Source organism: Scyliorhinus canicula, chromosome 7 (genome assembly GCF_902713615.1).
Source record: "Scyliorhinus canicula chromosome 7, sScyCan1.1, whole genome shotgun sequence".
Lineage (NCBI taxonomy): Eukaryota > Metazoa > Chordata > Chondrichthyes > Carcharhiniformes > Scyliorhinidae > Scyliorhinus > Scyliorhinus canicula.
The window spans coordinates 198,869,749-199,004,753 of NC_052152.1; the positions used below are offsets into that span (position 1 = coordinate 198,869,749).

The following is a 135,005-nucleotide window of genomic DNA, read 5'->3' on the forward strand; positions in this document are numbered from 1 at the left end:
TGTGTTAAAAGTGCCCCACCTCTTGCTTTTGTTTTTAAAACAAACTGAGATATTTTTTTCCCTTTCCCTGTTTCTACTTCAGCCGATTACTTTAGGTATAAACAGATCTGACTACATGTTTGACAGAGGCCAAGATCACAGCACTTCCTTAAAACAAATAGAAATTAATACAATCGCTGCTAGTTATGCAGGGCTGGCTGAGAGGGTCCCAGATGTACACAGGTAAGAGCTGAAGGAGTGATTTTTGACAGATTAATTGATTCTGACCTTTCCTTTGATAGATGCAAATAATTGCCTGCCATCTGCAGTAGGAGGCGGCTCATGGAGTGCCAATAACAGCATGACCATAAGGGCTAAAGGGACTGGTTCTGTGCTGCACTAATTCTGTAATGTAATTTATTTTTGTGTGTAGGTGAATGTGTAATACATAATATTAGGGTTAACTTTCCAGTGTAACATCTCCGGGCTAGAGCTAGAGCTCCACAGACTTGGATTACACTGGGATCATTTGTGCCAACAACATCCCCAGAGTCTAATCGAGCATTGACCTAGAAGAGAGAGATTGGGTTAAATATAATTTAACGTCGGCAGCTAAACAGAAGAATAGACCAAAGAGATTAGACAGCCTGTCATCAATGCCTATTGCATTCATTTTTTTTTTTTTTTTTTATAAATTTAGATTACCCAATTATTTTTTCCAATTAAGGGGCAATTTAGCATGGCCAGTCCACCTACTGTGCACATTTTTGGGTTGTGGGGGCGAAACCCACGCAGACACGGGGAGAATGTGCAAACTCCACACGGACAGTGACCCAGAGCCGGGATCGAACCTGGGACCTCAGCGCCGTGAGGCGGTTGTGCTAACCACTAGGCCACCATGCTGCCCTGCCTATTGCATTCATTAATGTTGCTGGAAACTCATTAGAATCAGAGAATGAGACCATTCAGCCCATCGTATCTCTGCTCTCTCTTTGAAAGAACAATCCAATTAGTTCCGCTTCCATGCCCTTTCCCCCTTGCTCTGAAAATGATTCCCTTTCAAATATTCATCTAGTTTCCCCCATTGAAATTATTATTTACTCTGCTCCCACTATCCTTTCAGGCAGTGCATTCCAACTGGCTGCATTAACATCATTGTCTCACCTTGCTCCTAGTCCTTGTGCGAATTATTTCAATCTGTCGTCACCTGCCAGTGGAAATGGCTTCTGGAAGGCCATAAGACATAGGAGCAGAATTGGGCCACTCGGCCCATTGAACCTGCTCCACCATTTCAATCATGGCTGATATTTTTCTCATCCCCATTCTCCCTATCTATTCTTGTTAAAACTCCTGATTTTTGAATTCATCTCCCCTTAACCTTCTCTGCTCTTGAGAATAATCCAAGCTTCTCCATTCTCTCCACATAACTGAAGTTGGTCGTCCATGCCACCATTTTGGGAACCCTACCCTTCAACCTCTTCAAGAGATTAGCCTCCTTCCTTGAGTATGGCTTGAGTTGGCCACAGTACTCCAGCTGAGGGCTAACCACTGATAGGTTTATTATAATGTCCTTGTGTTTTGTGCTCAGTCCACTATTTATAAAGCTTGCTTATCTTGACAACCTTATCAACCTGTCCTTCAAAGATTTGTGTGCGTGAATGCACATGCTTTAAAATTATACCATTTAAGGGTTACCTAGTTTTTAAACAAGTTGACAAAGCAGTGGACATTTATGGCATATCTTTTTCTGATGTTTCATGCAGGCATGTCCTTAACTTCTGGGGAAAATCTGACGAAGCAGCTAAGATCTTGACTAACAATGCAGTAAAAGGCATTGCTGAAGGAATTGCGAAAGCTTGGCAACTGTATGGGTCACCAGAGTGAGTAACGTTTGAACTCGAGGTCAGACTGGTAACTGGTCTCGTGGAATGGTTGGAGGAGGAAGTCACTTGAATCTAGAAGCAGTAAATTTGGTCAACTAATGGCTGTCAAATTTTGCGTTGTCCGCCTGCATCTTTCAGATGTATGTTTGTTCTAATTTTCTCCTCGAAGCGTTGCCTCTTGGGTGGCACGGTGGCGCAGTGGTTAGTGCTGCTGCCTCACGACGCTGAGGATCCGGGTCACTGTCCGTGTGGAGTTTTCAAATTCTTCCCGTGTCTGCGTGGATCTCACCCCCACAACACAAAAAGATGTGCGGGGTAGGTAGATTGGCCACACCAAATTGCCCATTAATTGGGTACTCTAAATTTTTAAAAAGTTTTCCTCTTGCTTGAGTGGTTCCATGCGTGTTTCTGGCTCTCGGTGCCTTGTCCAGTATCCAATTCTGGTGTCAATCTGGAGAATCTGTCGGGAGAATATTCAATCCTGGAAGCTGTTAGTCGAGCCTAATTTTAGGATCCCCTACCTGTATTACTGATGTCAGTCAACGCTCAGTCAGTAGCAGGGCAGAACCGGGCAGCATAGTGGTTAGCACAGTTGCTTCACAGCTTCAGGGTCCCGGGTTCGATTCCCGGCTGGGTCACTGTCACGGAGTCTGCACGTTCTCCCCGTGTCTGCGTTGGTTTTCTCCGTGTGCTCCGGTTTCCTCCCACAGTCCAAAGATGTACGGGTTAGGTGGATTGGCCATGCTAAATTGGCCTCAGTGTCCATAAAATATATATTTTTTTTAAATAATTTTTATTGAAGAGATTTTTTACATGAAAATATTTACCCCCCCTAACCATAGACTATTACACAATATTCCCTCTTAACAGATATCCCCCCCCGCCCGACCCCCCGCGCGCGCTGTCCCTCCCCCCCCCCCCCCCCCCCCCCCCCCCCCAAAAAACAAACAAAGCAACAATTAACATCAAACATGAACTGCGAACAAATTTGGCCGCATTACAACCTTAAATAACCCACCACACCCGTTGTTGCCACCCCCCGTGTCCATAAAATATTAAGTGGAGGTTACTGGGTTACCGGGATAGGGTAGATATGTGGGTTTCGATAGGGTGCTCTTTGTAAAGACAGGTGCAGACTCAATGTGCCGAATGGCCTCCTTCTGCACTGTAAATTGTTTGAGAAGCATTCTCGCCTCCCAAGTCAACAGGTAGTCCCACTCGGGTGACTTGAGCAGGAAGCTTGCAGTACTGCACTTTTTATCTACTTTTCCAATTTCAGCGGGAGCACAGCATTATAGGGTTCATAGAATTTACAGTGCAGAAGGAGGCCATTCGGCCCATCAAGACTGCACCAGCCCCTGGAAAGGGCACCCAAATTAAGCCCACACCTCCACCCTATCCCCATAAACCAGTAACCCCACCTAACCCTTTTTTTTGGACACTAAGGGCAATTTAACATGGCCCGTCCACCTAACCTGCACATCTTTGGACTGTGGGAGGAAACCAGAGGAAACTCACGCAGACACGGGGAGAACGTGCAGACTCCGCACACAACAGTCAGCCGAGGCTGGAATTGAACCCAGGACAGTAGAGCTGTGAAGCAACAGTGCTAACTGCTGTGCTACCGAGTTGACCGACCCACTGTTATTCATGACTATTTAAACTGTGTCCGTTTCTATTTTAGTTAACTTTGTTTGGGAATGGATGGTACGTTTACTAAACTACAGCAAAATGAATCGGATGTTGGCAGCACGGTGGCGCAGTAGGTTAACCCTGCAGCTTCACGGCACTGAGGTCCCAGGTTCGATCCCGGCTCTGGGTCACTGTCCCTGTGGAGTTTGCACATTCTCCCCGTGCTTGCGTGGGTTTCACCCCCACAACCCAAAGATGTGCAGGCTAGGTGGATTGGCCACACTAAATTGCCCCTTAATTGGAAAAAAATGAATTGGGTTTCAAATCAATTTACAGAAAAAAATGGATGTGATGTTAATCCAACAATCATTAAGTCAAGTACAATAAAAATGGAATTAATTTCCACAGCCCAATGATATCTTTTTTTAGATACAACTGCTGTTTTATTTTTACATTTTCTGCCAATAAAATCAGCCAGACAAAACCCAGGAAAAGGAATTCACCAAAGTGCTGGGAAAAGTCTTGGCGTCCTCTGTAATTGTGTATTTAAAACTGAATTTGGTCAATGTAAACAAGGGACCCAGTCAGATGATTGGTTTGGTTTCTTTAGACCAGAGTTTCAGACCAGGGACATTGTGGGCGAAATTCTCCGACCCCCACGACGGGTCGGAGAATAGCGGGAGGGCCTTCCCGACATTTTTCCCGCCCTCCCGCTATTCTCCCCCACCCCCCGCCCAACTCCCGACCCGAATCGCTGCCGCCGTTTTTTTACGGCCGGCAGCGATTCACAGCTGTTCGATGGGCCAAAGTCCCAGCACTTTACGCCGTTTTTACGAACGGCAAACACACCTGGTCTGGCCGTTCGTAAAAACGGCGTCACAAACTCGCTTTTTATAACCATGGCACCGATTGGCACGGCAGTACCACGGCCGTGCCAAGGGTGCCATGGGCCCGCGATCGGTGGGCACCAATCGCGGGCAGCGGGCCCGATGCCCGTGCACTCTTTCTCCTTCCGCCGCCCCGCAGTATCCATTCGCGGGGCGGCTGAGGGGCAACCCGGCCCGCGCATGCGCGGGTTTCGCGCAAATACGCGATGACGTCATCCGCGCATGCGCGGGTTGGAGTCTTCCAATCCGCGCATGCGCGGCTGACGTCATATGACGCGTCAGCCGGCGCTAACTCCGGCAAGCGGGCTTAACGATATTCGTTAAGCCCGTCATGCCGGAGCCTACGGCGTCGGGCTGCTAGCCCCGACCGGGGACCAGAATCGGTTCCCGGTCGGGAAGGGGCGCGCTGGTGTCAAACCGGCCCGGGTTTGACGCCAGCCTTACGATTTCTCCCGTTTTGGGAGAATCTCGCCCTGAGTTCACCATGATCTCAAAATGAATTGATTGTTACCTGTTGTGTGATGCTAAGCTCATTGTACTTTCCTGTGTTTTTATCTAGGGCAGTGGTTCTCTTCTTGGTTGAAAAGGTCTCAAGGAATATCTTTGACCAGCGCTGCTTGGAAATGGAGCTGTGGTATAAGTATGTGTCAACTGGGGTAGGTTAGCAAGGTTTGGGTTTAGTTTGATTGAATATCTGACCACATTTGCATTGTGATAACTGGAGAGAGATGGACAGGGGCATGTTTACTACAGGCACTTCCATTTGCAGAGGTTGTTGAATGTTTTTACGTTCATTGCATTTCTACGGCGTCAAGGACCCCGGTTCGATTCTGGCCCCGGGTCACTGTCCGTGTGGAGTTTGCACGTTCTCCCCGTGTCTGCGTGGGTCTCACCCCCACAACCCAAAGATGTGCAGGGTAGCTATTGGGTATTCTAAATTTATTTAATAAAACAAAATTAATTGCATTTTCTTGTGAATTCTCAAAGTATTTTTTAAAGTTTTACGATTTCTGTAGAAATATTGAGGGAGGGAACACTGAGAGAGGCGGTGCCATTGTCGTATTGTCACTGGACTAGTAAAGGAGAGACCCAGGGTAATGCTCTGGGGACTCGAGTTTAAATTCCGCCACTGCAGATGATGAAATTTGAATTTAATAAAAATCTGCAATTAGACGTCTAATGATTTTTTTAAAATTTAGAGTACCCAATTATTATTTTTTCCAATTAAGGGGCAATTTAGTGTGGCCAATCCACCTACCATCTTTGGGTTGTGGGAGTGACACAAGGAGTATGTGCAGATTCTACATACAGTGCGCCAGGGCCGGGATCGAACCCGGGTACGCAGCGCTGTAGGCAGTCGTGCTAACCACTGTGCCACCGTGCTGCCCTTAGAAGCCTAACGACCATGAAACCATTGTCGATTGACGTAAAATCCCGTCTGGTTCACTCATGTGCTTTAGAGAAGGAAATCTGTTGACCTTATCCGGTCTGGTCTACATGAGACTCCAGACCCACAGCAATGTGGTTGACTCGTAACTGCCCCTCAAGGGCAATTAGGGATGGGCAATAAATGCTGGCTCAGCCTGTGACGACCACGTCCCATGAACGAATTACAAAAGCACACATTGAGAAATGTATCTTCTCTGCAGGAGACCAAAACTACTCTCAGTATTCCAATTGTAGTTAAAAACAAATTACTGCGGATGCTGGAATCTGAAACAAAAATATAAAATACTGGAGCTACCGTTTCAAGTCTGAAGCTATGACGAGAGTCATTCAGACTCAATGTTAGCTCCCTTTTCTCTCCACAGAATGATGTCAGACCTGCTGAGATTGGCCAGTATTTTCTGTTTTTGTTCCCAATGTAGCCTAACCAATATCCAATAGAATTTTCGTAAGACTTCTTTTCTCTTAAATTCCAATCACTGCGTAACATGAGCAAACGTATCATTTGACTTCTTAATTGCCTGCTGCATCAGAAATGAGCTTTCAGTGATTCATGTACAAATCTCTGACTGCAAACATTTCCCAAATCTCTTGCCATTCAAACAAATTTTGCCTTTTAATTTTTTTCTACTGAAGTGAACACTTCACAGTTTAGGACATTTGTATTGCATCTACAGTTTTCTAGCTTGCCTAGGGGCACAGTGATGGTATTGTTACTGGACGCTTAATCCAGAGGCCTGGACTGATGTTCCAAAGGCATGAATTCTCGCCACCTTGGGGAGCTGTGTAACTTTAAATTCAATTAAATAAGAATAATCTGCAAATAAAAGCCAATCTTGGCCATGACGATCATGAAACTACACGGGTTTCAGAAAAACCCAACCAGCTCACTCATGTTCTTCAGTGAGGGAAATCAGCCGTCCTTGCCAAGTAAACATAGAATATACCGTGCAGAAGGAAGCCATTCGGCCCATAGAGTCTGCACCAACCCACTTTAAGCCCTCACTTCCACCCTACCCCCGTAACCTAATAACCCCACCTAACCTTTTTTGGACACCAAGGGCAATTTAGCACGGCTAATCCGCCTCACCTGCACAGCTTTGGACTGTGGGAGGAAACCGGAGCACCTGGAGGAAACCTACTCAGACACTGGGAGAATGTGCACACTCCGCAGACAGTGACACAGCGGGGAATCGAATCTGGGACCCTGGGGTTGTGAAGCCACAGTGCTAGCCAGTGTGCTACCGTACTGCCCTTGTGTGACTCCAGACCCACAGCAATGCAGGTGACTCTTAACTGCCCTTCGAAAAGTCTCCGAAAACCACTAGGTTGTTTTGAACTCCTCCCGAAAAGTCCGGTGAGAACTGAGCGGTTGAACCACCGGGGTGCCAGGAGCGGACAAAGGCACAGCCTTGTTTTATAAAGATCTTACTCGTGTCTTTCTTCCTTTTATCAACCGTCTTGAATCTGTGCCGTCCGGTTGTCAATCCTTCCAGTGATGGGATCTGTTTCTCACTTTCTGCCCACGCCCCTCATGATTTTGAACACCTGACAAATCTCCTCTCTGCCTCCTCTTCTCTTAGAAGAATTGTGATGCTAATATAAATAAAGCTGTTTCTCCAACACTGGGAGTGTCGGAACCTGTTCCTGCTGTACTTCTAGAAAATAAATACACCAGTAATCTATTCTAAATTTGATGCTGAGCGCTTTCTAAATTTGATGCTGAGGGTTATTCATAAACTATCCTTTTGGGGATTTGCATTATAGGATTTTTTTAAATCAAAAGCTGCAGTGGGTTTTTGGCTCTATCCTGTGTACAGTACACACTTCCTTACATCAGCCTGAATATCTACTGAGGGCACACCTGTAGCGCATTCCCTATGCTAAGGAATAGCAACAGCAGAGGAACTGAAATGCATGTGTCATGATGATGAATCATAGCCCGAATTACTTACGGACATATTCAGCTTATAAGTAGGATCTGTGTTTTTAAAATTGGACATGCAAGCCAAAGGTGGCTGAGAACATAAATTCTTAGAATGTAATTAAGTGGCTGCCTAAATAATTCCGAAGTGCTTTGTACTCTGTCCCGAGAGAGACATCGGAACGTCACACCATTTTTCAGACAAACATTCCAAAGGAAGAGGCAATGTGGAAACTGAACTATAATCTCTGTGGAAATAATGGAAGCTGGTTACCATTTCAGCAAAAACTACTATTATCCTGTGAGTTCTTTCCCAGTCATTCGTGTAGCTTTTCCCTTCCAGAAAAAACACAGGGAACTAGAATAAAAAGACAGCTGCAGATCTGATCTCTCTTGCGCTCTCTCTAATCCAGTGTCTCCAACTCTGGTCTGTGCACTGGTGTGGTATTCTATTCCATTGTGCTAGCGTGTTCTGTGAGTACCACACAGCTGGAGAACATTGGCTGGATACCCCTGTTGTTTGCAGCTAAAGTCACTCTCTCTGATTGCTGTAAGTGAAGCAAGTCAAATCAGCAAAGCCATAATCGAAAAGAAAACAGAACAACTCTCAGCTAACCTGCAAACCCAGAATCTCCAAATCAACTGTCAAAGTCAGCGCTGCCGGAATCAGCCAACTTAATGGCCGCAATGTTTCACCATCTACTTCTCACGGACAAGTCACATGCTATTTCATATATCTTTTTTAACTTTTATTTTTGGACTTGTTTTTGTATGTATGTTGCATTTCATTATTTTCTTCTTTTGTTTTAGTAGCTAATAAACTTGTTCTTTAACTCAAGAAAGCCTGGTTATATTGGCTCCTTTTAAAACATAAGTGCATCTAGGTTGGGAAAACCTATCCACAAGGGAAGGTATCCTGTTTAAATTGATCTTGTTATGATTAATTGAAGGGGTTATAAAGATGGGGTTCCAGTTCATTCCCTCCCCTGCCAGCCCCCCACCCAGGAGCATAATCGTTCAGGGGTAATCTGTCAGGAATCCTAAATTTAGGCTTCTGCTGAGCGCGTTCCCATAGAGGGAACAATGGGTAGCAAATTGGGGTCCTCGCCTGGGTAGCAAATTGGGGTCCTTGCCTGTGCACCCGTCCTAACACAGACAAAATAATTTTGGGGAGGAAAATAACACAAAGTTAACCGGTGCATTGATTTTTTTTTTTCATCACTCCCCCTGATATTGCTGAAAAGAGAAGTGTTGCCAAACCTTTTCATCTTGCACTCATCAGGACAAATGCAGACATTTCAAATGAATGTGACAATTTATGCTCCAGGAAAAAAAGGCGTTGATTATTTGGCATATCAACACTAATTGAATATATTCCTTTTGTTCACAGGGTCTGAGTCCCTGCCTATGAATGAATGTTGCTTCTAAATGAGTCATGTTACGAGCTTAATTTATTACGTTAAATTGGCTGTTAGCGGAGCTATTATTGCACTCCAGATTGTTCAGCAAATGCTGCCCAATCGCGGAATCGCACCAGATGTTTTGTTGTGCAAGCCCAGCTGGCTGAGAATGGTCTGAGCTGTGCTGTTACAAACAACCAAAGTGACGCTTTTGATTTGATCAGTCAGTCACTGGGACATACGGCCAACGTAGCTGGCATCGCACTGGCCCTGAAATTCATACACCGCATTTCTCAATTGTGTGGCAGGCGGAATGTCTTTTGGACTAGCGGCAGATTCCTGGTAGTGAAAAACGGCACTCGCTTAGACACTACATAGTGGCAGTGTGAAATGGTTCGTTAACCTTTTCAAAATTTGAGATACTTTGGGCTGGATTCTCCGTTGGCGGGATCCTCCGTTTCGCCGGCAGCGCACTCACGCCTGTGGATTTCCTGATGGCGTGGGGTTGCCCACAATGGGAAACACCATTGGCCGGCTGCCTGGATGGAGGATCCGGCGGGGGGGGGGGGGGGGGGGGGGGGCCGCACTGGAAAACAGGTGTGGCAGGATGGAGAATCCCGCCCCTTGTCTTTCCTGGGTAATTGGAATGCAGATAGCTTTTGGTAGCATGTCTGTTTTCAGCAGTGTCCATTGGTCTTTGAAGTTTTTAAAGTGTGCGTGTCTGTTTTTCTCTTCCTATTTCAGCTGTCAGACGATTGATAATTGCTTTAATAGTTTTGCTTTATCAATGCAGAAATATTCGTGTAATAAGGAGACAGACTCTGGACATATACGAGAGAGGGTCCTTGGACAATGAGAAACGACTTTTTGTGTGAGTGTTTTTAGCATTTCCTGTGTGTGTTGTAAAGGAGGGACTCGAATCAACTGTCTGCAGCACATCTTAGCAGCAATAATTCACTTTACTCTTGATGCATGTCTGATGTGTTATAGCTGGATTTTTATCTGGGGCAAATACTCAACCTTTTAGGAGTTTTAGTTTTCTCTCTCCTCCATAAAACGCGGGCTTTGGATTTGGTTTGACATAATCTATGGGACTAGGTTCGATTTCCATAAGGTAATGATGTCTAACCTGAACATTAAAGATGTAAATAGATTTGTAATAATGACTGTCCATAATGTGTTGATGTTTAGGGATGGATATGAAATTGCAGTTGCTTACTTTCGCACTGGGTACAATCCAGAGGATTACCACAATGATGATGTGAGTGCACAATTCATTTTTGCTTTCCGTTGACTCTTGCTGAGCAGCCAAGCCAATAGTAACAAATACATTCAGAGCAACTAACCCTGCACAGACCAGAGTTCAGATGTAGGACATCCTTGGTTTATATAGTACCAATTGTCACTGAATAAATACACTGAGCTGTGCACTGGATGGGAGCAGAGGGGTGGAAGGAAAGCCCCCTTTTTAGACTTCAGTCAAATGTAACCTTGATCAGGAAACGTTGGTGATTTCTTTTTGCTTCACCCGTGTCTGTCACATGGCGATTTTACCATCTACTGGAGGGCCCCAGAACATTGCTCTAGGCATGTGGTTTACCAGACAGGGGCTGGTTTAGCTCACCAGGCTAAATCGCTGGCTTTTAAAGCAGACCAAGCAGGCCAGCAGCACGGTTCGATTCCCGTACCAGCCTCCCCGGACAGGCGCCGGAATGTGGCGACTAGGGGCTTTTCACAGTAACTTCATTGAAGCCTACTCGTGACAATAAGCGATTTTCATTTCATTTTCATTTCAGTTCAGTGACCTATACCACTATGCCACAAATAATCAGGTGAACTGCGCCTGCCACAGGAGATTTATTTCAGAATTCAATTTCAAATTTGTCCATTTGCCATGATGAGATCCGAACCTGGAACCCCAGAGCATTACTTCAGGTTTAACCATCTATCATGGTGAGATCGGAACCTGGAACCTTTAGCGTTATTCCAGGTTTAACCATCTATCATGGTGAGATCGGAACCTGGAACCTTTAGCGTTATTCCAGGTTTAACAATCTATCATGGTGAGATCGGAACCTGGAACCTTTAGCGTTACTCCAGGATTAACAATCTATCATGGTGAGATCAGAACCTGGAACCTTTAGCATTACTCCAGGATTAACAATCTATCATGGTGAGATCCGAATCTGGAACCCCCAGAGCGTTGCTTCAGTTTTGTGGTTTACCAGTTCACCGCCGATTTTAGAACGCTGACTGGGGACTTTCCTGTCCTGTGTACCCTGTTAATTGGGAAGTTATGTCAGATAATAGCACAGACGGAGACCCCCTTCGTGTCTGCGCAGGTTCTTTGAAAAAGCTATCCAATAGGACCACTTCCACTTGATTTTTCCCTGATTCTGATTCTTTTCCCCTCCCTGTAGGCATTTATTTATTCTTTTGAAAGCTACTTATTGAATCTACTTCCAGCTATCTTCAAGCAGTGCTTTCCAGATTATAACCCATTGAGTATAAACATTACTATCTCATTTATGGTTCTTTTGTTGAATATCTTAAAATATGGAATGCAATTTGGGCCCTAAGGGCAAAGTTAAGCTATAAAATAACATCAAAAATTACCCTGGACCCAATCCTGGCGGACATACTCTTGTGGATTCCATATAATTGCCAGTAATAATAATAATCTTTATTAGTGTCACAAGCACCAGGGTCCCAGGTTCAATTCCCGCTTGGGTCCCTGTGTGTGCGGAGTCTGCACGTTCTCCCTATGTCTGCTTGGGTTTCCTCCCATAAGTCCCTAAAGACGTGCTGTTTAGTGAATTGGACATTCTGAATTCTCCCTTGGTGTAGCCGAACAGGCGCCGGAATGTGGCGACTAGGGGATTTTCACACTAACTTCACTGCAGTGTTAATGTAAACCTACTTGTGACAATAAAAAGATTATTATATTATTAAGTAGCATTACATTAACACTGCAATGAAGTTACTGTGAAAATCCCCTAGTCGCCCCACTCTGGCGAATATTCAGAAACTCCACACGGAGGGTGACCCAAGGCCGGGATCGAATCCGGGTCCTCGATGCCGTGAGGCAGCAGTGCTAACCACTGCACCACCGTGCTGCCCCATACCTTCCTGAAATTACACAACGTTTTGGCCTCAACTACTTTTTGTGCCAGTAAATTACACAGAGTCAACACTCTCCGGGTTATGAAATTTTTCCTCACCTCAGCCCTAAAAGGTTTACCCCGTATATTCAATCTATGACCCCTTGTTCTGGACTCCCCTACCTTCAGGAACATTCTGAATGTACCCTGTCTAATCCTGTTAGAATTGTATAAATTTCTTTCAGGTTCTCTCTCTCTCTCTCTCTCTCTCTCTCTCTCTCTCTCTCTCTCTCTCTCTCTCTCTCTCTCTCTCTCTCTCTCTCTCTCTCTCTCTCTCTCCCCCCCCCCCACCCACCCAACTCTTCTAAACCCCAATGAATATCATCCTAACCAACTTGATCTCTCCTCATATGACGGTCCCGCCATCCCAGGAATCAGCCTGGTAAATCTTCGCTGCACTTCCTCCATAGCAAGAACATCCTTCTTCAGATAAGGACACCAAAACTGCACACAATACTCCAGGTGTGGCCTCACCAATGCCCTATACAATTGCAGTAAAACATATTTATTTCTATACTTAAATCCTCTCACTATGAAGGCCAACATACCATTTGCCTCCTTTACCTCCTGCCATACCTGCGCACTTACTTTCAGCAACTGATGCACGAGGACACCAAAGTCTGGCTGAGTATCCACCTCTCTCAATTTACACCCATTCAAATAATAATCTGCCTTCCTATTTTTGCTACCAAAGCGGATAATCCCATATTTATCCACATTATACTGCATTTGCCATGCATGTGCCCACTCACCCAGCCTGTCCAAATCCTGGTGAGGCATCTCTGCATCCTCCTCACAGCTCACCCTCCCACTAAATTTATATGATCTGCAAATTTGGAGGTAATACACTTAGTCCAAATCATTAATATATAATGTGAACAGTTGGGGTCCTGGCACAGATCCCTGTGGTTACCCCACTAGACACTGCCTGCCAATCAGAAAAGACCCATTTATTCCAACCTTTTGCTTCCTGTCTGCTAACCATCCATTTATCAATCTCAAGACACTGCCCGTAATCCCATGCGCTTTAACTTTACATATCAATAGGGCGCGGTGGTTAGCACTGGGACTACGGCGCTGAAGACCCGGGTTCGAATCTCGGCCTTGGGTCACTGTCCGTGTGGAGTTTGCACATTCTCCCCGTGTTTGTGTCGGTTTCACCCCCACAACCCAAAGATGTGCAGGTTAGATGGATTGGCCGACGCTAAATTGCTCCTAAATTGGAAAAAAAATTATTGGGTACTCCAAATTTATTTTTTAAAAAGAAGAAAAAATACTTTACATATTAATTTGCTATGTGAGACCAGATCTAAAGTGATCTTGCGAGATGTTGTGATGTAAATCCTGCCTATTGTGGATGGGATCACTTTGTGGCAAATCTGTATATTAGAGCGCGACATCTAGTCTCACTTTAATGTGCAGATTCTCAAGGTACCCAAGGTCTGAGATCTATCCCCTTTGTCTCGGATACCTCAGGCGAGCGTCGTTCAGTACTGTTCTCCACAAACAGGGACTAGGCGGAACAGCACTTGTGGGGATCTCCCAAGGGATCGGAGGCCCCCAGGTGCATGCCTTTTGGCAGGGTGTTACCCTGACACTGCGGGTGTTACACCTGGACACACTGGCAGTGCCACCTGGGTGCTGGCCTGGCGCTACCAGTTTGCCACTTGCCAATCTGGCACTTTTTGTGTGCTGGTGATCGGGCCCTGTGCAGGTGTTGGTGGGGGTGCGGCAGGGGGATGGGACCCTCCCGTAGCACACTTGGGCTTGGTGGGAGGTTGGGGATGGCAGGGGGGCCTTGGAGATTGGGATGTCATTTAGAAGCGGCACCCCAATCTCGCCATACTGAGAATTCCGGTGAGCGGAGCTCCTCTACGCGGGGCTCTGTGTGGCCTCGGCCGCACGTTCTCTGCTGAAGCCTCTCATTTAACGTGACCGGCGTTTTATAGCCATGTGTATCTCAACGCTGCAAGTGCCGGGAAACATCTGGCTAAATGCGCTCACTGTGGGACTTTGTTCACATTTAGCTGAACCACATCCCAAATGAGAACAAAGAAAAATTCAGCACAGGAACAGGCCCTTCGGCCCTCCAAGCCTGTGCCGGCCATACTGCCCATCTAAACTAAAATCTTCTACACTTCCTGGGTCCGTATCCCTCTATTCCCATCCTATTCATGTATTTAAAATCTTCAAGGAAATGTCTACACAGAATGGAGGAAGCAAAATCATTAAATTATTTAAACAGCAATTCAGCAGGGTTCTGAGGGGAATGAAGAGTTGTTCTGTATGTATGAAATAGGATGGACCAAATGGACCAACCTCATCCTTCAATGTATTGTGTAACCTTTTGTAAAATAGATCAACTGAACCTCCTTGTGGCCCGAATCTGCCTGGTTTAGTTGATGCAAAATATGACCCCTGAGAGCAGGAAGTAATGTTAGTGAGCGGGTAGTGCATGTCTTACACAGGATAAGGAATGTTTGTGAGCGGGTAGTGCATGTCTTACACAGGATAAGTAATGTTTGTGAGCGGATAGTGCGTGTCTTACACAGGATTAATGGTAATATTGCGCCATGTTGAAAGACGATCGCTGCCCATTTGACTTTTTGTTCCTCCTTTGCTACAGTGCTGGGTTGCACGATTGTTGATTGAGCGTTCCAAAGCTATTAAATGTCCGGATATTGCCACTCACCTTGTGGGAACCAAGAAAATACAACAGGAGCTTGCACGCAGTGGAATGGTGGAGAAGTTCTTAACCGACTGCCCAAAGTCCGCTGAGCGAATCCGTGCTACTTTCGTCGGCCTGTACAGCATCGATGAGGTAAAGATAGATGCACTTTACAGCTTCAAAATGCTCCAGTTGGTTGCTCTCCTGTGGAGTGGGGTGGCCAGATGCACAGATAGTAAATGGTGCCATGCACTGGGGTTTGGGCTGTGGTTAAAGAAAGCTGGCTTTGCAATGAGAGGTTTACTGTACAAAATGTAGCCACACACAGTGAAACCAGGACCCTTGACTTAACTTTTCCATTCACTGCAACACTTTCCATATTGATCAGAGCTTTCCATCAATTGTGACACTGAAATATTCCTGTTAATCTCATGTTAAAATGTAAATGTTTCCTGTTTACATTAAGGGAGGTTGTATTAATATAGAGTAGGAATTGATGCCTGAGAATTGTTTCTTTACAGTGCTGGTTGAAGTATTGACTAGCTGGCCCATGCATAAGAACCGGAGCAGTCCTTTCAGCCTGTTCGGTATCTGACCTTCCATAGATTATGGATAACCAGCATTGTAACTCCATTTACTTGTGATGCTTTTATGTCCCTGAATACCCTCCTTGAACTAAACCCTGTTACAGCATTGAAATCTGGAAGAATCACATGGCAGGATTTACCTGCTGTTCACGCTGGCGGGAAATTCCGGTATCCCGTACGGGTCTCCCGGAGACGAGGGGTTCAGTCAATGGCGGGATTGGACGATCCCGCTGGCGGGCCACCGCCCTCGCCAGAAAACGCGAGGTGGGGTGCTCGGAAAATCCTGCCCATAAGATCTCTACAGTGCAGAAGGAGGCCATTCAGCCCATTGAGTCTGCACCGATCCTCCGAAAGAGCACCCTGACCAGGCTTCCACCCTATCCCTGAAACCCCGTAACCAGACCTAACCCGCACAACCCTGGACACTAAGGGGCAGGTGATCATGGCCAATCCATCTAACCTGCACGTCTTTTGGATTGTGGGAGGAAACCGGAGCACCCGGAGGAAACCCACGCAGACACCGGGAGAAGTGCAGACTCTGCATAGACAGTGACCCAGCGGGGAATCAAACCTGGGATCCTGGCGCTGTGAAGCCACAGTGCTATCCACTTGTGCAACCGTGCAGCCCGTGTAGTAAGACCATGACATTGTGGTGTTGTCACTTGACTAGTAATCCAGACACCGAGGGTAATTTGTTGGCAACCTGGATTCGAGTCCCACTCTGGCAAATGGCAAAATTTGAAATTTTCTGAAAGTTTTTTTTTAATTTAAAGTGGCCAATTTTTTTTTCAATTTTTAAAAAATTTAGACTACCCAATTATTTTCATTCCAATTGAGGGGCAATTTAGCGTGGCCAATCCACCTACCCTGCACATCTTTGGGTTGTGGGCTGAAACCCACGCAGACACGGGACGAATGTGCAAACTCCACACGGACAGTGACCCAGGGTCGGGATTCGAACCCGTGTCCTCAGTGCTGTAGTCAGCAGTGCTAACCACTGTGCCACGTGCCGCCCTAAATGATACTCGGTTAAGGAGACCCAAGGACATCTCTGGACCTCAAAGAAAGGAATTGACACTCGTGGTAGAATTGTTGGGAGGAAAAGGCGGAGGAGCTAGCATTCACAAGTGCAGCTACTGGAAATCAGTGTGTGTTCCTAAAACCCAACTCCACCCTGAGCGAGTGCTTCAGGAGCGGTAGGAATGGAGGAGGAAATGAGAGGATAAGGAAGAGGGGACACTTTGTGAAGCACGTTGTTATATTCACCTGATCAGTACACTAAGCGTGAAGATCAAACTGGGTTTTCTCGCAGTGACAAATTGAAGAAAATTAACCCACAAGAAAGCAAATGGCCTTCCACTGTAAACGATTAATAATCTGACTTGGACTTTCTCTGTGTTGACAGGGTCCTGAGGGTGATGAAATAATAAAGAAAGCAGTGGAAGACCCCGAAGCCTTTGTGCTGAAACCACAGAGGGAGGGAGGAGGTACAATGATGCTGCATTCTGGTTGGAAATTCAAGGACAAATTGTCCTCTTGTATTTGGGTATAAAGGTCACCTGAACATAGAACATTAGAACATTACAGCGCAGTACAGGCCCTTCGGCCCACGATGTTGCGCCTTCCTGTGAAACCCCTCTAAAGTCCCTCTACACTATTCCCTTATCGTCCATATGCCTATCCAATGACTCCACTACTGTTGCAGGCAGGGCATTCCATGCCCTTACTACTCTGAGTAAAGAACCTACCTCTGACATCTGTCCTATATCTATCTCCCTCTATTTAAAGCTATGTCCCCTCGTGCTGGACATCAGCATCCGAGGAAAAAGGCTCTCACTGTCCACCCTATCTAATCCTCTGATCATCTTGTATGCCTCAATTAAGTCACCTCTTAACCTTCTCTCTAACGAAAACACCCTCAAGTCCTTCAGCCTTTCCTCATATGATCTTCCCTCCATACCAGGCAACATTCCTGTAAATCTCCTCTGTACCCTTTCCAATGCTTCCACATCCTTCCTATAATGTGGCGACCAGAACTGCACACAATACTCCAAATGCGGCCGCACCAGAGTTTTGTACAACAGCAACATGGCCTCATGGCTCCGAAACTCAATTCCTCTACCAATAAAAGCTAACACACCGTACGCCTTCTTAACAACCCTCTCAACCTGGGTGGCAACTTTCAGGGATCTATGTACATGGACACCGAGATCTCTCTGCTCGTCCACACTACCAAGAATCTTACCATTAGCCCAGTACTCTGCCTTTCTGTTATTCCTTCCAAAATGAATCACCTCACACTTTTCTGCATTAAACTCCATTTGCCACCTATCAGCCCAGCTCTGCAGCTTATCTATGTCCCTCTGTAACTTGTAACATCCTTCTGCACTGTCCACAACTCCACCGACTTTAGTGTCATCTGCAAATTTACTCACCCATCCTTCTACGCCCTCCTCCAGGTCATTTATAAAAATGACAAACAGCAACGGCCCCAAAACAGATCCTTGTGGTACACCACTAGTAACTGGACACCAGTCAGAGCATTTCCCATCAACCACCACTCTTTGTCTTCTATCAGCTAGCCAATTTCTGATCCAAACTGCTAAATCACCCTGAATCCCATACCTCTGTATTTTCTGCAATAGCCTACCGTGGGGAACCTTATCAAATGCTTTACTGAAGTCCATATACACCACATCAACTGCATTACCCTCATCCGCCTGTTTGGTCACCTTCTCGAAGAACTCAATGAGGTTTGTGAGGCACGACCTACCCTTCACAAAACCATGTTGACTATCTCTAATCAAATTATTCCTTTGCAGGTGATTATACATCCTATCTCTTATAAACCTTTCCAAGACTTTTCCCACAACAGAAGTAAGGCTCACTGGCCTATAGTTACCGGGGTTATCTCTACTCCCCTTCTTGTACAAGGGGACAACATTTGCTATCCTCCAGTCCTCTGGCACTATTCCTGTAGACAAAGATGACTTAAAGATCAAAGCCAAAGGCTCAGCAATCTCCTCCCTAGCTTCCCAGAGAATCCTAGGATAAATCCCATCCGGCCCAGGGGACTTAGCTATTTTCACACCTTCCAGAAATGCTAACACCTCCTCCTTATGAATCGCAAGCCCTTCTAGTCTAGTAGCCTGTATCTCAGTATTCTCCTCGACAACTTTGTCTTTTTCCTGTGTAAATACTGACGAAAAATACTCATTTAGCACCTCTCCTATCTCCTCGGACTCTACGCACAACTTCCCACTACTGTCCTTGACTGGCCCTACTCTTACCTTAGTCATTCTTTTATTCCTGACATACCTATAGAAAGCTTTCGGGTTATCCTTGATCCTACCTGCCAAAGTCTTCTCATGTCCTCGCTTGGCTCTTCTTAGCTCTCTCTTTAGAGCCTTCCTAGCTAACTTGTAACTCTCAAGCGACCCAACTGAACCATCACGTCTCATCTTCACATAAGCCTCCTTCTTCCTCTTGACAAGTGATTCAACTGCTTTAGTAACCCATGGTTCCCTCACTCGACCACTTCCTCCCTGCCTAACAGGTACATACTTATCAAGGACACGCAGTAGCTGTTCCTTGAACATGCTCCACATTTCCATTGTGTCCATCCCCTGCAGTTTTCCTCTCCAGGCGATGCATCCTTAGTCTTGCCTCATCGCATCATAATTGCCTTTCCCCCAGCAATAACTCTTGCCCTGCGGTTTATACCTATCCCTTTCCATCGCTAAAGTAAACGTAATCGAATTGTGGTCACTATCACCAAAATGCTCACCTACCTCCAAATCTAACACCTGTCCTGGTTCATTACCCAGTACCAAATCCAATATGGCCTCGCCTCTTGTTGGCCTATCTACATACTGCATCAGGAAACCCTCCTGCACACATTGGACAAAAACGGATCCATCTAAAGTACTCGAACTATAGTGTTTCCAGTCAATATTTGGAAAGTTAAAGTCCCCCATAACAACTACCCTTTTATTTTCGCTCCTATCCAGAATCATCTTTGCAATCCTTTCCTCTACATCTCTGGAACTTTTCGGAGGCCTATAGAAAAGCCCTAACAGGGTGACCTCTCCTTTCCTGTTTCTTAACTCAGCCCATACTACCTCAGTATTCGAGTCCTCATCAAATATCCTCTCAGCCACCGTAATACTGTCCTTGACTAACAATGCCACCCCTCCCCCTCTCTTACCACCTTCCCTGAACTTACTGAAATATCTAAACCCCTGCACCTGCAACAACCATTCCTCGCCCTGCTCTATCCATGTCTCCGAAATGGCCACAACATCGAAGTCCCAGGTACTAACCCATGTCGCAAGCTCACCCACCTTATTCCGGATGCTCCTGGCATTGAAGTAGACGCACTTTAGACCACCTTCCTTCCTGCCGGTACACTCCTGCAACTTTGAAACCTTACTCATGACCTCACTACTCTCAGCTTCCTGTGTACTGGAGCTACAATTCAGGTTCCCAATCCCCTGCTGAACTAGTTTAAACCCTCCCAAAGAGCATTAGCAAACCTCCCCCCGAGGATATTAGTACCCCTCTGGTCCAGGTGTAGACCATCCCGTTTGTAGAGGTCCCACCTACCCCAGAATGAGCCCCAATTGTCCAGGAATCTGAAACCCTCCCTCCTGTACCATCCCTGCAGCCACGTGTTCAACTGCTCTCTCTCCCTATTCCTCGACTCGCTAGCATGTGGCATGGGTAACAACCCAGAGATAATAACTCTGTTTGTTCTAGCTCTAAGTTTCCACCCTAGCTCCCTGAATTCCTGCCTTACATCCCTATCTCTTTTCCTACCTATGTCGTTGGTACCTATGTGGACCACGACTTGGGGGTGCTCTCAATCCCCCTTAAGGATCCCGAAAACACGATCTGAGACATCGCGGACCCTGGCACGTGGGAGGCAACACACCAACCGCGAGTCTCTCTCGTTCCCACAGAATCTCCTATCTATCCCCCTAACTATGGAGTCTCCAATGACTAATGTTCTACTCCTTTCCCCCCTTCCCTTCTGAGCAACAGGGACAAACTCTGTGCCAGAGACCTGTACCCGATGGCTGACCCCTGGTAAGTCTCCCCCCCCCCCCCCCCCCCCCAACAGTATCCAAAGCAGTATACCTGACTGCTTACCCCAGCCCCTCTCGCCGTCACCCATCTATCTTTATTCTTTGGCGTAATTACTTCCCTGAAGCTTCTATCTATGACCCCCTCTGCCTCCCGAATGATCCGAAGTTCATCCAGCTCCAGCTCCAGTTCCCTAACACGGTTTTTGAGGAGCTGGAGTTGGGTGCACTTCCCACAGATGTAATCAGCAGGGACACTGACGGCGTCCCTCACCTCAAACATTCTGCAGGAGGAGCATTGTATTGCCTTCCCTGACATCACCTCTAGATTTAAAAAAAACAAGAAAAAGAAAGGAAGAGCTTACCTGATATTCCCTCAAACCCTGCTTCCGCTGAAAGGTAAGCAAATTTAAAGGCACTCACTCACCTTCACGACAGGCCCCTGCTCCCGCTTCCCAACGACCATGGGTTTTTTTTGGTTAGAGGAGGAGGTAGGGGGGGAAACACTGACGAAGTGTTTCGGGTTTAACTGTCGTTTGACAACAGCCCCTCCACAAACCACCTTCAAATTAGGCTGACCGCACTGCACGTATGCAAATTTCCCCGGAACAGCCAATCAGTAGCTCTGCTCTGCTGCCCTCTGCTGGATTAAACTGAGAGCGTAAAATGCTCGGTTTGATTTTACCACCATCGCCCTGTCGGTGGGAAGTATCAGAAATAATTTATTTCTTCAAAGTGCCAGATGTCAGCTGGGGCTCAGTGGCAGCACAACCGAGTCAGAAGATTGGGAGTTCAAATCCCACTCCAGGGACTCGAGCACAAAATCCAAACTGAGACTTCAGTGCATTACTGAGAGAGTGCTGCACTGCTGGAGGTGCTGTCTTTCAGTTAGGACATTGAGCTAAAGTCAGTCTATCCTCTGGGGTGGAGCTAACAAGTCCTGCGGCCTCCTCAAAAGAACCTTCACACATCATGCCTTAAAGGCTCAAAGTAACTTCTTAAACCTCTCCACCGTTTATAGCTTCCCCCCTCTCAACATTAGCATGCACCATTAAAGTAATAAAACAGCTTGTATTAATGCACATCTTTGTCAAAGCACCTCAAAAGTATTTCACAAGTGATTATTAAACAAAATTTGAAAATGAGCCACACTGGGACAGGTGTGACAGGTAGACCGGAAAGAGTGGCTGAAAAGAAAAGTGTCATGTGAGTGTCCCTTTAAGAAAGGTTTTTGTCTGGTCTTCAGTGATATCATTGTGTGGGTGGAGCTGGGCTGTGGCACTGGGATTTTCTTTTTGTTTCACTTTCACATTTGGCTGCTGTGGATTCAGACAGAGCAGGCTTTTTTTGGCCTGCCTCTCTCTCTCTCTCTCTCCATTTTAAAAGCTGTTTTCAGACTACTTGGTAACTTAAAAGAGATAATTACTTTCTGGAAGGAATTCAGGTCTGCTGTTTGAAAACGGGAACAGAGTATCAATAACAGGTCTTACCCAGTAAGGGTGCTATGTCTTTTCGTCCGACGTCATTTCGTCCAACGACACTTCGTCCACGTCTTTTCGTCCAACGTCTTTTTGTCCGCCCGTCTTTTGGTCCAACGTCATTTTGTCCGGTGATTTTTTTCGTCAAAGATTTTTTGTGACTTTTTACGTGTTTTTGCTGGATGATTTTTTTTGTCAAAGACTTTTTGTAACTTGACTTTTAGTAACTTGCTTAGTAGCACCACTCCACTTTAACTTTTGTACATGGAAATCTTCTCTAATGCACATAATATACAATAAAGGATCTTTATTACCGGCCTCTTTCCTTTAACGAGCCTCGTTAAAGGATAGTTATTATCGTTCTCTCGTTAAAGGATAGTTATTATCGTTCTCTCCCCTTTAACGAGCCTCGTTAAAGGATCCCACAGCGAAAATTGATTTCTTGAGGAATGTTGCTCACAATTTACATCAATTTTAAGTAATTTCGGGAATTCATCAGTAGTAAACTTTTAGATCTTTTTAACTGCATTTTTAGATTTTTTAACTTTTTAACTGCATTTTTAAGCTTGTATTTTACTTGAATTTCATCAATTACTTGCATTTTAGCAATTAAATTCACTTGCTGTATTGTGCCTGCTTTCTATCAATTAAATGCTTTTATACGGAGTTGATTTGCAATTGGTTAATTGGACGAAGTGACGTTGGACCAAAAGACGGGCGGACAAAAAGACGTTGGACGAAAAGACGTGGACGAAGTGTCGTTGGACGAAATGACGTCGGACGAAAAGACGCGACACGCCCAGTAAGAGTGCTGTGTGCTGGGCCACACCTTTGAAAAGGGATTTCTGGTTTTACTTGGATTTTGTTATTAAATTGGAACAGTTAAGGGGGGATTCATTAAGGGTTATGCATAGATTACTGTAGCTGTTTGGGGTTTTATGATAGTAGTTGATAAAAATTCTTGCTGTGTGTTTATACAAATGTTAACTAAATTCTTAGAATACAGCTTTTTTTTTATTATAAGCGCCTAAGAAGTCTGTTGAATAACACCTGAAAGGCAGACTCTTCTGCTCACCCTAGCTAAATTCAATAAACAGTTAAAGATCAGATGAACTCCGTAATGTACTTTGGAGTTTTCTAAACACAGGCCCATAACAAGAAGTGACTAGATTTATGGAGGGAATTCCAGAGTTTCGGACCTCGACAGCTGAAGGTGCAGCTGCCGGTTGTAGCGATGTGGAAATCCGTGAAGTGGGCACGGCAGGAATTAGAAGAGCTGCAGAGATCCTGGAGGATTATGCTGTTGGTGGAGAGGTTGGGAGGGACAAGATCATGGGTGAAATTGATTAAAGTGGAGGCAATGCCAGACTGGGAGCCAGTGTAAATCAGTGAGAATAGGTCTGAATGGGACTCGGTGAGTGTTTACGGCACAGGCATACAGAGTTCTGGGAATCCCAAGTTGCTTTGCAATGGTGAAAATAATCAACAGCGAGTGGAAGCCTTAGTGGTGAAAACAGCGGCAGCAGTGATGGCAACTGAAGCCTTGCAAAGAATAGCAGGGTGGCAGGGAGTATGAGGTCTTTGGTAAGGTTGGGGACTGAGATCTCAAGGTTCTGAGAGTGGTTAAAGGTGGAGAGAACAGAGGATGTATGGGATTTGAAGAGAAAAGAATGTGTTCGGTAACATGGGACTGGTCACGGCTACAGAGCCAAGTCACGGCTCCAGGATCCCAGGTTCGATTCCCGCTTGGGTCACTGTCTGTGCGGAGTGTCTGAGTGGGTTTTCTCCGGGTGCTCCGGTTTCCTCCCACAGTCAAAGATGTGCAGGTTAGGTGGATTGGACATGCTAAATTGCCCTTAGTGTCCAAAAAGGTTAGGTTGGGTGGGATTACTGGGTTACGGGGTGAGGGTGTGGGCTTAGGTAGGGTGCTCTTTCCAAGGACGGTGTAGATTCGATGGGCCGAATCGCCTCCTTCTGCACTGTAAATTCTATGATTCTAACCCCGGAGGAGATTGGCACATGGGGGACAAGGAACCTTCAAATAAATGCAGAGGGATTATGAAGTGGGGTGGGCACTGAAGGAATGGAATTTAATGCTAGAATATGAAATTTGAAGCTCGTTTCACCCTGAACGTGCAGATTATTGGTCTGGGGAAGTTGACAGAGAGTGTTGTTAATTGAACAGACTTTGACCAGGGATGAACAAAGGATGTTTTATTCTGGTCGATGTGTTGATTGGGAATCTCGTCGGCCCAGGACCTGGCAGCAAGTTAAACATGGTGCTGGTCGAGGAGTTATCCACAGTGAAGTGACATTGGGTTTTCACAGCATGGAAATCAGGGATGTGCAGGGACCAAGAACAAATTTTTAGACTATATCTGATATCAGACATGACCAGAGATGGACTGCTCTCAGTCTACCTCTTCATCCATGCCTCCACCCTGAGTTCTTCCACATTCATTTCTCATCTAAATCGGTGAAACCTCCTGGGGTTTTACTCCATGTCAAAGGGCAGCTAAATGCATGTTGCCCCTTTCCTACGATTAAACCGTTAGTTGACGGAGGCTGAGAGTCTTTTTCTTGCCAGAATTCCTGCGTGTTTATTCCTTGTATTTGCCTTTCTGTCAGGAAACAATATTTTCGGAGAGGAGCTCAAGCAGCTGCTTGGAAACATTAAGGATGGACCAAAGCGATCAGCCTATATCCTGATGGACAGGATCAAACCGCAGACAGTGAAGAATTACTTACTGCACCCAGGATCAGCATTGAAATTGTCAGAGTGCGTGGTTGAGTTGGGAGTGTTTGGGGTCTACGTCAGGTGAGTAGAGGTCTTGATCTTCTAATTACTGTCCCACCTTTTATGGTGTTTCCCCCACGCATTGCCCTCACTCCTACTTTCTGCTGAAGGTGTGCTGACTTAGTTGATCGTACTGTGAGTCCCAGCTTTTTTCACAAGACGGTATTCCGATCCTGGACCAGACCCCAATTTATATGAGGAAACCTGATGAGACCCCAACATTTTTCTTCAATTTGTAAAACTGTAAAGAAAAGAATACTTTGCTCCAGCAGTGAATCCACAAGCAAATAGGGATATGGTGTATTAAAGTGAACTTTAGTATGAAAATGTTTTTTTTTAATTAAGTTTTCATATTTCATATCCAACAAATTATAAATTCTACATGATCAGAAAAAAACACGCAAAAAACAACACATATGAAAATGAAAATCGCTTATTGTCACGAGTAGGCGTCAGTGAAGTTACTGTGAAAAGCCCCTAGTCGCCACATTCTGGCGCCTGTTCGGGGAGGCTGTTACAGGAATCGAACCGCGCTGCTGGCCTGCCTTGGTCTGCTTTCAAAGCCAGCGATTTAGCCCAGTGTGCTAAACAGCCCCTTATATTTACATGCTAGCAACTTCATAACAACCACTGTGACCGTGACCTTCCTTTAACCGGAATACATATTTTACATTGCCCATTATGGCCGACACACATATTTACAGGTGTTTATATACAATTTTGTTTCACCCAGGAGGTGAATACTGGCCCAAACCCAAATGGTTCCAGTTACCTCTTGAGGTACTTCCATTCCACCCTGTCAAAGGCCTCGGTGTACAGCCGCAGATGTTGCGAAGGCTTTGTTCATCTTTTCTGTCCCAGCGACTAGTCTGCGGCTCCTCTCTTTTAACCTGAGCTATTTCCCTTGTCGTACTGTCCCACAAAGGAGTCGACATTTTCAGCAGACTAAGGGACGATGTGGGGGAGATGAGAAGGAAAATATAATGTGTGATGGTGAGAACCGATTTTGTGTGTTGTTTGATTCGTTTTTGTTAGTCTTCGTTAACTCCCTCTTTGTGCTTCTATCTTGTAGGAAGTGTCGGAAGTTGGTCATGAATGAAAGCCCTGGCCACCTGCTTCGCACAAAGAGCACGGAGTTTGCAGACGGAGGTGTGTCTGCTGGAGTGGCAGTCCTGGACACACCCTATCTTATCTGAACGACAGATTTCCTGAAGTGTATGGCCTAGTGTGTGTGTGCAGTGTGCAGCAGTAAAATTACAGGGTTCCAAGTGAAACGTTTTGCTTTTGCCCCTCTCCCCACATCCTCGTGCTTGAGCTAGGTTAGGTAAGCCGGTGGGGGGGTGGGGGGGGCAAGGGGAAGCAGGGAAGATATACAAAGGCGTAGGGTATTCATCACCAAACTTTTAGTGAAGCGTTCATCACTTTCCAGTTACGGACTAAAAGGACCAAGAGAATGAAGACAGTCCAAAGCTGAAGAATAAGTTCCTGCAGTTGTTTACTGGGTTTTCGGCATCAGAATAGAATAAAATAATAATTGAGATAATGTTAATTTGTAAGTGTGTCTCATCCCCACGTACATCATTGGGAGTTTCCATAATGCATGAGTTGTCTTTTCCTCAAAGAGAGCAGTGGGGCGGGTGTAAAAGCTGAATATAAATTGTGAGTGAGTGATTCATCAGTCTCTCTTCCTTCTGATGTGTTTTGCCTAATTTCTGTGGGAGAAATAGCTGGCTGATGGTGTCCCAATGCTCCGTCTCCCAGCCTGCATTTGACTTGATCTTAAACATTTCTCATGTCACGTCAAATCTACTGGTGGCTACTCACTAAAGATTCTGCAGTCTGATGATATATTGGGAGCACAGCCAGGTCTGGCTGTCACAGCTCTGGTATCTATAATGTGACCTACCAGCAGACTCATCCATTTTTCAGTAAATCCTTAATCCTTGTGGCTCAACATTCATACAGCCGAGGTAACCCGGTCTAAAGTGATTATTCAAGCCATTTTTTTTCATGCTCAAACAACTGAATTAACCAATAATTTAAAGTTAGTGACTCAAGTCACACGGCAAAGTGTTCTGATTAAACATCAACTTTGTCAATATGGCATTGTAAGGTGAAGTCGATTGGAAATTGTACATCCAGCTAAATATGTGCCAGTGTGCTGCTGTCCAGTCAGCTGTGGAAGTTGAAGTCTCTCTTGTATTCATCCACTATGGTGGCTGATACATAAAGGCTTAAAAATGCATGGAAGGATCAAAGTGGGTGAAGGTAAAAACAGAAGAGACAAAGACTGAAGTCTGGCTTGCAAAGCTTCTGGTAGCCGCATGATGCAAGGCTGTTTTGTTTCTCACATTGAATGTTTTGAGCAGCATCCCGTTCACTAATTCTGTAAAGATGTAGCAATTAGTCAGATACCCCATCATTGACCTGGGACATGGTCAACTTCACTTATTTAAATGCAATTATGCTGCTGACTGCTCCCCTTCACCTCTGGGTTCCAGTTCATGACCATCAAAACTCAGACCGCAATGCAAAAGTGGCCACAGATTATAACCGTGCATTCTTAAAAGTATTTTCATTATAGCCAATTCATAGCATCATCGAGTACAGAGCAGGCTTGAGGGGGCGAATGGCCTACTCCTATTTCTCATGTAGGAGGAACCCATTCAGCCTGTTGTATTTATCCAATTCCCTTTTGAAACTGACTATTGAATCTGCTTCCACCACCTGTCCAGGCCATGCATTCTAGATCATACCAGCTTCCTCTCCTCATCTCCCTTCTGCTTCTTGGCCAATTACTTGAATTCTGCCTCCACTGGTTACTGACTCTCAGTGGTGAGGGCTTCTCCTCATTTACTCTCTCTCAACCCCTCGTAATTCTGGTAACCTCTATGAAATCTTTCCTGCTCAAAGGAGAATATCTGCAGCTTCTGTAATCTCCCCACAAAACTAAAGTCCCTCGTTTATGAGACCGTTCCAGTAAATCTTCTCTGCATCCTCTCCAAGGCCTTGACATCCTTCCCAAGACAGCTTGCTCAATGTGTCCTTCCACCTTCAAATGTTAAACCTCCAATTCCCTCTGTACCTGCGTCCTTTTAAACTGTTTATGGAAAGAAATTTTAAACAATTTTCCCTTCTCGTAAAGTCATTGACAGGCTGGAGTTTGGTTCTCCGGGCACCAGTAACCCTCGATTACTCAACTCAAGTGACCAGCCTGTTGCATGGTGCAGGAGACTGCATTAAAGCTAAACCTAATCTCTCACAGTATATTCATAGACTCTTGAGCTAAGGTCATTTGTGTAGAAACTCTCGATGTAACGTTTTTTTCAGTCTCCCTGTGATACAGCTCAGTTGTCGCTCCCCTGTGCTCGTTGAGGCGAGATTAGCTAATCTAGCACACTACAGCAATTGAACCTGTGACCTTGTTTATATCACTGTTATCCAATGCCTCTTCACCTCACCATCAGCGCTTCACCCACTGCTTCCTCCTCCCCAGTGTTTATCTATTTTCCTCCGAAATGCATCTCCGCTAGTTTCTAACAGTGAAGCCCAGATTGGTTGATGTGAGTGAATGAGTGAAGTCGATATGGTTCCATTGCAGTTTCACAACTGCCCCGATTTAGTTCCCATCCGAGTACTGCGTTAGTGCCCAGAACATGTGATCTGAGTGGATTCACCCACTTCCAGGCTTCACCTGCCTTTCCTCCACAGGATGGCAGCAGTGTGATGAGACGAGAGTTTCTGGCTGCTGAATGCACTCTGGTATCCGGGTGTCTTCCTCTATTACCTTGAGGTGGATGGAGATTGTTGGGGGGGAAGGAAGGAGAGAGTGGCCGGCAACATTACCTATTTACCTCATCAAAAATCATACATACCCTCCGCTGTTTTTAAATGAAGTGAAGATTGGCAACTTTAGTAATGTTTCTGAGAAGCACGAGGCATGGGTTCAGATAAATTGTTACTATCAGCATTGTGTACCCCCATAGACCCATCCTGGTTACTGCCAAACCTGTTTATCAATCACAGAGCAATGTCACAGTTGCCTCGCAGTGAAAAAGAGAGAAAATAATGAATTAACAGGGCGAGTGTCAGATGTGCCATACTGTTCTACCATTCTGAACTTCAGATAAAATTGGTTCTTGTTTTTTATGTTTTATTGCAATGTATCATGACCGTGTTTCAAACTACTTAGTTTGGTGTGAAGCCCACTGGAACATCCTGACGTTGTGAAAGGTGCTAGGTAAATGCAAGTTGTTTTTGCACTCTGCTGGATTCTGCCAGTGCTTTCCTGTTGTGTACTGCACTTCTGGGATGGCATATTAATTGGGGACGTTGCTTTATTTCTGCGCCGTTTCCACCGATATTTCACTGCTGCATCACTGGCCTTCTGCCAGTAAATGAGAATTTAAAATCGTGCTGCTCCAATTCTTTATCATCTATGTTCCTGTCAAACTTCCCTTGTGTGTGGGACAAAATCAGACAGAAATGTGCTTTCTGAAATTTCAATTAAAAAAAAAGAATTGTAATTTTGATCAAACTTGCTCTCTTGCCATATAAAGTAGTTTAATAACTAGATGCTGCCTCTGAAAATCCTAATCGAGACCAAACTGGAACCCTGTGCATGGATGACGCAGAGTAAATGGCGTAGTCTTCACTGTTTCAGATTCTCTCTATGGAAAATGTTGGATATTTTGTATATGAAAAAATTGTTCTAGACTTATTAATAAATACATCATTGATTTACAATCTCTTGTTTATTTTGTGCTTTGCAAAGTGTTATGGGCTAGGGTTTAGAGACCACCAAAGTATATCATGGAGTTCACCTGACCCACAACATTTAATAGATTTTGGTTATGGGGAGTACAAGGCCCACTTTACAGGTGTGATGCAACGGAGATCTAAAGTACTTTTAACACAAAACAATGTTTATTCTATGAATCCAGTTAACATTTTATAAACCCACAGTAAACATCTTAGCAACTACCAGCACTGATAACCGCCTCAGATACAGCACTTTATAGGTAACCCTTAGTAACTTTCCTAACAACATCCATAAGCCAAAACACTTTAACAAAGACAGTAGGTTTGAATTCTCTACAGAGAACAGTTATCACTTTTAAATTATCAATTGATCTAAACACTTTGTTTAACATACAGAGAGAGATAGACCAGTATACATCTGCTTGAATGCAGCTCTTCAACTGAGAACAAAACTAAAACACAGCCAAAGAGAGCTTCCAGCTCAAAACAAAAGTAAAAGGCAGAATCACATTCCAGCTCCAGCCACACAATGACATCACTGCAGCCATTTGAGAAAACACATTTTTCTTAAAGGGACTCTTGCATGACAAAAGTCATAAGTGAGAGCAAGGTGTTTGACAAAGTCCCATCTGGCAGATTGGTCAAGAAAGTGAAAGCCCACTACAGGGAGAAAGGGCAATGTGGCAAACTGGATTAAAAAGTTGGCTTCGTAACAGGAAACAAAGGGTAATGGTCAATGGCTGCCCTTGCAATTGGAAAGTTGTTCCAAGTGATGTTCCGCAGGGCTCGGTGTTGAGACCCTTACTGTTTGTGTTATATATTAACTGGCACAGTGGTTGCAGCGCCAGGGACCCGGGTTCAATTCTGGCCTCGGGTGACTGTGTGGAGTTTGCACTTTCTCCCTTGTCTGCGTGGGTTTCCTCCCACAGTCCACAAATGTGCAGGTTAGGTGAATTGGGCATGCTAAATTGCCCCTTAGTCTCTGAAAGGCATGTTTGCGGGGATGGGATGGAAGTGTGGGGTGCTCTTTCCCAAAGCCGGTGCTCACTCGATGGGCTGAATGGCCTCCTTCTGCCTTGTAGGGATTCTATGAAACTGGTGTGTGTCTAGTTATTTTTCTAATTCCTAATCGAGCACACTGGGGCATAAAGTTCCAGGGAAGCTTAGTGCAATGAATCTCGATTCTAAACTATTTTATTAGCTTTTCATCTGGGTCAAGCACTTTGAAGAAAGTTCTTTATCTGATTGAATGGACAATTCAAATTTTATATTAAGGCTAAACTAAACATATTTTGTCAGGGTGGTTGGGGAAAGCAGAGTGATGATGGTATCATAGTAATGTCACTGGACTAGTAATCCAAGGATCCAGGCTAGTATCCAAGTGCATGGGTTTGAATCCCACCACGGCAGCTGGTGGAATTTAAGTTATGTCAAAGTCTGAAATTAAAAAGCTAGCTTCGGTAATAGAGACCATGAAACGATAATAAAAATCCATCGTAAAGTCCGAAGCGTATTCTCCCCGTGTCTGCGTGGGTCCCACCCCCAAATCCCAAAGATGTGCAGGGTAAGTAGATTGGCCATGCTCAATTGCCCCTTAATTGGGGAAAAAAAGAATTGGGTACTTTAAATTTTGTAAAAGTAAATTTAAAAAATAAAGTCAGAGCGGGAATGTTTACTGATGATTTGTTCACCATTCACAGCTCCTTCGATACTGAAGCAGTTCTTGCCCATTTGCAGCAAGACCTGGACAACGTTCAGGGTTGGACTGATAAGTGGCAAGTATCATTCAAGCCACACAAGTGCCAGGCAATGACCATCTCCAATGAGAGAATCTCCCCTTGACATTCAATGGCATTACCAATGCTGATCCATCTGTGCCTTCTGGTTCTCCATCTTCCACCAATGGGGACAAACTCTCTCCAGTTACTCTGCAATGATGGTTTAGGAAACCGCTATTATAGTTCCTCTCAACCTTCTCCCAAGGAGAATGGTCCCAACTTCTCCAATCTACCCAAGTAACTGACGTCCTTCATCCCTGGAACCATTCTTGTGCAGGTGAGATGAATGAGAAAAACGTGTGATTCTTTTAAATTCATTCAGGGGATGTGGTGTTGCTGGCTGGGCCAGAACTAATCGCCCAATCCCTAATTGTCCTTGGACACTTAAGAGTCAACCACCAGGTAGGGATGGCAAATTTCCTTCCCTACAGGACATCAGCCACCAGATGGGTTTTTCCAAGGATGCTCATCCTCAAACTTTTCAGTCCAGATTTTTAATGAGTTCAAATTTCAGAGGGTGGCCTAAGACACTACCCCTGAGGAACTGCTGCCATGATGTCTTAAAACTGGGATGGTTGACCAACAACCACAACCATCTTCCTTTGTGCCAGGTCTTCTTGAACCATTGGTTAGCACTGCTGCCTCACGGCGCCGAGGTCCCAGGTTCGATCCCGGCTCTGGGTCACTGTCCGTGTGGAGTTTGCACATTCTCCCCGTGTTTGCGTGGGTTTCACCCCCGCAACCCAAAAGATATGCAGGTTAGGTGGATTGACCACACAAAATTGCCCCTTAATTGGAAAAAAAAATTAATTGGATGCTCTAAATTTTTTTTTTTAAAAAGGAAAAAAACAAATTCACCATCTGCCGTGGTGGGATTTAAGCACGAGTATTCGAGCATAGAGCATTACCCTGGATCTCTGAATTACCAGCCTGGTGACAATACCCCTCCGCCCCCATCTCTCTAATATCTTCACAACCTTTTTAAAATGTGGTGCCCAGCACTGGAATACTCCAGATGAAGCTGAATCGGTGATTTATACAGGTTTATCATAACTTCCTTGCTTTTATACTTCATATGCCTATTTATAAAGCCCAGTATCCTTAATTAACCACACTCTCAACTATCTTGCCACCTTCAGTGATTGTGTGCATATACCCCAAGGTCCCTTTGCTCTTGCGCCTGTCAAGACACCCTGGATTAGTGTGAGGTCAATTGTAGCCCTACCTTATTCCTAGTCGCTACACAGGTAGAATTAGATTTTATATAAAATATCCGGGGCCCTTGGCTGGACCCAATAAACTCCAATCACCAGGCTTGTAACTTTAACACAACTAATCTTGTATTATGTACAGTATCATAATTTAAAAAAAATAAATTTAGAGTATGCAATTATTTTTCTTTCCAATTAAGGGGTGCTTTAGCATAGCCAATCCATCTCACCTGCACATTTTTGGGTTGTGGGGGTGAAACCTACACAGACATGGGGAGAATGTGCGAACTCCACACAGTCACCTAGGGCCGGGATTCGAACCCCGGTCCTCAGCACCGTAGTCCCAGTGCTAACCACTGCGTACATATCGCCCTATAGTATCATAAATAAACAGGCGGAAAATGTAGCTATCTTATACCCCGATCCAAATTCCCCCTTCCTCTGCACACACACAAACAGCAGATCTTTTGGACACTAAGGGCAATTTAACATGGCCAATCCACCTAACCTGCACGTTTTTGGACTGTGGGAGGAAACCGGAGCACCCGGAGGAAACCCACACAGACACGGGGAGAACGTGCAGACTCCACAGTCATCCAAAGCCGGACAATGAAAATGAAAGAATCAACAAACTTTCATTTTGTTCTTTTCTCCAGGACATTTGATTTCCACTTAATTGTCAAGAACTCACATTAAAGGAGAGAATTTTGAAAAACCTCCCAATGCCTCTTGTGAACAGGGACACTGCCTGATGCTACAGACATAGAACAAGAATGTCTGAAGTTCAATACCTGGTAATACCTCAGTTAATCTCGACTGAGATGTTAGTAATTGATCTCTGATCAGTTGTTTATGTTTTTAATGCTGTGCTCCAACACCACTGGGAGAAGATGAGGTGTGGGCTGATACTTGGGTATGGATTCTTCTTAATATTGCACAGAAGGCTGGTTGGCCTGCACCTGTGGGTCTCTGTCTACCTTTCTCTGCCTCACTCGTGGACCAGGGTAAAGCTCTCCCCTTTGTCAGATTTTCAATGTTTCCTTCCCTTTCGCAGCTATTCTGCCGCGCAATTTACACCCCCCACAGTCTGATCTTTTTCTTTATTTGGCCCTTTTCTTCCTCCTTTGGACTTGTACCTTAACCCTTCTGTTTTTAATCACTCCAGTCATAGACCTTCCCCTATCTGCTCTTCAAACCCCCTCCCCACTTTCTTCCTGGTTCTATACCTGCTCGAAAACATTTAATCAACAAAAGCCCGTTGACCTGAGATGGTGAGTTTCTCTCCACAGCTGCTGCCTGGACCCACTGAGAGTTTGCAGAATTTTGAAAAAAGAAATAGATATTTCTCCAAAAACAAACTCCATGTTTGCTTCATCTCACATCACCCACAATGGGCTGCATGGTAGCACAGTGGTTAGCACTGTGGCTTCACAGCTCCAGGGTCCCAGGTTCGATTCCTGGTTTGGGTCACTGTCTGTGCAGAGTCTGCACGTTCCCCCCCGTGTCTGCGTGGGTTTCCTCCGGGTTCCTCCCACAAGTCCCGAAAGATGTGCTGTTAGGTGAATTGGACATTCTGAATTCTCCCTGTGTATCCGAACCGGCGACAAGGGGCTTTTCACAGTAACTTCATTGTCGTCTTAATGTAAGCCTACTTGTGACAAAAAAGATTATTATTATTCTGAATTGTGATACAGAAAAGAACCAGATTTATTTTCCAATCTGCTTATTGATTTTGTATACCACCATCCCGCCCCCCACCATTCACATCCGCACCTCCATCCCCCACCCCACCAACCCTCACCTCACTTCACCATCCCCCACCTCGTCATCCCCCATCTCATCATTCCCCACCTGCACACCCCCATCCCACCCACACCCCACCATCCTCCACCCTACCCTCCCCACCCCACCGTCCTGCACTCCACAACTCCTACCCCCACCTCATCAACCCCACACTGACATCCAGCCCGCAAAGTTGAATATTGCCCAGGTGTGCCCAGGACAAATCCAACCCAGGCAATTACCGCCCTATCAGTCTACTCTCCATCAGTAGCAAACTGATGGAAGGAGTCATCAAAAGTGCTGTCAAGTGGCATTTACTCAGCAACAACCTGCTCACAGACACTCAGTTTGGGTCCTGCCAGGGTCACTCAGCCCCGACCTCATTACAGCCTTGGTTCAAACATGGACAAAAGAGCTGAATGGCAGAGATGAGTTGAGAGTGACATCAAGGCGGCATTTGACCGAGTGTGGCATCAAGGAGCCCTCGCTAAACTGGAGTCAATGGGAATCTGGGCGAAAGCTCTCTGCTGATTAGAGTCACACCTGGCACAAAGGAAGATGGTTGTAGTAGTTGGACGTCAATCATCTCAGCTCCAGGACATCATTTCAGGAGTTCCTCAGGGCAGTGTCCAAGAGCCATCCATCTTCAGCTGCTTCATCAATGACCTCCATTCCATCATAAGGTTAGAAGTGGGGATTTTGCCGATGACTTCACAATGTTCAGTGTCATTCACAACTCCTCAGATAATGAAGCAGTCCAGGTCCAAATGCAGCAAGACCTGGACAATATCCAGGCTTGGGCTGACAAGTAGCAAGTTACATTCGTGCCACACAAGTGCCAGGCAATGACCATCTCCTCCAACAGAGGATCTAACCATCGCCCCTTGACATTCAATGACATTTCCATCAATAACACAACATCCTGAGGGTTACCATTGGTCAGAAAGTGAACTGGACTAGCCATATAAATACTGTGGCTACCACGGCAGCTCAAAGACCAGGAATCCTACGGCGAGTAACTCACCTCTTGACACCCCAAAGTCTGTCCACCATCTACAAGGCACAAGTCAGGGATGTAATGGAATACTCTCCATTTGCCTGGATGAGTGCAGCTCCAACAACACTCAAGAAGCTCAACACCATCCAGGACAAAGAAGCCCACTTGATTGCTCCCCTTTCTACAAACATTCAAACCTTCCACCACCGACAAACGGTGGCAGTAGAGTGTGCCATCTGCAAGATACACTGCAGGAACCCACCAAGGTTCCTTAGACAACACCTTCCAAACCCACTACCACCTAGAAGGACACGAGCAGCAGATACCTGGGAACTCTCCCACCTGGAAGTTTCCCTCCAAGTCACTCACCGCCCCGACTTGAAACTATATTGCCGTTCCTTCACTTTCGCTGGGTCAAAATCTTGGATTCCTCCCCCCCCCCCAACAGCACTGTGGGTGTACCTAAGGGGTGCAGCGGTTCAAGAAGGCAACAAGCCACCACCTTCTGAAGGTAAATTAAGGATGGGCAATAAATGCTGGCCCAACCAGTGATGCCCTCATCCTGTAAATAATTTTTGCCCAATGCTGGGACCTCAATTTTCTACAATTTACATCAATGGCTTAGATGAGTGGAGCAAAGGCATGGTAGCTAAATTTGAAGATGACACAAAGATAGGTAGGATGTTGTGAAGCAGACCGAAGACATTTGCACATTGATATAGATAGGTTGAATGAGTGGGCAGAAACATCGAGCAGTTGGAGTATAATGTGCAGAAATGTGACTTTGTTCACTTTGGCAGGAAGAAGAAAGAAGCAGAGTATTACTGAAACAGAGGAAGGTAGCACAATTCTGAGGCGCAGAGGGATCTGTGTGTTCCCGTGCATGAGTCATTAAAAGTTAGTTTTCAGGAGCAGAAAGTAATTAAGAAGGTGAATGGAATGCTATACTTTATCACCAGAGGAATTGAACATAAAAGTAAGGACATTATGCTCCACTTATACAGAGCATCATCTTGAATATTGTGTGCAGCTTTGATCTCCTTGTTTAAGTAAAGGTGTAAATACATTGAAGGTGATTCAGAGGAGATTTACTAGATTGATACCTGGAATGAGCGGGTTGTCTTATTTTTTTAAATATAAATTTAGAGTATCCAATTATTTTTTCCAATTAAGGGGCAATTTAGCCTGGCCAATCCACCTACCCTGCACGTCTTTGGGTTGTGGGGGTGAAACCCACGCAGACATGGGGAGAATGTGCAAACTCCACATGGACAGTGACCCAGGGCCGGGATTCGAACCCGGGTCCGCAGCGCCATAGGCAGCAATGCTAACCACTGCGCCACCATGCCGCCCCAGCGGGTTGCCTTATGCGGAAAGATTTGATTTGATTTATTATTGTCACATGTATTAGCATACAGTTTCTTGCATTGTTTCTTGCAGGAAGGGAGGACAGACTGGGCTTGTTTCCATTGGAGTTAGACGAGTGGGGGGGTGGGTGGGGGGGGGTTACTTGATTAAAGTACATAAGAACCTGAACGGTATTGACAAGGATGTTTCCTCTTGTGGGTGAGCCCAGAACTAGGGGGCACTGTTTTAAAATGATGGCTCACCCATTTAGGACAGAGATGAGGAGAATCTTTTTCTCTGACAGGGTTGTGCGACTTTGGAACTCGCTGCCTCAGAAGGCGGTGGAAGCGGGATCACTGAATATTTTTAAGGCGGAGGTAGATAGGTTCTTATTGGGCAAGGGTTATCAAAGGTTATTTGGGGGAGGGTAGATGGGAATGGGGAACTCAAAACACAAACATATCAGCCACAATCTTATTAAATAAGACTCAAGGGGCTGAATAGCCTACTTCTACCCCTATTATGAAATGAAATGAAAATTGCTTATTGTCATGAGTAGGCTTCAATGAAGTTACTGTGAAAAGCCCCTAGTCGCCACATTCTGGCACCTGTTCAGGGAGGCTGGTATGGGAATTGAACCGTGCTGCTGGCCTGCTTGATCTGCTTTAAAAGCCAGTGATTTAATCCAGTGAGCTAAACCAGCCCCTATTATGTCTGTGTATAAAGTACATGCATGGATAACATTCATAGAGAACCAAATTGGACTGGTGCCTTTCTTGGTCAAATAGACTATTAACACTTGCTGTCTGGGGAAGAATGGCCAGTGACTTGGGTAAAGTACTGAAAGGTTGTCAATACCATTAAAACCATATCCAATCAGGAATCACAAAAAAAGGGGACTAAAAGGGCAGCATATCAAAAATAGGTAGGTTGCCGTTGGATGGGCTGAATGGCCTCCTTCTGTGTTGCATTGACTCCATGGGCTGGATTTTGAATTGCCAGCAGGGCCGTGAATGGATTTGGGCATGATTTAAAGATTGCATTCCTGAAGGGCGTATTTATTTTAACTCAAAAGTAAATCTGTACCCGGAGCACATAACACTAGTGCCCCAGCCTAGAACTAGCAGGAGCTCCCAGTCCGGCCTCTGCCCGTTACCATGGGAGCTCGTACTCCACAAGTCCCACAGGGAGATCAATGAGTGATCCCACGAGGTCCTCGTGACGGTTATCACATTGTGCGGCCGGTTTCTCCTGCTGGTTTTGACCCTACCAGCAGCTGTCCTCTCTGCCTTCCATACTGAGTTTCCGATCCTCATTGATAGCGATTAGCACCTACAATCTGGGGCTCTACACCCCTCCCCATGATCTCTGAACCGCTGACTTATGACCCCAGATCCCCTGAACGATACCCCCCCTGACCCACCTCCATTCTTCGCAATTGCAACTTTGCTCTGCCCATCTGATTTGCATGCTGGCTCAAAGGTTATTAATCTGTTGTACAGCAGTAACCTGTTGCTAAGTGTGCTTTACACTTAATTGCTCTGTTTTATAACCTTTGCTCTAGAGTCGCCAGGTATCTTTATGATACCACCACGAGGTTCAAGTTCAAGTGCTGATCAATAACTCAATACACCAGTTAGTAAGTTTCAAATCAAAACACATTTATTATATACAGTCAATCGCTACTCATGCATAAAACTCTACTTACTAGACTATCTCTAACACTAAAAGGCCAATACTTAGCTTTGGAACTGGCCCACCAGGTCAGGGGAACAAATGGCCTTTCGTTCGATTCTGAGTCTGCAGGCTTCCAGCTGGTATGGACTAGTGGCTAGGAGCGCCTATCTCGTAGCGTGCGTTGACTGGAGACTTACTTGGTTGGTGCAGCTGCCAGGCAGGTCACGGTCAAGAGTTGTTTCGAGCTGCTGAGAGACCCTGCCAAGAAGGACAAACTGAACTTGGGGGCTCTATTTTATAGTCCCCAGGGGTTTTGTGTCCTTGTGGGCGGACCCCGTACCTGGTTCCGATTGATTGGACTAAGTCCTGATCATTTGAATTGATTTCTCCAATACTGGAGCTGTTCCCTGATCGCTGGGCGGTTCCTAAGTGTTCGTTGACCTTCCTTTGTCTTGGCTCCTGCTGGTGCCGAGGAGTCTGGTTTGGCCTTGATTACTTCAATGTATCGAATTGTTCCTGGAGATTGCTCATTAATATGTAGATGGATTTTGGTTTTGGTTCTGTCTGGGTTCTGCAAGTCTTAATACACAGGAAACCTTGTACCTGCTTGTTTTCCTGTCCTTGGCCATTTCTCCCTGCATTCTTAGCGGATCTCCATTTTGGAATCGGCAAGTGGCCAACCCAGGTGGCTACAATCCTTTTCGGTACCTCAAGGAAATTAAGATTATTACAACAACTTGCATGAATATTCTTTTTTGTTTATACATTTTGAGTACCCAATTAATTTTTCCAATTAAGGGGCAATTTAGCGTGGCCAATCCACCTATCCTGCACATCTTTTGGGTTGTGGGAGCGAAACCCATGCAAACACGGGGAGAATGTGCAAACTCTACACGGACAGTGACCCGGAGCTGGGATCGAACCTGGGACCTCGGCGCTGTGAGGCTGCAGTGCTAACCACTGTGCCACCATGCTGTCCTTTGCATCAATATTCTCCTCCTTGGGGGCTTGTTTATCACAGGGCTAAATAGATGGCTTTTAAAGCAGGCCAGCAGCGGGGGTTCAGTTCCCGTACCAGCCTCCCCGGACAGGCGCCGGAATGTGGCGACTGGGGTTTTTTCACAGTAACTTAATTGAAACCTACTTGTGACAATAAGCGATTTTCATTTCATTGTTTTCTGATCCTTCCACGGCCTCTTGCCCCTCCCTGTCTCTCGATCTTATTCGGCTCTACAACCCTCCGAGATAATCACACATCTCCAATTCTGCCCTCTGCAGCGTTCCCAGTTTTAATCACTCTACCACTGGCGACTGTGTTCTCCACTGCCTGCCTCCTTAGCTTTGCAATCCCCTTCCCGAAACCTCTCCGCCTCACTAATGCTCTCTATCCTCCTTTAAGACACTCATTAAAACCTCCCCCATGACCAAACTTTTCATCAGCTGTCCTAACATTGTCCCGCGTGTCCTCTTGTTAAATCTTGCTGGATTACACTCCTGCGAAACGCTAATGGATGTCTTACCACCTTAAATATAATTCCCTTCTTTACCTGTTGAGTTCTGTAGGTTTTGATTTGCACAGCAGGCGGCGATGTTGTCTTCTCATCTTTAAACATTCTCACTCCCAGCTATTCAACGATGCCTCGTGAAACCCAGTTTCAGATTGCCCGGGTTTTGCATCTAAGCTTTTATCTAAAAGTAATGTCTTCAAAAAGAAGAAATGGGGAGGGGTAAAACATTTGGCAAACCCTTTCATTTCCACCACTTCTGGGTCCCCTGTTGATAGGCATGATCCCAATCTGCTCCAGAGTGCAGGCACTGTGGTCCTCCCAATAGATTTTCGGGAGCTAGGGGGAAATTTTAAATGTAGGACCTGGAAAATTCTAATCTCTGGATTTTTCCCAGTGCCATGTGTCGGAGACAGTAAAAATAGGGAGATGGGAAAGATCAACGGGTGGCTTGAGATATGGTTCTGGAAAGAGAGCTTATGAAAAATGAAATGAAAATCGCTTATTGTCACGAGTCGGCTTCAAATGAAGTTACTGTGAAAAGCCCCTAGTCGCCACATTCCGGCGCCTGTTCGGGGAGGCTGGTACGGGAATTGAACCGTGCTGCTGGCCTGCCTTTGTCTGCTTTAAAAGCCAGCGATTTAGCCCAGTGTGCTAAACCAGGGCAGAAGGAACCTATTCAAAAGGAATGGGGTTATGCCTCAAAAGGTCTGGGGCTTATGTCCCTGTGGGGAGATTCACAATAGTGCGGTTGGGTAACCTGTGGACCGGGGGCCACATGCGGCCCATCTGGGTTCTGAGTGCCAACCGCGAGACATTTTGTTGACCGTTGCCCACACGCAGGGTTACCATATTCTGCTGATTTTCGCCCACGTAGTATTTATCCTACCCTATGATTACGTGATTCGCACGTGAGGTGAGGGCGAGTGATGTGTGCTGATTGCTCACAACATTGACTGTGAGAGCTGTGCTCTCCCACTGCACCCAAAGTGTAAATATTTATTTTGCTTTTGCCATTTGAAGTTGATGACAATCCTATTAATAATAATAATCTTTATTGTCACAAGTAGGTTTACATTAACATTGCAGTGAAGTTACTGTGAAAATCCCCAAGTCACCACATTCCAGCGCCTGTTCGGGTACACGGAGGGAGAATTCAGAATTATCCAAATTATCTAACAGCATGTCTTTCGGGACTTGTGGGAGGAAACCGGAGCACCCAGAGGAAACCCACGCAGACACGGGGAGAACGTGCAGACTCCGCACAGACAGTGACCCAAGGCCGGAATCGAACTCGGAACCCTGGAGCTGTAAATCACCAGTGCTAGCCACTGTGTTACCATGCTGTCTGTATCCATAAATGATTAGCATTTGTTATGAAATATTCGGCTTGTATTAAATGTATTTAATCTTATTCAAGGCGGTTATGGTGAGTGAACAAGCCCAATTTCAATCTCGCAGCCCATTGAGATGAGGAGGGTCAATGGTACGGCCCAATCACCAGTCTAGGCTGCCCATCACTGGTTTAAACTAAATTGGCAGGGGGCTGAGCATCAGCAGGTAGAATTAGAAAGAAGCGAAGGTATTGGATAATACCAGAGACAAAAGTATATTTTGATTTTATTTATTGGCTCGTGTGCCGAGGTACAGTGAAAAGTATTGTTCTGCGTCCAGTCCAGGTAGTTCCATATTTGATAGATACAGTCTGAGACAGACTATGCAGAATACACAGACGGATATATAACACATATCTGTACGCACAACGTGCAGCTCGTTAGGTCGGTGAGCAACAAACACAGATAGCCACGTACTCATCACTCATTCACAGGCTGGACATTTTTCCTAAAACGTTGTGCCAAAATTATACACAACACTCCATCTGAAGCCTTACTTGTGATTAATAAAAGAAACACCATAACTTTCTTGTTTTTGTGTTCCATGTGTTGCCTACATATAAAGCCAAGTGTGCCTTTTTAAAATTTAAAGTGCCCAATTAATTTTTTCCAATTAAGGGGCAATTTAGCATGACTAATCCACCTACCCTGCACATCTTTGGGCTGTGGGGGTGAGACCCGCGCAGACACGGGGAGAATGTGCAAACTCCACACGGACAGTGACCCGGGGCCATGATCGAACCCGTGTTCTCAGTGCTGTGAGGTGGCAGTGCTAACCCACTGCGCCACCATGCCGCCTGCCAGGTGCTGTTTGAATGACTGTGCCAGCTTGCTTTATCACCTTTGGAGATTTGTGGATACGCACCCTCAGGTTCTGCTGCTCTGACACACCCCTCAAAACAGTATTCTTCACATTGTAAATTGCATCTGCCTCATCTCTCCCTTCACCGCTCTATCTCTGTCCTTCTAAAATCTGCTACTATCTTGCTCATTATTGATGACATTGACATGCTTTGTGTCGTCCTCAAACTTCTACTCCTTATAACTAAGTTCTGCTCAGTAATATATGCAGTAATATGAAAACAATGGTATTAATATCAACCTTAGGGATACTGCAGATACTTCCCTTCAGTCAGATAAACAGCCATTCACTATTTCTTACTGCCACCGAAGACTTAGTTAATGTTGTACCTGGGCTACCACCATTTAATCTCACAATGAGAGTTCTTTCAATTACCTTCTCTTGTTTGTCCCCAGGAACCATCGCCTCACTATTGGCCATTGGTGTCCATGCCTCCAGCTGTCTAAATCATCAGCTCCGGAATTTCCGACCCTTCACCTCTCCATCTCTCTCTCCTTAAAGACACTTGAAAATGAAAAAAATGAAAATCGTTTATTGTCACGAGTAGGCTTCAATGAAGTTACTGTGAAAAGCCCCTAGTCGCCACATTCCGGCGCCTGTCCGGGGAGGCTGGTACGGGAATCAAACCGTGCTGCTGGCTTGCTTGGTCTGCTTTAAAAGCCAGCGATTTAGCCGAGTGAGCTAAACCAGCACTTGCGACAGAACAGAAACTGGCGCTGTATATTAAATATATATATATACTCATGGTTCCTTCTTATTTTTAAATTGGACCTTTTGGCTGAACAAACGCCATGGTGGCGGCAGGTGGCACAGTGGTTAGCACTGCTGCCTCACAGGTTCTGTTGCTCTGACACACCCCTCAAAACAGTATTCTTCACATTGTAACTCCCGCATTTAGTAAATTGCATCTGTCTCATCTCTCCCTTCACCGCTCTATCTCTGTCCTATTCAATTCTGACATTAGGCGACTTTCTGTACGGAGTTTGCAACTTCTCAACGTGTCTGCGTGGGTTTCCTCGCACGATCCAAAATTGTGTAGGTTTGGTGGGATTATGGGGATAGGGCAAGGGTCAATGCTGACTTGATGTGTGGAATGGTCCCCTTCTGCACTGTAGATTCTGTGATTCTGTGGTTCATTAAGGTGGCTGATCCTGTGTCTGCGAGGGATTGTTGTGACTCACCACAATCTCATCACAATCACCGCAGTCTAGGAAATGTCACACCTTGTTAATTCTGAGGAGTTACTAACATACCACCTGAGGACTGCGGACCCCAACTTCAAAGGCAGCTACACAAAGGACATTTGCAATTGATAAGCCAGGTCTGCCAGCAATGTCTGGGACTCTACTGAAACAAAGGCCTCTCTAATATCTCTTTTAACTCATAGTTAAACCCAACGTTAGCAGTTCTGAAGAATTCCAGACACTCGATATACATTATTTGTTGAAGGCCTCTTGGAGAGATAAGGTCACACGGGAGATTCTGATTTGTTGAACAGGTTAATATTGCCATCCTGAGCTGCAAACTAGTTTTCTGCTTTAGCATCTGAATAGCGGGCCACAAAAAAGGAGCTCTGTCCAGGACTGGTTATGTTCCTGATTTGTTGTTGCTTTTCTGTCCTGCTGTATGTGATTTGAGTCTCTTGATTCAGAATTTCCACAGAAGGCGATTAGGTAAGGGTGGGCCAGGGGGCAGCACAGTGGCACAGTGGTTAGCACTGTTGCCTACAGCGCTGAGGAACCGGGTTCAATCCCGGCCCTGGGTCACTGTCCGTGTGGAGTTTGCACATTCTCCCCGTGTCTGCGTGAATCTCACCCCCACAACACAAAGATGTGCACGTTAGGTGGATTGGCCAAAATTACTCCTTTTTTTAAACAATCTTTATTAGCGTCACAAGTAGGCTTACATTAACACCGCAATGAAGTTACTGTGGAAAGCCCCTAGTCGTCACATTCCGGCACCTGCTCAGGTACACGGAGGGAGAATTCAGAATGTCCAATTCACCTAATGGCACGTCTTTCGGGACTTGTGGGAGGAAACCAGAGCGCCCGGAGGAAACCCACGCAGACACAGGGAGAACGTGCAGACTCCGCACAGACAGTGACCCAGCCGGGAATCGAACCTGGGACCCTGGCTCTGTGAAGCAACAGTGCTAACCACTGTACTACAGTGCCGCCTATTAGTTGGAAAAGTAATAATTGGGTACACTAAAATGTAAAAAAGGAAAGGGTGGGTCGGCCAGGGCAAGGATGATCCAGAGCTGGTTTGTGGGGCTCAATGAGACATTGAATAATATCATTGAGACCCTATTGGCATATTCAATGAAGGCAGAACAATCTTGACACTGTTATCTTGCTCCTCTGCTCATCTCATCTGAACACAGTGACAAAAAAGGCTTGCATAAAGGGGAGGTAGTGTGTAGCATTGCCACTGGACTAATAATCCAGAGACCCAGGATAATGCGCCGGTCCAAATCCCACCAGGGCAGATGGGGGAATTTCAATTCAATAAAAATCAGGAATTCTAATTCTAATGATGACCATGAAACCATTGTCGATTGTTGTAAAAACCCATCTGCTTCACTAATGTCCTTTAGGGAAGGAAATCTGCCGTCCTTACCCGGTCTGTCCTACATGTGACTCCAGACCCATAGTTGACTCTGAAATGCCCTCAAGGATGGACAATAGGGGCAGCACGGTGGCACAGTGGTAAGCATTGCTGCCTACGGCGCTGAGGACCCGGGTTCGAATCCCGGCCCTGGGTCAATGTCTGTGTGGAGTTTGCACATTCTCCCCGTGTCTGCGTGGGTTTCGCCCCCACAACCCAAAAAGATGTGCAGGTTAGGTGGATTGGTCACGCTAAATTGCCCCTTAATTGGAAAAAAATAATTGGGTACTCTAAATTTTTTTTTAAAAGGAGAAAAAAAAAGGATGGACAATAAATGCTGGCCCAGCCAAAGACGGCCATATATATAGTACCTCTCGCAACCTCGGGAAGAACTGTTGTGATAAATGAATGAATGGCTATTGACTGAGAGAGGGGAATGTGCAATGAGACCTGGGTGTCCTTGTACACCAGTTGCTGAACGTGAGCATACAGGAGCAGGGATGTCTTGCTGCAATTATAAAGGGCCTTGGTGAGGCCACGCCTGGAATATTGTGAGCAGTTTTATCTGAGGAAGGATATTCCTACTATAGAGGGAGTGCAATGAAAGTTTACCAGGCTGATTCCTGGGATGGCGGGGTGAAGTATGAGAGATTGAGTTGGTTAGGATTATATCCACAGGCATTTAGAAGAATGAGGGGAGTATCTCATAGAAACCTATAAAAGTTGAACAGGACCATGCAGGGTAAATGCAAACCAAATGTCCCTGATGGTGCGGGGGTCCAGAACCAAGAGTCACAGTCTGAGAATATGAGGTGGACCATTTAGTACAGAGGCGAGGAGAAATTTCTTCACCTCGAGAGTGGCGAGCCTGTGGAAGTTGTAACACAGAAAGCAGTTGAAGACAAACCATTTATATTTTCAAGAAGGAGTTAGATCTCGCTCTTGGGGCTAAAGGGATCAAAACATATGGGGGGAAAGCAGGAAGAGGTTATTGAGTTGGACAATCAGCCATGATCATAATGAATGGCGGAGCAGGCTCGAGGGGCTGAATGGCCTCCTTTGGTTCCTCATTTCTATGTTTCTATATTTTTTCTATGTAATATAACTCAAATAGAACTCAGACCTACTTTCTTTGGCAACCGGTATTCAGTCACATGCTGTGGTTTTACAACACTTAGCTGGCTCCCTTTGTGTGTGGCTGAATCAAGCTGTGTGCAGACTCTCAGTACACAAGCACCAAGTGCCACTATTTGTCCCCCTAGTGTTGTGAAAGATGGGCCTGACTATGGGAGTGTTTTACCCAGCTGGACTGTGCTGTCCCACCTGCCTTTGTGGAAAGGTTTATGCAGAAAAATACCTATGACCACAAGTCCATCAAGCATTGGTCCTGGAGGTCCTGTGGGAAAAGGAGATGGTGGATCTTGCTGTGTGATTCCCTGGGCAGCCCGTCAAAGGCATTTGATGGAATGTCTCACTGCCAGAAGATTCAAACAAGCACCAAGATGTAGCGTGGCTGGGGGTGAGAAACACCCTCCACATCAGATTCTATCTGTGCGCCTGGAGTGTCATCACCTCGGCAAGCTACCCTTGATGGGGCCGCAGTGGGAACGAGGCCATCGCTCACCTCCTTCTGGAAGGTGTCTTTGCAAAGCAGGTTTGGATAGAGAAGCAGTGATTTGTGTCAATGTCCATCCTGAGTAGCTCAATAACACAGCTCAACCGGCTCTTCCTCGGGACACACACCGAATTCTACAACAACTGTTGCTGGAGGACCATCACCTTGATGAAATTCGCTCTTTGTCTTCGTGAAACATACGAGACTTCCAATGCAAAGGCTGTCAATGATTAAGCGTTGGCAGCATGGAGGCACAGTGGTCAGCACTGCTGCCTCTCTACGCCGAGGTCCCATGTTCGATCCCGGCCCCGGGTCACCGTCCGTGTGGAGTTTGCAAATTCTCCCCGTGTCTGTGTGGGTCTCACCTCCCCACAACCCAAAGATGTGCAGGGTAGGTGGATTGGCCAACGCTAAATTGCCCCTAAATTGGAAAAAAAATGAATTGGGTACTCTAAATTGTTTTTATGAATAAATTTAAAAATCTAAATTAAAAAATAAGTCAATGATCGAGTGTTGCAGTCCGGCACATTGCAAGTTCCAGGAGTAAGTGCTGAGGCACGCACTAAAGCCTGGGGCAGCCACCAGCCTCCTGTGGTCCACCGGTAGGAGCTGGAACGTAGAGGGAAGTAGATCCTTGGAAAATAGGCGACAGGTTTAGATAAAGGATCTGGATCGGCGCAGGCTGGGGGGGGCGAAGGGCCTGTTCCTATGCTGTAATTTTCTTTGTTCTTCCTTGTGCAACCGTGTGAAACCCCTCATGCTGTTGGCAGCAAAGAATGGTGAAATGTCCATTGTCATGTAAATGTTCATTGTGAATATAACCTACAATGAGCAGTGTGCTGGGGTTCCTTGTGTAGTGTAAAGAAAGAAACCAATCTGTTTTGCACTGCACACAATGTCAAATGTGATTTTTTTAATGCAATGTACTTCGACAAATGTTATGAATAAAGAAAATATGTTGACATTTTTTAAAATTCTTTGCCTGCAAATCAGATTCAGGCAGTTAACCAAAGTGGTTTGTATGGTTTGAGCAATGTTCCCACTTCAAAAATACTAAATTAGCTGTAAAGCATTTTATAACCTTTAAATTCTCATCCTTTTATTCAATATCTATCGGCAGCCTTGCCCCACCTTAATCTCTGTACTTTCCTCCAGCCGTCTAGCTCACTGCGATCCCTGTACTCTTCCTGTACCTTTCCTTGGATTGCCGTGATGGAGAGGCTTGATCGTGAGAGCAATGCCATTGGGAGTCTTAGATTCCTGGCAGGGTCACTCATGGCGGTAAGGTGGGAGGAGAGGACGTATTGACTGGGAGACCCTTGCTCAGAAGAGACCTCCTTATTGAAGGACCCAATTATTTGAGGACACCCAACAGTAAGAGGTGGCTGGAAAAGGAGCCTGAGACAGGAACACCAGAGATCATAGGCGGGATTCTCCATTTTGGGGACTAAGTCCCCATGCCCGCCGGAAAACGGGCGAGATCCACTCCGGACTGTTTCCTCGAAAGTCCGGGGTGATTCCCAGTTTTCCAGGGAGCTAGCAGGGCCCCGGCGTGCGACCCACAGCTCTGGCTGCTGGCAGGGCCCTGCTGTCCAGACCACGCAGCCGCACACATGTGCAGCGGCCCACTTTGGCACGGGCACCGCGGACATGGCGGACCCACACAGCGGACAGAAGGTCCACACAGAAGGTAGATCCACCACCAGATTGCGATGGCCCGCCGATCGGTGGCCCCCAATCGTGGGTCTGGCCACCTCTGAGGCCTCCCCCCTGGAGTCAGACTCCCCCCGCTCCCCACCAGGACCGCCACCACGGCCGTGGGTCCGAGCTCCCGCCGGGTGGTACCAGATGTGAACCACGGCAGCGGGAACTCGGCTGGTCGATGGCGGAGAATCACCGTGGGGGCCTCTTCCAACAGCCCCTGACCGGCGCCGTGTCGACTGCTTGCACGCGACTGGCGGGTCCGTGGAAGCGGCATGAACGGCTATTCTCCGCCGGGCACGATTCCAGCGCGGAGGGTCGGAGAATCCTGCCCCGAGAGTCCAAGGACCGATCCTATCTCCCGGAACACCTGCCAAGTGTGCGGTTGAAGATACAACTCTAGGATCGGGCTCATCAGGCACGCAAGGATCTATAGAACCCATGACCAGTAACACAGTTTCTACGGTGGACAATTATACTCATTAGCGAGCGATCGTCAAAGAGGACACTTCCAATTCCAGCCTTGTGCACCCCAAAATATAAACACATCACTATTGCCTTTCACACCCCAGCTTTCATCTGCGAGGGTCAAAGCTCTGGAACTCCCTCACTTTCTCTGCCTCTCTCATTTGAAACGTACCTTTTTGTACCAACTTTTGCTCACCTGTCCTGATATCTCACTAAGTGATTCGGTGTCAAGTTATGTTTTTAAAAATAAATTTAGCATACCCAATTCTTTTTTTTCCAATTAAGGGGCAATTTAGTGTGGCCAATCCACCTACCCTACACATATTTGGGTTGTGGGGGTGAAACCCACGCAGACACGGGGAGAATGTGCAAACTCCACACGGACAGTGACCCGGAGCTGGAATCGAACCCGTGTCCTTGGTGCCCTGAGGCAGCAGTGCTAACCACTGCACCAACGTACCGCCCTACATCTGGAATTTAAGTAGCACTTTTCAAGTTGACAAACATTCTAAGGCGCGAATTCCCAGACAAAAATGCACATTTCCCGGGAGAAGGGATCTAGGCAGAGTGAGGGGAATATGTGGGAAATTCTGACATGTGGAGAGATGAAAGGACCTGGATTGTTCACCCTGGAGCAGAGATGGACTTCAACATTCTCCCTCTGTGTACCCGAACAGGTGCCGGAATGTGACGACTAGGGGCTTTTCACAGTAACTCCATTGCAGTGTTAATGTAAGTCTACTTGTGACAATAAAGATTATTATTATTAGAACACCACCTTCGCCTTGTTGATGGCCACATGTCTCTTTGCCAGCTTGGTCCCGATGTCTTGGTAGATCCACATCGTGTGCGTCCCAGTCAATGTTGCGGTTCTTGTTCGCCCACTCTTGCTTCGTCCTCTGAAAGCTATGGAAGAGAATAATCCCTGCCCCTAGTGTTTCATTCAGCTGTGGTTTGTTGCAGAGTGCCTAATGAGCCCTTTGCAATCTGGAGGGATGAACACTTAACTTCTAATACTCCTTACCCAGCTGCTCTCTGACCCAACGCCTCCTCAATGGTGGCTTTGAAGGACCCCTTCAACTCCTTTCCTTGCCGATCAAACTGTCTGTCCACCCGCTCTCTGAACGTCTCGAGCTCCTGCACCACCACCACAGCCATGGTCGCCTCCGCCATCTTCTCTCCCTCAGATTCCCTCGCTGAGCCACTAGCCTGTGATTTCTTTCCAGTGCGCTTTATCTTTGTTTTAAATTTTTTTTAGAGTACCCTATTAATTTATCAATTAGCGTGTTCAATCCACCTACCCTGCACATCTTTGGGTTGTGGGGGTGAAACCCACGCAAACACGGGGAGAATGTGCAAACTCCACACGGACAGTGACCCAGAGCCGGGATTGAACCTGGGACCTCGGTGCCGTGAGACTGCAGAGCTACCACTCCACCATGTGCTGCCCCCCACCCCGGTGAGCTTTTATGATGCAATTTTGGGCTCCGTTGATTAACCATTATCCAGTTCTGCCAGCTGGGATTAAACACAAAATCCCCCGAAAACAGGTAAAAGGGATCTAAAAACAAGGACCCTGGCAGCAGCCACCTTTCATAGAATTTACAGTGCAGAAGGAGGCCATTCGGCCCATCAAGTCTGCACCGACCCTTACCGTGCTTTCGTGCGACTTCCTTTCACATGACGTCATTGGAAGGCCTGAAGTGTCAACCTAGATTACCCAATCACGTTTTCAGTGGGTGCTGGAATCAACAACCTTCTGCTTTTAATTCAGAAACTACTGAACTGAGCCACTTTCTAAACCATTTTATCCAGGGATGGAGAGTTTGGGGAGGGTGGAGGGGGTCGGGGCAGCAGGAAAAGGATCGCAAAATACCGACTGTACAAGTTCAACCACTAGCCCAGCGGTTCTAACACTTTCCTTTATGCCGACCATAGATAGTCATCAAAAGCTTTTGTAGTCCACAACATACACAAGCCGTTTTTAAAAATAAATTCAGAGTACCCAATTAATTTTTGTTCCAATTAAGGGGCAATTTAGCGTGGCCAATCCACCTAACCTGCACATCTTTTTGGGTTGTAGGGGTGAGACCCACGCAAACAAGGGGAGAATGTTCAAAACTTTACACGGACAGTGACCCGGGGCCGGGATTGAACCCGGGTCCTTGCCGCCGTGAGGCCACAGTGCTAACCAGTACGCTGCTGCGCTGCCAGTACGCAAGCCATTTTAAACATCATTTTTTGACATAGCCTACTGCTGACAGAAGTCAAAACTAGGGTTTGATTGGAGCAGTGGTTAGCACTGGGACTGCGGGGCTGAGGACCTGGATTCGAATCCCAGCACTGGGTTACTGTCCGTGAGGAGTTTGCACATTCTCCCCATGTCTGCGTGGGTTTCACCCCCACAACCCAAAGATGTGCAGGGTAGGTGGTTTGGCCAGGCCAAATTGCTCCTTAATCGGGAAAAAATAATTGGGAACTGTAAATTTAAATTTAAAAACAAATAGCTTATGATGCATTCATTGTGGATTACATCACACAAGGAGGTTTGTGAAAAACCTACATTGCGAATAATAGTGTAAAATCAATGATAATACGTATGTGGTCACGTAATTACACCCCCCCCCCCCCCCCCCCCCCCCCCCCGCCTACCACCCCAACGGACCACAGGTTGGGAACAAAATACCCAAACTTGCAAACCCCAGCTCCGGGTGTGCAGATGAGCACATAGGAGGAAGCGGAGAATCCCACGTTTCTACCCATCGCCTGCCATTCTGGGACAGATGCCCGTTGCTGTCTTTGCTGAGCGTTGACAATCCTCAGAGAAAATCGCAGTGCCCTGGGTTCACAAAGAGCATTGTCCATGAATATCTCACTGTGGCACTCACCTCACTCCAAGTTCTTCCAAAGCAGATTCTGTCAGATAAGGTAGGGCGATGCCTGATATCTTTTTATCTAGAAAATGTGGATAAAGTGAAAACAATATTCAGTGGAATTCAGTTTTGCTGATCTATCAGGCCTGACCATAGACAAATTCCAATGTTATTGAGAGGAAACAATGACATGGAGGGAGGGAGGATCAACCTGCACATTTTTAATTATTTTGACAAACGATAATTGAGAAGGTTTTACTCAAGAAGAGTTTAAATTCAACTCCTAGCTGATTATCAAAACTAAGAAACTTCGAAACCATAGTCCCCTGCTCAGCATAGATCAGCGAGGAAATTCACTTGAAGAAAATGATGTTCACAGCACAGCGAGATGGCAGAGAAAAGTGCAGCTGGAACCTCCCTCAAGACTGACAACTCAGGGGGCGGCAAGTGGCTCTGAGGTCCCAGGTTCGAATCCTGGCCCTGGGTCACTGTCCGTGTGGAGTTCGCACATTCTCCCCATGTCTGCGTGGGTTTCACCCCCACAACCCAAAGATGTGTTGGTTAGGTGGATTGGCCACAGTAAATTGCCCCATGATTGGAAAGGAAAAATAATTAGCGACTCTAAATTTTTATAAAATGAATGGCAACTCAAAAATGGTAAACTTCATTGTGAAGTGCGCAATGTCATCTGGTTCCTTCTTCCCCAGAACTGAACTCCTTATACTCAATCAATGGCTGGAGCTTTAAAAAAAATTACAATCAAACAGTAGAACAGGGAGTATGACCAGTGGATTGCGACAGAAGGGGTGGCACGATGTCACAGTGGTTAACGCCAGGGTCCCAGGTTCAATTCCAGACTCGGGTGCTGTTTGTGTGGAGTTTGCACGTTCTCCCCATGTCTGTATGGATTTCCTCCGGGTGCTCCGGTTTCCTCCCGCAGTCCAAAGATGTGCAGGTTAGGTGGATTGGCCATGATAAATTGTCCATTAGTGTCCAAAAATGTGCAGGTTAGGTGGGGTTGCTGGGTTACAGGCATAGGGCAGAGGAGTGGGGCTGGATAGAGTGGTCTTTCAGAGGATCGGTGCAGACTCGATGGGCCGACTAGTCTCCATGGACATGAAATGTATTTATAACATGTTGACATTAATCATCTTCTGAAGCAACCCGGGCATTTTCTGCAATTTGTATTGCACAATTCCTCAATATGTTGCTCATCGGAAAGTTATGACTAATTAATCTGCAATTTTCTCCGCTACTTATGTTAATATTCTGGCACAGGAACATATATCAACTGTTTACTCCATTACCATTTTTTCAAAGCTTATATTAAATCCACTAAACCCCTCCCGTTGACTTTGTTGGATTCCTTTTTACCATTGTTATTTTGGCCTCTTCCTCCACTGAAAATATGTCTTTTCCATATTCTCCATTAGAATCTCACCTTTCTTCATCTATTTTTAACAGAGCCACACTCTCTTTCCCTTCAAACATAGATTAAAACTTGTGGTGGTAGATTTTCCCCCCCATATACTCTCCCTCCCCCCACTTCATTACTTACCGTCCATTTTTGCTGCATTTCATAGCTTCCAGTCTAGCTTTTCATTGCATCTGTAGAACATATTCCATTAGCTTTCGACTATCTCTTTAATTCATTTGCTTACCACAGTTGCTTAATTATACATGGAGATTTTACCTTTTATGTAGATACTGTAGCGTTTCTATTATACCCAATTCCCCTGGAAATACTTCCCATTGTTTGCTTGTTTACCCATTACTAGAATTTGTGTAAGCTTTTATCAGCGCAAGACCGTCTCTTATCTGGTTTGTTGACAATGCCTAGCTGCTTAATAGAGCTTTTATTTTTTTTTCCCTGGCACATAAATTTAGTGTACCCAATTCATTTTTTCCAATTAAGGGGCAATTTACTATGGTCAATCCACCTACCCTGCACATCTTTGGAAACCCACGCAAACACGGGGAGAACGTGCGAACTCCACAGGGACAGTGACACAGCTGGGATCGAACCTGGGACCTCGGCGCCATGAGGCAGCAGGGCTAACCCACTGCGCCACCGTGCTGCCCTAATAGAGCTTTTATAACAGCAGGTCTCAAAATGAGGGCCAAAGTCCCAATTAGGGGTTACAGAAACAGCAAATTAAGTTGCAAAAAAAAATAAAATCACATTCATCCCCCTCCTCTTGTCCTGTCAGTTTATTCATTTACGGGATGTGGGTGTCGCTGGCTAGGCCAGCATTTATTACACATCCTCAATTGCCCTTGAGAAGGAGGTGGTGAGCTGCCTTCTCGACCATTGCAGTCCATGTGGTGTAGGTACACCCACTGTGCTGTGAGGGAGGGAGCTCCAGGATTTCGCCTCGCGACAGTGAAGGAACGGTGATATGTGTCCAAGTCAGGATGCTGTGTGGCTTATGGGGGGGGGGGGGGGGGGGGGGGGTACCCATGTGTCTGCTGCCCTGTCCTTATAGATGGCGAGCAGTCACGTGTTTGGAAGATGCTGTCTAAGGAGCCTTGGTGAGTTCCTACAGTGCAGCTTGTAAATGGTACACGCTGTTCCCACTGTGTGTTGGCGATGGAGAGAGTGAATGTTTGTGGATAGATGCCAATCAAGTACCCGATGGTGTCGAGCTTCCCGTGTGTTGTTGGAGCTGCACACTTTCAGGCAAGTGGGGAATATTCTATCACACTCCTGACTTGTGCCATGTGAACAGTTCTTGGGGGTGTGGGGGGGGGGGGTGTCAGGATTCTTAGCCTGACCTGCTCTTGTAGCCATATGGCTAGTCCAATTCAGTATGTTGATAGTGGGGGGTGTGGTGATATGCGTCACTGTAGATACAGAAGGGGTTAATGTAAGTACACGTAGACTAGCTAGACACTAGAGGGAGCACCAGAGACATGACACACAGACACTCAACCAATAGGTCAGTAAGATAGGACACGACCAATGGGCATTCACGATATACACAGGGGTGACACTACCACAGGGGGGCATTACACCAACCCATATATAAAGGACACAGCACATATGATCTTCCTCTTTCCAGTGGAGACACTCAGTGAGTACAGACACAGGGTTGATTCAACATCACACCCACCACGTGGATTGTAGCAGACTGGTTCGTCAGTCTGAGTAGCTATAGAAGGATTAACAGTAGTGGTGAATCCGAGTAGGGGAATTGTAAATAGTTTAATAAACGTGTTGAAGTTATCTCCTCATCTGAACCTTCCTTTGTCAGAGTGAACATCAAGGAAGCCGCTTATGCTACGCCAAGAGCATAACAAGACAGGGGGAAAAAGCAATGGTAAGGCCAACAGTGGGGTTGAGGTGGATGGGCACAGAACATCATTGCCGCAGCCGGAAAGGCAGCCCCAGCTGCGCACACCGCTGAAAGCCGACGGTGAAGTTAGCGCCATGGGTCATATGGGTGTACTCCCAGGCCACTCCCCTAGGTGTTCTCTGGCCCCAGCCAACCCATCAGATGTGTGGGTGCGCTCCAGCACAACCAGTGTCATCTTTGTGGCTGGGGTGGTGTGAGTGGGGAGTGAAGTGTGTGTGAGTGGCTGCAGCTTGTCAGCCTCCCGAGTGTCTTTCATGGACCCGGCGAATCCCGCCCCGTTTTTCATAGAAAACGATTGCGTTCCACGTTGCGCTGTGCTAGCCCTTCCAAAGTCGCTGAATCAGTCCGGATTCGGTGCCAGTTTGCTGGTGTGAAAGTCCACTAATTCCGCATCAGTGTCCGCACTTAACCTCAGGAATGGAGACTCCTGCTCCAGATCTTTTGTCAGAACTGGATATAAATATTGTTGTTGCTATAATAATAATCAGGCTCCCAAAGTGCAGATGGCGCCTGATATAATGTTAACAGCTGCTGGCCAGCCTTAGAAAATCCAGCAATGCAATGGAGACTGAAGCAGCGGGATGACACAGATCTGTGTTATTTATAGCACTGCCTGTGTGTCAAGAGCTACAGGAATGCTTCACCCTGCCTCCTCAAGAAAGCTTTTGATTTCCATTGGCCAATTGTCACTGACACAATCCATGAGTGCCTCCCCCCGCCCCCACTCGCCTTCTCCAACCAAGCCCACTTTCAGATTCTGAACAGGCCCCGCTCTCCACTCAACACCCTAGCCTCACAAGTGGTTGATCCCCCCCCCAATCCACCTCCAAGTCATATCCTTTACTTGCCATTTCTGGGCCCTGGTAAGCCCACCCGTGTCCGCACCCAACCAAGACTCCATCTCTCCTGATTGTCGAGGCCTGTTGCCTGTTGTCCCTGGTTGTGAGCTCCTGCTGTTGATCTTCCTCCCTGGCAGCAGACCAGCCAATCAAGACAGAAAATGATAATTTGGCTCCACTGGTTCAGCAGACCTTCTGTGGCAAAGGCACAGTCGAGCCTTGTGGAGTAGAGCCTTACATCGCCTCTTTTAGTGAAGGCCCGCCACAGCTAGTTCCACTCAGGCACTTGACAGACTCGTGGTAGACCTTTCCCCAGGATTAACGACCTGAGGGGCAGCTCGGTGGCATATTGCTGCCTCACGGCGCTGAGGTCCCAGGTTCAATCCCGGCTCTGGGTCACTGTTCGTGTGGAGTTTGCACATTCTCCCCATGTTTGCATGGGTTTCGCCCCCACAACCCAAAGATGTGCAGGGTAGGTGGATTGGCCACGCTAAATTGCCTCTTAATTGGAAAAAATGAATTGGATACTCTAAATTTTTTTTTTAAAGGATTAAGGACCTGGGGGGAGGGGCAGACGTTCTACGCGCTGAGAACCACCAGCCAATCAGAGGCCAGCAGCTCAATGGAGGCGCAGCACCACTGGGGAGGAAGTGATTGCTGATGGTTTCCTCCCCACCCAAGGCTTCAGATAAAGGAGGGACCCAGGCACAGGAAAACGGGCATGGGGTGGGTGGCGTGGGGGAGGTGGGTCATCAGTAAGGGCGAGGGGAGGGGTCTCAGCAGGCACCCCCGTCTTCCCACTGCTCGGCCCCTCGATCAGGCACTGAACAAGCAACCTGCCCCCCCCCCACCCCCCCCGCAACCCTGCGACTGGGAGGCCAGGAATAAGCAAACGGCCTGCTATCGAGTCAATACCAGCAGTGGTGGGACATGGCCCTTGGCCTCAAATGACTGCCGGGTGAGAAGGCCGTGAATGGGCTTGCCATCACGGAGTTGATCAATGTGGAGGAGGTAAAATGGCTGGGTTCACACCAACCAACCTTCTGCCTGATTAAATACCCCCGCCACAAAACTCACCATGGGGGAGGGCACAAGATTCTGCCCCAGATCACCTCCCCTCTCCCCATGACTGCATTCCGCCACCCCATCGTCTTTGTGAATATAATGACCTGTGTGTTGGGTGTGTGTGTCTGGTATGAATGCAGTACAGTATTGCTCCTTAGAGTCTACTGAAAAGTCATGGGCGCGATTCTCCCAAAGGGAGACAAAGTGCCGACGCCGGAGTGAAAACCAGAGTGTTTCACCCCAACATTGGAGGCCGCTCCTCGCCCCCTATTCTCCCCCCCCAGGGGGCGAGGAGCAGCGGCGCGTCAATCTCGCGCGCCGGGCCTTGACGCTTGCGTCAAAGCGGCATTGCCTGAATGACGCAGCTGGCGGCGCCTAAATGACGTCACCCGCGCATGCGCGGTTGCTGTCTTTCCCTCCGCTGCCCCGCAAGACATGGAGGATTGATCTTGTGGGGCAGCTGAGGGAAAAGAGTGCATCTTTCAGAGACGCCGGCCCGACGATCGTGGGCCAGACCCCTCCTGAGCACCCCCCGGTGCTCGATTCTCCCTCCGCACCCCACAGGCCCCACACGCAGCGGTCACGCGCTTTTCACGCCGGCAGCGACCAGGTGTGGTTGGCGCCGGCATGTACCGGTCGGATTCGGCAGGCCGCTCGGCCCATACGGGCCGGAGAATCGCCGCTTGACCGGAACGGCGATTCTCTGAGCGGCCTGTCGCACAACGCGACACGCAGTTTTGGTGGGGGGTGGGAGAATCGCATGCGGGTGCCAGGGCGAAGTGGCGTGATTCGCCCGGCACTCCCGCAATTCTCCCATCCAGCGTTCGGGTCGGAGAATCGTGCCGCATATTCTCGACTTAAATCCGGGCGGTTTTCTCCCTCCCGTTCCCAAGCCTATGGGAGCCAGCTGCGGCAGGTGGGGAGTGAAAATTCTCTGCTTCAGGATTTCCTCGGAATGAAGCCAGTCAGAGGGAAAATCAAAAGAGGTGAAAACAAATTAAAAATACAGACTAACATTAAACAAAACATTCTTCATCAGTGATACGCAACCTGCAGAAGACAGTCATTAGGAGACAGCTGGCAAGTGGGATAGAAACATGACTGGTCTTATCTAGCCCTGTGAGAGATCCCTGGGGCGAAATTCTCCGACCCCCAGCAGGGTCGGAGAATCACCTGGGGCCGCCGAAAATCCGGCCCTCGCCGTGGCAGAGATTCTCCGCCACCCGGGAAGTGGCGGCGGCGGGAATCACGCCACTCCGATCGGCGAGGCCCCTGCGGTGATTCTCCGGCCCGGATGGGCTGAAGTCCCGCCGCTGGGAGGCCTCTCCCGCCGCCGAGGTTTGAACTACCTCTGGTGGCGGCGGGATCGGCGGCGGGAGCGGGCCCCGGGGGTCCTAGGGGGGGGTGGGAGCGATCGGACCCCAGGGGGTGCCCCTCACGGTGGCCAGGCCCACGATCGGGGCCCCCCGGGCCAGTGCCCTGGGTGCACTCTTTCTCCGCCATGGCGGAAGCGGAAGAGAAACCCACATCGCGCATGCGCCGGTGGTGACGTCAGCGGCAGCTGGCCGCTGACGTCACCGCCGGCGCATGCGCCGACCGGCGAAAGCCTTTCGGCCAGCTCCGCTGCCGGGGGCGCCGGTTTTTTGCGCCAGTCTTCTGGTGCCAACCGCTCCGGCGCGGGGCTAGCCCCCAAAGGTGCGGAGAATTCCCCACCTTTGGGGAGGCCCGACCCCGGAGTGGTTGGCGCCACTCCCCTATGCCGGGACCCCCCGTCACGCCGGGTAGGGGAGAATCCCGCCCCTTGTTAGAGGCTATTTAGCACAGGGCTAAATCGTTGGCTTTGAAAGCAAGCCAAGGCAGGCCAGCAGCACGGTTCAATCCCTGTAACAGGCTCCCCAAACAGGTGCCGGAATGTGACGACTAGGGGCTTTTCACAGTAACTTCATTTGAAGCCTACTTGTGACAATAAGTGATTTTCATTTTTCATTCATTAGAATAGGAGCCATGGGGTTCAAATGCAACCTTGATGTGTCAAAGTGTGCGTCAGTAATTTGGGAGTTTTTTTTGTGGGGTTGGGGGGGGGGGGGGGGGGGGGGAGGGGGGGGGGCGGGGGGAAGTGGTCTGGCTGGAAGAAGTGAACATTCCTGAAGCATGTCATTCAGCTTTGTTAATTGAACAGAAAGGCCTATTTTTTTAACTTGCTTGGATGATTCTTGCCTTCCGTCCCCAGCACTCCCTTCACCCCCCCCCCCCCCCCCCCCACCCCCCCTCACCCCCACCTCACCCCCCAACCCAGCCACAATGCTTTGATATAACTGAGTGATTGGCTGGGCCAAATCCGAGGGCAGTTAAGAGGCAATCCCATTGCCGCGTGTCTGGAGCCACGTGACGATCAGATCGGGTAGCGCTGGCAGATTTTCGTTCATGAAAGACCTGGGTGAACCAGATTAGATTTTACAATAATCCACTAGTTTCAGGACCGTTAAGAACATTTGTGTTTTGTTTCAGATTGACGAATTAGTTGAATTCGAATTCCCCAGCTGCTGTGGCGAGATTTGAATTTGTGTCGGAAGAGCATTAGTCTGGGTCTCTGGATTACTAGTCAAGTAGCATCATCACTGTGTTCCTGTCCTTATACTTTATTCACTGGAAAGTGCTTTGGGCCATTCTGAGCTCTTGAAAGGCACTACTTAAGTGTAAATCTTTCTGATCTGTTCCTTTATCTGCCAATATTCTCACATGCTTGGCCCCTATCTGTTTTAAGGTCAGCAAAGTTGTTATTTCTGAGCACTTTGTTGGTTCGGGGGAGGGACGGTTTAGAGTCTGGATCTGGATCACACACGGAGCGGGAGTCAAGAACATTGTGAGGTGCAGCGTCCAGCATGAAATTGCATGGCCTGTACACTGTATACCGAAAACAAAACACAGGTCAAATAAATGGGGGACTGGCTTGGCATTGAGGCGGCACGGTGGTTAGCACTGCTGCCTCACAGCGCCAGGGACCCGGGTTCAATTCCGGACTCGGGTGACCGTCTGTGTGGAGTTCGCACTTTCTCCCCGAGTCTGCGTGGGTTTCCTCCGGGTGCTCCAGTTTCCTCCCACAGTCCAAAGGTGTGCAGGTTACGTGGATTGGCCATGCTAAATTGCCCCTCAGTGTCCAAATATGTGCAGGTTAGGTGGGGTTAGGGTGGTGCTCTTTCAGAGGGTCAGAGCAAACTCAATGGGCCGAATGACCTCCTTCTGTAGGAATTCTATGGTTCTCTGGTGAAACGGTTAATGGTGAGTTGGCATTGCTACTAATTTCTATCATAGTGAGACTGATGCGAAACCTCTGACAGGAAAACATCAATGTCACTAGGTTAGGGATCTTATCATAACAGCAATGGAAGGGGTTGTTATGAGTGTGACTAACTCCGGTATGTGAGACTTTGGCACCTCCTACTGTGGAATCGTAATTACGTTATTGGACTAGTATACCAGAGGGCTGGACTAATAACCTGCTTTCAAGTTTCATCATTGAGTCAGAGAGATTTACAGCACAGATTTACCGAGGCCCTTCAGCCCATCAAGTCTGTGCTGACCCTGAAGCACCTTTTACTCTAATCAAGGCAGTTTACAAAAATATCTGCACGTGAAAAGCTGCTATCACCTGTCAAGTTGCCATAAAAAACAGTTAATTAAAGAGTGAAGTTTGAACTTGGGCGTATTAGTGCTAACTGTTATCTAATCTCGGTAAGCGTGTACTTGTTTGCCGGGCTGATGGTTAACAGTCTCGCCTCTTGACTCAGAAGATCAGGGTTCAGTAAAACTGCAGAGGCCTCAGCACAAAATGCCAGGCTGACGCTCCATAGCAGTACTGAGGGCATGCTGCACTGTCAGAGGGTCAGTACTGAGGGAGTGCTGCACTGTCAGAGGGTCAGTACTGAGGGAGTGCTGCACTGTCAGAGGGTCAGTACTGAGAGAGTGCTGCACTGTCAGAGGGTCAGTACTGAGGGAGCACCGCACTGTCAGAGGGTCAGTACTGAGGGAGTGCTGCATTGTCAGAGGGTCAGGGCTGAGGGACTGCTGCACTGTCAGAGGGTCAGTGCTGAGAGAGTGCTGCACTGTCAGAGGGTCAGGGCTGAGGGACTGCTGCACTGTCAGAGGGTCAGTACTGAGCGAGTGCTGCATTGTCAGAGGGTCAGGGCTGAGGGACTGCTGCACTGTCAGAGGGTCAGTGCTGAGAGAGTGCTGCACTGTCAGAGGGTCAGGGCTGAGGGACTGCTGCACTGTCAGAGGGTCAGTGCTGAGAGAGTGCTGCACTGTCAGAGGGTCAGGGCTGAGGGAGTGCCGCACTGTCAGAGGGTCAGTACTGAGGGAGTGCCACACTGTCAGAGGGTCAGTACTGAGGGAGTGCTGCACTGTCAGAGGGTCAGGGCTGAGGGACTGCTGCACTGTCAGAGGGTCAGTACTGAGGGAGTGCAGCACTGTCAGAGGGTCAGTGCTGAGGGAGTGCTGCACTGTCAGAGGGTCAGGGCTGAGGGCATGCTGCACTGTCAGAGGGTCAGTACCGAGGGAGTGCCGCACTGTCAGAGGGTCAGTACTGAGGGAGTGCTGCACTGTCGGAGGGTCAGTACTGAGGGAGTGCCACACTGTCAGAGGGTCAGTACTGAGGGAGCACCGCACTGTCAGAGGGTCAGTACCGAGGGAGTGCCGCACTGTCAGAGGGTCAGTACTGAGGGAGTGCTGCACTGTCAGAGGGTCAGTACTGAGGGAGTGCTGCACTGTCAGAGGGTCAGTACTGAGGGCATGCTGCACTGTCAGAGGGTCAGTACTGAGGGAGTGCTACACTGTCAGAGGGTCAGTACTGAGGGAGCGCCGCACTGTCAGAGGGTCAGTACTGAGGGAGCGCCGCACTGTCCGAGGGTCAGTACTGAGGGAGTGCTGCACTGTCCGAGGGTCAGTACTGAGGGAGTGCTGCACTGTCAGAGGGTCACTACTGAGGGAGTGCTGCACTGTCAGAGGATCAGTACTGAGGGAGTGCTGCACTGTCTGAGGGTCAGTACTGAGGGAGTGCTGCCCTGTATGAGGGTCAGTACTGAGGGAGTGCTGCACTGTCAGAGGGTCAGTACTGAGCGAGCTCCGCACTGTCAGAGGTGCCATTGTTTGAATGAGAAATTAAGCTGAGGTCCCATCTGCTCTCTGAGGTGGGCATTGGTAGGGGTGACTTTCCTTTTCTTTTAAATTTAGCGTACCCAATTAATTCTTTCCAATTAAGGGGCAATTTAGCGTGGCCAATCAACCGAGCCTGCCCATCTTTGGGTTGTGGGGGCGAAACCCACGCAAACACGGGGAGAATGTGCAAACTCCATATGGACAGTAACCCAGAATCGAACCTGAGACCTCGGTGCCGTGAGGCAGCAGTGCTAATCCACTGCGCCACCGTGCTGCCCGCGAGGACTTTCCTGCTGCCCTGGCCAATTGCTGCTTGTGCGAGCTTGCTGCCTGCATATTGGCTGCTGTGTTTCCTTGATTAAACTTCAAAAGTTCCTATTGGCTGTGAAGCGCTTTGGATGTCCTGAGATTGTGAAAGGTGCTATATAAATGCAAGACTTTATTTTCTTTCTCTGGGCCCTTTGGCTTCTCTAACTCCATCTCCTCCTCTAGAGACACATGAAATATCAAAGCCACGTTGACCAAGAACATGGTCACCTGTCTCAATGTCTCTTTGTGTGGTTTGGTGTCAAATTTTGATTTATTCTTTTGTGAAGCACCTTGGCACATTTGCTGTTTTCAGGCAGTGTTTAAATACGCCTCTGCATGGCCCTGCAAACTGAATGCACTGGCTGACTCATGTTACGTACCATTAGAATCAACTCTGGGTTGTAAGGGTGTACATTCATTTACCTTTACTGTCACTGTAGCAAGATAGGCTATTTTAGGAAAGGTGATGGTCAGTAGATGTTTGGTACTAAACAACTTGAGGACTGCTGGACGAAGGGACGCGCTGTCGAAAATTTTCATCTCTAACCCATCAAGAATTCTTGTGCCTGTCTGATGCAAGCAGGATGGAAAGCTTTGAAAGGCTATTGGTTGTCAGACAGCTTGTTCCAACACTGCTCGATCAGGTTCCCATGGTTCCTTACATGAACTATTTCAGTTCCCCCAAACAACATTTTGCATTTATTTTATTAAAATTTTTTTTTAGAGTACCCAATTATTTTTGTTTTCCAATTAAGGGGAAATTTAGCGTGGCCAATAAACCTACCATGCACTTCTTTGGGTTGTAGGGGTGTGACCCACGCAGACGCGGGGAAAATGTGCAAACACAACACGGACAGTGACCCGGAGCTGGGATCGAACCCGGGTCCTCGGCGCCGTGAGGCAGCAGTGCTAACCACTGCGCCACCGTGCGCCATACATCTGGAATTTATGTAGCACTTTTCAAGTTGAAAAGGCGTGAAAGGTGCCAAAAATGCACATGACCCAATGAAGGAGCCAGGATCTAGGCAGAGTGAGGTGAATATGTGGCAAATTCTGTCATGTGGAGAGATGAAAGGACCTGGATTGTTCACCCAGGAGCAGAGGTGGACTTCCGATGAACCACACAGCATGGGGTCCCAGCCAATGGGGGGGGGGGGGGGGTCGACACACAGAGGTGACTATTGTGTGTGTGGAAACAGCATGGGAACACCAATCAGAGCCTTGGTAGCTCTAAATTGTCTAATATGAACCTATCAGCAGGCGATACAGGACAACAGTGGGTTCTGATAGGTGGACTCCCCTTTAGAGTGGGAAAACAGTTTGCCAGATGTTGGGAGGTGGTGGAGACTTGTAACAGTTCAGACATTGTGGCATTGAGAGCACTGTGGCATTGAGGGCAGCATGGCAGCACTGTGGTTAGCACTGTGGCTTCACAGCGCCAGGGTCCCGGGTTCGATTCCCCACTTGGGTCACTGTCTCTGCGGAGTTTGCACGTTCTCCCTGTGTCTGCGTGGGTTTTCTCCGGGTGCTCCGGTTTCCTCCCACAGCCGAAAGATGTGCAGGCGAGGTGGGTCGGCCGTGATAAGATTACCCCGGAGATGTGCAAGTTGGTGGAAAGGGGGTGCTGTGGCGTTAAGGGCATAGGGATAGGTTCGATGGGCCGACTGGTCTGCAGGGCGCACTGTGCCTTTAAATGGGGGTGTGGTGTGGCAGAGTTTGATTGACAGTGAGAATGGATACACTGCAGCAATGAGGGAGCAGAGGGGCGGGACGCTTCCGGGTTCCTGCTCCATCAGTCAGATTGAGACAGAGGGGACAGATCAGCGGAGAGAGCCCGGCTCCAGCACACCCAGCCCGGCTTGCAGCACCCAGCCCAGCAGCACCATGAGTCAGGGGGAAAGCCGCAAGCGGCCGAGGTCTGCCAGCCCGTCCGGGGCAGGGACTCTCCCACTGACCCCGGAGAAGAGAGTTTCCCTGGTCAAGTTAACATCCAATTACCGGGACTGGGGTGTGGAGGAGGTCTGCTGCTTCCTGCGGACGCAAGGCTTTGAAAAGTTCGAGCAGTTGTTCAGAGGCAAGTCGGGAATCTCAGAGCGCGGGTGTATGGCGAGGGGGGTGGCCGCTCGGCCCCTCGTGTGCGTGCTGGCTCTGAGCAAGGCGCTCTGCACATTTACCCAGTGCCCTACATACAGCAAACTGCAGACAGGAAGCGGGGGGACACTTCCTGAGAATTAGCGCAGCTCCACATGGGTTATTGAGACATTATTCTGAGTGGGGATTGTGTAACATTCCTCTTTTAGAAAGCTGCTTTCAGAATGATCTCAGTGCAGTGGGGAAGTGATCCTCTTGCATCAGACTGGGGGGAACTGGATCATTTCAATATCGGTTTCATTCTGATTACATGTGGCTTACACTTTACAGAATTTACAGTGCGCAAGGTTTTTTAATGTTAGATTCGACAATCTTAACATTAGAAACACATCGAATGTACTGAGTGTGTTGTGGACTCCTTACTTGGCCATTATGTGACACATGGGGAAAGCTGCTCTGTGTGGGGCTTCTCACACTGACCCCCTGTTGGCCTGTGTTATTGGGGGGGGGGGGGGGGATCTCTGTTGACAGGTGTTATGATGGGATCTCTATTGACATGCGTTATGGGGGGGGGGGTCTCTGATGTGTGTTATTGGGGGGTCTCATTGTGTGTTATGGGATCTCTGTTGACGTGTGTTATTGGGGGGGGGGTCTCTGATGTGTGTTATTGGGGGGGGGGATCTCTGTTGACATGTGTTATTTGGGGGGGATCTCTGGAAGTTCAGCAGTGTAGAGGGGATTGCAGTGAGACATCCACCCCCAGAGTCACTCCTACAGCTTTGTTGGCACTGAGAAGGAAGCCTCACTGTTTTAAAAAATAAATTTAGAGCACCCAATTCATTTTTTCCAATTAAGGGGCAATTTAGCGTGGCCAATCCACTTACACTGCACATCTTTGGGTTGTGGGGTGAAACCCACACAAACATGGGGAGAATGTGCAAACCCCACACGGACAGTGACTCAGAGCCGGGATCGGACCTGGGATCTTGGTGTGGTGAGGCAGCAGTGCTAACCAATGGTTCAAGAAGACCTGGCACAAAGGAAGGTGGTTGTTGGTCAACCATCCCAGTTTTAAGACATCATGGCAGCAGTTCCTCAGGGGTAGTGTCTTAGGCCAAACCGTCTTCCAACATAAGGTCAGAAGTGGGGATGTGCAGTCATCAGCGAACAATGTTCAGTACCATTCGCAACTCCAGAGATACTTGAGCAGTCCATGTCCAAATGCAGCAATACCTGGACAATATCCAGGCTTGGGCTGACAAGTGGCAAGTTACGTTCATTAAAAAAAAAATTAGAGTACCCAATTCACTTTTTCCAATTAAGGGGCAATTTAGTGTGGCCAGTCCACCTAGCCTGCACATCTGTGGGTTGTGGGGGTGAAACCCACACAAACACAGGGAGAATGTGCAAACTCCACACGGACAGTGACCCAGAGCCAGGATCGAACCTGGACCTCGGTGCCATGAGGTCGCAGTGCTAACCCACTGTGCCACTGTGCTGCCCTGGCAAGTTACATTCATGCCACACGAGTGCCAGGCAATTACTATCTCCATAAAAGAAAGACTCTAACCATCGCCCCATGGCATTGCCATTGCTGAATCCCCCAACTATCAACATACTGAACTGGACTAGCCATATAAATACAGTGGTTGCAAGAGCAGGTCAGGCTAAGAATGCTGACAACCCCCAACCCCTCAAGAACTGTCCGCATGACACAAGTCAGGAGTGTAATAGAATCAAAAGAGAAAATGCTGGAAAGTCTCAGCAAGTCTGGCAGCATCTGTAGGGAGAGAAAAGAGCTAACGTTTCGAGTCCGATGACTCTTTGTCAAAGCTAACCGACAGAGAAAATGGGAAATATTTATACTGTGGAGTGAGAATGAAAGATAAGTCAAAGCCACAAAGACCCAGGGAAACTGGGTGCTAATGGCCACAGAAACCAAGGGGAAAGAGTGTTAATGGCAGTCCCCAGAGAGGACAAAAGATGTGAAAGGTCCAACAGCAGGGTAACTAACAACAGAGGATGAACTGTAGGTGTGGGGGGAGGGGAAGGGGGAAGCAAAGAGGAGAAAGGTTCAGGAAAGGTGGATAATATTGGGGGGGGGGGGGGGGGGGAGGAAGTAAGTATATATTAAGAAAGAAAGAAAGAAATGGTAAAAGACAGTTAAAATGAAATGAAAACAAACAGGTCGAGGTGGGGTAGAGCTGATCATCTGAAGTTGTTGAATTCGATGTTCAGGCCGGAAGGCCTAACTCTGGAAGATGAAATGTTGTTCCTCCAGTTTGCATTGCGCTTCATTGGAACATTGCAGCAGGCCAAGAACAGACATGTGGGCATGGGAGCAGGGTCTTTTGTGACTCCTTCCCCTCTGTCGCATTTGTTCCGATGATGCCACTTTCCAAAATGGTGCTTCGAAAATGTGTTCCTTCTTCCTCGACCGTGATTTTCTGACTAACAGTTGTGGACAGGGCCCTCAACAGTTGCGATCCATCTCCCTTATCACTACCCTCGCCCCCTCCACTCCCTCCCAGAACAAGGATAGAGTCCCCCTCATTCTCACATTTCATCCCACCAGCCTCAGTATGCAAAGCATAATCCTCCGCCATTTTCGCCAACTCCAGCGTGATGCCACCACCAAACACATCTTCCCTTCACTCCCTCTTGTCAGCATTCCGCAGAGCCCGTTCCCTCCGAGACAATCTAGTCCACTCCTCCACCATACCCAGTACCTCTCCCATCACCCACGGCACCTTCCCATGCAATCGCAGAAGGTGTAACCCCTGCCCCTTTACCTCTTCCATGCTGAAGAAGGAGCCGTGCTCCGAAAGCTCGTGTTTGAAACAAACCTGTTGGACTTTAACCTGGTGTTGTAAGACTTCTTACTGTGCTCACCCCAGTCCAACGCCGGCATCTCCACATCATGTCTTCCATGCTTAACATCCCAGGCCCAAAACACATTCCAGGTTAAGCAGCATTTCACTTGCATCTCTTCCAATTTTGTCGACTGCATTCGCTGTTCCCAATGTGGCCTCTTCTATATCGGAGAGACCAAACCCAGACTGGGTGATCGCTTTGCTGAGCATCTTCGGTCTGTGCGTATTCAGGATCCTGACCTTCCTGTTGCTTGCCATTTTAACACAAGACCCTGCTCCCATGCCCACATGTCTGTTCTTGGCCTGCTGCAATGTTCCAGTGAAGCTCAACGCAAACTGGAGGAACAACATCTCATCTTCCGGTTAGGCACACTACGGCCTTCCGGCCTGAACATCGAATTCAACAACTTCAGATGATCAGCTCTACCCCACCTCGACCCATTTGTTTTCATTTCATTTTAACTGTCTTTTACCATTTTTTTCTTTCTTAATATATATTTAATTCCCCCCCCCCCCCCCACCCCCCCCCAATCTTATCCACTTTTCCTTCATCTTTCTCGTCTTTCCTTCCCCTACTCCCACACCTACAGTTCATCCTCTGATGTTAGTTTCCCTGCTGTTTGACCTTTCACATCTTTTGTCCTCTCTGGGGACTGCCATTAACACTCTTTCCCCTTGGTTTCTGCGGCCATTAGCACCCGGTTTCCCTGGGTTTCTGTGGCTATGACTCCTCTTTCATTCTCACCCCACAGTATAAATATTTCCCACTTTTTCTCTTAGCTTTGCAAAGAGTCATCGGACTCGAAACGTTTGCTCTTTTCTCTCCATACAGGTGCTGCCAGACTTGCTGATATTTTCCAGCATTTTCTCTTTCGTTTCAGATTCCAGCATCTGCAGTAATTTGTTTTTATCCCGTGTAATAGAATACGCTTCACTTGCCTGAAAGTGTGCAGCATATCACCGATCCTCCACTGTCACTAGGTGAAATCCTGGAGCTCCCTCCCTAACAGCACAGTGGGTGTACCTACACCACATGGACTGCAATGGTCGAGAAGGCAGCTCACCACCTCCTTCTCAAAGGCAATTGGGGATGTGTAATAAATGCTGGCCTAGCCAGCGACACCCACATACCGTAAATGAAGATACTGACAGGACAAGATGAGGGAGATTAATGTGTAACCCCTAATTGGGGTTTTGGGGCACATTTTGGGACCCACTGTTCTCTAAAAGCTCTTAAGCAGCCATGCATGGTTACCAAACCAGATAAGAGATGTCTCGAGCTGATAGAGGCTTACACAAATGCTGTAAATGCGTAAACAAACAATGGGAAGTATTTCCAGGGGTATTGGGTACAATAGAAACGCTACAGTATCTACATGAAAGGTAAAAGCTCCATGTATAATTAAGCAACTGTGGTAAGCAAATGAATTAAAGAGATAGTCAAAAGCTAATGGAATATGTTCTACAGATGCAATGAAAAGCTAGACTGGGAGCTATGAAATGCAGCAAAAATGGACGGTAAGTAATGAAGTGGGGGAGGAGAGTATATGGGAGGGGAGACCTACCACCACAAGTTTTAATCTATGTTTGAAGGGAAAGAGAGTGTGGCTCTGTTTAAAAACAGATGAAGGAAGGTGAGATTCTAATGGAGAATATTTCATAGAAGTTACAGTGCAGAAGGAGGCCATTCGGCCCATCGAGTCTGCACCGGCTCTTGGAAAGAGCACCCTACTCAAGGTCCACACCTCCACACTATCCCCACAACCCAGTAACCCCACCCAACAGTAAGGGAAATTTTGGACACTAAGGGCAATTTATCGCGGCCAATCCACCTAACCTGCACATCTTTGGGCTGTGGGAGGAAACCGGAGCACCCGGAGGAAACCCACGCACACACGGAGAGAATGTGCAGACTCCGCACAGTGACCCAAGCCGGGAATCAAACCTGGGACCCTGGAGCTGTGAAGCAATTGTGCTAACCACTGTGCTACCTTGCTGCCATCTTTTTAGTGGAGGAAGAGGCCAAAATAACAATGGTAAAAAGGAACCTAACAAAGTCAACGGGAGGGGTTTAGTGGATTTAATATAAGCTTTGAAAGAATGGTAATGGAGTAAACAGTAGATATATGTTCTTGTGCCAGAATATTAACATAAGTAGTGGAGAAAATTGCAGATGAATTAGTCATAACTTTCCAATGAACAACATATTGAGGAATTGTGCAATACAAATTGCAGAAATGTCTGGGTTGCTTCAGAAGATGATTAATATCAGTATGTTATAAATACATTATAAATACTACGGTGGCACAGTGGCAGCACTGCAGTCTCACGGTGCCGAGGTCCCAGGTTCGACCCCGCCCTGGGTCCGTGAGGAGTTTGCACATTCTCCCCGTGTTTGCGTGGGTTTCGCCCCCACAACCCAAAGATGTGCAGGGTAGGTGGATTGGCCATGATAAATTGCCCCTTAATTGGAAAAAAATGAATTGGATACTCTAAATTTATATTAAAAAAAATAAAATAAATACATTCCGTGTCCATGGTGACCAGACGGCCCATCAGATCTGCACCGAACCTCGGAAAGACAACCCTACCCAGCCCCACTCCTCTGACCTATGCCTATAACCTCATAACCCCATCTAACCTGCACATCTTTGGGCTGTGGGAGGAAACCGGAGCACCCGGAGGAAACCCACGCAGACGTGCAAACTCCACACTGACTGCACCCGAGTCTGGAATTGAACCTGGGACCCTGGCGTTAACCACTGTGACACTGTGCCGCCCCTTCTGTCGCAATCCACTGGTCATATGATTGTGATTTTTTTAAAAAATGCATCCATTTGTTGAGTATAAGGAGTTGAGTTCTGGGGAAGCAGGAACCAGATGGCGTTGCGCACTTCACAATGAAGTTTACCATTTTTGAGTTGTCATTCTTGAGGGAGGTGCCGGCCGCACCTTTTTCGGGTATCTCGCTGCGCTCTGAACATTTTCCTGAAGTGAATTTCCTCTTTATGTAGTTGATAGCTGCTGTTTGCTGAGCAGGGGACTAAGGTTTCGGAGCTTCTTGGTTTCAGCTAGGAAGGAGGTCAATGTAAACTTTGTTTTGGAGTAAAACCTGCTCAAGCCTATTGTCAATCTCTTGTTCAAAATAATTAAAAACGTGCAGGTTGATCCTCCCTCCCTCCATGTCATTGTTTCCTCTCAATAACATTGGAATTTGTCTATGGTCAGGCCTGATAGATCAGCAAAACTGAATTCCACTGAATATTGTTTTCACTTTATCCTCATTTTCTAGATAAAAAGATATCAGGCATCGCCCTACCTTATCTGACAGAATCTGCTTTGGAAGAACTTGGAGTGAGGTGAGTGCCACAGTGAGATATTCATGGACAATGCTCTTTGTGAACCCAGGGCACTGTGATTTTCTCTGAGGATTGTTTAAAAAAATTTTTTAGAGTACCCAATCCACCTATCCTGCACATCTTTGGGTTGTGGGGGCGAAACCCATGCAAACACGGGGAGAATGTGCAAACTCCACACGGATAGTGACCCAGAACGTGGATCGAACCTGGGACCTCGGCGCTGTGAGGCAGCAGTGCTAACCACTGCGCCACCGTGCTGCCCTTCTCTGAGGATTGTCAACGCTCAGCAAAGACAGCAACGGGCATCTGTCCCAGAATGGCATGCGATGGGTAGAAACGTGGGATTCTCAGCTTCCTCCTATGTGCTTATCTGCACACCCGGAGCTGGGGTTTGTAAGTTTGGGTATTTTGTTCCCAACCTGTGGTCCGCGAGATTGCTGCAGGTGGTCTGGGGGAAGGGGACAATTAAAGTACCACATATGTATTATCATTTATGTTACATTATTATTCGCAATGTAGGTTTTTCACAAACTCCTTGTGTGATGTAATCCATAATGAATGCATCATAAGCTATTTTGGACTTCTGTCAGCAGTAAGCTATGTCAAAAATTGTTTAAAATGGCCTGCTTACTGGCAGCGCGGTGGCACAGTGGTTAGCACTGCTGCCTCACTGCGGCAAGGTCCGAGGGTCGATCCCAGCCCCAGGTTACTGTCCATGTTGAGTTTGCACATTTTCCCCATGTCTGCATGGGTTTCACCCCCACAACTCAAAGATGTGCAGGGTAGGTGGATTGGCCATGCTAAATTGCCCCTTAATTGGAAAAGAAAAAAATTGGGAACTCTAAATTTACTTTTTAAAAACGGCTTGTGTACGCTGTGGACTACACGAGCTTTTGATGACTATCTATGGTCAGCATAAAGGAAACTGTTAGAACCGCTGGGCTAGTGGTTGAACTTGTACAGTCGGTATTTTGCGATCCTTTTCCTGCTGCCCCGACCCCCTCCACCCTCCCCAAAGTCTCCATCCCTGGATAAAATGGTTTAGAAAGTGGCTCAGTTCAGTAGTTTCTGAATTAAAAGCAGAAGGTTGTTGATTCCAGCACCCACTGAAAACGTGATTGGGTAATCTAGGTTGACACTCCAGGCCTTCCAATGACGTCATGTGAAAGGAAGTCGCACGAAAGCACGGTAAGAGTCGGTGCAGACTTGATGGGCCGAATGGCCTCCTTCTGCACTGTAAATTCTATGATTCTATGAAAGGTGGCTGCTGCCAGGGTCCTTGTTTTTCGGACCCTTTTACCTAGTTTGATGGGGATTTTTGTGTTTAAACCTAGCTGGCCGAACTGGGTAATGGTTAGTCATCGAGCATAGAATTTACAGTGCAGAAGGAGGCCATTCGGCCCATCGAGTCTGCACTGGCCCTTGAAAAGAGCACCCCACTCAAGTCCATGCCTCCACCCTATCCCTGTAACCCAGTAAACCCACTTAACCTTTTTGGACATTGAGGGCAATTTAGCAATCCACCTAACCTGCACATCTTTGGTCTGTGGGAGGAAACCGGAGCACCCGGAGGAAATGCTCGCAGAAACGGGGAGAACGTGCAGACTCTGCATGGTGACCCAAGCCGGTAATCGAACCCGGGATCCTGGAGCTGTGAAGCAACTGTGCTAACCACTGTGCTACCGTGCCGCCCATAGTCGACGGAGCCAAGTCAAAAATTTCATTGAAAAAGCTCGCTGGAACAAAGTCACAGGCTGGTAGCCTGGCGAGGGAATCTGAGGGAGAGAAGATCCACGCTGGATGTGGTGGTGTCGCAGGAGATGGAGATGTTCGGGAAGCAGGTGGACAGTTTGATTGGCAAAGAAAAGAGTTGAAGGAGTCCTTGAAAGCCACCATTGAGAAGGCATTGGGCCCGATCCGAGAGCAGCTGGGTAAGACGTCGAAGGCTGTGAAGGAGCAAGGCAAAACGCTGAAGGGCCTGGAGGAGGCCTTGTGGCGGCACGAGGGGCAGCTCCCCTCCCTGGCAGCAGTGATACTGTTTGTGGCAGAGAGCAACAAGAACGTCAAGGCAGAAGTTGAAGACTTTGGTTGAGGCGATTGAATCTGAGGGTGGTGGGGTTGCTGGAGAGGGTTTGAGGCCAATCACGTACATCCCAGAAATATTCTTGAAGGGGGGGGGGGGTTGAAGAGAATGATGTATTCACCCCTCCAGAGTTGGATAGGGCCCATCAGGGACTATGGCAGAAGCCACACCGAATGAGCCGCTACTGGCAGTGATTATTCGCTTTCATAGCTTTCGGAGGAAGGAGCGAGTCCCGGAGTGGACGAAAAAGAATCACAATATTGGCAGCATGGTGGTGCAGTGGTTAGCACTACTGCATCACACCATCGCGGTCCCAGGTTTGATCCTGGCTCTGGATCACTGTCCATGTGGAGTTTGCACATTCACCCTGTGTTTGTGTGGATTGACCACTCTAAATTGGCCCTTAATCGGGAAAAATTAATTGGGCACTCTAAATTTATATTAAAAAAAAGAACCACACCATTGACTGGGAAAGACACGATGTGGATCGACCAAGACATCGGGACCAAGCTGGGAAAGAGGAGTGTGGCCTTCAACAAGGCGAAGGTGGTGTTCTATAACAAAGGATGGGGGGTGATGTATCCAGCAAAATTGTGATTTACGATGGACTTGAAAGACCTGCTGGAGCAGGCAGAGGCCTTCATAAAAGTTGACACTTCAGTGCAACCTTTGGGGAGTACGGTGTTGTTGGTACTGACACCCGATCAGAACACTTTGTCAGGGGAAGGATTTCTACTTGTACCTTGGCCACTAAGTACACTGAAAACTGATCAAACGAGCCATTCATCGCATTGCTGTTAATGTGTGCAGTAATGCCTGTAATCTGTTCCAAACAGTTATTATGTGGGACACCATTTTCCCCTGACCAGCTTCCCAAATTTTTCTGTTTTCTTTTTTCCAGCCTTCTTGGAGAGCGGTTAAAGTTGGTCAACTGTATTGATGCACTCTGGCAGAAACCTATTGATGTGAAGGTAGGAGAATACAGCTGCGATGGGGAGTATCAACACCCTCGGGCACTAACTCATGTTGAATGTATACAGTGAACAGCCCGTTGGCCCTCGATGTTGTGCCGAGCCTTGTCTGAAACCAAGATCAAGCTATCCCACTCCCTGTCATTCTGGTGTGCTCCATGTGCCTATCCAATAACTGCTTGAAAGTTCCTAAAGTGTCCGACTCCACTATCACAGCAGGCAGTCCACTCCACACTCTAACCACTCTCTGTTCTAGGTTATAGGTTCTATTACTATTGCACCTCAAAGGGCAACATGATCTATGTTGATGTATTCCATTAGAGAAAATGTGTGTTGCAGTAATGATTGTGATTTCAAATAATTAATTAATTGAATTTAATGTGTATATAGCGCACACATTCATATTTGTAACCCATATATGTGATGTGAGTTTTTCAAATTTTCTGTAGGTTTTCAATGACCCAATCCACGGACACATTGAGATGCACCCACTCCTCGTCCGGATCATTGACACACCACAGTTCCAGCGGCTTCGCTTTATCAAGCAACTCGGTGGGACGTACTTTGTGTATCCTGGGGCTTCACACAATAGGTTCGAGCACTCCATAGGGTAAGGATCTGCAAAGGAATTCTGAGTATGACGTTGAGAAGCAGCCTGAGGTCATTTCTCTCCAATATTTTCCCACCACTATTTGTCCTCCACTACTCTGCAATATGTGGGAGCGCACAAGCTGCTTGCCCCTCAGTGGGCAGTGTGAAAGTCCGCTCATGTTGTATGCCTATAGCAGAGGTTACTAAAAGGTGACCAGACATCAAGTCCAATTGCACTGTTCCCACCCAGAGTGTGAAATTCCCCTTTTCTGTATGGCTCATGTTATCAATTATGTGCTGGTTCCAGTTTGAAAAGAACTCAGCATGTTGCTTCACAGCGCCAGGGTCCCAGGTTCGATTCCCGCTTGGGTCACTGACGGTGCGGAGTCTGCACGTTCTCCCCCTGTCTGCGTGGGTTTCCTCCGGGTGCCCCAGTTTCCTCCCGCAAGTCCTGAAAGACATGTTTGTTAGGTGAGTTGGACATTCTGAATTCTTCCTCAGTGTACCCGAACAGGCGCCAAAATGTGGCAACTAGGGGATTTTCACGCTAACTTCATTGCAGTGTAAGCCTATTTGTGGCAATAATAAAGATTATTATTAAAGAAAAGCAAATTACTGTGGATGCTGCCAGACCTGCTGAGGTGTTCCAGCATTTTCTCTTTTGGTTATTATTATTATTATTGTCTGGCTTCCGCTCAATGGCACCGCATTCACTGGCCAGCGTGTATTCAGAGTTGTGTAGCTGGCTGCATTCGGGTTGGGTTTCGATGCTGTACTGAGACAGGACAATAAACTGGGTGGAATGCACTCCTGAGCTTGCTGAGAAACATCTTTAAAGCATTCATGGACTGTGGACTGTTATCTAAGGGGCGGATTGTGGATTTGGTCCCGCAATCTTGAATTCTTCAACAGTGTTTCCTTTTGGACTTCAAGGACCTGGATCAGGTATTTGAGTTTCTGCCGAGGATGGCTGGCTGTTCAAGTTGGGACTTGCTGCTTGAACTGGAATGACAATGGGCGAAATGTTTGACTCTGTGTTAATGTGGGTGGGAAAAGCTGGGTGCAGCCCGCAAGCAGCACTGCCAGCTTTCCCTGCCATGGTTTTTGATACTTAGTCAAAAAGAAATCCTAGAGTTGAGCTCCACAACGTCACGCTCGTGTGGGGCAGGCACCAGTGGCCTCTGCTATCAAGACATCACCCTGATCAATTGACCTCTTGTTGGCCTGCCCGTTGACCTCTACAATTGTGATGTGGACATGTCAGTGTTGGACTGGGGTGGGCACAGTAAGAAGTCTTACAGCACCAGGTTAAAGTCCAACAGGTTTGTTTCCAATCACTAGCTTTCGGAGCACTGCTCCTTCCTCAGGTGAATGAAGAGGTAGGTTCCAGAAACATATATATAGATAAAGTCAAAGATGCAAGACGATACTTTGAATGCAAGTCTTTGCAGGTAATTAAGTCTACAGGTCCAGACGGAGCAACTGGAGAGAGGGATAGTCACAGGTTAAAGAGGTGTGAATTGTCTCAAGCCAGGACAGTTGGTAGGATTTTGCAAGCCCAGGCCAGATGGTGGAGGGTGAATGTAATGCGACATGAATCCCAGGTCCCGGTTGAGGCTGTACTCGTGTGTGCGGAACTTGGCTATCAATTTTTAAAAATAAATTTAGAGTACCCAATTCATTTTTTTTAAATTAAGGGACAATTTAGCGTGGTCAGTCAACCTACCCTGCACATCTTTGGGTTGTGGTGGCGAAACCCAAGCAGACATGGGGAGAATGTGCAAACCCCATAGGGATAGTGACCCAGGACTGGGATGGAACCTGGGACTTTGGCGCCGTGAGGCAGCAGTGATAACCACTGCACCACCATGCTGCCCTGAGTTTATTTAAAATGCCACAATGCTTAGTCCAAAGGATTCAAATTGAGGAAGATTTCTTGCTCATTGAGGCTGCATACATTTAGTTCAACTGAGATCGGAGCAGTGAGAAGTTTTGCATGTAGATTTAAACCTCATTATACAAGCTTGGCCTGGTGGTAGTACTGTCTTCACTGAGCCTGTAGAGGTTCATGTCCCATGCTAGAGGCTTGGGAATGTAATCCAGGTCAGTACACTGGAACACTCTCCAGTTAAATGGAAGTTGATTCCATCATTCTGAAAAGGAGTTGCACAGGAATTTGATGGGGAATTTAGTCCCACTTTCTGTTCGTAACACGTAGCGAAGAACCAGCATTGGCACTTGGGCCGAATGACCTCCTTCTGTGCTATTCCTGTGATAGCTCCAGCACAGTACTGGGGGGGGGGGGTGCTATAATGTGGGAGGCACGGGGCTGGATTCTCCGTCAGCGGGATCCTCCATTTCGCCGGCAGTGCACTCACGCCCGCGGATTTCCCAACGCCGTGGGGGTGCCCACAATGGGAAACCCCATTGGCCGGCTGCCGGGACGGAGAATCCCATTGCCGGCGGGGGTGTGTTGCACCAGGAAAGGGGAGCGGCAGGACGGAGAATCCCATCCACTGTCTTTCAGCGTGACGTTAAACCAAGGACCCGGACAAGAGGCACGGTTCCCCAGACAAACTGTGTCAGGGCCCTAAACCATATAAACTACCGGCATTCCGTTACTATTTTTGCCCAAGCACTCCGGGTGTGGTCTAACTGGGGCATTGTATAACTGAAGCATGATATCTATCTCCATTTGTACAGGTTCTTGTGATATGTACAAATTGGCTGCTACATTTAACAGTAATTCTTCACCTGTGATTTGGCAAGCTCAATATAAATATTGATCTGCCTTCCAAGTTGTCTATGATTTTTTTTAAATTTAGAGTACCCAATTCATTTTTTCCAATTAAGGGGTCAATTTAGTGTGGCCAATCTACCTACCCTGCACATCTTTGGGTTTGTGGAGGCGAAACCCACGCAAACACGGGGAGAGTGTGCAAACTCCACACGGACAGTAACCTAGAGCCGGGATCAAACCTGGGATCTCGGCGCCGTGAGACTGCAGTGCTAACCACTAGGCCACCGTGCTGCTCTCCAAGTTGTCTATGATGAGCAGTGTACCAGCATTCGTATCTCAGCGGTGGTTAAACTCTGGGTGCGGTCCATTGTTTCCCTGGAGCAGCCTATAACTAGATGATTTTCACAAAGAAAAGCTTTAGGGTTTCTGATACAGTAAATTCCATGGCAGTTAAGATGCAAAGAATTGTGTGTCCTCGTTAAATTATTCTCTCTCTCTCTTGCCCTGCAGGGTGGGCTACCTGGCAGGCCAGTTAGTAAAGGCCCTGTCTGAACGGCAACCGGAACTGCGGATTAACCATCGAGACATTCTGTGCGTGCAGATTGCGGGACTTTGTCATGATCTGGGTGAGTCGGCACTGGTAGAGTCGGATCCCACACGGGTGTGATTTTCTTTTAAAGCATGATTAGAATATTTATTTGGGTTCAAATTAAACTGGGATTAATTTTTAAAAATCATTTTAAAGTGTTCAGTGGGTGAGGGTGTCATCTAACGTAACAGTAAATTCTACAGATTGATTAACAAGGGCTGCAATTAGAGGCTAACCGCAGCAAAATGTGTCCAGGGTTCATGACTATTATCCAGATTACAGGCAGAATGTTCACCTGTCGAGTGAGGGTATTATTGGGGTCCGCTATGATGCTCTCTCCATTGCTAAATAACCTGTCAGGACTGACTCTAATGTCTCGTACATGAAGAAAAGCCACAGTTTTCTATCATAGGTCACCAATTCCTACGGTGTCCCAGTCAGAATTAGTAGCTTTATTAAATGAAGAGGGAGAAGGATTGCAGAATCAAATCACTGTTTAGTCTTATTAACTGCGAAACTCCCCAGTGACTGCTTTAGGTTTCGTGGAGCATTGTGAAATGCTGATTAGTGGCACAAGGTGCAGCCCACACTGGGGCAGTCTTCAAGGTTAGCAAAATATAACATTGTTAACCGTTAACACTAACCCCCCCACTACTGTTTGGACTGACCTTCCAGCCTACACTTAGCGTCTGCTCCCTGATTGTATCTCACTTCATAACAGAAGGTTCAGCACTTTTGCAACAAGAATTTAGCAGCTGGCTCTCCTAAGTTTTGTAGAACGTCATTCTAGTAGAACGTCATTTAAAATGTCAGTGATGGTGCGGATCCTTCCATGCACGCTTGCATGAGTTACATTCTCATTTGCACATTTCATTAGTTTAAAAAAAAATAAATTTAGATTACCCAATTATTTTTTCCAATTAAGGGGCAATTTTAGTGTGGCCAATCCACCTACTCTGCACATTTTTGGGTTGTGGGGGCGAAACCCATGCAGAAACAGGGAGAATGTGCAAACTCCACACGGACAGTGACCCAGAGCCGGGATCGAACCTGGGACCTCAGCGCCGTGAGGCGGTTGTGCTAACCACTAGGCCACCATGCTGCCCCACCATTTCATTAGTGTATATAAATTCCTCTAGACGCCAAAAGGAAATAGCCCTCCGTGTCGAACGCATGGATGTTGCAGTCTGAAGATGCTCAAGTAAATCCTCAACGAAAGAGGATTGATTTTGCAACCAGCAAGTAGCCACTGTCTGCAATTTGGGAAATGGAGACTGGCATCAGTTGTATCTGGTCTCTGTCAAAGATTGTCGTTATCTTAATCCTGGCGGTTGCTTAAATGCAATTGGAATACCGTACTTAAATGACGTTACGTTGAGTGTGTATAAATCGGTGGCAAAACCTCAGTTGGGATATTGTTATGGCGATGAGCAGCACAGTGGTGCAGTGGTTAGCCCTGCTGCCTCACGGCGCTGAGGTCCCAGGTTCGATCCCGGCTCTGGGTCACTGTCCATGTGGAGTTTGCACATTCTCCCCATGTTTGCGTGGGTTTCGCCCCCACAACCCCAAAGATGTGCAGGTTAGGTGGATTGGCCACGCTAAATTGCCCCTTAATTGGAAAAAATTAATTGGGTAATCTAAATTTTTTTTAAAAAATTGTTATGGCGATGTGTGAAAGGTTTGGTGGAGAGATCTGCTACCTGTTTCCTTCCTCGCACCAAGTACCCATCTGCCCTATGCTGATGGACTCACAGTGGGAGATAGGAACAGGAGCAAGCATTGAAATCTGTTCCACCATTCAGCGAGATTGTGGCCCATCTGTCATCAAACTCCATATTCATGCCTTTGCTGTACATTTCTTTATGCCCCTGGGATAACAATGTTTCAATCTTCGATTTAAAAAGGAATGATCATTATCGAGCATCACTTGCCATTTCCAGAAGTGTTTCAAAATTCTATCACCTTCTGTGAGGTAAGGTGTCTCCTACCTTCTCTCCTGAGAGTGCTGACTTCAATTCTTAGACTAGACTCCTCGTCTCCAGCTAGTGGAAATATATTCTCTCTATTTATCCAATCCGTCCTCCTTAATATCATGAAAATTTCGATTAAAGCAGTCCTTAACGTTCTTAATTTCAGGAAATACAGATTAGAATCTAATCCTTCAAGTTCAGATATGTTATTTTATACCTGCCTGATATATCTTTGAAGCCAGTAAGTTTACCCGTCCAAAGTTGTGGTGCCCAAGCACTCCAGGTGTGGTCTAGCTGGGGCATTGTATAACTGAAGCATGATATCTATCTCCATCTGTACAGGTTCTTGTGATATAAAAGCCACCATTCCGTTAGTCTTTTGATTACATTCTGTAGTTTATAATCATCAATGTACCTGGACCCCAAGGGCCTTGGCCCTTTCCACAATTGAGACCCTTAAGTGGCCAAGTTCTAACCACTCGAGGTCCATTTCCTGCCCAGATTTAATTTTCAGATTGGCAGGAGGGATTCGGGGGCAGGGATGGGGGGAAAGTGCAGAAAGTGACCCGATTGAGGCTTCCAAGTTGGAAGATAGGGAATGCCTCTATCAACTGACTCCTTTCAACATCGCCCCCTGAGGGTCTGCCCCTTCTGTCTGCTCTGGGCTCTCCTTCAGCACCCCGACCCCTCCTCTGGCCACCAATCCCCACTCTCCATCCTTTTCCTCTCCTCCCACCCTGAGACCCCCACACTTACTTGGCTTCTGATGCTCCTGGCAAATGGAGCAGTTTTGGGCCACCTTCTCAATGTCGGTGTCGAGGCCTGGCCACCAGACATAACTCGGGGCCAACATTTTCATTTTGGTCACACCCTGGATGCCCATTGTGCAAATCCCTTAGTATCCGCTCCTGTCCTTTTTCCGGGACAATCACATGTGTCCCCCACAAAAGCATGCCGTCTTCCACGCTAAATTCGGACAGCTTGGAGGAAAATCCCCACAATTCGCCTGGGAGCTGCCTTTGCTGCCCACCATACAGAACTATGTGCCGAACCTTTGACAGGATTGGCACCGTCTGGGTCCACTCATGGATCTATGATGCCGTGACAGGCAAGGTGTCCATAAAATTTAGGGTTGCAACCACTTCACTGGTCATGGGGCTCGACATGGCTCAGTGCGTCGGCATTTGCCATCTGGGTTCCTGGTTTGTGCTCCAGAGAATACTCATAGGCAGCGAGCAACAAAGCCCAGCGGAAGCAATGGGCGGTATTGGCTTATCCTCTCTGAAAAGTACCACTAGAGGCTTATGATCAGTGAAGTGAGCCAGACCCTCCTCGATCAGCGCGTACTTTTTTTTCGCAACAGTCAATGTGCGGGAGGCGAAATCGATCAGCCACTCGGCCCCATTCTCCATCTTGTTGTACGGGGATACATCACATGCGATGAGCAAAAGCTTCTCGGGATCATAGTGGGTTAGTAACCCAGACGACGACAATTGTTTTACCCGCCGGAAAGCGGTTTCTTGTAGCTGACCCCAAACCCAGGTGCGATCCTTCTTTAGCAGAAGGTGCAGATTGGGGAGGAACTTCCCGTAATAGTTTACGAGTCCGAGAAAAGAACGAAGATGCAAAGTGTCGGTCGGGGCGGGGGCCTGTTGAATTGCGCGCACCTTCTCTGCGATGGGGTGCAAACCTTCGCGGTCCACCCGATAACCCAGGTAGACTACTTCCTTCGCCTGAAAGACACACTTTGTGCGGCCTAAATGGACTCCAGCCTCCGAAAGGCGTCTAAGGACAGCCTCCAAATATTCCAAATGTTCCTGCTCCTGTAATCAAAATGCCATCTAAGTAGACAGCGACACGCGGTAAACCTCTCAAAATGCCCTCCATGACGCGTTGAAAAATAACGCAGGCAGAGGATACTCCAAAGGACAACCGTGTATATTCATACAGGCCCCGGTGTGTATTAATCATTACATATGGCCAGGAGGCAGGGTCCAGCTCCAACTGTAGGTAGGTGTGACTCATATCTAATTTTGTGAACGAGAGTCCACCTGCAAGCTTCGCATAGAGATCCTCTATGTGAGGCATTGGGTATCGGTCGGGTCGGGAAGCCGTATTCACTGAGTTTACAGTCGCTGCACAAGTGAACTGTGGCATCTGGCTTCATTACAGGTACAGTTGGTGCTGCCCAGTCAGCGAAACTGACAGGCCTGATGATACCCAAAGTCTCCAAACAAGTGAGCTCCTCTTCTACCTTCTCAAGCAAGGCGTAAGGCACTGGGCGCGCCCGGAAATAGCGCGGCGTGGCTTCTGGTTTGACTTGGATACGGGCTACGGCCGCTTTTATTTTTCCCAAACCGGGCTGGAATACATCTGGGTATCGTCCGAGTACCTCAGTCAACCCTCCAGAAACTGTTTGGAGGATGTGCTGCCACTGCAGCCGCAAATGGCGCAACCAGTCCCGACCCAACAGGCTGGGTCAGTGGCCGCGCACCACGATAAGTGGGAAACGCCCCTCCTGGCGTCCATAAACAACAGGGATCATTGTCGTTCCTGCATTGTCCAATGGTTCCCCTGTGTAGGTGGCCAACCTGGCCTGTGTGTCAGTTAATGTAAGGGTCTATATACCCTGCTTGATGGGGTTGAATGACCTCTGGGCGATCACGGAGACTGCTGCCAGGGTGCAACTCCATCTCAAGCGGGTGACCATTGACCCGTACTGTCACCTTAATGGGGGCCACACGGGGAGTTGCCACACAATGCAGCCTCAGACAGTCATCCTTCATCTCCACGTCCTCAGGAGTAGTCGCCGCAGGTTCATCCAAATGGAAGGTACGGCCCCTGGGCTGGGCCCAGTTTCTGTTGGAATGACAGCGCCTCTGGCACTCCCAGGACCGGCGTCCACGACGGGGTCGGCGCCCACAAGTCTGACATGGACATGGCTCCTCATCCATTGGTTCTGGAGAAGGCTCCCTTCAGGGAGGAATGTCCGACGGCCACTGGCATCGATCCGGACGTCGCCTTGTCCAAGGTACCGCAGGGGTGCAGGGAGACGCTTTTGAAAGGAAGGGGTTGCGCCCCAAGGCATGCACCTCCATTCCCGGTAGCTCCTGCACTCCCCGTTCTGCGCTCTCTCGGGACAATACTATTTGAATGGCCTGTTGAAAATTCAATGTTGGCTCAGCTAACAACTTTCTCTGGGCGGCCGCATTGTTTTTTAAAAATTTAGAATATCCAATTCATTTTTTCCAATTAAGGGGCAATTTATCGTGGCCAATCCACCTAACCTGCACATCTTTGGGTTGTGGGGGTGAAACCCACGCAGGCACAGGGAGAATGTGCAAACTCCTTACAGACAGTGACCCAGGGCCGGGATTCGAACCCGGGTCCTCAGCGCCGCAGGCAGCAATGCTAATCACTGTGCCACCGTGCCGCCCCTGGGCGGCCGCATTGTTAATACCGCAAACCAAACGGTCGCATAACATTTTTGACAAGGTCTCACTATAGTTACAATACTCCGCAATCCTGCGTAGCCTGGATAGAAAGTCTGCAAGGGATTCTCCTGGGGTCCTCTCAGTGGTATTAAACCGGTAACGCTGGACTATCGTGGACACGGGCTTGGGTTAAAATGTTGCCCCACTAAGTTTACAAGTTCATCAAATGTTTTGGTGTCCGGCGCGGCTGGGTACATAAGGCTCCTAATCACCCCAAACGTATGCGGGCCACAGGCAGTGAGCAATATGACCACCTGGCGCTCGTTTTTCGGTGATGTTGTTTGCCTGGAAATAGTAACGCATTCATTGTACGTACTGGTTCCAGCTTTCCAGCGCAGCGTCAAAAACATCCAAACGTCCATACAGAGGCATGCTGTAATAGAAAACAACTTCCAACCTGTATCCAACAAAAATCCAGGGAGGTGGCTTCAGCAGTGTAGACAACTATTCACTTTAACCCTCGTCGCCAGTTTTGTGAGGGCCAAGAAGAATCCAGCGCTAATGATTTCTCCCCCCCCCCCCCCCCCTCATTGGGGAAGCTCATACTCCCAAAGGATTGTACGATTGCCAGTAGTCTCCCGCCAGTGGTAGGCAGTGAGGTTATAACACCTGTGATTAAAGGTTTTATATAAATAATAATAATCATAGAATTTACAGTGCAGAAGGAGGCCATTCGGCCCATCGAGTCTGCACCGGCTCTTGGAAAGAGCACCCTACCCAAGGTCAACACCTCCACCCTATCCCAGTAACCCAATAACCCCACCCAACACTAAGGGCAATTTTGGACACTAAGCGCAATTTATCATTTAAAAAAAAAAAAATTTAGAGTACCCAATTAATTTTTTCCAATTAAGGGGCACTTTAGCGTGTTCAATCCACCTACCTTGCACATCTTTGGGTTGTGGGGGCGAAACCCACGCAAACACGGGGAGAATGTGCAAACTCCACACGGACAGTGACCCAGAGCCGGGATCGAACCTGGGACCTCAGCGCTGTGAGATTGCAGTGCTAACCACTGAGTCACCGTGCTGCCCCAGGGCAATTTATCATGGCCAATCCACCTAACCTGTAGGAGGAAACCGGAGCACCCGGAGTTAATAACAATCGCTTATTGTCACAAGTAGGCTGCAATGAAATTACTGCTGGCCTTGTTCTGCATTACCAGCCATCTATTTCGCCCACTGTACTAAACTGGCCCCTACAGGTTTTTATTAATTCAATGGCCATTGGCGATGATGCATTTTCTAAAATATTTGGTACGGTTTGATAATATTTTACAAAGACTTGAGATAAAGGTAATGTGAGGAATTTAAGGGGAATATGATCACCAGGACAGAGAGAATTAGAGAGCAGGGAGGAATCTTTCCAGATTGAAAAAGTGCACAAATGATCTGGATTGGTGAATTGAGCGGCATGTTGAACTTTGACCTCAGTGGGGGAGATGGCAAGTTGTGATAAGAGCTGCGGCGGGCGGACTGCAGGAGAGATGATACAGCAACAGGAAACCTGCTGCTCAGTGGAGGAAAAATATCACCGTCTTAAAATGTGACTGTAGCTTAAACGAATAGGGAAAGGAAATTCACCTGAACTCGTCAGATTTTAAATGCAATTTTAAATCCCGTGCTGTTGTTGAAGGAAAGAGAATGTTTCAAAAGGAAATGACTCAGTTGCTTGGTAAAAGTGCAGCATGGTGGTTAGTATTGCTGCCTCACAGCGCCAGGGACTCAGGTTCCATTCCGGCCTTGTGTGGTTTTTGCACGTTCTCCCCGTGTCTGCGTGGGTTTCCTCCGGCTGCACCGGTTTCCTCCCGCAGTCCAAAGATGGGCAGGTTAGGTGGATTGGCCATGATAAATTGTCCTTTAGTGTCCAAAAGGTTAGTTGGATATATGGTGATGGGATGGAGGCGTGGCCTTGGTAGGATGCTGTTTCGGAGAGTCGATGCAGACTCGATGGGCCGAATGGCCTCCTTTGCTCTGTCGGGATTCTATGGAGCAGTCATTTTCGAACATTCAATCGCCTGAATTTAGACTGGGGAAAAGAAACAGAGCATAGGATAAGAAGCACGGTAGCATTGTGGATAGCACAATTGCTTCACAGCTCCAGGGTCCCAGGTTCGATTCCGGCTTGGGACACTGTCTGTGCGGGTTTCCTCCGGGTGCTCTGGTTTCCCTGCACAGTCCAAAGATGTGCAAGTTAGGTGGATTGGCCATGATAAATTGCCCTTAGTGACCAAAATTGCCCTTCGTGTTGGGTGGGGTTACTGGGTTATGGTGATAGGGTGGACGTGTTGACCTTGGGTAGGGTGCTCTTTCCAGGAGCTGGTGCAGACTCAATGGGCCGAATGGCCTCCTTCTGCACTGTAAACTCTATGAAAGAAAGGTGAAGAATTCCTAATATCTGTTCCCGCAAACAGTTGCAAGAACGAGGAAAAAGATTAGGCATCTGGATTTCAGAGGTGGTGAACTCTCTGAATTACTCACCATGGCAGTGAGTACAGAAACAGCAAGACGGTGCAGCTGAATTACTCACCATGGCAGTGAGTACAGAAACAGCAAGACGGTGCAGCTGAATGTGTTCTTGGAAGAGGTGCAGGAGGGAAGGCTGCAGATTCCTGGGCCATTGGGACCAAGTCTGAGGCATCAACGATCTCTCCAAGCTGGATAGGCTGCAGCAGAATAGGGTAATTAAAACCAAAGTCCTTGTGTTGTTGGCACCAGGAAGGCACGTGAGGATTTGGCAGCAGGAAAAAAAGGAAGATCTGTGTCTTGAGAGCACCTTTCACTACCACGGTACGTCACTTTACAACCAATAACGTGCTCTTGAAATATAGGCATTGTTGTAATATCGGAAACTCGGCAACCAATCTATGCACCGCAAACTCCCACAACCACGCCAACAAACGTGATTGTCCACCTAAGAAACTCGGTGTTACTGGTAATAGGTTTTGTGGGCTCTGGCATTGCTGATCCTGGAATTATATTGCCCAACGCACACTTGGCAGGTGTTTCCGGGCAGAGGGATCGGTCCTTGGACTCCAGATCACTGGTATTCCTTTCTCAGGCTCCTTTTCCGAGTCTCCTCTTGCCGTCTGGTGTTCTTGAAGAATTGTGTCCCTTCAATCAGGAGGTTCCTCTTCTGGCATTGACGTCTCTGTCGCATTTCTCGAGGTAAGCCTTCAGGACATCTTGGAAGAGTTTCCTTTGTCCTCTCGTTCAGGAGCCTTCCTTGAGCTGGGCAAAGAAGATTTGCTTTGGCAGTTCGGATTCTGACATCCTAAGCACACGGCCGGCTCAGCGGAGTTCTGGTGGAGTTTGATGGTTGTCGAGGAGAGGATGAGCCGGTTGCCGGTCCAGCAGCCCAGCAATGTGATAAGTCCCCGGTACCTCTGTGTGACCTTGGTTTAAGATCTTATGTGAAAGGTGGCACCTCTGCCAGTGCAGAACTTTCCTCAGCACTGCACTGGAGTGCTAGCCTTTCTATTCATGTCCTGGAGTGGGAGTTGAACCCAGAACCTTGTGACTCAGAAATGAGTCACTAACTTGCAAGATAGAGGAGAATAAGATTCATCATAAACTGGGAAGCACAACTGTAACAGAACAAAGAATAAGATGAAAAGAGTAGGAATTGGAGGGGGAAAAGCCTACCAACATGATGTTACAGTGCATAAGATCATAAGAGGTAGAAGCAGGAGGAGACTATCAAACCCTCAAGCCTGCCCTATTTAATAAGATCTTGGTTGGTCTGATTGTGCCCTGAAATCTGGGTCCATGTTTGTCTTCCATAGCCCTTGAATCCAGTGTAAATATCTGTCCAAGTCAACGTTGAACATTCTCAATGAGCCAGTCTCCTCCACTGCTCGTTGGGGAAGAGAATTGCAAAGGTTAACGGGCTGCATGCATACAGTTAACCTGAACATGGGTGTAAGGAGTACAATTTCAAAGTTTACAGATTATACAAATTAGACACCGTAGGATTAGGTGAACAGTAGCAAAGTTTCAGGAGGACATGGACCAGGGGTGTCAAATTCATTTGTTATATCGGGCCGGGTCAGAGGACAGAGGTCTTAACATGGGCCAAAAGTGTGACCAGTGTAATTTTAATCCACGCATATATCCCAATTATCTGTAGTCATGCATATCAGGCAGGTTGGTTTAAAATTCACTTCCCCCAATAAAAGAGCAATTTTTCCACTACGAAAAACCCGACACCATTCTTGGGCTGGATTCTCTGCCGGCGGGATGCTCCGTTTTGCCGGCATCCCGGGGGGGGGGGGGGGGTTTCCTGACGGTGTGGGACTGCCCCACCATGGGAAACCCCCATTGACCAGCTGGCGTAACGGAGCGTCCCGCCGGTGGGGTGAAACAGAAATATGGCAGGGCGGAGAATCCAGCCCCTCGTCTTTGATAGGGCCATGATTGTTTTACTCCTTATCAGTTTAGGCTAGAGAAGGAATATTAAAATAATTAAGGTTTGCAGAGTTCAAATCAGAACAACTCCGGTTGGTATTGTGGTTTGGAAATTCCATTTAAAGTTCAGTTTAAATCCTAGCTGAGGTCTGGTCCTGACATAGTGACAAACTGCGAGGCAATTAGCTCAATCTTCCCATCTGGTGATCCCATGACTTATTTCAACAGAGCAAATAATGTTGTTCCGATACCCCCTCGGGATCAGAGAGTGTCTTTGAGATGGAAGATATTGAGATGCAGTATGTTTAACACTTTTATCTTTCGTTTTGCCAGGTCATGGGCCGTTTTCACACCTGTTTGATGGAAAGTTTATCCCACTTGCTCGGCAAGGTGTAAAATGGAAGGTAATGCTATTTGTAGAGTCTTTGAAGTGCCAAGTGTCACAAGAAGCTGTGTTGCGAGCTGGATGTCATTAGCGTATTGTTTACGTTAAATGGGATTAGATTAAGACTCGCAGTGGAATTGAATATTGTAGTAATAATCTTGATTAGTGTCACAGTTAGGTTTACATTAACACCGCAATGAAGTTACTGTGAAAAGTTCTCCTGTCACTTCTGGTCTGGTACTTGCTTCACAACCCTTTGACATTGCCGCAGTGAAAGCTTGCCATGTTCCTGTTGTAACCATGGGGCTGGTTTAGCATACTGGGCTAAATAGCTGGCTTTTAAATCAGACCAAGGCAAGCCAGCTCAATTCCTGTACCAGCCTCCCCGAACAGGCGCTGGAATGTGGCGACTAGGGGCTTTTCGCAGTAACTTCATTTGAAGCCTACTTGTGACAATAAGTGATTTTCATTTCATTTCATTTTCAAGTATCCTATGTTAAACAGTCCTGACCCTTATTCTGAAGCTATGACCCCTGGTTCTAGATACCCCACCATCGGGTACATTCATTCTGAATCTACCCTGTCTAATCCCTTTCTGATTTTATACATTTCTATGAGATCCCCTCTCACTCTTCTAAACTCCAATGAATGTAATCCTAACCGACTTCGTTTTTCCTCCTATGGATAGCACGGGAGAGGGAAGATCTCTCATCGTGTCCTCTGGAGCACGATTCGTCATTTACCCTGTCCATTCTTATCTTCTTACTGTGCTCACCCCAGTCCAACGCCGGCATCTCCACAACATTCTTATCTGGGCAGCCGATGGGTTAGTGGGCATCGCCACAGGAATCTACTGCAGGTTGAGCATCCCTTATCTGAAATTCCGAAATCTGCACTTTTTTTCGAATGTCGAAGTGAAGCCACGAATCCTGGGGTGATGCGCAGGTCCCAACGCGCTGCACATGCGCAGTTCACAACGCGCACGGCGGTGGCACAGTTCGCAGTGCACACCGCAGATGCACAGTGTATTCCAAAATCCGAAAAATTCTGAAACCGATGCACACCTGGTCCCAAGCATTTTGGATAAGGGATGCTCAACCTGTACTGAAAATGAAATGAAATGAAAATTGCTTATTGTCACGAGTAGGCTTCAATGAAGTTACTGTGAAAAGCCCCTAGTCGCCACATTCCGGCGTCTGTCCGGGGAGGCTGGTACGGGAATCGAACCGTGCTGCTGGCCTGCTTTAAAAGCCAGCGATATGGAAACGGATGGAGAGAGCGTCCTGTGGGGATACAAGCCTGGGGGCCCTGGTAACGGCGCCGTGGCCGCTCCCTCCCACGAGGTATACCACGAGTCCGGTGGTGGCGGCTACCCTCAAGATTTGGGGGCAGTGGAGGCGACACAGGGGAGAAGTGGGGGGCTCGATGGAGGCTCCGTTAAGGGGGAACCATAGGTTCGTCCCGGGGGACATGGATGGGGGATTTCGGGGATGGTATAGAGCGGGCATTAGACAGCTGAAGGACCTGTTTATCGACGGAAGGTTTGCGAGCCTGGGGGAGTTGGAGGAGAAATTTGGGCTCCCGCCGGGAAACATGTTTAGATATCTGCAGGTAAAGGCATTTGCTAGACGGCAGGTGGAGGGATTCCCTGCGCTCCCCGCGAAGGGGGTGAGTGACAGGGTGCTCTCGGGGGTCTGGGTCGAGGAGGGGAAGATATCCGATATCTACAAGCTTATGCAGGAGAAGGAAGAGGCGTCAGTAGAGGAGCTGAAAACGAAGTGGGAGGGGGAACTGGGGGAACAGATCGAAGACGGGACATGGGCTGATGCCCTGGAGAGGGTAAATTCTTCCTCCTCGTGTGCGCGGCTTAGCCTCATCCAATTCAAGGTGCTGCATAGGGCCCACATGACTGGGACGAGGATGAGTAGGTTCTTTGGGGGTGAAGATAGGTGTGCCAGGTGCTCGGCGAGTCCAGCGAACCATGCCCATATGTTCTGGGCATGCCCGGCATTGGAGGAGTTCTGGAAGGGGGTGGCGAGGACGGTGTCGAGGGTGGTGGGATCCAGGGTCAAGCCAGGATGGGGACTCGCGATCTTTGGGGTTGGGGTAGAGCCGGGAGTGCAGGAGGCGAAAGAGGCCGGTGTGCTGGCCTTTGCGTCCCTAGTAGCCCGGCGAAGGATTTTGCTACAATGGAAGGACGCGAGGCCCCCAAGCGTGGAGACCTGGATCAATGACATGGCGGGCTTCATTAAGCTTGAGAAGGTTAAATTCGCCCTGAGAGGATCGGTGCAAGGGTTCTTTAAACGGTGGCAACCTTTCCTCGACTTTCTGGCTCAACGATAGGGTACTGGGACAGTAGCAGCAGCAACCCGGGCGGGGGTGGGGGGGGGGACGTTGATTATGTTAGCTTATTTTATTTAAATTTGATTTATCTAATTTTAATTTATGGTTAAGTTCTCTTGTTTGGGGGGGGGGGGGTGGGGGAATGTGATACATGTGATGTTACGGTATGGGGGGAATTGTGGGTGTTATGGGGCTGTTTGTTGCATATTACTGCTTTTTGCTATACTTTTTGTTATATTTTCTGTAAAAAATTTCAATAAAAATAATTTAAAAAAAAAATTAAAAGCCAGCGATTTAGCCGAGTGAGCTAAACCAGCCCCATGTGAGCTAAACCAGCCCCTGAAGTGTTGCTGGTAACATATTGGGCGGGTTGCCTGTTTCAGGCAGTTTAGCAAGTTCTTTGTGATTCAGATTTATAGAGCGCTGTTAAATTTGGGAGAGGTTTGGCTTAAAACCTTGAGGATATTTTCCACCCCTGTTTTCGGCAGGCAGGAATGGTGGCAGAATTGAGGGCGAATTCCAAAACCGCTTTCATGCCGGTGGGATTTCCTTGCTCAAGTGACCGTGGCAACTGCGTAATGGGGTTCCTGCCAGGAAAGGTCAGGAACCTCATTACAATGCATTTAAAAGTCATTAGTTTCCCGGTTTTATAATCGCCCCCAGGTAAGGATCCCGCCCTTCTGGCCAGTGTTACGTCATGTCAGTGGGGTATAGAGCAGGTCCTGCCAAACCAGCTGGGTACCACCCCCAGAGGGGAGGGGGACATGCCCAGGCTTTGGAGAGAGAGCAGAGCTCACGTTTCGAGCCTGGATGACTCTTTGTCACAGCTAGAGGGAATGGGAAATAGGATGGGATTTATGCTGTTGGGTGGGGTTGGGGTGCTTGTGCCGTGAAGCAGTGGAATTGGATAGAGGGCTATCGCTGCGTGAAGGTTGACTAAGATCTCAATGTGAACTGTGGTGATAATGACTAAGAAGGGTGCTGATTAACAGATTAGAATGTGATCAGGGGTAAGCAGAGTTTCAAAGGACAACTTGGAATAGGAAACAGATGGCCCGGGTGGGGTGGGGTAGGGAGGAGAGATAACGGTGAGGGGAAAGAAAACCGATTGATGGAAGAAGTCAAAATGAATTGATAAATAAAAATGGGGTGAAGGTGGGGGAAAGACTTCACAGTCTGAGGTTGTTGCACTCAGATGTTAAGTCCAGAAGGTTGTAATGTGCCAGAAGGTAGCATTGTGGATAGCACAATCACTTCACAGCTCCAGGGTCCCAGGTTCGATTCCGGCTTGGGTCACTGTCTGTGCGGAGTCTGCACATCCTCCCCGTTTGTGCGTGGGTTTCCTCCGGGTGCTCCGGTTTCCTCCCACAGTCCAAAGATGTGCAGGTTAGGTGGATTGGCCATGATAAATTGCCCTTAGTGTCCAAAATTGCCCTTAGTGTTGGGTGGGGTTACTGGGTTATGGGGATACGGTGGAGCTGTTGACCTTGGGTAGGGTGCTCTTTCCAAGAGCCGGTGCAGACTCAATGGGCTGAATGGCCTTCTTCTGCACTGTAAATTCTATGATTCTAATCGGAAGATGAGGTGTTGTTCCTCCAGTTTGCGCTGGGCTTCACTGGAACATTGCAGCAGGCCAAGGACAGACATGTGGACGTGAGAGCAGGGCAGTGAGTTAAAATGGCAGCGATAGGAAGGTCTGGGTCCTGCTTGCGGACAGACCACAGGTGTTCTGAAAAGTGGGCACAACATCGAGGGCTGAAGGGCCTGTTCTGTGCTGTGCTGCTGCTGGTCACCCAGTCTGCGTTTAGTCTCTCCAATGTTGAGTCGACCGCATTGAGAGCAGCAAATGCAATAGGAGATCCACGAGAAGCACTGCCTCATCTGAAAAGAGTGTTTAGGTCCTTGGATGGTGAGCAGGTTGGAGGTAAAGGGACAGGTGCTGCAGCTTCTGCGATTGCATGAGAAGAGGATGAGGTGTTGGCGGCGATGGAGGAATGGACCAGGGTGTCCCAGTGGGAACAGTCCCTGTGGAATGCTGCCGGGGGGAGTGAGGGGAAGATGTTTGGTGGTGACACCATGCTGGAGTTGGCGGAGGATGATCCTTTGAATGTGGAGGCTGGTTGGGTGAAAGGTCCTGATTGCAGGAGGGAGGTGGGTGGGGGAGGGGGGGGGGGGGGGGGGGGGGAGAAGCAGAGCTGTGGGTGATGGGTTGGACACGGCTGAGAGCCCTGTCGATCACAGTGGGTGGGAAACCATGATTAAGAAAGAATGAAGACATGAGAACAGCACCGTTTTGGAAAGTGGCATCATTGGAATAGATGTGACAGGCGGAGGAGCGGAGTCCTTACAGGATGTGAAGAGCTGTAGTTGAGGCAGCTGTGGGAGTCGGTGGGTTTGAAATGGATTTTAGTGGACAGTCTATCCCCTGAAATGGAGATAGAGTGGTCGAGGAAGGGAAGGGATGGAGCATGGAAGGTGATAGAGGGGCGGTAACCAAAAGGTTAGGTGGGGTTACGGGGGTAGGGTGGAAGCATGGCTTAAATAGGGTGCTCTTTCCAAGGGCCAGTGCAGACTCGATGGGCCGAATAGCCTCCTTCTGCACTGTAAATTCTATGAACATAGCCAAGACTAGGTAAGCAGATGGAGGAAGGGACCAGGTGGAGGGGGTATAGGGATCCGTTGAACAGGGGGAGGGCCCTTGTTCGAAGAAGTGAGCACGGAGACTAAGGCAGCGGAAAAGACGTTTCAGCATGGTGTTGAGCTGGAAATTCATTTGAGGTGGGGGCGTAGGCGAGTCCTTTGAGTTCAGCACATTCAGCTTCAGAAAGGGGAATGTCAGAGGATATGGTAAATACAGGGCAAGAGCTGTGGTTAGAAAGGATGTGGTCCGAGTGACAGGAAAGGGTGGAGGATCCGGGATGGCTATTGGTATTGATGAGTTGTTGGAGCTTGCATTCCTTAACACCTGAAAGGATGAGAAAAAGTTTCTGGTGAAGGTGTCCGGTGAGGTGAATGACACTGGGTTCAAGGACAGCTTTGTAGTAGGGCAAGAGATGTCTTAATGCCCCACTGTCAGCACCCTATGTAGTCATTATCACCATTTTTGTCCGTAACATCTTTGTCAATCTCCACCTATCGCTGGCTCTCTATCCAGCTCCACTGCTCCAACCCCCCCCCCCCCCCCCCCCCCCCCCCCCCGCAAACAGAATAAATCTCATCCCCTCTCCAGCTTTGACAAAGTGTCATCCAGACTCGAAACGTCAGATCCCTTCTCTCTCCACAGATACTGTCAGACCTGCTGAGATTGTCCAGCGTTTTCTGTTTTTGTGTTAGGGGCTGAGGTTGCTGTCTGGGAGGACTGCAGCGGTTCAAGAAGGCAGCTCACCACCACCTTCTCAAGGGCAATTAGGGATGGGCAACAAATGCTGGGCCGAGCCAGCGAAGCCCACAGACCTTAAAAATGAATTTAAAAATATGTATATACAGACTTAGACACACAGCACAATTAGATTGGATTTATTTATTGTCACATGTACCGAGGTGCAGTGAACAGTATTGTTCTGCTTACAGTCCAGTCAGATCATTCCAGCGCTGTGTGCTTTGCCTTCCACAGTTCTGTCAACAAATAACTGCTTTTTGGCTTTAAAGAAATTCAAATATATGGCAGACATAAATACAATGTAAATACATTCACACAGACATTGGGTGAAGCATACAGGAGTGTAATACTGTTCAGTAGAGAAGATGGGTGAAGAGATCAGATCTGTCCATAAGAGGACTGGTTTAGGAGTCTGGTAAGAAGCTGTTTTTGAATCTGTCCGTGCGTGTTCTCAGACTTTTGTATCTCCTGCCCGATGGAAGAAGTTGGAAGAGTGAGTAAGCCGGGTGGGAGGGGTCTTTGATTATGCTGCCCGCTTTCCCCAGGCAGCGGGAGGTGTAGATGGAGTCAATGGATGGGAGGTGGGTTTGTGTGATGGACTCGACCATGCTAGTGTTTATACTCTATATCTGAACCACTGCCTGCCTCTTTTGTCTAATTCAGGGGATATCAGGCAACCCTTCTTTATGCTATTTACCGTAAACTACGCCTTGTGGTCATGAATTCAGCTCACTAGGGAATGAAGTTTCTTCCAAGTTTCCTGATGTATTTATTAGGGAATCATTTGTGTTTATGGCTCCGATTGAGAATCCTACGTGTTTGAACCCTCCCAGTCTCGGGTAGATGTAAGTATGGGTGCCCCAATGTTAAGTGTGTGACACTGCCAGTTTGATTGTTCATCTGCGTTGAATGCTGACCCGATCTTTCCCCTTGAATCTAGCACGAGGATGCTTCATTGACAATGTTTGAACACTTGATCAAATCCAATGGGTTGGAAGAGGTTCTGGCAAACCATGGCCTAGAGTTACCAAATGACCTTGTATTTATCAAGGAGCAGATCAGAGGACCAAAAACCGAGGCTCGGAGCAATGGAGAGGGCTGCAATATAAAGTACTCAGAGGTAAGTTCAACCAAGGGAAAGGGAAGAGGAAAGGTATGTGAGAGGTAGCTGTTTTTTAAAAATACATTGAGGAAATGGTGGCATAGTGGTACACCCCATCACAGCAGCTGGTGGGAAACTAAATTCAATTGGTAAATCCAAAATATGGATGGTGAGCTAAACCAGCCCCTATATGAACCTGCCTCGGTAATGGCGCCATGAATCGAACGCAGATGTGTTGTAAAAACCCATCTGGTTCACCAATGCCCCTTTAAGGGAAGGGAAATCTGCCATCCACGCCTGGTCTGTCCTACACGTGACTCCAGACCCACAGCAATGTGGTTGACTTAACTGACTATGAGGCACGGCTGTCACTTAAATGAAAAACATGAGCTCAGGGAACGTTGGTGATTGATGTATTGCCAAGTGTCATGTCACATCCTGACCCAGTATAAGGTATGGTAGAGCTCAATCAATGCGGGGGAAGTATCTCATTTCATCTTCATTCACTGTTCAATGGCACAGAGATCAATGGTAGTGGGGATGAGAAAGAAGAGTCCAAGGGATGGTTCTCGATATTCACTCTGTGCTGTGAACAGTATTTTGTATCTGACTCTGATATCCTGTTTTTTTTTCAGTGGCCGTACGAAGGTCGGCCCAGAGAGAAGGGTTTTCTGTATGAAATCGTCGCCAATAAGAGAAATGGGATTGATGTTGACAAGTGGGATTACTTTGCCAGGTAAACCTGTTCTCTCAATCTGTCTGATTATGTAGCGATGAGCATTCTTTCATCCATGTCTCCACACAGCACGACTCACAAAGGGCGGGTTTTCCAGCTGACTGGCAGGAAGTGCTCTCCAAGTTTTTGCACCCCGCCCATGAGGATGCTCGCCAGTGTTGGGGCCCGAAAATCCCACTCGAAGTTAATTGAATGCAAGTGTGGCAGTTCTGGCCACTAGTACAGTACTGTGTTGACAGAGCAGACTTTTATATTGATAGTGTTTGTTTCAATTCTCTTTCTTCAGCTCCTGAAGGTGTTGCTCTTGCTGGGGCGGGGTTCCATGAGTTCTGGTGTCTCGCTTGAGTAGTAATTGTGTTGTTTGAGTAGTACTTGTGTATGTGTATAAATGTTGTCAGGCTACTTGACTACATGGGGAATCGCTGCTCAGCCTGACTTTGAATTCATTGGCTATGCGTATAGGCATGCTTCTTACCAACTGGATAGCCAGAGAATCTTGCCAGCCTGTTGGCTTGGCTGAGACCAGCTAATTGTGTATGAATTGGTGATCCAGCCTGTGACCATTTGTCCCACAGGGCCTGACCACTGAGATTTTATTATTTTGAATCTTTGTTCGTCAGCACCCTTTCCCACTGCTGCATTCATGATTTATTAGCATAACCCGAGAGTTTAAAGAGCTGCATGATGAAGGATTGCATGAATTTGGTTTGTATCATCAATAGGGGTAGAGTTCTGAGCGAACTATTGGGATTGAAAGCGGACATGTCTGCCTACACCCTCGAGTCTAAAAGGAAATGGCTGTGGATTGGCTCCATTGCTTATAATATTCTAAAATTCCCCGGCCCTACCACCCTCCCTGACTGCATCCTCCCAAACGCAGATTTTATCTTCTGCTCCACTGTCGCCCCTTCTAATGTAGCCCTGTCCTCCTCCCCTAACCTCGGGTACTTCAGCCCATCTAAAAATTCCTGCATCTCCCGGTCTCCTCCCACAGGTGGCTCTGACCTGTACTACCGCTCATAGAATTCCTCAAAGACCTTGTTAATCTGATCCGGAGCCACCACCAACTTCCCTGCCCTGTCCCGCACCTGAACAATTTCTCTTGCTGCAGCCTCCCTACAGAGCTGACCCGCTAACATACCCCCGCCATCTCTCCATACTCGTAAATTGCACCCTTTGCTTGCCTCAATATGCGCACCACCTTCCTGGCAGATTGTCGGTCAAAGCTCGCCTGTAGTTCCTTCCTCTTTTCCAACTTCGCTGGGTCTTCTGCATAACTCCTATCTACCTCCAGCATCTCATCTATTACTCTCTACCGCTCCAACCTCTCCTCTTTGTCCACCCTAGCCTTAAACGAGATCACCTCACCCCTCACCACCACCTTTCAGAGCCTCCCAGACAATCGTTTTGGCACCTCACCCGTGCAATTGAAACCTACATATTCCTCAATTACTTTTTAAATTTTGTCACAGAACCCTCAGTCCCCCAACAGTCCCATATCTAATTTCCACCCCGGCCTCTGTACTACCTCCTTCTCCAGTACCACCCAATGCGGAGCATGATCTGATATTGCAATTGCTGAGTACTCCGACCTCTTAACCCCAGCCAGCAAAGCCTTCCCCACCACTAAAAAGTCGATCTGCGAGTGTATCTTGTGGATCGCTGAGAAAAATTAGAACTCCTGCTCCCCCGGATGCAGAAACCTCCAAGGGTACCCCTCCCATGTCCACCATTAGCCCAGCCAATACCTTCGCCCCCCCTTGATGGGACCAGCGAGCACGGCCATGACCTGTCCAACCTTGGCTCCTGCACCAAGTTCCAGCCCCACTGTCAGTTTGTGTGTGTCCAAGTCGAGGATGGTCCCACACACCGTCGCAAATCCCACACCGTCCCAATTGGGACCATATACACTTACCAGCGGCACTAGCCTCCCCTCCAGCGTCTCTGTCAAAATCACATATCTATCCCCCTGATCTGCAACCACCTTCTCCATCTGGAAGCGTACCCTTTAGTTGACCATTACCGCTACCCCTCAAGCCCTTGCGTCAAATCCAGAGTGAAATACCTGACTAACCCTTCCCTTTTTAAGTCTCACCTGGTCCTTCACCCTCAAGTGAGTCTCCTGCAGCATTGCTACATCGGCCTTCAAACGTTTAAGATGCGTAAGCATCCATGAGTTCTTGACTGGACCTCCCAACCGCCTCACGTTCCGCGTCACTATCCTAACTGGGGGTTTCTCTCACCCCCCCCCCCCCCCCCCCCCCCCCCCCCCCAAAGCATGCCGTTCTTTCCCACCCAGTCCCAGAAGAAAAAGGGGAAAAAAACAATCCAACCCAAACAATTCAATAAAATAACATATAACCATGGCAACAAAGTGCCAGTCAAACCAAACAAAAACTTAAATGCTATAATGATGTGAAGTCAAGTAAGTTAGAATGCAGGTCAATAAAAAGAAAGTTATAGTATTTATACATTTTCCAGCTCTCCAATCACACTCCACTCCTCACTTCTGTCCCAAACCTTCTGCCTTCATAAATGCCTCAGCCACCTCCACCATTTCAAAATAAAACTCTTTGGTGGTGTACGTCACCCTCAACTTCGCCAGGTACAGCATAGCAACTCTCACCCCGTTGTCGTAGTGTCGCCTTTACTCGGCCGAACACCGCTCGACTCTTCGCCAACCCCACCGGCACGTCCTGGTATATCCCAACTCTAGCACCAGCCCACTGCACCTCCAGTTTAACACTCTCTCGTTCACATATTTATGAAAGCAGATAATTACTGCTCTGGGTGGCTCATTTACTTTTGATTTTAGCCAATGTAGGTCATACCAGGAGGGGTCCTCCTCCTGCCCCCCCATCAACTCCGCCAGCATATTTGGTAATGCGTACTGTTAGGTTAATTCGGACATTCTGAATTCTCCCTCCGTGTACCTGAACAGGTGCCGGAATGTGGAGACTCGGGGCTTTTCACAGTAACTTAATTGCAGTGTTAATGTAAGCCTACTTGTGACAATATAGATTATTAATTAATTATCAATCGGCTAAGGGTTGATCAAACCAGAGTGACCTGAAGAACAATGGATCTTGATTGGATCACTCTGGCTGAACAGGGGCATCCTGTGTATTCCCACTAACAAGTTTTTTTTTTTTAAATTTAGATTACCCAATTATTTTTTCCAATTAAGGGGCAATTTAGCATGGTCAATCCACCTAACCTGCACATTTTTGGGTTGTGGGGGCGAAACCCACGCAGACACGGGGAGAACGTGCAAACTCCACACGGACAGTGACCCAGAGCCGGGATAGAACCTGGGACCTCAGCGCCGTGAGGCGGTTGTGCTAACCACTAGGCCACCGTGCTGCCCTCCCACTAACAAGTTTAAGTCTGAATTGGACAACGTAACTCAGGCTAGGTCTGGGCGAATCTCTCTGATTCTGTGCTCGCAGTTTTTCCCTCAGTCTGTTAACCCCTAAATTTCTAGCTACATCTTCGATCACATTTCAGAACCTAAGTTCCTAAGATCTCCCTCTTGTAACATTTGTGAAGACAGATACAAAGTGCTCATTTTAATACTTTGACCCAAATCCTTTGCCTCTTTATGAAGATTTTCCTTTGGATTCTCCATACATACGCCCAATGTTTTCTCTTATTGTGCCTTACATTTTATATAATTCTAACATTCTAAAATTAAATTTTGGCGTTGCATTTTAAATATTCCTGTCCGAAAGGGGAAGTTCTAAGGGGAGCCCTCAGAAGGAAAGAGAAAATGATTAGATCCGGAGCATTTACGAATGGAATCAGGGTGCCCTTTCCCCCTCCTGGGAGCTCTTAATACAATTAGAACGATAGTTCACTGACTTGGGAAAAGAGGTAGAAAATTTTAAATGGAGTTGAGGAGAAATTACTTCTCCCAAAGAGTTATGAATCTGTGGAATTCGCTACCCCAGCGTGGGGGAGATGCTGGGACAGTCAGTAACTTTAAGGAGGAGTTAGAGTTTTAATTGGTAATAGGGTTGAAGGGTTATGGAGAATGGGTAAGACGGTGGAGTTGAGGCCAAGGTGAGATCAGCCATGATTGAATGGCGGAGCAGACTCGCTGGGCCAAATGGCCTAATTCTGTTCCTATATCTTATGAACACATGAACGAAAGTAATAACCATTGACTGGTTTCTTCATTTGGGGATTGTGCAATGATTCAGCAGAACCTGTCACCACATTAATCAAGATGATGTGAAGACTGAGACTGATGATGTCTTTGTCTTATTTCGGAAGGGACTGCCATCATCTGGGAATCCGGAACAACTTTGACTTTGTGCGCTTCCTCAAGTTTGCTCGAGTTTGTGCGGTTGGCAAAAGGAAGCATATTTGCACTCGAGATAAGGTAAGGTCTACCGTGAGATTAAATGGGGAACTTTTTTTGAAAAACCCTGGCGGACTGCACAGGTACACTAAAACCTATTCTAACACTTGTACTCGCATCAATAAACTCAATTGACACTCGATTATTCTCCTTTTGTCTATCTGCCTCTTGGAAAACATGGCCCATCATAAAGAATGGTGGGCCAGAATTCGTGATCTGCAACCTCAAAGCCTATTGTTGTTTTACTGAGGTTCATTCAGGGGATATGGGTGAGAGCTGGCAGGATGGACACGTTGCCCGTATAATAATAATCGCTTCTTGTCACAAGTGGGCGTCAAAGAAGTTACTGTGAAAAGCCCCTAGTCGCCACATTCCGGCGCTTGTTCGGGGAGGCCGGTCCGGGAATTGAACCGTGCTGCTGGCCTTGTTTTGCATTAATCAGCTCTGATTAATGAGATTGTGCTAAATCAGCTCTGATTTGAGATTGATCCGTCCAGGCTGTTTTAGATTTTGGTGGTTCTGTATGTAGTGGGTATATCTGGAGAATGGTTTTAAAATCTTTTAGGGTTGCCTGTAGCTCTTGTGGATTTGGTTGATGACGAGTGTTCTGATGCAATATTGATGAGCAATGGAACAGTTCAGAGATCCATCTTACGACAAATCCTGAAATGTTCCACGTTTAATATTTTGCTATCAAATTTGGTAGGGTGCCAAGATATATTGACAAGTTTTAATTGCTATCTTTGCTTCCTGAACATTGAGAATAGAATATACACTCCCTCACTCTGGGGCAGATGGTTTCCCAGAAGGATGAGTCACCGTTAATGCGGGATTGTTTATATTATGTTTCCCAGATGTCTGCAGTTATTAGTTTGCTCACTAGGGAGCAGTGACAATCATGTTCTGTATTAATTGCATTGTTTCACATATGTCAACGTCGTGTCTCTGTATTTGAATTCAAGTTTTTTAAAAAAGTATTTTTATTACGGTTTTGCAGAATTTTTCATAATAAAACAGTAGTAACAATAATAACAAAACAAGCTAGAGTGAACATTAACATAGTGCAAAAAGAGAATATACAATAATAATTAAATAGACATTACCCCACACGACCCAGTCTTCCCACACCACCCTAATGAAGCACCCCCTCGGGGATTGCTGCTGACATTTTAATTTTCCCCAAGAAAGTCGACGAACGGCTGCCACCTTTGGGAGAACCCTAGCGTAGACCCTCTTGAGGCAAACTTTATTTTCTCGGGGCTGAGAAACCCGGCCATGTCGTTAACTCAAGTCTGTATACTCGGGGGGGCTTCGAGTCCCTCTACATTAATAAAATCCGTCTCCGGGCTACTAGGGAGGCAAAGGCCAAGATGTTGGCCTCTTTCGTCCCCCTGAACTCCCGGGTCTTCTGACACTCCAAAGATTGCTGTCTCTGGACTTTGCACCACCCGTGTGTTAAGCACCTTGGACATTGCCCTCGCGAACCTTTGCCAGAACTCTCTTAAGCTCCGGGCATGCCCAAAACGTGTTGAATTCAAGTTTTAATTGACCACTTTATTTAATTGTGAAAGATAACAGATGGCAATTCCTGTCTCTCAGGTTAGAGAGCATATGTGTGTGACCATTGTTCTGGATCTGGTCTCCTGTTAGTGAATTTCTATTATGAGGCAGTTGATGTGCTAGCTGATGTTTATTTTCCAACCATTTGCTGTTATAACTTTTAACTGTGGGTGACAATTTGTGAATTGAACCAACTTGTCTGGTGGTTCAAGGCCATGGTGAAAACCTTTGCTGTGCGAGGTACTGATAAGTTTGTGGAACTGAGGACATACAAATGAAAATACAGAGACCACATACGGCATCAAGTTTCATTCATCCATTTATCCCTGCACTCAGTGGACGATGTTGGCTGGTCCAGCAGCGGATTGTTGTAACGTTTTCGGCATCCTTGTTTTCACAGGTCTACCACATCTCGCTCCTTCACAAATCCTCCTTCATGCCCTACAGAGATCACCACGTTCCCTCAGTTCTGGCCTGTCTTGTGTCTCCCTGATTTTCATCACTCCCAACATTGGTGCACGTGCTCTCAGCCACCCACCTAAACTTTGGAATTTCTTCCCTAAACTTCGCCACCGTTCCACCTCCAGAAGGTTTCTTAAAACCAAACTTTTGGTCATCTATCCTGATATGAAGGTGTTACTCGGTGTCAAAATTAATTTCACATTTCTGTGAAGTGGAGGGAGGAACATTTGACGATATTAACTAGAGGCTATATATAGGCAGTTGGTCTGTTATTTGCTATGTGCATGTACAGGGGCAGCAGGGTAGCATGGTGGTTAGCATAAATGCTTCACAGCTCCAGGGTCCCAGGTTCGATTCCCGGCTGGGTCACTGTCTGTGTGGAGTCTGCACGTCCTCCCCCTGTGTGCGTGGATTTCCTCCGGGTGCTCCGGTTTCCTCCCACAGTCCAAAGATGTGTGGGTTAGGTGGATTGGCCATGCTAAATTGCCCGTAGTGTCCTAATAAAAGTAAGGTTAAGGGGGGGTTGTTGGGTTACGGGTATAGGGTGGATACGTGGGTTTGAGTAGTGTGATCATGGCTCGGCACAACATTGAGGGCCGAAGGGCCTGTTCTGTGCTGTACTGTTCTATGTTCTAACTGTAGTTGACCCATGAGTGCTGGAGTTCCATGTTGAGAGTGAGATAAGGGTGGGATTCGGTCTCAGGACGTGGGGGGAGTGGTTAGGTGTTCCGCTGGTAGGGGGGGGGGGCTTTGGTGGGGGCTGGGGGGACTGGTGGGGGGAGACGAGGGGGGTTACTGGGGGGCATTATCTGGCTGGCCAGTTCTGCACAAGGCCAGTGTCACGTTGTATGGCCATGCGCGGCCACAGACCCGGCCATTCTGCATCCATATCAGCAGGTAAAGCCAGGGGCTTTACATGGTGTGGCTGCCAGAACTCCCACTGGATGGAGCATCAGTGTGGGGCGCCGCCGGCTTCTTGGTCGAAAGACCAGACGTATCCTCCGGACATAACCGCAGAATCGGAGAATCCAGCCCAAAGTATCAATTTTTTCTAATTTAAAAAAAAGTGTCCAATTAAGCGGCAATTTAGCGTGGCCAATCCACCTATCCTGCTCATCTTTTGGGTTGTGGGGGTGAAACCCATGCAGACACGGCGAGAATGTGCAAACTCCACACGTACCTGGGACCTCGGAGCTGTGAGGCAGCAGTACTAACCACTGAGCCACCCATCCATTGACTCTGTCTACATCTCCCGCTGCCTTGGCAAAGCGGGCAGCATAATTAAAGACTCCTCCCACCCGGCTTACTCACTCTTCCACTTTCTTCCATCGGAAGTCCCGCTTATGGACTGAAAGACTTATGGACTGATCTGATCTCTTCACACATCTTCTCTACTGAGTAGTACTACACTCCTGTGTGCTTCAACAATGCCTGTGTCTCTGTATTTACATTGTGTATTTTATGTTTGCCCTATTATGTATTTTCTTTTCACGTACAGAATGATCTGTTTGAGCTGCACACAGAACAATTTTTAAAAATTGTACCTCCGGTACACGTGACAAACCAATCCAATGAAATGAAAATCGCTTATTATCACAAGTAGGCTTCAAATGAAGTTACTGTGAAAAGCCCCTAGTCGCCACATTCCGGCGCCTGTTTGGGGAGGCTGGTACAGGAATTGAACCGTGCTGCTGGCCTGCCTTGGTCTGCTTTAAAAACCAACGATTTAGCCCTGTGCTAAACCAGCCCCTGCATGCTGCCCTGAGAACAAGTATCTAATGAATCCAAATTATATTAAGAAAGCTGATGCGTCAGCAAAGGATTGATTACTTTTTTAACACTCTATGTGCAGTGATCAGCAGTGCGAGGAGCCAGTCCTAAGGCTCATCTATGGTGTCAGAATCCAATCTTCTCGGGGAAGATACTTGGATATTCTTACCGTCAATGGATGAAACCCAGAGATGATTTTATGGAGGTGTCTTCATTGTAAATGGTATGGAAAAGATAAATGAAGAAAATTACTTTTAATTAAAATACAAGAACAGGACATGGTCACAAGTTCAGCGAGCAAAAGACCAATTTTGGACAGAGTTCTCATCATGCAACACGTAGAATGGATTCTGGGATAGATTAGGGAAGGTGTATACTCTGGAAATACTGATAGAGCAATGAACTTTGCAATGTAATTATATTACATTGTGTAATATAATTGTGGGATGGGTTAAATACCTCCCACCTCTAATTATCTAGATCAGTAAATAAGGTTCAGTATGATTACTTTAAATACCTCACTGGAATTTTCACTAAATTGGCCATTGCTAAATTGTGCTCCAGTGTGTCTAGCTATGGACCTTGTTGCTGATGGTCTGTGAAGAACACAAGTTTATTCAGTTTTTCCTTGCAGGAGGTTGGTGATCTGTACAACATGTTTCATACACGCAACACTTTGCATCGCAGAGCCTATCAGCACAGAGTGAGCAACATCATCGAGAGCATGTGAGTTTAGCTGCAGTGAAGCCGTGCCTCTCTCGGAATTTTGTCGTGTTTCTTTCATCTCCGCTCAAATGTTCTCCTTTTTCTCCTGAAGGAACTCATTGCGAAGTTCAAGTCCCTGTTTTCAGTCGTCTTCTAGCACCTTATCTCTAACTATGAACCCATGATGATGAGGGTCAGCAGCCAGTTGATGTTCCCCAAGAGGCACCAAACTCAAGCCCGCCTGGTCCTCACTGACGGTGACAAGTTTACGCTGCAGCAACAGTCTCCTAGCTGTTGGCCAACATTAGGAACCCTGGCAGATTTGTATTCTCTTTAATCTTCCCCTTCCCGATCCAAAGGACACTGAGGCCACTAATAGGCCATTGCTGCTGTGCCTGATCAGCTGTGCAAAGTCCATACAGACCAGTGATCAACCCTGGGCTTCAGTCTGTCCCCCATGGCACTGAATGTACCCACTGAGCCATTGGATTCCTGGGCAAACGATCCTCTTGTTTGGGAAACGCTGCTGGAAACATTTCTGAAAATATTTAATCCCTCAGGATCACAGAGGCATTGCTGTTGGCAGATCCATATATCAAGATAAATGGTGCGAATGGGAAGCGTTATACAATCTCCACAGCAATCGATGACATGGTGGCGTACACCAAATTGACAGGTGAGCATCATTGCGTGACTCCAATCTTGAGCTGTTCTTTGTATCCTGCAGCCCATGAGGCTATTTGGCTCATCGTATTCGTGCTGCCTCTTTGAAAGAACTGTTCAATTCATCCCATTCCCCATAGCCCTGTGCCTTTTCCTATTTACTCCAGGGTTTGAGCACCAAACCCACTGCTCGTACTCCCGTGCAGTCCTGAAGGAATGCTGCACATTCAGAGGTTTGATACCACCCTAAAACTCAGGTGGATGTAAAGGATCCTATGGGACTGTTTTGAAGAAGAACATGGCATCCTGGCCAATATTTATCCCTCCGTCAACATCACAAATCAACATCACAAAAGCAGACTATCTAGTTGTTACCCAGTTGCTGTTCTGTGTGAGTTTGCTGGATTGGCTGCTGTGTTTCTTACATTACAACAGCGAGTACACTCTTCCATTGGTTGTAAGATGCTTTGAGACGTCAGATAGTTGTGAAAAATGATACATCAATGCTAAATGCAAGTTTTTCTTTCAAATATTAATCCAGTTCCCTTTCAAAAACTACTATTGAGTTTTCTCCCATAACTCTTTCAGGCAGTGCATTCCTGATTATTCACATAGAATTCCTGCAATGTAGAAGACGGACATTCAGCCCATCAAGTCTGCACCCATGGCAGCACGGTGGCGCTGTGGTTGGCATTGCTGCCTCACGGCGTCAAGGTCACAGGTTCGATCCCGGCTCTGGGTCACTGTCCGTGTGGAGTTTGCACATTCTCCCCGTGTTTGCGTGGGTTTCGCCCCCACAATCCCAAAAAGATGTGCAGAGTAGGTGGATTGGCTATGCTAAATTGCCCCTTAATTGGAAAAAAATGAATTGGGCACCCTAAATTTTTTTTTTTTTTAAGTCTCTTCTAGCTGCCTAACTTCTTTCCAGTTTCCTTATTTACTCATCATCAGAACCCCCCATGGATTGGAACGCCTTCATCAGATTCTCCTTAACCTTCCCTGCTCTACGGAGAACGATCCCAGCTTTTGTGATCTCATCGCATAATTAAGACCCTGATGATATTCTGCACCCTTTCCAACAGTGCAGCATCTGCCAAAGATGTGGTGGCCAGAAATGGTCTAATGGTGTTTTTTTTTAAATTTAGAGTACCCAATTTTTTTTTTTTTGTTTTTTTTTTAATAAATTTAGTGTACCCAATCATTTTTCCAATTAAGGGGCAATTTAGCGTGGCCAATCCACCTAGCTTGCACGTTTTTGGGTTGTGGGGGCGAAACCCACGCAGACACGGGGAGAATGTGCAAACTCCACACGGACAGTGACCCAGAGCCGGGATCGAACCTGGGACCTCAGCGCCGTGAGGCGGTTGTGCTAACCACTAGGCCACCGTGCTGCCCTAGAGTACCCAATTAATGTTTTTCCAATTAAGGGGCAATTTTAACGTGGCCAATCCACCCAGCCTGCACATCTTTGGGTTGTGGGGGCAAAACCCACGCAGACACGGGGAGAATGTGCAAACTCCACACGGACAGTGACCCAGAGCCAGGATCGAACCTGGGACCTTGGCGCCGTGAGGCCGCAGGGCTAACCGTGCTGCCCAGTCAAACGATGTTTAATAAACTTTAAAGAAGATCTGCATTGCTTTTTTTCCCCCCTGCCATTATTTCTAGGTAAGAAGTCTTACAACACCAGGTTAAAGTCCAACAGGTTATGTCATACCTCTCCAGTCACCTGAAGAAGGAGCTGCGCTCCGAAAGCTCGTGTTTGAAACAAACCTGTTGGGATTTTAACCTGGTGTTGTAAGATTTCTTACTGTACTCACCCCAGTCCAACGCCGGCATCTCCACATCATTATTTCTAGGGAAATTGGGCCTTCTGCAAAATCTGGCTGCAGGAGATGGGGAACCCGAAGGTGAAGGAAAGAGCCAGAAAAAAAATAGATGACACATTATTAAGGGCTTTGGGCCTTATTTTTTTGTTGATATAAATGTTTACCTTTTTCTGTGAGAAGACGAAGAAACAATTTATTTAGTTGACCTGAGCTTTGATTGTTTTTTCCAGATGCAATCTTTCAACAGATCCTGAATTCATCTGAACCTGAACTGGAACCCGCGCGGGAAATCCTGAACAATATCATTTGTCGCAAGCTCTACAAATGGATTGGTCAAACTCAACCTGAAGCTGAAACAACAATTCGAGCAGTAAGTATTTACCTGGAACTAAGTTGCAAGTCCCGTGCCAAAACAGATCAACTGGTTCAACCAGTTTATGCCAGCATTTATGGGGCAGCACAGTGGCGCAGTGTTTCAAACTAAGTTGCAAGTCTAGTGCCAAAACAGATCAACTGGTTCAACCAGTTTGTCAGCATTTGTAGTAATCCACGGGAGATAGGAGTTCCGTCACCACACCAATATTTATTTACAATAACGATATTACAGGAGCAGCTACAAACTGTGCTGCTAGCTGTCCAGTCAACTTAATAAGAAGTCTTACAACACCAGGTTAAAGTCCAACAGGTTTGTTTCAAACACGAGCTTTCGGAGCACGGCTCCTTCTTCCCTCCACTTTGAGCCGGCAGTTTGCGGTGTCAATGGTAGCCATGATGTGGAGATGCCGCCGTTGGACTGGGGTGAGCACAGTAAGAAGTCTTACAACACCAGGTTAAAGTCCAACAGGTTTGTTTCAAACACGTGCTCCGAAAGCTCGTGTTTGAAACAAACCTGTTGGACTTTAACCTGGTGTTGTAAGACTTCTTACTGTGCTCACCCCAGTCGAACGCCGGCATCTCCACATCACAGTCAACTTAAGACTGGGCAAGGGCAGCACGGTGGCCTAGTGGTTAGCACAACCGCCTCACGGCACTGAGGTCCCAGGTTCGATCCCGGCTCTGGGTCACTGTCGTGTGGAGTTTGCACATTCTCCCCGTGGTTGCGTGGGTTTCGCCCCCACAACCCAAAAACGTGCAGAGTAGGTGGATTGGCCACGCTAAATTGCCCCTTAATTGGAAAAAAATAATTGGCTAATCTAAATTTAAAAAAAAAACTTAAGACTGGGCTCACAAAGCCTACACAGGTGATTATATGGGCCCCCTCAATGAGCTATCATTGAGGGAGCTCATACTCCAATTGGCCAACCAATAAAGCCAATTGGAGTTCATTACAGCATTTATGGGGCAGCACAGTGGTGCATTGTTTCAAACTAAGTTGCAAGTCTAGTGCCAAAACAGATCAACTGGTTCAACCAGTTTATGCCAGTATTTATGGGACAGCACAGTGGTGCAGTGTTCAGCACTGTTGCCTCAAGGCGCCGAGGACCAGGGTTCAACTCCCGACCTGGAGTTTGCACATTCTCCCCCTATCTGCATGGGTCTCGCCCCCACAACCCAAAAAAGATGTGCAGGCTAGGTGGATTGGCCACGCTAAATTGCCCCTTAATTAGCAAACAAGAATTGGGTATTCTAAATTTATAAAACAAAAACAATATTTATAACCCCCAGGAGTCTCCTCCCAATCTAACCCCTCCTCTCTATTAGCTTCTCCTCCATTTGTGCATCTTTTAAATGCATTAATGCTGTCAGCTTCATTTACGCCATGTGGTAGCAAATTTCACACCCTCCGTGTTCCCTGTGTAAAGAAATTCTCATAATTTCAGCTAACGGCTATAAAAAAAATCAATTTAGATTACCCAATTATTTTTTTTTCCAAATAAGGGGCAATTTATCGTGGCCAATCCACCTAACCTGCACACCTTTGGGTTGTGAGGGCGAAACCCACGCAGACTCGGGAAGAATGTGTAAACTCCACACGGATAGTGACCCGGGATTCGAAACCAGGTCCTCAGTGCCGTAGTCCCAGTGCTAACCACTGCGCCGCATGCCGCCGGCTATGAAATGAAATGAAAATCGCTTATTGTCACAAGTAGGCTTCAAATGAAGTTACTGTGAAAAGCCCCCAGTCGCCACATTCCGGCTCCTGGTCGGGGAGGCTGGTGCGGGAATTGAACCGTGCTGCTGGCCTGCTTGGGTCTGCTTTCAAAGCCAGCGATTTAGCCCTGTGCTAAACCAGCCCCATGATGTACCTATTCTTCGTCATTTTGGACTGATCCACAATTCAAAATTTTTTCTCCACATTCACCTTGTTGACCTGATCCCCTTCCTCATTTTAAAGATGTTTGCCAAATTTCCTCACATTTTCATTATGGAAAGCCTGTAATTAACAATGTTCTTTCAAAAGGTGATAGAAAAGCAACTTTAGGACAAACTGTTACAATCTGTTTCCCTTTTAGGATGAAATTGATGGGCTGAATGATCAGGTTGCTGCAGCTATCCCATCAACACCTTTGGAGGTCCAACTTGCTCCAGAAGATTTCATTGTAAATGTAAGTAATGGATGGTTAAGGATGTGTTTGAGTTCTTCCCTCACCTTGTTGTGAAAATTGGGTACAGTATATGAACACAACTCCTATATATCAGCCCAGAAGGTTAATGGTTCTAATGCAGACCTCTGTTGAATAGAATAATGAAGATATGAACTGAATCGCTATGATTAACTTCTGCACACCTGAACTAAGGAAAGTGAAAATTGTCTTGTGTTCTTCTGGCTTGTTGATCCGTACTGGGTACGGTGGGCGTTGCGATCTCTACGGGTAAGTAGGTGGTGGCTAAGGAACTTGTTGGACTTGTCTTCAGATGCCAGCTGAATAAGTTGCCAGTATTCACCCTGCCCCCAATTGGAATTGAACTGGACTCGTTCATCCTGCTTCATCCAACTTCCAAGTCTTCAGAATACCAGTGCACTGTTTCAGTGTAGTCCAGACTAATACCAAGAACACCCCTGTTTTATCCAGTATCCATACGAGACTTATGGTGTCGGAGATCTGATATTCCCAGAATCCTTGGGTGAGACCCACGCAGGCACAGGGAGAATGTGCAAACTCCACCCGGACAGTGACCCAGGGCCGGGATCGAACCCAGGTCCTCTGACTTTGTGTTGTAGGGGTGAGACCCACGCAGACACTGGGGGAATGTGCAAACTCCATACGGTGCTTCCCTGCTAAGGGGGCGGGGCGACCCGAGCATCTCCGGTCAGGGACCAGCTGATACTCACTCGGTTGGGTATCGCCGCGTGCCGTGTAGTTAGAGCTCCTGAAAAAAACCTTAATTATTTCGCTCAACTCTGTGTGGATTTCCCTTCTAGTGACTAGAAAAATCCCCACCGGCTTCCATTGGCCCTGCCCCCAAGCATGTACGCATGCTAATCCACACACGACTGCGGTGCAGGGGTGTGGCAATTATAATCTTATTGTAAGAATCGTTCGATGAAGGAAGACCCAAAATCCATTTAGTACACAATACAACAATAATGGAGTTGTTGGTGACTCAGAACAGTGAATCTCTAATCGCTTTATTCTGCAACTTCCAGTCCCTGGAGTGGGAATTGAACCCATGACTCAGAGGCAAGATCACTACCTGTTGATGGAGTAATAATCTACTGTAGGTGAACAAGAAAACGGCATTTGTAATTATACCTCAACTACGTCTAACGTTTCAGAGTAAGGAGGCGGGGCTAGCGGAGAGTGGGTCTGATGAGTCATGGGTAACCATGGTGTCCTGGGGCTGGTGGAGGCATCGAGAAATTTCTTAGATTGTTTTCCTTCTGAGATTGCCTGTGCTGTGCTGTATTTTCATCCACTGGTCAGCGGTGCTCACGAGTTGACATTAATAGTGGTCAGGGAGGCTTGTGGCGATGTTGTCCATTCAAAATCATAGACTGAATATTGTGCTCCCTTTTTGTATGTCTGAATCACCTGCTCTTCAATTTTCTACCTCTTCTGATGGTGGGACGCTGATTGTTTGCTGATGTCTGGTGCCGCAGGTACTGACTCTACCTGGCACCACGGTCAAATACCCAATACGTGGAATCCAGGAAGATTTGTTTTTCTCAGTTCATCTTGCCTGGCTGGAATGTGCAATCATTGCGGTTGTTGGAATAGGTCACTGAGGCAGGACTTAATTTCAGTTGGCCAGTGACTTGTAACATCTTTTTGGGACCAGCAAGGTCACATACGTGACCCTATCTGCAGAGTTCAGCCATTGTATTTTCTTACTCCAGTTAAAAGAATTCTTTACCAATTCTCATTGTTTTTATGAGGGGCAGCCTTAAAATTAGACCCAGATTATTTCAGGGGTAGTGTCAGGAAGCACCTGTTTACACAAAGGGCTGTGAGAATCTAGAATTCTCTTCTCCACTCCTCACTCCCTCCCAAAAAAAGAAAGCTGTAGAGGTTGAGGATCAATTGAAAATTTCTAACCTGAGATGGCTACTTTTTTGTTAAGCAAGGGTGTTAAAGATTACAGAAGCAAGGTGGGTAGTCATGACACAATGGAATGGTGGAACAAGCTTGTGGGCAGTATGGCTCCCTACTGTTCCTATATAGTAAGATCTGTTCTTTTATTTCATAAATTTAGAGTCCCCAATTAATTTTTTCCAATTAAGGGGCAATTTAGTGTGGCCAATCCACCTACCCTGCACATCTTTGGGTTGTGGGGGCAAAACCCACGCAAACACGGGGTGAATGTGCAAATTCCACACGGACAATGACCCAGAGCCGGGATCAGACCTGGGACCTCGGTGCCGTGGGACGGCAATGCTAACCACTGTGCCACCGTGCTGCCCCGTAAGATCTGTTCTTTGTTGTGAATTGAACACGAGTCAGACATCACCATTCTCTGAAAACTGGAAGATAAATGCAGTATTTTAAAATGATAGCTTTTATGATTTAGTCAAGTATAAATTTAGAGCTTGTTGTGTCTTATTTAAGTATTAAGAACATAGAACGCGACAGCCCAGTCCAGGCCCTTCGGCCCTCGATGTTGCGCCGACCTATGAAACCAATCTGAAGCCCAGCTACACTATTGCATTATTATTGCAAAAGGGAGGGCAGCACGGTGGCCTAGTGGTTAGCACAGCTGTCTCACGGCGCTGAGGTCCCAGGTTCGATCCCGGCTCTGGGTCACTGTCCGTGTGGAGTTTGCACATTCTCCCCGTGTCTGCGCGGGTTTCGCCCCCACAACCCAAAAATGTGCAGAGTAGGTGGATTGGCCATGCTAAATTGCCCCCTAAAAATTGGAAAAAAATAATTGGGTAATCTAAATTTATAAAAAAAAAAAAAAAATTATTGCAAAAGGGGCCAGCACTTTGTTCTTTGTCCAATCTTGTGTCCTCTCAGATCCTCCCTTGCCTCGAATTGAAATGTCACGGGTGGGGTGCTGCTTGTCCCTCATCTATTTTGTTTCTAGTTTTCTGACAAAACGGGGACACCTTCTGATAAATCAGACTTTAATTCCTTCTATTGCTGGGGGTGGATGTTACCCATATCGGGCTCTAATCCCATGGCAGAGACTAGAGCACAAAATGTAGACTGACATTTCAGTGGAATGAGGAGTGGTAGAGACTGCCAGATAAAGGAGGGATTTTCTGCCCTCCGTCCGTCCGTCACCGCAACGGAAATTGCCGCCCATATTGTCTTGAGGATGAGATGTTCAGCATATTTGATTCAGGATTCCATTATCTTTCCTACCACTGATGCTAAGCTAGTTGGTCTTTGAGACGTTGGTTTATTGTTCTCTGGGCTTTTTCAATCTCCCTTCCACATCCAAGAATCACACTTGACTTTCAGCCAAACCTCTGGTACTACTCCCTTTGCTAATAATTTCTTATGTTGCCCTGGTCAGTATCCCTCAGCCAGCATCACTAAAACTCTGGTCATTATCTCATTGCTCATTTTGGGAGTTTGCTGTGGACGTATTAACTGCAAAGTAGATTGATAGTGGTTGCACTTCTATGAAGTGTTTCATTGGCTGTAGAGTGTTTAGTCCCAGAGGTTGTGAAAGGCACTGTATGAATACAAGACTTTTCATTTGCGAAGCAACATTCAGTTACTGCTAGGAATTTTTGGGATTGAAGCATTTAGGATTTTCATCATCTGTTTCTCCTTATTTAGGTTATCCAGATGGACTACGGGATGGAGAAAGAAAATCCAATTAACAAGGTCCGGTTCTACTGCAAGAACAGCCCTAACCAGGCAATCAAAATTCGCAAAGATCAGGTAACTTTGATACCCGAAGAAGCAACAAAGCCTGTTTTTAATTTGGCTTTAAAAAGGCTGCCCTCTCAAACCTGCACTAAATGAAGGCAGGGGCAGACCAACTCTCCGCTCAGGGGTAGCAACAGGGAGGTGTGATGTTTGCACCACAGCACCATCTGCCTCTTGAGGTGTGTAGCTTTGCGGATCAGAAAATCTGCAGAACCTTCACTCACTGTGGTGTTGTGCTGTAGCTCGCTCCACTCAGATGCTTTTGTCAGCTTATTATTAATACATGCAAACTTTCTGTCTCATGCACGCACTCAGGTGTCTCGGTTGCTGCCGGAGAGGTTTACAGAGCAGCTGATCCAAGTTTACTGCAAGAAGACCGATGAGCAGAGTGTGGAAGCAGCCAGGAAACACTTTGTGCAATGGTGCATCAACAGGAACTTCACTAAACCAAGGGTAAGGAGTTGGGGACCACACTGGAACATTGTCGCTTCAGTGTTCTTCCTGTGAACATGTTGATAACCTGCAGTATTACTGTCGGACCTCGCTATAGTAGTTGAAAGATTGCTTTGCCGTGCATCAATTTGCTTGCCACAAAACGGTGTTGGCAATAATTCAACAGTAAGCTCCGAATCTATAGGTAGTGGGGTCAAATCCCATCCCAGAGACATAATCTAGGCTGACACGCGTGTTGCAGTGCTGAGCAACTACTACAATCAAAAGTGTCACCTTTCAGAAGCGATGTTAAACTGAGGCCCCACTTTCCCTCTCCGGACAACGTAATAGGAGCAATATTTTGAAGAAGAGAAAGCAAGTTCTCTCTGCTGTACCGACCAGTATTTATTCCTAAATAAGTATCAATAAGAACAGATTATCTGGTCATTATCACATTGCTGATTCTGGGGGCTTGCTGTGCGACAACTGGCTGTTACATTTCTGACATTGCAACAGCATCTGCCCTTCAAAAGTACTTCATTGGGTGTGAAATGCTTCAAGACATCCAACGGTTGTGAAAGGTGCTATAAAAATTCAGTCCTTTTCTATTCAAGTTCAGATCAAAAACACACGCAACAGTCCAAATCCTCGTGTGGGTGATACAGTGGGTCCGCTCTTCATTTTAGCTGTGTCCCATCCCCACATTTAACAAAACTGCTGATGGTTGGGGAATATCCTGGGCAACTTGGTACGTCAAGGCATCATGAAGGTTGGCAATAAATCAGTGATCAGAAAGTCCCATTTTTGATTCCAGTTGGTGCTGAAATAGATCAGAAGAAAAATAATCCAGAGTTTCCAGATTGCTGTCAATGACCCCCCAACTGGTGTGTGCAAGTACATGGCTATCGAGAGAGGACAGGATGGGGCATTCTCATCGTCCGCACCAGTCTAAAAACCCGCCACGTTCCCTGCTGTACCTAGATATAGATAAGATTCCAGAGGGTTGCCGTTTACTTGTGAATTGGGCAAATGACTTAAGATAGGAAGGTCACTCAGTAATGAAGGCCAGCACCTTTTAATGTAGGAAAGCATCCCAATATGCTTCACAATTATGTACTCGTGGAAGTTGTAATAAAGGGGGGAACAACCAAAAGATTTGTTGACGAGTTGGGTTTTAAAGAAGGGTGGGGATGAGGGAAATGCACAAGAACCCAGGGCGGAATTCTCCGCTCCCCACGCGGCATGGGAGAATCGCGGGAGAGCCTCCCGACATTTTTTTAAGCCCCCCCCCCCCCCCCCGAGATTTTCTCCCCCCCCCCCCCCCCCCCCCCCCCCCCGGAAAGATGGAGGCCCGCTCCTAGCCCCCCGGGTGGGGGTGAATTAGGTGCGGGGAGTGGGCCCCGAGGGTATCGTGAACCTCGGCCGATTTCACGAGGGCCATCCCGATTTTTATCGGGAGCGGAGAATACCGCCCCTGGAGTTAGAGGAATCGAGAGGGTGGGCAGAATGAGCAAGGGTGAAGCCATGGGAGGACTTAAAACAGAGTGAGGCGTTTTGGATGTGTAGGTAAGTGGGACTTGCAGAGTTTTGGATGAACTGAAGCTTATCGAGTGTGAAGGAAAATAGGCAAGCCAGGAGAAGGCTGAAATAGTCAAGTCATCAGGTGACAAAAGTATGGACAGAGGAGAGATGTTGAATTGTACATTCTGAATGGATCCTTGAAGTCTGTTCTTTGCTATTACTCTCCCTTTCCATTATTTACAACTGAACAATTGGTTGTATACCTTGTATTTAATTTCCCAAGGACTGGTTTTCAAATGCAATAAATGCAGTAAGAATTTAATCTGAGGGCAGCACGGTGGCCTAGTGGTTAGCACAACCGCCTCACGGCACTGAGGTCCCAGGTTCGATCCCGACTCTGGGTCACTGTCTGTGTGGAGTTTACACATTCTCCCCGTGTCTGCGTGGGTTTCGCCCCCACAACCCAAAAATGTGCAGAGTAGGTGGATTGGCCGACGCTAAATTGCCCCTTAATTGGAAAAAATAATTGGGTAATCTAAATTTAAAAAAAAAAATAATAAAAAAAAAAAAAAGAATTTAATCTGACTCTCTATGATCTTTGATGGTGCCTGAAGTTGTGGGTAAATGGTTTTACAAACAGGAAGCCACCAAAAGGCTGCAGAACCTGAAGTGATGCTCGTGCTAATGTAACCAGTGTGAAATGCCACATGTTGTTAGTTGGGTGATATCATCTCCAGATAGCATGTGTCAGCGAAACTACAAACACAAATGCAGATGATTTATTGCACAGAAGGAGGCTGTTCAGTCCATCATGTTCATGCTAGCCAACCAAGAGCCATTCAGCCTAATCCCACTTTCCAGTTCTTGGTCTGTAGCCCTTTAGGTTTCCCACACTTCAAATGTCACTCCAGATGCTTTTTAATGTGACAAAGGTTTCTGCCTCTACCACCCTCTTCAGGCAGAGGGGATGGGACGTTTCGGCGTGGCCGATTCGGCGGGGCCAGTTCGGCGTAGCCGATTGGAATGGGACGTTTCGGCGTGGCCGATTCGGCGGAGGAGTTTTTCGGCGGAGGGACGTCAAATTAGTTATAGTCGCAAAATGTTTGTGCAGCCCATTTCTTGTATCTTTTCCTTCCAGCCGCCTCAGATATCGTGTTTGTGCACCAAACCGGGTCTGACTTTACACAGCTGGTGTTACTGAAGATATTGTGACTTTACACAGCCGGTGTTACTGAAGATATCGTGTTTGTGCACCAAACCGGGTCTGACTTTACACAGCCGGTGTTACTGAAGATATTGTGACTTTACACAATGTGTTAAGTCAGACAGCAGTGTAGATCACTGGGCAGCTGCTTCAATACTTTCAGTAACACCGGCTTTCTTTAAGAGACCCGGCTTGGTGCACAAACACGATATCTTCAGTAACACCGGCTGTGTAAAGTCAGACAGCAATGTAGATCACTGGCGAACTGGTTTAATGTTGGTGCCTTTCTTTAAGAGACCCAGTTTGGTGCACAAACACGATATCTGAGGCGGCTGGAAGGAAAAGATACAAGAAATGGGCTGCACAAACATTTTGCGACTATAACTAATTTGACGCCGAAACGTCCCTCCGCCGAAAAATTCCTCCGTTGAATCGGCTACGCCGAACTGGCCACGCCGAACTGGCCACGCCGAAACGTACCAAACCCTCAGGCAGAGTTCTAGATGCCTTTGGGTGATTATCTTTCATCCCCTCCCCTCTACTTCTTCCGCCACCTCATCTTTACCCCAGTTTGCCCGGCACATGACAGCAAATGCACAGTGATGTGGTTGACTCGATTGCCTCCTGAAACAGTTTAACAGGCCACTCACTTGCACCAAACTGCTACAGATGAAGCACTGTGCGTCTACCTACACTGCATATTGCAGCGATTCAAGGAGGCAGCTCACCATCATCTTTTCAAGGACAATTAGGGATGATCAACAAACGCTGACCTTTCCCGCCATGCCCATATCCCAAAAAATAGTTTTTTTTTAAAAAATGCAAGTATTTATGTTTAAGCAATTTATACCGAACCTTTCAAGAACCCTGGGATGTCCCAAATCACTTGATAACCAAAGAAGGACTTTTGAAGTGCAGTCATGGTACAAGGTCAGTATGGAACACGGGGCAGCCAGTTTAAGCAGAGCAATGTGATAACATCCAGACTGTTCTTTACAATAGTACAATGTGTTCTTTCCACGTGAGAGGGCAGAGAAAGGGCCTCAGCTTGATGTCTCATTCAGAAGGTGGCATCTCCAATATTGCTAGTGCAAGCCTGAAGTCTGTGCTCACACAGCCAGGTGAAAGAATATTTTATAAAAGCACTTTAAGATATGAAGTTTACATCTTAATACTCTACTTTCCTAAAAAAACAATTGTTAATAATTTCACTTTCACACCTATTTGCAGGATGGTGATATCGTTGCTCCTGAGCTCACGCCACTCAAGCCCGATTGGAACGACCAAGATAGTGACAGTGATGACTCTGATGGCCCGGGCTACGGCAATGTCAATAGTCACAAGGCCAAGATGCAGCTTTTCAAGTAGAGAGAGTGAATCCCAAGGGACTTGATTTATTCCAGTTATGAAGTTGTATTCATGTGGGATCACTTGGACTCCTCGGGAGGTTTCGGTGCTTTTCAAACTTGTTGGCTTCAATTATTTTAGCATTTGAATGAAGAAAAATAATCTTCATGAAAATAAACCTATACGACTTCAGAAGGAACATTTGGTTTGATAAAACCAATGCCTCCGTGAACAATGCCCATCAAACAAAACATTGAAAAAAAAAATTTCTCGTACTGTTTAACGTTTCATTAACTGACTTCCACGGAAACATTGCTGAGGCGACTTGGATGGGATACACTCCTAAAATTGAAGCATTTTTCCTGCCAGTTCTAATTTCTATTTCTTTGGTTTCTTCCTGGTCAAAATATCAATGGGAGGGAGTAATTAAGTTTCTATTGCCAAGACAGAATGTAACATTGTGAAAGTAGGGGAGTTGACTGTTTATCATCAGCATGAAAATCGGTAAGAATGATGTGGCCTAGTGTCTCCAGCAGATTGTAAGGTACTTGGGTCACTGGTTTGGCTGTCATACCACTACAGAACAAGTAGACCGAAGAGATATGGCATCTTGTGACGATATTATTGCTTACCTGAGGAAGTATCGCAGGTGATTTAGACAGTCTATATGTTATTTTTTCAGCGTTTAGTTTGAAGTACTCCAATACAAAATGCTCCACTTTAGCCAACTGGAACCTTGGGGAAATCGGATGAAACTGGTAATGATGCTTATTCCTGCACAGTTGGAGCGAGGCTGATTGTGGTTTGGGTTCCTGGTGTAATTGCTTTGTTAATGTCTGATTGGTGAAGCTTGCTGTGGAGGTCAGTGGTCAGAACCTGGCCCAATGAAGAAGACCCTGGTCCTTGCTCTGCCGATAATCCAGGGCTGGTCGGAGCTTCAGCATTCTGGCAAGTCTTTTGAGGCTACATGGCTTTGACTGAAGTTCTTTCTGGGCTTTACGGGTGGGTCGGCAGCTTGTTTTGCACTGTAGAAGGCAGTGCACTGAACATATGATTTACATGATACTTATCCATCCCGACATATATAGGGTTATGTGTAAGTGTGTCATCTCTCGGTGGCACAGTGGTTAGCACTGCTGCCTCACAGCGCCAGGGACCCGGGAGCGATTCCCGCCTTGAATGATTGTGTGGAGTTTGCCCGTTCTCCCCGCTCTGAGTGGATTTGCTCCGGTTTTCCTCCCACACTCCAAAGATGTGCGGGTTAGGTGAATTGGCCATAAAAAAAGTGTATCATCCTTTTCAAAATTCAGATCAGTAAAACTTGTCAAAAAGCCCCATCAAACTCATCGTTTTCCCCCTCCCATATTCTCTTGTCATTTAACATTCCGCCATCTCCCGTGATTTCTGTCTCCCAATGATTCTCCACTTCACCGCAGAGCATTTGCAAGAATACGAACTAATCTAATCAGAAAGACCACCTCCCCACAGACATAAAAAAAAAAATGTGACTCGGCACCATGGCCAGCATCTTCTGGCCCCTCCCTCTAATGGGATCTTCCGGTCCTGCGGTGGATTCCCAGATGGCGCAGTTAATAATAATAATAATCGCTTATTGTCACGAGTAGGCTTCAATGAAGTTACTGTGAAAAGCTCCTAGTCGCCACATTCCAGCGCCTGTTCAGGGAGGCTGGTACGGGAATTGAACCCGCACTGCTGCCATTGTTCTGCATTACAAGCCAGCTGTTTAGCCCACTGTGCTAAACCAGCCCCTACTGGTGAGCAACGCAAATGCCCACCGAATTCGGTGGGACTGTCAGACATTGTCGGTAGCCAATGGTGAGCCCTCGCCACAGGCCCAAGTATTTTAAAGGGATGATGAATATTTTTAAATCCCAAAGTCTGGGGTATTTACTCACCCTGGGAGTAATTGGAAAGTATACATCTCCGCTTTAACCCTTTGTACCATGATGTGCTTTCATGTACAGTGTACATGGATCTGCACACACTGAACCTCATTTTCAATATGGTGCCTCCTTTTTCGTATTGATCTGAAACTTTAGCATTGTGCTCACACAATGGTGGGAATTTCAAACCAGTTCTAAATAATATTGCCAGCAGAATTCAGTAATGAGGTAACTATAAGGGAAAGTAAAACTGTGGGCCTTTGACCTAAATTCTGTACAATTTGTTTCGGCACTGCACTGTTTTCCTGCGCGTCTGTTTCTAAGGGGGTAAGAACCAGCTCAAATTCCTCCCCGCTGTCCTTTTGTTTTTCTTTTGTTGTCAAGTGCAAGAAGCGAAAACGTGTTCTGGTTGAACCGCACAAGCACATTCTGTGCCGTTTCTTATCGGTGGACCAGGCTTGTAGACCACGGCAGTCTAACTGATAAGCATTTGGCACACAGCCTGCTCCCAATGATTAAACTGAAACTTAGACTAACTTGGCCTATCTCCAATGTACACTCTCCAAAGACACCATGCAATCAGGATTGGATTGGATTTGTTTATTGTCACGTGTACCGAGGTACAGTGAGAAGTATTTTTCTGCGGGCAGCTCAACAGATCATTAAGTACATGGGAAGAAAAGGGAATAAAAGAAAATACATAATACGGCAACACAAGATATACAATGTAACTACATAAGCATTAGCATGCTCATAAACAATTGTATGGAACACCAGGGCACAGGTTCTCTTGTGTCCTTCCATTAATGCCTCCCGGGTAGCTTTAGAGGCACTATATAAATGCAATCTGCTGTCTGAATGCAAGACGTGCTCTCACAGGGCAAAACAAATTGGGTTTTGGCAAGTCCAGAGGCAGTGGGAGAAGTCCAGGAATGGATGTTGTAGCTCCCCTTGGCACAAGGATAATTGAGGGTGGGAGTGGTGTTTGCGAGGGCTCTTTGGCTGTAACAGTTCCATTCATTCATTCACCTAATCATATTAGAATATATTCAGGAGTATATTGCATGAATAGTTCATTGCAGTGTTGGGCAGGCCGGTGTTTGTCATTGACCTGCCTATGGACAGCTTGTCTCAGGTGCTGAATTATTATTTTTGTTGTCTCATTTTATTGGCTGCCAGGATAATACAAGTATCCTGACTGTTGACCACATGATGCTGACGGGCTAAGCAATATCTTGCTCGGGCCAGGTTGTGTATTTAGCTACTTTTAATTTTTTTAAAGTCTACAGTTTAACTTCGTTATATCACTTTTTTTTGCATCCCTTGTTTTTGCGGGTGTGGTTAAAGGTTCTAGAATATTTTTGTTCTAGAATACTGGTTCACCGATCATGATTTTACATGGGGAAAATCCCTAAACTTCTACGTTGTTTGGATCCATTGCGTTGTGATCAGGTATTTTATAAACTAGGATTTAAAATAGCCATTTTAAAGTTTTGTATAGTGTAACGTCTTTACTTATATAGCAATAAAGGTGAAACATTGAAATTAAAATCTATTCCAAGTATGTGACTTGATGTTTGGTCTTGTTGACTTTCATAAAGAAATGGTCCCGTTTTCTCTACGCTTTAGAAATTGTTCTTCTTCAAACCTTTTTGGGCTGTAATGATGTTGGAATGCCTACCAGCCATCGCGGCTGGAATTCTCTGGCCTTTGGGATTCACTGTTCCCACTAGCAGCGCACGCCTGCTTCAACGGGAAATTCCATTGTCATGCGGCGGGAGTAGAGAATCTCGTTGCCAGCGAATGGCGCGCCTGCCAAGGAACAAGCGGCTGGGGGACCGGAGAATCCAACACCATATCTCCTTTTTTGGAGAGAAAAAAACTCTCCTGCCTGAACGCGGTTCCTTTCCTGTGCTGCTGCCTCCGGGTGACCATCACTGACCACTGTATACTGTGACTTGCAATGAAACATTAAGCCTGGATTTAGTCATTTTTTTTGATGAAGGTGGATTCTGCAATTGTGGCCAGCAATAAAAGGTTTCGTCCCCTGGAAAACCTCTTTGGGTTGAGACCACATTTAATTCGGAGTCTGCTCGAGGAGCCGTTTTAAATTTTCACTCCTGTATCTTTTTGCGCGTGTTTGTGTGGGTTTCGTCCCCACACCCAAATGTGTGCACCGTGGGTGGATTGACCACGCTAAAATTGCCCCTTCATTGGAAAAAAATGAATTGGCCACTCAATTTTTTATTTAAAGTATTTTTTGGGGGAAAGTATGCCCCATGTGACAGTGGAGCAGTTCTAATTTTTTGCTCCAAATTCTTCGCTAGATATAAGAGGCCACCATCTCGGGGCAATTGGCAATGAATGCCGCTGTGGGAATATAGGATCAGTGTGATAATGGAAACGGGTAATCTGTGGTGTAAAGGTTTGGTGTGATTTGTTGTCCCCAGCATAGATGAACAATAAAAATGGAAAATCCATTTTCAATCATTCAGGAGATTATTGAACATTTGGATTCGAAATGCAGGAGATTTGCCTGTTTCCATTAACCCGGTTTAAATGCGTTAAACGTTTATTTGCCTGTGGTACCATCATCAACTAGAAATGGTCATCTTCAGTAGTGGTGTACAAATGGTTAATGTCATTTACTCTGACCTATGCTGTTTCAAATAAACATACAATTGGCCGGAGCTTTCCGCCTGTACTTGAGATCTTGCCGACGGCGCTTTCCCGCTGTTGGTTTCCGGTTGGCGGAGGATGCCGAGAACGGGAAATCCTGTTTGACAGTGGTGGGATCAGAAGATTCCCTGCTGCCGGAAATGTGCCATGGAGGACATGGAAAATCCCGCCCGTTGTCTATAAGGACTGGGACAGAAAATTGTTACACAACTCTTTTGACATGTTGAAACCTTGTGCTTGATAATATCAAATGACGATTCTGACTTGACGAGGCTGTGACCCATAAGACAGAGGAGCAAAATTGAACCACTCGGCCCCTCGAGTCTGCTCCGTTCAATCATGGCTGATATTTTCTCATCCCCATTCTCCTGCCTTCTCCCCATAACCACTGATCCCCTTACTAATCAAGAACCTATCTATCTCTGTCTCAGTGATTTGGCCTCCACAGCCTTCTGCGGCAAAGAGTTCCACAAATTCACCACCCTCTAAAGAAATTCCTCCTCATCTCAGTTTTAAAGGATCGTCCCTTTAGTGTGAGATTGTGTCTTCTGGTTCTAGTTTTTCCTACAAGTGGAAACATCCTCTCCACATGCACTCTATCCAGGCCTCGCAGTACCCTGTAAGTTTCAATAAGATCACCCTTCATCCTTTTAAACTTTCAACGAGCACAGACCCAGAGCCCTCGACCCTTAAATATACAAAACCTGTGTCCAAACCACACGAGTTAGGTTGGTGCTTCAGAGGTTAAATGTGATTTTTAACATCGCAGGTGAAGCCCAGGCAGTGGGTGTCACTGAAATGTTTACACATGGAGGAAATGTAAGGTAAGCGTCATGGTAACGCCCTTGATCAACAGTTGATATTTGGATTTGCCATTCTCAATAACAGTGAGGATGTTCAATCCGAGCTAGTTTAACCCAAGAGGAATTAATTTATTTTTAAAAAAAAGTTCCAATTAAGGGGCGATTTAGCGTGGCCAATCCACCTACCCTGTACATCTTTGGGTTGTGTTGGGGTGAGAACCACACAGAAGAGGAGATCATTTCAATAGTTCATTTTTTTGCCACAGCCAAGATCACCTGAACCTAAGCTCTGGGCACAAGATTAATTTCACATTTCCTTTATGAGCGAGACTGCCACACCATTTGACGGTTATGATGAATATGGCATTGTGTGCCACTTTTATTAAAAATAGCATACTGAGGACTGGAGTGAGACATATTCTACATGCACCACCTGTTGGCAGCACTGCAGTTACTATAGACCTCATAGCTTGGGTCAAAGATTGTAGGAAAGAATTGTGCAGGGGTGCTGAGTGAACGTAGAACAGAACAGGCCCTTCGGCCCTCGCTGTTGTGCTGAGCCTTGTCCGAAACCAAGATCAAGCTATCCAACTCCCTGTCAATCTGGTGTGCTCCATGTGCCTATCCAATAACCGCTTGAAAGTTCCTAAAGTGTCTGACTCCACTATCCCAGCAGGCAGTCCATTCCACACCCTAACGCAGGGGTGGGCAAACTACGGCCTGTGGGCCGCATGCGGCCCGACAAAGGTTTTTATGCGGCCCTCTGAGATCTCTGAGATCCCTCGGATATCCCTCCCATATCTCCCACCCTGAACCTTATAGTTATGCCCCCTTGTAACAGCTACATCCACCCGAGGAAATAGTCTCTGAACGTCCCCCTCATCACCTTATAAACCTCTATTAAGTCGTGCCTCATCCTCCTCCGCTCCAAAGAGAAAATCCCTAGCTTCCACATAAGACCTACCCTCCAAAGCATGCAGCATCCTGGTAAATCTCCTTTGCACCCTTTCCAATGCTTCCACATCCTTCCTATAGTGAGGTGGGTGAGTGATGGTGAGAATCAAATCTAATCTGTGTTTAATAGCGCAGCAAATTTTCACTTTATGTACTTTTCGGGGAATAACACAAGATGGTTGCTGATATATTGCTTGATTTCAGTCCAATGGAGCATTTAACTCGAATAGCATTTAACTATTGGGAAGATGTTATAAGGAACACACCTGAGGCCTTTTACATGCGTTGCAAAGGGTAGAGGCCTTGCTACTCTGTTGAATGTATTTATGCAGTATAGTTTTGGACACAGAAACCTGCGTTAATTTCGCCTGGCAAGTAGCTTCTTCCTTTTTCTTTAAACAAAATGAACTTTCCGTGAACTCTCATCAGTTCATGGTTCTGACCTTCGAGTATGAAGTAAAGATTACACTCAGTCACACTACGTAGAAACTACAACACAGTAACAGGCCATTCTGCCCAACCTGCTGGCATCTCCACTCCACACAAACCATCTACCCCAAGAGTCATCTGGACTCAACGTTGGCTGTTTTCTCCCTACAGATGCTGCCAGACTTGCTGAGATTTTCCAACATTTTCTCTTTGGCTTCTATCCTACTTCACCCCATTCCATCGGCAGATCCACCTACTCCTCTCTGCCCATCGTTTATTTAGCATCTTTTCTATTTGGCAGCAAGTTCCACATTGTCACCATTCTGTAGCTGAATTCCCGATTGGCCGTCGGAGACTGTCTTCTACATTCATGGCTCCCGGCTTTGGCTACCCCAACGTGTGGAAGGAATTTTAACCAATTAAAAAGTTGGCTTTGGGTCAGATGAGGGTTGTTAAAGTAAAAAAAAATCAGTTTCTGAACCCAGTCGTGTTACTTTCCAGTTTAAACTGAGCCAGTAGATGGGTGGGCAGGTATCACATTCCCAGGAAGTGGGGTCGAACTTTGAGACTTGCAACCTCATTTATATTTATCCAAGTTTCAGGGCAGCACGGTGGCCTAGTGGTTAGCACAACCGCCTCACGGCGCTGAGGTCCCAGGTTCGATCCCGGCTCTGGGTCACTGTCTGTGTGGAGTTTGCACATTCTCCCCGTGTCTGCGTGGGTTTCGCCCCCACAACCCAAAAATGTGCACAGTAGGTGGATTGGCCACGCTAAATTGCCCCTTAATTGGAAAAAATAATTGGGTAATCTAAATTTATTTAAAAAAAAAAAAAAATATTTATCCAAGTTTCTAACTGTGTAATGGCACTTGGCCTGGTTTGGCGTGTGTGTTGGAAACTCTGATGGCTTGGTGGATTCAGGAGGTGAGTGCTTTGATGCTTGCCTGCTGGATCCAGGAACCTACCCTGAAAAGCTCCCATTAGTACTGAACCCACCCCCAACCTCCTATTCCCCACCGTCTGCCAGGCCAAGGCTTTCAATCTTCTCACCTGCCCCCCCCCCCCCCCCCCCCCCCCCCCCCGGCGGATCAGCATTTCCCCTTCTCATTCTTTCTTTACCCCCCTCCCCATACCTAGATGTCCCTGCAATTGTGTGCATTGATGTGTGACTCGCCCCACTATCCAGCTAGCAGGCCTAACTCTCTATTGAGTAAGCAAACTTCAGGTCTACACCTCAGCACCTGTACACACATTAGTTGACATTTGGTCATATTGTTAAGTATCCTGAAGAAAGGGCAGCACGGTGGCCTAGTGGTTAGCACAGCTGCCTCACGGTGCTGAGGTCCCAGGTTCGATCCCGGCTCTGGGTCACTGTCCGTGTGGAGTTTGCACATTCTCCCCGTGTCTGCGCGGGTTTCGCCCTCACAACCCAAAATATGCAGAGTAGGTTGATTGGCCGACGCTAAATTGCCCCTTAATTGGAAAACATAATTGGATAATCTAAATTTTTAAAAAAGTATCCTGAAGAAAGTATTTGCAGAGTGACTAAGCTAAGATTTGGAAATGCTGTCTTGTACTGCGCTGTCAGTGCGGAGCGCAAACATTTAGCTTGAGCGAAAAGTATACTGGAAACAAAGTTACATTGGGGAGAGTAGCACATGGATATAATTGCTCCGGTAGTGTTGCTCCCTAAACTATTCTATATAATGTGGAAAAGGAGAGTATGAAACTCTTCTAATTCTGCACCAGAAATGTACCACCATCCATAATGACTACCCTCTTCCTCCTGTTCATTAGAATCCAGCTTCAGGTGAACGATGAATACTTAATACCTCATTGGGGGGAGGGAGGGGGCAATTGCAAACCTGTTTCTTTAATCCATTTCTAGCAGGGGTGTTGTCGGCTGTGTCATGTGAATTGAAATTGTCAATACAGTACATTGCTGTGGACAGGGATTCCCACCTATGCATTTCCCTATACTGTGCCTTTTCTTTTCCAACCTTTTTAAGCTGTTCAGACATTTTGCTCTGCTTTTGTGAAACTCTGGACACTGGCATGAGTTGTAAAGTATGCAATTGTTTAATAAATAATGTTCTTTCAGATGGCTCTCATTAATCGTGGGACTTTCCATTTTGGAAAAGGCAATGTAATTACAGTAAGCTCTCGGCATCAAATCTCGGGGGAACCGCCTTGAGCTTTGTGATCGCCACAGAGATGAGTGAAAGTGTAACTAACTTTGCTGTGATTCTTATTTATTTGAAAAGGGCTGGCTTTCCTCTTCATGGCACAGTTTTCCACTTGCTCCATCAACTTCAGCTTCCCTCCGAACGACCACATTTTTAACTTAACTTTCTCATAGATCTCACCATACTCGCTTTATTTGCACGAGGCTTCACCGAGAAATCTCGATGAGAAATGATGGCTTTATATTTGAGTACGTTGGAGGTCTAACCCCTCTGCCCCGGTTGGTGTGGTCATGTGACCCCTGGCGGAGGAGGCGGGCTTGCATGTGCCATGGAAACAGCTCTATTTGCAACGGATTTTGGCATTTTCTTGCCAGTGTCGTAAACCGCATCGACCGCTGTGGAATTCCGGCTAATCACTGGCATAGTTCAGTGGCATTCGGTTTTCTGCCAATGGGAATGGTTGTTAACATATGAATTAGGAGCAGAAATAGACCATTTGGCCACTCGTGCCTGCTCCGCCTTTCAATAAGATCATAGCTGATTGTGATCGCTTCTCGGCCTTTTGGCTAAGATCAAGCCCAAGGTGAGATGCGATGCCTTTTCTTGTCAGCTTGGATCTTGTACGTCTCTCTCATGGAGACCATGAATTGGCTTCAATTTGTTTTGGTTTCTGGAGCCAGCAATGAAATGGATTGGCTTTGCCTTTGTAGCTTTAAAAAAAAAAATTAAATGGCTGATTGTGGCCTCCATTCCACATTCCACCTAAGGTCAATAACCTTTGGCACCGTTGTTAGTCAAGAATCTATCTACCGGGGCAGCACGGTGGCACAGTGGTTAGCATTGCTGCCTACGGCGCTGAGGACCCGGGTTCGCATCCCGGCTCTGGGTCACTGTCCGTGTGGAGTTTGCACATTCTCCCCGTGTCTGTGTGGGTTTCACCCCCACAACCCAAAAGATGTGCAGGCTAGGTGGATTGGCCATGCTAAATTGCCCCTTAATTGGATAAAAACAAACAAAAAAAAAGAATATCTACCGAGGGCGGCACGGTGGCGCAGTGGTTAGCACTGCTGTCTGACAAGTGCCGAGGTCCCGGGTTTGATCACAGCCCCGGGTCACTGTCCCTAGAGGAGTTTGCACATTCTCCCCGTGACTATGTGGGTCTCGCCTCCACAAGCCGAAAATGTGCAGGGCAGGTGGAATGGCCACGCTAAATTGCCCCTTAATTGGAAAAACATGAATTGGGTACTCTAAATATAAAATAAAAAAGAATACCTCTGCCTTAAAAGTGCCATCACCCCTCTCTGGGAAAGGGAATTCTAAAGATTCGCGAACCTCTATGACAGAAAAAATATTGTCATCTATCTTAAATGGGAGACCCCTTCATTTTAAATGGTGTCCCCTAGTTCTAGCATCTCCCACAAGGGGAGCCACAATTGGAATTACGTGGTCATCCGAGTTCGACTCATCAAGATTTCACACCGTTAATTATTGCATGTTTTGCAAATATGTAATGTGGCATTTTAAAATTAGCTGCCCATCTATTAGTAGGCTGAAATTTAAGAGCCCACAGAATATCTTTGGGAGAGAATTGGGTACCCTTTCACTGTTAGCCAAGGTATTGGGTACCATTTCACAGTTAACCATGGTATTGTGTACCCTTTCACTGCTAACCATTGTATTGGGTACCCTTTCTCTGTTAACCATGGTATTGGGTACCCTTTCACTGTTAACCATGGTATTGGGTACCCTTTCACTATTAACCATGGTATTGGGTACCCTTTCACTATTAACCATGGTATTGGGTACCCTTTCACTGCTAACCATGGTATTGGGTACCCTTACACTGCTATCCATGGTATTGGGTACCATTTCACTGCTAACCATGATATTGGATACCCTTTCTCTGCTAACCATGGTATTGGGTACCCTTTCACTGTTAACCATGGTATTGGGTACCCTTTCACTGCTAACCATGGTATTGGGTACCCTTTCACTGTTAACCATGGTATTGGGTACCCTTTCACTGTTAACCATGGTATTGGGTACCCTTTCACTGCTAACCATGGTATTGGGTACCCTGTCACTGTTAACCATGGTATTGGGTACCCTTTCACAGCTAACCATGGTATTGGATACCCTTTCACTGTTAACCATGGTATTGGGTACCCTTTCTCTGTTAACCATGGTATTGAGTACCCTTTGTCTGTTAAGCATGGTATTGGGTACCCTTTCACTGTTAACCATGGTATTGGGTACCCTTTCACTGATAACCATGGTATTGGGTACCCTTTCTCTGCTAACCATGGTATTGGGTACCCTTTCACTGTTAACCATGGTATTGGGTACCCTTTCACTGTTAACCATGGTATTGGGTACCCTTTCACTGTTAACCATGGTATTGGGTACCCTTTCACAGCTAACCATGGTATTGGGTACCCTTTCTCTGTTAACCATGGTATTGGGTACCCTTTCACTGTTAACCATGGTATTGGGTACCCTTTCACTGTTAACCATGGTATTGGGTACCCTTTCACTGATAACCATGGTATTGGGTACCCTTTCTCTGCTAACCATGGTATTGGGTACCCTTTCACTGTTAACCATGGTATTGGGTACCCTTTCACTGATAACCATGGTATTGGGTACCCTTTCACTGATAACCATGGTATTGGGTACCCTTTCACTGTTAACCATGGTATTGGGTACCCTTTCTCTGTTAACCATGGTATTGGGTACCCTTTCACTGATAACCATGGTATTGGGTACCCTTTCACTGATAACCATGGTATTGGGTACCCTTTCACTGATAACCATGGTATTGGGTACCCTTTCTCTGTTAACCATGGAATTAGGTACCCTGGGCGGGATTCTCCAACCCCATACCGGGTTGGAGAAATTGCCGGGGGGGGGGGCGAGAATCACGTGATGCCGGTCCGATGCCTTTTCGCAATTCTGCAAGGCGTGGTTGTTAATGGCGCCACGTGGCCCGGAGAATCGCCTGAGGGGATCCGCTGAGCGATTCTCCCGGCTCCCGGCGATACAGCGGCCCGTATGGGCCGAAGTCCCGACAGTGTGACCAGAGGTCACACTGGCGCCGTTCTAACCTGGTATTAAAAATTGTCAATCAGTCATGCTGGCTGACGATGTTGCAGCAGGAGGTGAGTGGTCGGCGTGAGGGGGACATAGGGCTGTCAGGACGGACACAGCCGTGGCTGGGGGGGCGAGTGGGGTGGGAGGCCCCCCATGTTGGGGAGGAGGGGGCGTGGGGAGGACAGCCCCGTCAGCCGGGATCGGCCCGCAATGGCAGGGCGGTGCCAAAGCCATGGCTGCCATTACGGCGGCCAGGCTGATGATCACCGATCCCGGTTGCTGGCTGCGCAAAAGCCCCCATCTGTCCGATGGGTGCACACCAATCCAGTAGTAATAATGAGTTCCGGCCTCTCAAACCCTCCATGCCCCCCATCGCCCCGGTGCCATGATCCGGTTCATGCCCAGAAAGGACATCAATTTGATTACCATGATGGCAGCATGGTAGCACAGTGGTTAGCACTATTGCTTCACCGGGTCTCTGGTTCGATTCCCGGCTTGGATCACTGTCTGTGCAGCGTCTGCACGTTCTTCCCGTGACTGTGCTCCGGTTTCCTCCCACAAGTCCTGAAAGACGTGCTGTAAGGTTGGATTTGGATTTTGTTTATTGTCACGTGCACCGAGGTACAGTGAAAAGTATTTTTCTGTGAGGAGCTCAACAGTTCATTAAGCACATGAAAATAAAATAAAAGAAATACATAATGGGGCAGGTAAATAGGACATGCTGAATTCTCCCTCGGTGTCCCCGAACAGGCGCCAGACTCTGGAGACGAGTGGATTTTCACAGTAACTTCATTGCAGTGTGAATGTAAGCCTACTTTTGACACTAATAAAGATTATTATTATAGAATTTGCATTGATTTAATCATCATTAAATGGCTTTACACTGCAGTGCCTGGCCATGTGGAATGTGGTGCGGCGTCACACCGACATGAATCACTGGTTTTCAAAAATGAAAACCAGTCATGATGACCATGCTGGTGGTGTGGAGGTTAAGGGCCGAGCCTAGATTTGATCCTCCAAAATGCATCACCTCACATTTGTCTGGATTAAACTCCACCTGCCATTTCTGTGCCCAAATCTCCAATGTATCCCTATCCTGTTGTAACCTCTGACAATTCTTGACCATTCTCGGCACTATCAGCAACTCCGCCAATCTTTGTGTCATCCGCAAACTTAATACAAAAGAACAAAGAAAAGTACAGCACTGGAACAGACCCTTCGGCCCTCCAAGTCCGTGCCGACCGTTTTGCCCAACTAAACTACAATCTTCTACACTTACTGGGTCCGTATCCCTCTATTCCCATCCTATTCATGTATTTGTCAAGAAGCCCCTTAAATGTCACTATCGTCCCTGCTTCCACCACCTCCTCCGGCAGCGAGTTCCAGGCACCCACTACCCTCTGTGTAAAAAAACTTGCCTCGTACATCTACTCTAAACCCTGCCCCTCGCACCTTAAACCTATGCCCCCTAGTAATTGACCCCTCCACCCTGGGGAAAAAGCCTCTGACTATTCACTCTGTCTATGCCCCTCATAATTTTGTAGACCTCTATCAGGTCGTCCCTCAACCTCTGTCGTTCCAGTGAGAACAAACCAAGTTTATTCAACCGCTCCTCATAGCTAATGTGCTTCATACCAGGCAACATCCTGGTAAATCTCTTCTGCACCCTCTGTAAAGCCTCCACATCCTTCTGGTAGTGTGGAGACCAGAATTTAACACTATACTCCCAAGTGTGGCCTAACTAAGGTTCTGTACAGCTGCAACATGACTTGCCAATTCTTATACTCAATGCCCCGGCCAATGAAGGCAAGCATGCCTTATGCCTTCTTGACTACCTTCTCCACCTGTGTTGCCCCTTTCAGTGACCTGTGGACCTGTACACCGAGATCTCTCTGACTTTTCAATACTCACTGTATATTCCCTACCTGCATTAGACCTTCCAAAATGCATTACCTCACATTTGTCTGGAATGAATCACCCCTTATAATTGGAAAATCCAACGCACTCAACTCCAGCATTTGATCAAATGCAAGAAGTAGACAGAGTGAGGAAATCTAGAGTGATGCAAGCACAAAATGCTTTCTGAACCAAAGTCAGGAATTTAGTGTTGGTGGAAATGTGGTGCAGAGAGGGAAGGAGGTGCTGCTTTTGCAACTTTCTGTCTCAACCTCCAATGGCTGGTTCTAACTCTCCAGTCTTTTGCGTAGGAGTTAGGAACTATAATTTACTGTTACTCTAGGTAACTTAATTGAGCCTAATTGATTGATTAAGAAATAAGGTTCACTTTCTCGGCCTAGAGAAGATTAAGTTCGCCTTGAGAGGGTCACTGTTAGGGTTCGCCCGGAGGTGGCAACCGTTCATCGACTTCTTCGTGGAGAATTAATCGTCAGCGAGGGAGGGGGGTTAAGGTAGTGTAGAAAAGGGGGTCAATTCAGTGCGTGTTAGAGCAGCACGGTGGCGCAGTGGGTTAGCCCTGCAGCCTCACTGCGCTGAGGTCCCAGGTTCGATCCTGGCTCTGGGTCACTGTCCGTGTGGAGTTTGCACATTCTCCCCGTGTTTGCGTGGGTTTCGCCCTCACAGCCCAAAAATGTGCAGGGTAGGTGGATTGGCCATGCTAAAATTGCCCCTTAATTAAAAAAAAATTTACTTTTTAAAAAAATAGGCGGGTCTTGGCGGGATGGGAGTCGGTGATGAAAATGAAATGAAAATCGCTTATTGTCACAAGTAGGCTTCAATTAAGTTACTGTGAAAAGCCCCTAGTCGCCACATTCCGGCGCCTGTTCGGGGAGGCTGGTACAGGAGTTGAACCGTGCTGCTGGCCTGCCCTGGTCTGCTTTAAAAGCCAGCGACTTAGCCTAGTGTGTTAAACCAGCCCTTATGTTTCTTGTTCTTTGTACATTGTTTTTATACAGTTGTTGTTTGTAAAAATACCTCATTAAAATTGTTTATATAAAAGAAAGAAGGTTCAGCAGATTTATGGTAGGGGTGGAGGTGTATCATGCTGTCAACTTGTGGGAATCTGTGGATTGCATTGCAAGCCTGGACAGCCATTCCTGTGGTAAATGTCATTTGCGCAACTTTGTCTCAGAGTTGCTGAGCTGGATATTTGATTTCCAGATTGGGCGGGGGAGTTACCAGTACACTCTGAAGGACAATTTCTTTGAGGTCTACTCTTGGAATAATGACAAACGCAGAGGATGTTGTTTCCACCCACATGTGGGAGTGCCTTCACTCACTCTTATTTTCAAGTTCCAGGAAATAAAAATTGCCAGTTATTTATCCCAGCGTGCCGTTATTTCACTCCGGCTGGTCAATCCATTGTCATCTCCTTATTTATTGTCCAGAAATTGACCAGGACACACCTTCCTGACTGGCAGCCAGGGTGACCAAATGTCCATTACTTTAGGGAGTTGCCCTGTAATTGAGGCCAATGCTCCATGTCCTGGGCTGCACATATCTGGTTTTTCCTATATTTCCAACCTTTAGATCGCGTGCATTTCCAGCATCTGCTCTGCTTCAACAGGTTTGCAGCCCCTCTGGCAACCCCTCATCCCCATTCCCCCGTGACTCTGGCTACACCCCCAACTCATGCTTACAGCACTGGCAGCTAGCAACCCCCCCCCCCCCCCCCCCCAATGCTGTCTCAGGTCTGGCACCACCACCTGCACTACCCCAATCTCACTGCTTTGGCCATGATGTGGAGATGCCGGCGTTGGACTGGGATGAGCACAGTAAGAAGTCTCACAACACCAGGTTAAAGTCCAACAGGTTTGTTTCAAACATGAGCTTTCGGAGCACTGCTCCTTCCTCAGGCGAATGGAAAGGTATGTTCCAGAAACATTTATGTAGACAAAAATCAGAGATGTCGGACAATGCTTGGAATGCGAGCATTTGCGGGTAATCAAATCATTACAGATCCAGAGATAGGGGGTAATCACAGGTTAAAGAGGTGTGAATTGTCTCAAGCCAGGACAGCTGGTAGAATTTTGCGAGTCCTGGCCAGATGGTGGGGAGTGAATGGAATGCGACATGAATCCAAGATCCCGGTTGGGGCCGCACTAATGCGTGTGGAACTTAGCTATAAGTTTTTGCTCGGCAATTCTGCGTTGTTGGAGAACGCTTACCCGGAGATCAGAGGCTGAGTGCCCTTGACTGCTGAAGTGTTCCCCGACTGGAAGGGAACATTCCTGTGTGGTGATTGTCGCACGATGCCCGCTCATTCGATGTCGCAGTGTCTGCATGGTCTCGCCAATGTACCACGCTTCGGGACATCCTTTCCTGCAGGTTTTGAGGTAGACTACATTGGTCGAGTCGCACGAGTACCCACCCCCAAATAGCTAGTGCAGCCTGCCGCACTTTTAAAACTGCTCCCTGCTCTCAGCGCTCTTGCAGCGGAATGCACAGATCAGCCAGCAAGTTTCAAGTTGTTGGCTCTTTTACATTCTTTGAATTGCCTTCCTCAATCACACTTTACCCCTCCTGCTCTCGGCCCACCCCATTACACCACAACATATTTTAACACATTGGTTTCAGCGTTTTGAAATCATTTTACTGCATCCACCCTTAAGCGTATACTTTTTCCAAACAGATGTTTACATCTGGCTGGAATTTGCCCGAAATTTGGCAAAGGCCAGTGGCGGGTGGGAAAAGCAACATTTAGCCCGCTGCTGGCGATGGCAGGTTTTCGTTCTGTATTGTTAGCCACTTAGGCAAAAAGGTTTCGGCCAAAGGATTCATGCCAGCTCCATGGCAGGCAAATTTTGGGGGAGGTCCATTTAACGGCCAGCCCAGAGCTCACCAGCTTCTTCTTCTTGGTCCACGGTTACTCATGGCTGCAAGCAAAGCTGCCTCCAGATTTCCTGACACTTCCCTCAACAGACTGCTGGATGCAGTGGAGGAGTGGCATGTCGCCCTCTACCCTCGACTAGGGAGCAGACCGTCGAGTCATGACGCCAACCTAGCATGGCAGGTGGTGGCAGTGGTAGTCAGCACAAATGCCCTACAGAAGAGAACAGTCATCCAGTGGTATAAGGATGAATGACCTCCACTGTTCTGCCAGGGTAAGTCATCCTTTCCAGCACTAGAAACCCTCGCGCTCACACACCCATCACACATCTGCAGGGATATCACTCACAGCTCAAGAGACACCACCACTCACTCTCCCACACACATCTTCCCCTGTGGCTTGTGTCCTCATCACCTCAGAGCTCCCAATCACTATCCACACAGGCCAGGTATCCTTGGCAGCTGCCCTGGCGTGTATCCTACTCACACTCTCTCCATCTGTTTTCATTCAGGACAATCTGGCACAGAATAAGCTGCACAGTTTGCAGATGGGCAGAGGGATGCCCAAGTTGTAAGTCCTCAGGGGTTTCGAAGAAGGAGCCCTCCAGGGCCTCCACGGCCTCACGGTAGCACACGGCCTCACGGTAGCATGGTGGTTAGCATCAATGCTTCACAGCTCCAGGGTCCCAGGTTCGATTCCCGGCTGGGTCACTGTCTG

General features: G+C 47.1%; 2 protein-coding genes across 2 annotated transcripts in view; both read left to right on the forward strand.

Moving 5' to 3' along the window:
- The window catches only part of gss (glutathione synthetase), a 65,925-nt gene extending 36,253 nt beyond the window's left edge, over nucleotides 1–29,672 (forward strand). The window contains exons 5-13 of the mRNA XM_038803682.1: nucleotides 83–222; nucleotides 1,743–1,859; nucleotides 4,941–5,021; nucleotides 9,945–10,022; nucleotides 10,343–10,412; nucleotides 14,939–15,133; nucleotides 16,973–17,054; nucleotides 24,758–24,947; nucleotides 25,999–29,672. Of these exons, the coding sequence (XP_038659610.1) occupies nucleotides 83–222; nucleotides 1,743–1,859; nucleotides 4,941–5,021; nucleotides 9,945–10,022; nucleotides 10,343–10,412; nucleotides 14,939–15,133; nucleotides 16,973–17,054; nucleotides 24,758–24,947; nucleotides 25,999–26,122 (1,077 nt within the window). The 3' untranslated portion in view covers nucleotides 26,123–29,672. The remainder of the gene's footprint in view (nucleotides 1–82; nucleotides 223–1,742; nucleotides 1,860–4,940; nucleotides 5,022–9,944; nucleotides 10,023–10,342; nucleotides 10,413–14,938; nucleotides 15,134–16,972; nucleotides 17,055–24,757; nucleotides 24,948–25,998) is intronic.
- Nucleotides 29,673–64,012: 34,340 nt separating this feature from the next.
- Nucleotides 64,013–120,931, forward strand: samhd1 (SAM domain and HD domain 1). The gene is made up of 16 exons (XM_038803683.1): nucleotides 64,013–64,301; nucleotides 70,484–70,550; nucleotides 73,535–73,604; nucleotides 74,054–74,214; nucleotides 77,446–77,561; nucleotides 87,728–87,798; nucleotides 94,442–94,621; nucleotides 95,239–95,339; nucleotides 99,615–99,723; nucleotides 104,129–104,220; nucleotides 104,760–104,875; nucleotides 106,922–107,061; nucleotides 109,145–109,237; nucleotides 112,862–112,966; nucleotides 113,270–113,407; nucleotides 117,342–120,931. Exons 1-16 carry the CDS (start codon nucleotides 64,112–64,114, stop codon nucleotides 117,477–117,479), a joined length of 1,887 nt encoding a protein of 628 aa, XP_038659611.1. The 5' UTR covers nucleotides 64,013–64,111; the 3' UTR covers nucleotides 117,480–120,931.
- The last annotated feature ends 14,074 nt before the right edge of the window (nucleotides 120,932–135,005 follow it).

Excerpts from the sequence above, each read along its gene's own strand:
- samhd1 (XM_038803683.1), top strand. The coding sequence starts at position 64,112 with ATGAGTCAGGGGGAAAGCCGCAAGCGGCCGAGGTCTGCCAGCCCGTCC. Across the intron at positions 87,799-94,441 it reads GGCAAGGTGTAAAATGGAAG|CACGAGGATGCTTCATTGAC; the intron begins GTAATGCTATTT and ends CCTTGAATCTAG. Across the intron at positions 104,221-104,759 it reads AGCAACATCATCGAGAGCAT|GATCACAGAGGCATTGCTGT; the intron begins GTGAGTTTAGCT and ends TTAATCCCTCAG.